This window comes from Alligator mississippiensis, chromosome 1, assembly GCF_030867095.1.
Source record: "Alligator mississippiensis isolate rAllMis1 chromosome 1, rAllMis1, whole genome shotgun sequence".
NCBI lineage: Eukaryota > Metazoa > Chordata > Crocodylia > Alligatoridae > Alligator > Alligator mississippiensis.
In genome coordinates this window covers 163,474,373-163,618,551 of record NC_081824.1, presented here as the reverse complement: position 1 = coordinate 163,618,551, position 144,179 = coordinate 163,474,373, and the positions used below count along the sequence as shown (strand labels likewise).

Genomic DNA, 144,179 nt, shown 5'->3' with positions numbered 1-144,179 from the left:
AGAGCAGATTTAGACTGGACATTAGGAAGAACTTCTTCACAGTTCGAGTGGCCAAGGTCTGGAACGGGCTCCCAAGGGAGGTGGTGCTCTCCCCTACCCTGGGGGTCTTCAAGAGGAGGTTAGACGAGTATCTAGCTGGGGTCATCTAGACCCAGCACTCTTTCCTGCTTATGCAGGGGGTCGGACTTGATGATCTATTGAGGTTCCTTCCGACCCTAACATCTATGAATCTATAAGTCAATGAGCAGTAACTCATGCTACTGTGCTACAGCACCGGCACACAAGTTTTTAGTAACACTTACCACACCTTAGCCTAATAATAATGTGCAGTAGTGTATTAGCATATTTTTTGCCCGGCACAGTACTGCGCAGTGTTATTTGGCTACTGCACCATTAGCATCTCATGTAGACATGCCCAAGTATTCTTAATAAAGTCTCATTCAAACGAGAGAAAAGCAGATGGTAGAACTCTTAGAAGCTCTGATCACAAAGCAAACTCCATTCATCTGAGTAGTTGGTCACAAGTAGAGTGGTTGAAAATGGTTCTGACAGAACCATTTTCAACATAAATGTTTCTGCAATACTGGAATACTCCAAGACAGATTTTGAATTTGTCAAAAAAAAGAAAAGATTGTTTCAATCAGAAAACGAGAAACAAAATATTTCCTTTGTGGTTGTTTCCACCTGAATTGACATATAGCTAGTATTCTTGAACTCTACTGAAAAAAATCTTACTTCAATTTATTTCAGTTTTAAATTATGCTCAAAAAATAGCTTACCTTTCTAGGAAGAGCTTTCTTCTTTTTGATCTTCCTGGTCAGCCAGTCAGTCAAAGAAAAATACTTACAAAGTTAGATGTCTTAACTTTCTTCCTATTCATAAATTGGAACCATTTAGAGATTGACAGCATAATGGGATTCATAACCTGTTTGTGCAAGTTACATCTGCATTTCAACATACTAACATTTGATTAAGTGAACCATATGGGGGAAAGTGTAATAATTTCTGTTTTCAATAACATAGTTATTGTCCTCTATCCTATCTGAAAGTCAGCCCTCCTTCTCCACTTTGCCATTCAGCTCTGCAGATCAATTTCCTTGGGAGGGGAAAAAAAACCAAAAAGTTAATGTTCTTTGCCTTAAAACATCAAATTGGCTGAGTGCTGATTTGTATGTCAATTGTTGCTGGTTGAAAGGATAAGATTGAATCAACCTCCATCCATCTTTGAAGTGAGAGTACAGTATTATTCCAATTATAAATCAAACCATATTTTCAGGTTTAATTTTAGGAAAATTATTTTTTCCCTGAATGTAAGTTAATAACTACAGATAAAGAACTTGAATTTGCTATTGCCCTTAAAAAATCCCTCAGGAGAATCAAATAACTAAGGAAGGGCCTAAAGGTTAAGTGCACTAAAGATGCTAAAATACGGCACTGAAAATAATTCTGACTCAATAGTTTTTATTACATGCAAGCAATAAAATACTGCAAGTACAGTTAAGACTAGAGGGAGCCTAATTATCAGTAGAGCCAGCCAGCAGTAGAGTAAGATTTTTTAAGGAGTCTTTTTTGGGGAGAAAAAACATACTTTATATTAACTCAAGCAACCAATACATACATCCCTGGATCACACATACGTAGGCTCTTCAGTAACAAGAAGCTGTCTGCAGGTGCTTGGCTTCAAATGGCCAGACACATTCCCCCTGGTTACCCAAACATCTAGGCTAGGGACAGACATTCAAAAAGCTGGAGCCTGAAGTGATTCAATCTTTGTAGGTTAGTCTAGCCTGCCTAGCCTGCCAAATTGAACCAGTTTGTAAGTGAAAAGGCATTCACTCTGGACTGAGGAAATGCAGGCACATGCCTGCACTTGCTCAGACCAGGAGCCGGGGGCTCTAGAGTGTGCCCTTGGCTATAGGGAAGCTGTGCTGGGGGGTGTGGCCAGGCCTCGCAGTAGCCTGGAGTGAACTGGCCAGGAAAGGGGTTGAATTCCCCCCTCCCTGTCTCAGACCCGGGTTGTGGGTCTGCCTGGCACCACCCTGCACCTTGCTGCCACACCAGTGGGAACATGGCCAGAGGCTGGCCAGCATAGGCCCCTGATGCAGAGGAGGCAAGGAGGTGGGGCTATTCCACCCTCGGTACTCCAGGTGGCCACAGCGGGGTCCAACCGCCACTGCCACCACTCACTCCCTGCATGAGGTGAGCAGACACCAGAGGAAGTGGGGGAATAACCTGCACTGCCCCCGCTCCTCACCACATACAGTCCATGGCAACTTTCCCTGCCCATGCCCCTCCCCCCTCCAGCAGGCCCCCCTCCCCTTCCGCTGGGAAGAGGCTTATGCTTGGGACACCATGACAGGGGCTGCTTCCCCCATCATGGTCACTTCCCCCTCACTACTCTGGGGGTAGGGGTGCAGCCAGATGCTGGCCAGTATGGCCCCTTGAGGGGACAAGGGGGTGATTATTCCCCACTCTTCCCCTGGGGACCACAGTGGGGTCTACCTGCCCTGACCACCACCACTGTGGCTTGCTCCATGTAAGGAGCAAGTGGTGGGATAAGCCCCATCCTGCCTCCTCCACCAGATGCTGGAGGGAGGTGGGAATAACCCCCCTCCCTGCCCCCTCAGCTAAGGGGCCCTACTTGCTTGCCTCTGGCCCCACCCCTAGCCTCTTCCCCAGGGGAAGCCATGCTGCAGGTGCTGGGGGGGGACCGTGCTGCAGGGCAGTCAGAGCTGCCATGAACGACTGTTCAGGGTGAGCGGCGGTGGCGACACTGGGGGGGTTGGCCTCCTCTGAGCCCTGGTGCTGCCACTTATGGCCCCTCCCCGCATGGGAAGAGGCTCACACTCCCCAGACACCACAAAAGGAGGTATGGTCCCCATCAAAGGCCCTGCCCAGTCACCGCTCGAGCGGCAGGGACAGGGCACAGCCAGAAGCTGGCTAGCATGGCCCCCTTAGGTGGAGGGACTTATTCCCCCCTCCCTCTGGTGTCTGGCAGAGGGGGCAGGAGGGGGCTTATCCTACCACCCAACCCCCATTCTGGCCAGTTCACTCCAGGTGACTGCCAGGGCTGGCCATGCCCCTGCTGCTGGAGCAGCCAGAGAAATGCAGGTCTGCACCCATGGGACAAGGGAGGGAGAGGGGAAAATGAACCTCTTCCCTGATCCCTTCCAGGGCTGGCATCTAGCCAGGCCCCTGCCCCTGCCTGTCCCTACTCTGGCTAGGAACCAGAGGGGCAGGACCAGTCCTGCTCTGCTGGAACAGAGAACATAGCCCAGAGAGAATACTGGGATACTGGGGGACTCTGGTTTAACTTAAATTAGGAAGGAGTCTGGGACAGAAGTTCCATAAACCGGTTTGCACTCAGTCAGTTAAGTCTGATACTACATTCAACCAGATTTATCTCAAAGTGGTTTTGGCCATTTTGAAATTGGTTTATTCACACTGAACTTGTTTGTGTTACAGGTGTAAACCAGTTTCTGATCACTTAAACCATTTTATGTGCTATGGCTATCCCAAGTCCTAAGGGGGGGGGGAGGGGCGTCAAAACAGGGCTGTTTACATGTCAAGAACCTCAGTCAATTCCATTGGCCTTTGTGCATGCAGCACAGGTACAACTGTATTGCCGCTGCCCACATTGCTGCTGCATAGAGCTCTCTGTCAGCTCTGGCTGGGTAGTTATGGGTTCCACTCCATGCCTTTAAAGAGAACTGTCTGCAGTCTGCCTCCTGCTGACAAGACAGGGTGGACAGCAGTGAAGGTGGAGGAGGTCAGCCCAGCACCAGTAAAGTCTGAGGGGTAGTGCTATGCCCCTGCATGCAGCCCCAACTTCACTTCATAGGAAATTCAGGCCATAAATGCAGCACATGGGTAAGAGGCAGGGGAGCTTAACATTGCACACCTCATTACCCAAGCTGGGGAGATGAAGTGGCAGCCTTGCAAAGGGTGGTCACTGGTATAGGGACCACATAGGGCATAGGGTGGTCACACTTCCAGAGATGTTCAAGGGCATGCATACTGGTCTGGCCCAGCAACAGACAGCATCACAATCTCTTCTGAGATGCCAACCTCATCCGGTAACATACTAAGGTTGTTATAATTTGTGGCTCCAGCCTACCTGCAGTCTGCATCCCCTCCAGGCCCCACTGTGGGCACTATGAGCTAAGGATACACAACAGAAACCTTCTGGAGATCATAAAGCAATTGTACACCACCCAGAGATGGAAGCAGTTCCACAGAAAATGTCAGCTTTTCAGGGAAAAATCAAAACAAAAATATTTTGACTGCAAATACAATATTTTGAAGCTGAAATATTTCTGCATCGCTTCATGGGAGTTGTAGGTGAAGTGCTTCGTTTTCTCATCCTTTTCTGTAGTATGGGCTTCCTGGTGGACCAACCTCTGTCAGTTACAGAACATAATGGGAGCTGCATAACAGTGGTGCATCATGGGACATGAGGTCCAGCTGGGGAGTTTGGTTAATAGAAAAGAGTAATAATATAAAGCAATTGCAGTGTAACTTCTCCCATAAGGTACCAAAGCAGATTCTCCAAAAGAAAACAATTCTTAAGCTGAAAAACTAAAACACTTCAGTTTGTGTATTAAAAAAAAAAAAAAGAGAGAGACACAGAAAAAGAAGCCTTCATAAAAAATGGATTCATGCATTAATTTTCTATATAAACAGTTTAATTGTTTTTAAAAAGCATCCCACAGATATTAGCCATGTATGATTTGTGGAACAAGTGACTAGCTAATGCTGCCTTGGACCTTTGCTTTGTTATATGGTAGGCTGGTATGGTGATATTGTGGGATAAAAGAACCACGTCACCTGTTCAGTAAGCTGATATTTATTTTATTGCAACACATTCTTCATTATCATCTGCAGACATACATTTGCTCTATTAGAACAACTCAACCTAAACCAATGGCTACTACTGCATAGTTCTTAATATCTCTAATTTGTCAGGCATTTTGTCAAGCTCATAAATCAATAGTCACCATCTCAGAACCAAAAATAAAATAAAATGCATGATTCTGTTAGGCAAAGCTGTGCATTTGGACTGGTATTTAATTTCTTTCCAGGTTGTCTTAAGTATCCAAAGTGCATCTTCTGACCATATTTACCCACACATGTATAACTGGGATTTTACAGGACTATTCATGGCAGAACACAGTTCTTGTTGCAGAAAGATCTGCATACTTTAAAGGCATTTGTACTTCTCCCAGAACAAAGGCCCTTAATGAGCAGTCTCTTTCATACAATAACCATGACCAGATGCACTTCTCTTAACTAAGTTTCTTGCTAGTAGAAAACTACAGCTAAAAGTTTACATATCCAATTAAAGTTTAAAACAGTTAATATTGTATTAACATTGCAACTTTTTATTTCTTTGGATTTCAAATTATTTTTAACATTTCTAAATCAAACACTTAGATGTGTCTCTACTGAGTTTTTTAACTTACGATGCACATAATAAATTTTCAGTACATCAATTTACAATAGATTTGCAACACAGGGCCAAGTAAAATAGAGGTAGCATAAGTGTTCAACCCTATAATATTCTCAGCACATACAAAGGTAACAGCTGAACTATAGAACTTTGACAGCACATTGTTTTCAAGTAAAAAATCTAGGCTTTCCATAAAACAGTCTCTCATAGAACACGTAAAACACTTCCCCAAGGAAAGCTGGTTATTATATTTCTTTCACCAATATGTGACTCTTTATGACCCTCTTTACATATAAAGCTCATAAATCAGGCATTCTTCAACTTGCAAAAAATTCAGCAGTGCTTTAAAAATATTTTATCAGACAATGTTAGTGATGAGGATTATGAGCAGAGTACCAAATTCCTAAAGATATATTTATATAAACTGGTTCTTGCAGATGAAAAATGTTATTATATAATTTCTCTTCATAACTCCTTCAGTACTTGACTTGTTTAAAGGAAGAACAGCAGATAAAGCTGTGGTTTTATAGAGGCACCGTAAAAAGGATAAGATTTCACAGATAGACTTTGTGATGAATTGCAGAATCTACATGCAGCTTATGAATTCTGGTTGATGTTATAGAACTGTTGTATCATGAATTCCTCTGTGTATACAGAATTAACCATTTGCTGTCAGGGCACTGTCACAGTATCCACCCCCAGACTAGGGACTATTTAGGGTCATCACACGTTGACAGCTCCCATTCAAGTGAGAGAAGTTTGGATGAAGGGATGGTTGAAGTCTAGGGAGAACAGTCCAACCATGTTTATCTGAAAGTAATGGCATTAGGAGAGTGGAAAATCCCCCAAAAGGAGAAAAAATAGGTCAAGTACCTTAAAAGCAACAGAACCTGAGGGGCTCAGAGGAAATTCAGGTGAATTCAAAGTGAAGAAAGCCTGGGCAAGGGAAAGAGTACTTAAAGGAAAGAGAGAAGAAAAAAGGAGGCATGCAAGGGGGGCTGCTTTTGACTGCAAGACCAACTTTTTAGGGGGTGGAGGGAGAAAAGGAAGGAGAGAGATTATGACTTAGAGGAAGAATCATGAACTACAGGAGAAGGATCAGGAACAGCCCAAAGAAATTCTGCCATAAATCCAGAGGACAATTCCAGACTATTAAGACCAAAGCAGAGACATCTGTGTATTTTGTGGGAAGTGTCCTTGAGCGCTCCCATATTTTTCTGAATGTATACATCTTATGTGCTACCTGAAGTGAAGGATCATTTGTTTCTGGAACTTTGAAGATTCTGTGAGTTTGTCCCCTTTCATTATTGTATTTGGAAGTCTGAAAACAGGTGGACTGGGAAACCTACCAGGGTATCTGATTAACACTAGTAACAGGGGCCTGCCACCGCTGGGCCACAGGGCTTCATTTCCACTAGGTGGCTACAAAAAGTGATCCTGTGCCCAGGAAGTATACTAGAGAGGTCAAGGTGAGAGACAGTATTACTCAAATCAAGGGAAGCTAATCTGGATGCTGCTGATGACCACACAATCGCTTTGTGATTACCCAGTCATGGCCACTCTGTCACAGCTGTGATATAGGTATTTACTCCTACATATTATAGCTATTTCACTGATGTTCCTATATCCCCTTTTTACATAGTATCGCCCATATCATAGGGAAATGCACAGAGTAAGGTACATGAAAATGTTATAATTTTATTGCCAGCACTGCCTCATTTAGGTCCCTGAAGTTCAGTACCTGAGGACTACTGAACCATTGACCATTTCAAACATTGTACAGCTTTGTTCTGGGCATCTGGAGCAAACACGGAGATCAAAGATTGCTTTGGGTATTCAGCATTTCTGAAAATGACAATATGGAGTCATATCTTTAGGTGGCCATGCTTGAAAATTTGGCCTCTGCTAGAGATGAATGAACTTCAGCCAGTCCCTCTGGTGGTCTCTGTCGCGCCAATTAATGCATTCACATCTTACATCTAGGCTTGGCAGGATTCAATTTTTATTGGTAAACGATAAACGGCGATTTCACCTCACACACACATATCAATGAAAAATTATTTCCATCATTAATAATCAAAATTTATACAAAGGAGATGTAAGAATAATGATGGCTGATGGACTGTGTGATGACAGGGGGAGCAGTCCAATACAACCGTTCGGATTGCGTTTTGGACTCCAATTCCCAGAAAGCCCAGGGGACTGGGAACAAAGAAAGAGGAAGTGACAAAGCGGACAAGGGACCTATGGACTTTGCCACTCAACTGGCATCAGTCCTACAGTAGTTATGTTTGTAACAGCAGGCAGTTAAACTGCACAATCCTGAAAAATTTAATTGATAAAAATAAAAATAAATGCTTAAAAATAAGCATCAATATTATCCATCAAAATTATTAAAAACATAGACATTGAAGTCTGCCAAGCCTACTTACATCACAGGCTCTCAGGTGACTAGGTAGAAGTGTCCCGGAATGCACTGCATCCCCCTGACTTCAAAGAAAACTCAGAGTACATGCTTTGGAGATATATAACTCAGATTATCATAGAAAGAAGTTAGGAGATTTCCCACTTATATGAAGCTAAAGAAAGGTTGCAGACTGCTGGCTCTTAGATTCCTCTCTTTGGGGGTTGACAATTTCCTATCAGTCAGTAATTTTCTATGCCATGAGCATAAACCTGACAAGAAAGAAAATCCAAATGTAGCTGTAGGCAGAAACCACTGAGCAGCCAATGGATAAACCCCTAAAAACTGGAGTAAACATGCATATACAGTAATTGAGTGCAACACTAACAGAAAAGAGATACAATGTTAAAAACACCTACCTAACAGATGTTCTTTTAACATGCCAAATAAGTTCCTAGCCCTAGATATACACTGTGTATTGGTGCTCATTCATATGCTATTAACAGCCAAATGTAATGCAAGGAAAATCCTTGCAATTTGATCCTAATCTTAGTCGGAGTGAATGGCTGATCCTGTAGATTAGTCTATATGAGTTCTGACCTTTCAGTAGCTTGGCTTCCCATCTGAGGCTGAATGTCTTATTTGCTTTTGCCACATACACACACACACATATATATACACACACACACACATACATGCACACACATGCAGACACCCACCCACCCACCCACACAGCTATATATGATCAGTTTCTTGGTTTCTTTGATTGGACAAGGTATTTGGCACGTTTTCTCCTTCCGGGCACTTCTATTAATCCACTTAATTCTAGGTCTAATTAGTCTCTTCTTACCATGAGACCTGCTTAAAGAAACTTCCCTTTTTTCAAACCTAGACCCCCTCCTTCCTTTTCCCTCCTGTGCTCAGCTTGTATAATCCAAATACTTTTCTCTTCTCTGTCTCCACTCTGCTTCTGCCTCTACAGTAAGCTGAGCAAGTAGAGTCCCTTCCTCCCCGATTTCTTCATGAAAGAGCTGATAGGAAAGAAACCCCCAGATTCACCTTTCATGTCCTAGCCCATTAATACCAAACTTCCCCCTTCTCCTCAGGGGAGAGCTGCACATCGTATCTGAGCTAATCCAGTCAAGAGTTCCCTAGTAAGTACTTATATATGTCCCGTTGCCAAGGGAACACCCTACTCTATGGGAATGTACCCTTTGCAGTGAAGGGAATATTGCTCCAAGATGGTACTAAAAGACCCTTTTTGCCAATAGCAGTGTCTGCACTATAGACTGCAAGCCCATATATCACAAAATACCCTAGAAAGCAGTGCCTGCTCTCAAGTGGAATAGCAGGGGTGACGAAGGTCAGAACTAAATTGCAGGGTGACCATTTCAGAGCTTTTGCCTATGCTGTTCTTGCTAATACCATGAGTACTTCAGCTTCAAAGACATTAACATTTTCTCCCTTACCCACCCCCCCAAAAAAAAATCAGTCAGTTTCTTGGCAACTCCACAGTTTTTAGAAGAACTTACCTTATCCTGCTTCACCCTCTTTATTTTTCGTCACAGCTGTGATAAAACCCAGAAAAGAAAAAACATGCAGACTTATGCGTAATATGTTGGAAACTCTTAATCATAAGATCTCATCCTTACATAAATATAGGGGTTAATATATCCAGTTATATGGATATATAACATCCAGTTATATAAAGATTAATCCCAACCAAAGCCAGATCAGTGGTGTTCTTAGTGCTACTTATGTTCCAGCTGTGTTATTTAAAGCCTTCATCTGTAGCTTTAATATTTGCATTAGACTTTTGAAAACGTTGAGGTTCTTCTTTCACGATTCGATGCTCACTGCTTATTCTTGTTTGAACTATCTTCCTTCCCTGAGTCACTACTTCTTATCAGCTTCCACCCTCCTATTCTTTTTTATTAGAATTTAACACCATGTCGATGCACGCAGTTTTCCTGTACATTCACCGGGGGTTGGTGCAGTCATACACGAATGAACCCTTTATCAATTGGAATATATAACAGCTAAAAACACGATCATTTATTGCAGTTGTGTAACCTCCCACCTCTGGATTAAGCAGAAAGGGGTGGAGCCACTCCAAGCCTAGGGAAATGGGTTGAGCTACCGCTCTCAATTTATTTTAGGAGGTGGCAGGAAGTTGCCTCCAGAAAATAGGAGAAGGCATGGGTGGGGCTATGAGAGGCCTATGAAAATGGAAAAGAGGGGACAATGGGTTGAACCCCAGGTGCTTTGAGAGCTAGCAGGAGGGGAAGTGGGAAAGAAGAACTTCAACTTAGGGGGCCAATTTGCCTGAAACTCGTGGTTGGAGCAAGGGACAGGTCTTATTCCCCAACATAATCCAAGCACCACTGAAATAGGCCTGGGGAGACTGTAGAGGAGCCTGCTTTGAGTGCAGCTGGAAGAATGATCAACTTCCCCATAAAGGAGAAGGAGGGTCCTTGGGAGACTGTCTGGAGGGGGGGGTTTAAATTGCAGTGTTCAAAGGTGTAATTATGTTATCAAGTTTTCATTCTGGGTTTCAGCTTGTAGTTCAGATACTTATGTGAGTAAATAAATCACACATATTTGTACCCTCCTGTTAAACTTGGGTACTGTTAGGAGAAACAAAGTCACCACTGGCACTCACCCACACCCCCTCTTGAGAGGGGTTACACAATAAAAAAAAACATAATTGAAATATTTAAGAGTTGTCCAAACCCCTAATAAGGTATGTTGATAAGTGTAATAGCACCCAAGGTTGGCAATGCTGATTGTGCAGCCTTCACTCTAGGCTATTGGTCAAAAGTTTGTATGCTTATTTAGTGAGAGTTTTGAATCACAGTTCCTTTTTTCACAGCCCTTGCAGATAGTCAGGCTTCACTGCTTGGTGCTGAGTGTGAACATGTAATAAAGATAAGGATAAACAATGAACCAACAGCAATCATAGTAAACCCAATTCAAAGCCTGTGACTGGTGACACGTACTCTCTGATTTTAAAAAGCCTTGGATCAGGCTCTAACAGAGCAATGCTTTTTGTGCAGGGAAAAGAAGCAGTGTAAATAACAGTAGAAGTACAGTCAAGTGGCATGTGGTACTACTGCATGAAGGAGGGAAGACATTCAGGGTTGAAACGAAGATGGGTGACTGAGACCTGTAAATGTAGGCTGTGATAAACTAATTCTTGGCTCCCTATTCAGAAATCATGTTACCTAGGAAACTGTACGCAGTCAACTCTCGAGAGAGAACCCTGGACCTTGAACTCCATAAACAAAGACGTCTGCAACGTAAGTTAAGGAAGGGTTTTCATTAACTATACCAATACTAGAACTTGTAGACTATGGAGGCCAACTAGTTGAGAGCACTCAAAGGAGCCAGCATTACTTTCTGCCTATTCAAGACAAATGGTGTATGCAAATATCAGCTAGCATTGTGTGTACTCCTCCTAAATAGGCAAAGTTTGTTATCAAATGTCAGAGATTCTCACAAGGTCAAGTATAAGAATGAAGCAGATGCCTTTCTGTGAATAATATGAGGATGTACATATGACAACATGAGGCAAATCAGTAAAACCGGACTAATACACAACTGCCAATGCACAATTGCGAATATCTGACAAGTTTACCTAAAAATATAGTTTCTGTCATTTTTAGGTATTTATATATAAGTTTTCCTCTGAAGACCTCAAATTGCTGTACACCCTTTAAATTACTTTACTCTGCAAGTGGCCTTATGTGCAACTTTTCTCAAATTAAAATTAAAAAAAAAAAATAGTGGAAGTAAGAGTATCAGAATCTATCCCTCTGCGAGAAACACTGGTCCTATTTTCCATATGGCGAAACGGAGGCACTAAAGTTTAAGTTATTTGCCTGATAGGCATCTGTCTGTCTCATGCGACAACAGGCTTGTGCTGGCTGAGTAACACACCTGAACAACTGTGTGTGTGGCTATAGAGGCCAATTCTTGAATAACAGTCCCTTCTGCACTTTTCACATGTGAAGTTTGTAACAGTTGAATGTGGTGTGGGCTACTTCCTAAGGTTTCTTCTTTCCTCCATATGTTAGGCTCTTCTTTCCTCAAAAGCCTTCATTCCACAGTTTCCAAGCACTTCAATCCTCAGAAATCTTTTCTCAGTCATTTGGCTCAATGTTTATTGCCTTTCTATTTCTCTTGCAAACATCTTTGAAATGGAGATAATGGTGCCCGTGTGGTCTTCTTCTTCCTGCAAAGAGCTCATCATAGAAGAGACCCTTGGGTATACATACAGCCATCATCCATTCTCCAAATATGATCAAACTGTCAAAGACTACTCTGACTGAGGAGAGAATGAATGCTCAGAATGTTGGCACATTCCAAGTTTTAAGCATGAGCAACTTTGTCCTGCCAGGACATTTCTAGATTGTAGAGAAGGCAACACAAGGGAAAGCTGTTGAGGCACTTTTCTTGAATAGAGTGTGTGGTCCAGGATTCACTGCCATACAAAAGGGTATTGATAACCCATGTATGATATACTTTGACCTTGGTCCTAACAGTTAGTGTTTGTTCCACACTAGCTCACTCAGCATGCTCATGATACCTGATGCTTTGCCAATATAAGTATTCAGTTCAAGTGATACGATGTTGGTAACAGTGGAGCCAGGGTATGTAAATTTACTTACAACTTTAATTTTGTTTGAAGACAGAGGTATTCTGAACAAAACTAAGATCCAGAGCTCTGTCCATGTCCAAGTCCTGTGCCTTAGCCACAAAATTACTCTACAGAGGTTGTAAGTGAGAGCAGTAGTAATATTTTTACTATCTGTCAGCTAACTCCCAATGGTTGATTGGCTTTCACACACATTTCAGTAGGTTTTAGCTTCTAACCAATAAAATGTAGTAGAACAGTAGATGTTACATCACAAGAACCTGACAGGTAATACTCAGAGCCTGGCAGAAAGGATGAGCCTAGCCCATAGAGATCAAGACACCATTATGAGAGACAGACATTTGAAAGCAAAGAAATAGGATTCTGAAAAAGGAAAATTCACAGTAAACATATTGCCAAAAATTTGGCCATGGGAAATCTGAGAAACAAAATAATATAGATGAATTTATTCTTAGGTTTGAGGGATGTATGTGGTAGCCTTGTTGGTCTGAGACAAAAAGAAATGTAAAAATCTACAACTCTTTGTTCAAGAGACTCTCATGAACCCAGAAGAACAGTTTTTCAGCTTCTGCTTCCTCTGTGCAAAAATGAAGTTTATTTCCTACATATGGGGACTTTTTCACATCTTGAACTTTCCCTGAACCTGATGAAGGGTGCATGAGTCTGAAAGCTTGCAGAAAAAGAATTGTTGCAATTTCTCAGTTGCTCTAATAAGAGGTATTATTTTAGAACCAAGAATTCTAGATTTTTGCATTTCTTATGTTTGACACTTATAAAATGATCAGCAGCTTTTTAAAAAGAAAAAAAATCTTGAGTTGATTTTCAGTTGATCTAAACTGGCAGAGCTCTGTTAAATTCTGCGATGGAGCTCTGCCAAGTTATACCAGCTGAGGATCTGACCTGGTGTTTATTGAGCATTATACAACTTAACATGAAAGCTTGGGCTTTCTAGAAAGGTTTGCAAAACAGCTAGGGTTCTAGATTATTTATTTTTACAGCTTTTACAGTAGGTGCTTTATATACACTAAAATAATATTGTTTCAAAAACCCCCACTGCTCTCACCACTTATGTATTTCTTATTTTTTTCCAGTCATATAATATCTACCTTTTAAATGGATGTTTTTTACAAACCTTAGAAGTTACTTCTGTTCTTTTCATTTTTTAATTTACAATTGGTTATAGCTATGGACTTTACTAATATGTTCTTTGGTATCTGTCCTCATAAGTGTTTCAAATCCAAATTACTATAACTTATCTCCTACTGTATTACCTTCTGTTAGAACAAACGGTGTCTGTTTTTACTATCGCTTCTTAAGACAGGAGGAAAAAAAATTCAATATTAATTAGAGATATCTGTGAAATCCTTGCAAAAGCATCGAAGGGTTGACAATTCACCTTAACTGTTCCAATGCTCAACAACATTTTTTAAGTGATCACAAAGAAAATTAGAGTCTTGTGAGGCAGCTGAAGTCATCGGCAGGAAAAGACCTCCTATAAATATAAGCCATATTCTGCACATAATTTGAGTAGTGCTGTACTCCTTGAGCACTTTCACTGAAACAAATGGTAGAACCGGACACATCAGTTACTAATCAAGATGAGTTAGAAATCAGAATATGGCTAAATAGAGGTGTTTTTAACAATTTAGGAAGGAACTTAAAGAACTATCTCTTGCCTTTGTCTGCAATAATGTGACCATATATGGGGTAATTACGCACTGTAAGGAACAGAAAACTTGGGCCTCTTCTTCCCTAAATGTGTCCTAAGGTGTCAAGGTAAACAGTGAAAACTCAGAATCTTTTATTTGTTTTTCAAAGTTCACAAAATGTATAAGCTTAGCGCTATAGTATTGTATGTCAGTCAAGTCTTGTTTAGCTAAAATCTTCAAAGTACAATTATATGCACAAAAATGGGTGCTGCATTTTGTGTGTTAGTTTTGTAATGTTATCTTGAATAACAGAATGCACGTACTGACTGGAGACTATGTTGATTAATGTGTACCACCTAATAGTCCAATTTTCCTCTTAAAAATGTCCTGTTAGTATGTCATTGTATTACTCAGTGGTATAAGAATGATGGTCCAGAAATTATGCGTGCAAGCAGTAGTTTATAAGATCTGGTATTCAAAAGCTTGTCTAACTTTATTTCAACTATATAGTTGGTCCAATAAAAGATACCACTCTAAGAACTCCTTGCTTCTCACATTGCCTTACTCAACAGAGTTACCAAGTTTTAGTTACATACGGGAAACACTTCATCTCTGGGATGCTAAATTAGGGTAAAATTGTTCCCTTGGTACCCAATATAATATGGCAGGGAGAAATAAAGAGGCCAAGGCTGTATAGAATCTCTTAGGACTCGAATCTGTTTAACTTCCAAGTATTGTGTCCATTAGATAACAAGGTACTAGCTCCAATTTTACTGACCAGTTTCATTGAGTGCAAACTGACTGTCAGCCAGCTCAGCACTTTTCCTTCACTCTTTCATCCAACATATTTATCCTCATCCTCCCTCCTATTGCTGTACTAACTTCCAGTGACAGCAAAGTCATGGAGGTAGAGCCAGGAGAGATGCTTCTCCTTGAGACTCCTTGGCATCCATTAAATTCCACCATATACACTAGTGCTCAGTGACAGTGCCCTATGAAGAGTGAGGCGAAAAAGGTTTTCTGTGCTTTACATTTTATTTTGTGTATCAGATACATAACAGGCCATGATTCTAACATTTATGAAAGAGCCTTAATAAAAAAAATAAGATGAGAATTATGAAAGCACCATAATATAGTAAAATATACACTAATTCAAATAGAAGTGAATTGAAAATGACACATGATCATTGAGGTAAAGGATTGAAATACATTGCTTCAAGGATAGGAAATACCATTATACTTCCTTGTAGTAGAATGAGGAATGGGAGGAGAAATCATTAGAGAAATTATTAGTGGAGAGCACAGCTAATATGACACAGATACTTTGTGTGAAATTTGATTTCTCCCTGCATGCCTCAGGGACAGTTTTCTAGCCAAGGACCCAGCATGTTTGGTACTTACTCCTGTGCTGTGGATGCATAAGCATTTATACATAGACTGAACAGTCACAGTAGGCTATGCAGTGGTTAGACATGCAAGTATAACTGAATATAAGTCCAGGAAGAAGCAGGGTGAGGGGGGCCTTTCTGTGGTCCCAGTAGCAGAACAGCTAGGTCCACAGGCAGATCCAGTGGCAGTAAGGAGGATGCAGTTGCAACCCCTTTTGGCTGGGTGATGTATGTGCAGTGAGCTCTTTGAGCTCGCCAGCTTGTTGGCACAGGCTTTTGCCAGAGCCATGGTTTTTGCAAGGCTCCATGACCCAGGGCTCAAAGCTGCTCATCCCCATTTTAGCTCTGTCATCGAATTCAGAAGGCAGTAGGGGGGAAGAGAGGAGCAGGGTGGGGGGAAAAAAGAGTGTGTATGGTGGCAGCTTTCACACCCTGGTTTCCAGAGCCACTTGAAAGCAATGGTCTAAGGACAAGCTGGTGAGCTCATGCATTTCACAGCAAAATGGGCCTGTGGCTGCTCTACCACCTCCCTCTTGGATCTGCCCATGGCTAGGGCACTTGTCCAAGAAGCTGAAGACTCAGGCTCCTGTATTACATCTGTGTTTCACACTCCCCAACAGTGTTCTAACGGCTGTGCCCAGGTTAGGCATGACATAGTCCCTTCGGCAGTGACCCTTTTGGAGCTGAACCGCTACCTCTTGAATTTTAATAGTCAATGGATAGGAGGCAGTGCAAAGGTTTCTGCCCCAATGGAGCAAGCACACAGGCCAGAATGCAGGACTGCTCTCTTGCCAGGCCAGCAGTCATCTGGATCCTTAATCCAATATTATTACTATTAGGCATGCATCCAAAGATTTTAAATAGGAACCCATTAAAACATAGGTGAATCCAAGATTACATAGAGGGGGTGCAGGAGCAGTGATGAGTGCTGCAGGGGTGCCTGCACCCTCTGTTCCCAGCCATCCTCCTCCCCTCCCCCACCCCCTCCACCCACCCACCATGGCCGGCAGGCCATTCTATGGAAGCAGCATCAAGGGAATTTTTTAAGTCCCCAAATCAGGTAAGAATCCCACCCCTTCCCCACAACATTTCCATGCTCTCAGCACTTCCCCCCCCCCCTCCCCACTCTGCTCAGTGACACACCTCCATCCCTCCCAGGCATCCCCTGTCCTGCCCATTGCTGTCACCGTCCCTTCTGTCTCTGGCTGCCCAAGGCCCAGGGGCAGGGGCAGATCCAGAAATTTTCTTGCCTTGCTCCATACAGGCTGTGCAAGGGCTGGGCTTAGCTGGGGACAGAGGCAGCAGTATCTAGGTTCTTCCTCTCTGCCTGCTCCCCCCAGGGTGTTACCCATAAGCCTGGGAGCAGGCCTAATAAGGAGCAGATTGAGAAACTGTTGCTGCCACTCTCCCCACCTGAGCCTGGCCCGCTATATAGACCATCTGGAGGGGGGCAAGAGTGGTTCTAGAGCTCCTCGGGTTTCTGGATCAGCTGAGAACAGCAGCAGCACTGGGGAAGAGGAGGGGGAATGGGAAAGGAGGGGACATGCCACTGAGTATGAAGGGGTGGGGAGCAGAGAGATTCTTACCTGTTTCAAGAGCTTTTTAAAAGGTCTCTAGCTGCTGTTTTCCTGGTGTGGTCCGAAAAGGAAGTGCAACCCCTGCATTGTACCCATTTTGGATCTGCCCTTGCATACAAATAGAACAATGCTTTGATCTGTTGTGGTCTTTCTGAGTTTTTCCTCAAGATAACTGCTCTATTATTTTTCTGTAGTCAAGATACAAGTGAAAGGTAAAATCTGTCATTTTCTAAGGGGGTACCTTGAGGCTAACAAGGACTGTTACAAGTCTAAAAAGTTTAAAAACCACTGACCTAATCTGCGGCATGGAATTCTGAGCACAGCATTCAGCACAGCACTGTGTGGAGAAATTAGTCACAGTTTCTTCTCCCCTGGGTGAGCGGGGCCTAGAACTTGGGTTTTCTGCGTTCTAGACAAGTATTCTAACAACTCAATTATTAGCCCTAAAATGTATAAGGTCCTTCTCTTTTGGAATCTATAACCCATTCATTAACCATGAGTTTCTAGACAGCTACATACTCATGAATTACACAGACCTAAGTCTCTAGAATGGACATGCAAGTGTATCGATGTATGTGCACTGACACTGCATAGCCTACTGTGCATGTGCAGCATATGCTGACATTTATCCTTTCATGCTGTTGGTAACAGAATCATAAACTTGCACAGAAGTGCCAAAGCCACCACTTAAGCAACTAAAAGTCTACCATTTAGGTGCAAAGTGAAACAGAATTCTGTTTTTCTTATTTTCTAGTTCAGACCCAGTGCAAAGTACAAGTGGTGAATGAAAGTTGCTGTCATCTATGATGTAACACCTGTGAAGTAAATTGGTGAATCTCAGTCCAGTTTCTCAGTCTGTCATAAGAGACATCAACATGTTTGATCCATTGGTAGAAGGTTAATGACCAAATAGGCACAAAGAATGAACTTGCCTGACCCAGTATGCTAGTCTCACCATAGTGAGACTGAAAAAGATAGTCAGGTTGGAGTGAAGGAGTTTGCACTGCTATAGTTGATGATATACCTGCCCTATTAATAAACATAGTACATTAGTCTCTAGGGCTGTCAGTCCAACATGTTGTACCAAAAATAAACTCAGTGAAGTATAATACTGCAGATAGCAAAGCAATCAAAAAAAGCATTATGTATCTACAGTGCATCTGTTCTATTGTTACAACTTCTGTTTAAACCTGATTTCCCAAAGAGCTCTGAAATGCACGTGGACAGTTAAATAGGCCTTAAAAAAAAAAAAATCACTGTGCTAGTAGAGGCCCAGGGTGGAGTTTGTGATTCAAATCCAGGATAATAGGATCAAGAAGTTCCCAAGGTACAGCCTATCCACAAACAATCTGCTTCTAAATATTTCATTTTCTTATAACACATGTTTGCATGTAGTAGTAGTGTTAAATTCCTGGTTTTATTTATATCAGTCACAGGAATATGAAAAATACTGCTTTTGTCCCTCCAAGGACCACTGGCATTTCTTGGAATTCTAACATATTCAGTCCTTTCTCAAACCAATAATTAACAACAGAGGAGAAGTACAGGCATTCAGGAAGCCTGCAGTGGAAATGCTCTTTCGAGCTTTACTCTAAGTGACCCTGTTTAGGCTGGGAGGAAGCGGAACATGTTAGCTCTTGTGAGGGCAGGGGTTCAGAGTCTGCCTGCACAGCCTCAGCATGGCAGGTAGGGTGCACTGTCACATGCCTCCCAGCATGCGTGCAGGCTCCCCAGGCTGCTGAAGACTCCCAGAGCTAAACGGCTGAGCCACCCCTGATTGGCTGGTGGGGGACCTCACAGCTGCCTACCTGAAGCTGATGCAGCAATGGCTTGTCATGGCCATGAGCCATGAGCTGGCCATCCCACACATGCCCCACCCAGCGCATCCTGCACCAACCAACTGTGTTTGTGTGTGTCCCTGTTGCCTGGGTTCTGTGTGTGCATATGTGTATATACACATGTGTGCGCCCCACACAGAATCCAGGCATCCTGGATACTCACGCACACACACGCACACACACACACACACACACAGAACCCAGTTGTCTGGGGCATGACTGGGCCACCAACTTTCACATGGCTGATCAGTGAGGAGGAGGATGCCCCTCACTTGCACAATTCCCAAATTCCCGGGGTGATAGACAGTGGACACTACACTGCCAGGGTTCTTGATTTCATCATCAGTGATGTCATCACCCCCAGTCCTCACTGGGGGTCTGGCTTACTCCCTCGTGCTCTGGATCATGAGGCGCTATAGGGGCAACTGGACCACAGGAAGGAGCACTTCAACAATGGACAGGGCCTGGCACTGCAGGCACATGAAGTCTAGGGATGGGGGAGAGGGTGAGCCCCTGCTGATGTGTGTGACCCCCATCCCCACACCAAGACAGGCTGTTCAGATCCCCAAAGCCCTGGCCAACTGCTTCTTTACCTGCATGGATCAGGAGCCTTTCCTGGATGAGTAGGGCTGGAGGGCTTTAAGTTTCCATTCCCTGGCACTGAACTGTGGGTCTCCTGCCATGGGCTCTTCAGACCCTGTGTCATGGACACCATTGCCTGCAACTCAGGCTGCCTAGACACTGTCACCTTTCCCCTCTCCCTCCCCAATCCTCCCCAGGGGCACATATCAGGGGATGGGGGAAATGCAGCATGAGGAAGAGACATGCCTCAGTTTAAAATGTTGCAGTTGCCAAACTTTTCCTGTGTTTAATAAAGAAAATCTATTCAACATTGCCTGTGTCCCAGCCTGGTCCCTCCTCCCAGTTAATACAAAACAGCAAACCTTTGGTGGTGGCAGGGTGGGGAGGGTTTGAGAAAAAAAATGGGTGACAGAACCTGAAAGGAGGGGTTGGAAATTGAGTTAAGGCCCTGTGGCATTTCCCCTAACACAAAACCTTGGAGGAGAGGTATGGAGTAGCGGGCTTTTGACCTGTCACCCAACTTTCAGGGGTCCCGAGTTAAGACTGGGAACTTCTCCATGTGGGAGCTGGATAGCTGCATGATCCTGGACCCAATGTCTATCTGAGAGAGCTGCAGGCTGGGAGACATCACCACAGAAGGTGCTGAAGACTGATGGCTTTCCCACATGGGACCCTGACCCCTTGGCTCCTTGGCCCCTTCACTATGGACCATGAACCTGCAGCCCTCACTGATGCCTGGGGCTCATATCAGGCAGCCACCCAGAGCTGAAGGACTGCTTATACTTGCCAAGGATGTGCTGCTGCCCTGCAGCAGGACCCAGGCCAGGAGTGGGGACACAGGGAGTGGAAGAGCTCCTCCTGGGCTTCCCAGCAGGGGGGTGAATGAGTTGAGGCTGCCAGACTGCTGCAAGAAGCTGCCCCAGTGACCACCTGGCCTGGAGGGCTTGGTGGGCTGTGCTCTCCTACCCATTCTGAATGCTCCTGCTCCCCTTTGGGACTGGCCTGGCCCCACTTGGGAGGCCTGTGCCTGAGACAACCAGCAGTAATCCAGGACTGTCAGCATTAACTCCCTATCCTGGTGCTGCAACTCCCCCTGCTCTGGTGTGCCATGGGGTGTCTTCTACAAACAGCAAGAGCACTTGGTCATGCGACTCAGCAGCCTGGATGTAAACACCCTCTGGTCTGTCCATTTCCCCCATACATAGACCAATTCATTCCTCCTGCCAATCTTACAGCCCCTAGTGACAGATGTCCATGGTGTGCAGTCTGAGCTCAAAGGCTGCAATCAGAGCTTGTAACACCTCTTCTTCATTTCACCAGTACCTTATACACACATCTTTCATTCACTCAGCAGGTTTTCAGCTGCCCAGCCTGGACCCACCGTGCCAGCTGCTAGGAGCTGGCCTTCTGTGCACAGATGTGGAGCATGCAGTAGAGGGGGAGGGTTTGCTTAGCTTGCAGGAGTGGGGGGGGGGTGAAGTTTGGGGGGGGCAGGCCAGGGACCATAATGAGCCTATGATTGTGGGAGGGGGGGTTGGGGATTGCCCTGAGAGGTTGATAAAGTAAATGCCTCTGCCAAGAGAATCAGAATCAGCTGATAGGATTAAAGGGGAGGCAGAAATATGCTGTTGGGCCACTTGCCAGCCTGTCCATGTGTGGAACCTGGGAGTCACTCTGGCAGCAAGAGTGAAGCTGCCGAGATAATGGTTCCCACATGGGATTCATTCCATCACGTTATCCCTTCCAGGACTTGGAGGGAGTGGGGGAGGTCTGAGGGGTTTTTGGAAAGGAGACTTTTTTTCTTGTTCATGCTGCACCACAACTGCAGTGGTTGTCAGACATAACTGCATTGTATCCCCTGTCCCCCACCCAGGGGTGGTCTCTGCAAAAACTGTTGTTTACTGTTTTTCCTCCCAAGCTCAATAAATGCTGTCCAGTAGAGCCATGGTCCCTTTGTGGGGAACAGTGTGTTGGAGCCTCCCTCCACCTCTGGTCAGATCCCTGAGGGTGACTCCTGTGAAAGACCCTTGGTCCCATGAGCATGGGGGGTGGGGGCATCTGCCCTGTTCTTGGTGAGGAAATGGGACAGATCTTTGTAGAACAGCATGCTTTGGCCCTGGCCCGCAGGGCCCTATTTAGCATCAAGCACGCAATAATATTGCCTGCTCATCAACATGGTCTTAGTGAAACACTGTTCCTAGTCTCTGTTGTGACCCCTCGCCTGTATCTCCTGTGTGATGCACTTGAAGACATTTCTAATTTGATGCCCTATCTGGAGCTAGATGTCCTCCTAGATGGTGATAAAAATCATAGGAAATTAGGGTTGGAAGGGACTTCAGGTCCAACCCCCTACTCAAAGCAGGACCATCCCTAACTAAATCATTACAGCCAGGACTTGGTCAAGCCAGGCCTTAAGAACCTCTAAGGATGGAGATTCCACCACCTCACTAGGTAAGATCCTTTATTCCCCCAAACTGTCACTTGAATCCCCAGGCTTGGCTGGTGCCAGTGGCAGTGGGTGGGTTGGAATCAGCCATGGTCCACAGCACTGCCTGTAGGGTCTTGGTGTCAATGGGTGGGCGATGGTCTGGCTGCAAGGGGATGGAAGGAAGAAGCAGAAGATCTGTGAGGGTGCAGTTCCTGGTTTGTGGATCTCACTCTCACTTCAGAGGCTTGGGGCCCCTGCTTCTGGCCTCCACTGCTCAGGTCACCTCCAGAGTCTTGAAGTGCCCAGGAGCTTTCAGCTGATGCCTTGTGATTCTGGCAAAGCCACATGCCCCACCCAGGCTGTAAAATTCAGGGGACTGTGGCCAATGTGGTCCCTTAAGTTCCACCGGGGGAGGGGGGTGCTCACTCCTGCCTGGAGCAACAAGGGGCAGCTGAGGGTCCCACCACTGAAGACAGTAAGTTTACCATACAGATATAGGCTTAGGCACTCATGAAAATTTTACCCTATATATTCAGATATTTTAGTGATGGTGAATTTTTGTGACTGCAAATTTATCCACATATCATTGTCAGTTTCTGTGCTGCCACAGAAGACAGCTTTTTGAAAAATAAACAGAGCAAGAAGTCCTCTACTTTAAATCTTCAGTGAGTCAATGCATACTTGGCATTTGTGGTGACATCAGTAGAAAATGAATTGTCAAAAAGCTTTAAAAGGGACAGCTGAAAAGATTAACTTTTTTTTTTTATATATGCAAAAGCATAAGTCAGGGAACTCCTTCTAAATTGTTCGATTACCTGAGTTTGATTTATTATAAGTGTTTACATTGGTTTTAATCATTTGAGAAAATATCTGATATGTAGAAATAAAATGTTATATATATATGGGTGTAACTGTCTGTATAGTATTGCCCTGATGAGATCCCTGATCTGACTCATCGCTCAGCTCCAACCTTTTTTCCATGCTTATTTTGCCTGCCATGATTTGATGTTATAGCTTTCTAGAAAGGCTGCCCCACAAGAGGCAGATGCAGGTTTGAGGGTGTGTTCTTGTCTGAACTAAGGTCCTTCCTGGCCTTGGCACACATTTAATTTGGCTGGGTCCTGCAGACCAGGATCCACTGTACCAGAACCCTAGGTTTTCAGGTCTCAGCACCAGTTCAGCCCTTTGCAGGCTCTGGACCACTTGACCCCTAGGTACATCCCCTAGCAGGCATAGGGTCCACACTTCCACAGTCTTTGCTGCCAGATACCCAGCCTTCAGACATACCACAGTCCTCTTTTTGAAATGTATTTGGCCTCCTTCCCACACACAACACTCCAGGGCTCCAAGCCCTAGGAGCACTCTAAACTGGACACCTCTGCTGCACCCCAGTAGTCTCTGATCTGCCCCTTACAAGCCTCATGGTCCTCTAGTTCAGATGTAAAGAACCCAAAACATAAGGCTTGCAAAACACATGCTCCCCTATCAAAGTTAATCTCATCCAGCAATAACACCAATGTGAAAGATTCAAGTTACTTATCTCATGCTGCTCATGGTGCAGGGTCTCTTCTACCCTTCAATAGCACAAAGTTTTTTTCCCAGTTAGTCCAGACTGACTCCTCACTGGAGCTCTACCTTCTTCAACTCCTGTGGCCAGATTGCCCCTTCTGGACCAGGCCTTGAGCCTTTGAGCCTCTCCCTGGGTGACCTGACCCTTTATTTCTACCCCAGGCCTGCCAATCACTGACTACACATGGGGTGGGTGGCCATTTTATTTAAGGCCCCTTTTTGCCATTAAGTTTGTTCATAGGGCTGGGCTAACCAATAGGTTCTGGGCCCCCCCCCCCTGGTAATAATGGGGTAGGGGCCCTGTTAGAGTAGGGACATCAGAGAAACAACACTTTTAACTTGTTAAGGGTTATGGTTTAGGAGAGTTGCACAAGGTATTTATCAGCTGTGAAAGGGTATAAGAGATAAGGAAGAAAAGTCTGTAATCCCTTTTTTATGCTTCCTTCCTCCCCCCACCCCTCCCTTCCTTATTTCTCATCTGCTCTGTCTTTCCCCAGGCTGTAGCTTTCTATTCGTTCTGTAACTCAAGTTTTATTCTAATGTTGCTGCTGTGTTTTTGTTTTTGGCCTTTTGTTTGGTTTCCCTTGGATTTTCTGACTTAAATATCTTCCTGATGGATTTAAAAGTTTAAATGCAATAATCACCTTTTAATTATTTTCTCAGAGCAATTGAGCAAGAGTGACAAGATTTTACATTTACAGATGCATGGGTCATAATTTTCTCAAGTGAGGAAAAAAGGGCTCTTATACCAGATCCTATGCATGAGGAGCTGAAAGAGTGCAACCTATATAGAGGGCGTTTCTTCAATGCATTAATTTTCTTCATCATCAGCAGTTAACTGATGTCCAGGGTGGTTCACTTTGTGAGGCTGATATTTGTGCTTGAATTTTGGGAGAGTAACATTTCATTTAGTTCACACAATGCCATCCTAAGGCCTAGGTAACTCTTAATTCCTATTTAAAACTCCTTTGTCACTATGTCTGCAAGAAATTAGTCATATGAGAATGCATATGGTACTAAGAAAAACTGACTACTGGTTAATTATATTAAATAATATGTTGACTTTCTGATGAAGTGGAGTACATGTCACCCTCTTGCAATTCTAGCAAGAGTGACAGTCACAAAACTTCATAACATTTAAGTAGAACTTAAAAGGTGTGTAGATCTTGTTGTGTGAATTGCACCACAGAGAGAAAACTGGAACTCATAGTATTACAGAAATTGATGCCTCTTAAAAATCTGCAGAAGGAAATATGTTGTGTACCTTTTTGAGTACATAAATTATGTACCGAAGAAAACAAATTACTAAAAACAACAACCATCATCATAAAACTCACTGAACTGAATAAAACTTGGATTTATCTCATTTTTTATCATACAGAACAGAGACAGGACAAATAGGTGAAGTCACATCAGCTTGTTTTAGGAGGGGGCAGGTAATAGAAGCTTTTAATTCATTTTCTCTGTAGGGGGTCAAAGTAGTAATTTTGAGCTCCTGCATTCTGAGCCTGTTGACAGTTGAGTTCTCAGTGCAGCTACTACTTCTGAAAAACTAACTGGTTTGGAAATTAAAACATGAAAACATTAAAAGAGCAGCAGATACATTAAACTTTATACCAATTCTTTAAACATCTTGTATTCCACAAGCTGAAGGTAGTCATTTTGTGCCCACAGCTTTAGTTCCTAAATCTTATCTATGACCATTTTATCTTATCTTACTCTGCCCCTGCTGTGTTACAGCAATAGGAAGCATACATGAAAATGGATGCTTGCAACAAACTGTAAACTCAGTGAATGCAAAGTTGTCATGTACAACACAGAGAGGACTTAATCCTTTCCTGCTATCTACCTTTTATTTTTTTGAGTGGTAAGGTTGGATGAAATCCACTTTTATACTGGCAACTAGGGCCGTGTGAAATTTTGCCAAGTGTTTCGTTTCAAAGCTGTTTCAATGCATTTCTAGCTCAAAACAGGGAAATCAAAATGAAACAAAAAGCAACGAAGCAGCTTCAAAATGAAATGAGAGCTCTCAAAACGTTTCAAAAGTTTTGAAACGTTTCAAAGCAGCCTGGTGGTGGGGGACAGGGGAGAGCCAGGGCTGCACTCCGAGTGGCTCCACAGCCCCATGGAGCTCAGCCTGGCGGGGAGTGCAGCCCTGGCTCTACCCACCTCCCACCGCCAGGCTGCGCTTCATGGGGTTGTGGAATCCCATGGAGCTCAGCCAGGCGGGGGGAGGTGGAGCACAGTCCTGGCTCTCCCTGCTTCCTGCTGCCAGGCTGTACTCTGAGCAGCTCTGCAGCCCCATGGAGGTCAGCCCAGAAGCAGGAGGTGGAGCAGAGCCCCGGCTCTCCCTGCCTCCCGCTCCTGGGCTGTGCTCCATGGGGCTGGCGAAGCTGATTGGAGTGCAGCCCTGGCTCTGCCTGCCTCCCACCACAGGGCTGCACTCCGAGTGGCTCTGCAGCCCCATGGAGCTCAGCCCAGTGGTGGGAGGTGAAGTGCGGCCCCAGCTTTCCCCACCTCCCACCACTGGGCTGGTGGAGCCAATCGGAGCAGAGCCCCAGCCCTGCCCACTTTCCATCTCTGGGCTGAGCTCCATGGGGCTAATGGAGCAGATCAAAGCACAGCCCAGTGGCAGGAGGTGGGCAGAGCCAGGGCTGTACTCTGCCTCCCGCCACTGGGCTGAGCTCCATGGAACCCAGCACTGGGCATGGGCTGCACCCAGCACTGGCCCCAGGAGGCAGCAGCAGCCTCCTGTCATCTGGCACTTATCCAGGGTCCTGCACCCCCAGGAGGAGTCTGGCACAGCCCCACAGCCCTCCTGGGGGGTGGTCCCCTGGATCTGTGCCCAGATGACAGGAGGCTGCCACTGCTGCCTGGGGCCAGTGGCAGCAGCATCAGTCTTCCCTGGCCCTGGCTGCATGCTATGCCCAGCGCCAGTCCCAGGCAGCAGCAGCAGCCTCCTGTAATCTGGTGCAGATCCAGAGGCCTGCACCCTTGGGAGGAGTCTGAAACAGCCCCACAGCCCTCCTGGGGGTGCGAGCCCCCAGATCTGTGTGCAGGATGACAGGAGGCTGTGGCTGCCAGCAAGTGTCACAAATTCTGCTTTCAAGACATTGAGGCACAGTTTCTGAGAAACCACTGCACCTATCACCTTGAAACTTGGCAGGCTTCATGCCCTCAGAAGGGGCTACCATCCCTGCAATTTGCATCTGAATCAGGCAACAAATGACAATGTTTTAGGCATTTCCATGATTCCCCATTATAGCCTATGGGTGAAACATCAAAATGAGTCAAAACAGCGAACCAGTTTTGACAAAACAAAATGGGACAGTGCTTCAAAACAAAATGAGAAGACAAAATGAAACACTGTCCCTTCAGGATGGTGAAATGGAGGTCAAAACAAAACAATGGTGTTTTGCACAGCCCTACTGGCAACATATACAAGGCCTACACATCATTATGGGTTTGCCTAGCATTTAATTGAGTGGAACTCCCCCCTGTGTTTCACTGAAGCACGTTGAAGTTTCATTGACTCACATTTTAGTCCTATTTTGAAGGCTTATATGGGACTTGTTGAACATGCTTAATTCAGCCTTTCTGTACAGGGATGAATTTCACAGTTATTAATGGCAAAAGTGTATCTACTTCAAGTGCTGAACAAAAATCAACCAGGAGATAAACAAGGTGATAGCTGTACTTCAGTTAATCTTGTGATTACAGTGTATTATCAACATGTCCTCACCAGCTTGAAAGTAACTAGCTTGGGTACCTGTAGCAATTTAGCCATGAGAAGATAGAGCTCAGGATGGCTACAAAACTTGCCTGAGACACAGGGTAGGTTAGCACACCGCGGGCACGTCTACACATGCTATTGATGTGACTGAATAAACTCTGACAGTTCACACCAGAGTTTATTGCTCCTGGCTGCCAGGTTTACACATTTGCCTGGGACCGCAACGCATTGACCCAGGTCAGAGAAGCCCTGGCTGGCAGGAGGTCTGGGGGTCAGCCTGCCAGCTCGGGGCTGCTCTGACCCAGCTCTGCATGCTCCAGAAGGGCTGCCTGGGGCACAAGTGTGCTTCAGTGTGTGGCTAGCTGGCTAGCAGCCACCCCACCTCACTGAAGCACTCTTGTGCCCAGTCATCCCTGTCAGCATCTACACATGTGGGGTGGCACGCTAAATAATGCCACCACAAGATAGTACTTGTGTTTACTAGTACTAACCTACGGTGGCATTTATTAGTTTCCTGTGGTCTGGCAGGGCTTCATGTGTACATGCATGCAGCCCTGCTAGACCACAGTCTTAGCCCTGCTAAGACTTTCCCATGGAGCTAATTAGGCAATTCCACAGTAAAACTCTCATGTAGACATGCATTGTGAGCTCTGTATTGCTACAACTGCCTGTGGCAATGTAGGCATGTCAGAAAAGACATCAAACAGAGCCATAGTTCAAGAAAAAATAGCAAATAGAACAAAGCAGCAAAAAGAATTCTTTGATTTTCTTCTGTCAGTACATGCACTACCAATGGACTTCCTAAGCTAGGAAATGGAAAAATGCTTATTCCAGGTAGAGCTAAGTTACATTTTTCTACCTGCATTTTTTGGCAAAAAGTTCAAATTCTGGAAAAAATAAATATATAGTAAATTTATTTCAATATGACCAAACAAAAAAGGTTGAGAAAACACAAATGATTTCTTTTAATACTTCCTCAAGGAAACATTTCTAGGTTCTGTTTGAAACATTTTGTTTTACACTTGCTAAAAATCATTGTTTCAGGGATTTTTATACAGGATTAGCTTTCACTTTGAAATATTGTTACATTTTAGTTTAGAAAAAAGGAAAGTATTAAATTGCACAACATTTGAAATGATACTTTTTATTCAGGTCAAACACAATGTGTCATTCATCTCTAATTGATTTTTTTTTAAGTTTTCCTTTCACCAAATAGCTAGTAAAAGAATTCATTTTGGTTTGATCAACAACAGGGTTTTCTTCCCCTTTCAAAATTGCTACCAATCCACAAAGCCATTATTTTCCCAGTCTAAAACCAGTGTCATCTTCGCACTTCACACAGATCATATCTTTCATTTCATCTTAGCCCATCTGTGGGGGTCACATAAGTCCCAATTAAACTTCATTTCAAGGGCCTAATGTGACTGAAGAGGTGAATAAACTCAGTGATGTCACCTTGAAAAAAAAGAAGAAGATAAATCACCTTTCAATGCAGAAGCCGAGACAAGAGTTTATACAAAACACAATCCCTTGAAAAATGACACATCTTCACACACACTAATCCCATGAAATAGGATTGGTGGAGTAAGCTCTGCCCAAAGAAGACAGAATCCTCAACTCCACAAAATGATGGAGTATCTCTGGTTCCCTAGTTGCTGGAGTTCACCCCCATAGGTGAGGAAAACAGAAAATGGCTACCCTGAATCCCTGTAGCCAGAGATTCACCCTGGTCCAAAACTACCACATTTACTCAAATTCAAGAAACGTTTTTTTCCCCAATCAACATAAAGAAAAAAAGTCTTCTTTTAGATTTGAGAACAGGCCTGGGGCAAGCCTGGGGCTAAATCCAGAATTGCTCCAATGCCTGGCCCGGGCCAGGGGGGCTCATGATGCAGGGGAGGGGGCTCACAGTGGGAAGAGTGAGGGAGGACTGTGAGTAAGGGGAAGGCATGTGGGAGAGACCTTTAGTGTGCAGCCTGGGGGCATGCAGGAGAGACTTGCCTATCTTACCTACCCCCAGCTACATGCCTTCCTCCCCGCTGCCACTTACCTTCACCTCCAGCTCTGGCTCCTCCAGCTCTGATTCAGCCAGGTCTGGAGCTGTTGCCACTGCTTCTGGCTGGCCAGACTGGGCTGGGGTCGGAGCCAGGGACAGGGCCACTGCTGCTGAGTACCCTGGAGCTGAAGCCAGAGCCACCACAGAATTTAAGTGGTGGGGGAGTGCAGGCAGCATGGGACAAGGGGCAGAAGTCTGGCCCCTCACCTCCCGCTTCTGCATTCCCCACCACAGCAGCACTGGGGGATGAATTTAAGATGACCCTCCAATACTTAGATTCTATACATGGAATATTATAACAAATTTATAATTTTCCATGTGTAGAATCTATTTATTGGAGGGTCATCTTAAATTATAAAAATACTCTACACCCCTCTGAATATTTCTCAAAACAAGAAAATATTTAAGAGATGCAATTGCCCCCCCCCACACACACACACACACACACTTTTTTAGTGACAGTTTTCCCGCTTTTAATAACATTTTGAAAATAATTACATTCTATACTTGGAAAATTATAACAAATGTATAATGTTCTATGTATGGAATCTAATTATTGGGTGGTCAAGTTAAATTCAAAGTAATCTTGGATTCAGGTGAAATGCAGTACTTGTTGAAGTGTAGTGAAGCCCCTGTTTGGCATACAGGGTATAAACTCCCTTAAAAAAATCTCAAAATCCTGTCCTCATTTGCAGTGAAATAGCACTGGTTCTCCTCTGGCTTGGTTCCTTTGAACTGATGATGAAAAGGAAAGGATTTTCCCATAGCTGCTTACATGGGGTTTAAGAAGTATATATGGCCCTTGATTAGCCCTCTATATAGTAGTAAGTGCCATTCAGTGACATAGGGCCCAATTCTATAGTCTTTCTTCACCCAAAACTTTAGGTAATTTTCATGGAAATTTCCCGAATTTGTATAATTTTTAACTGTATGGGCAAGGTTCTTTGGGTAGATGTGAGAATTAGAAGTGAGAGATTGGAGAGGGTTGAAGGGAGCTTACAAAACACCTTTCATAGGCGAGCCTATGAACTTCACTTCATAAATCTACTGGATACAAAAAAACATGAACTTACTACAGACATTGGATTTATGACACATTACAACCTGCCTGACATCTGACACACCAGATAACTTTCCTCTTGCATTCCTTCACACATTTCCCTCCCTACCCCACCTCCTCTCCTATCTCTACCCATTGTCTTCTAAACTTTCACTCATTTACATTTTCAGGCTTCCTGTTATACTTCAACTTCTTTTCTACCTTGGAGAACTCATAACAGCAGCAGTGTCTCCCAATACCTGAAAAAGGGAGTTTGTGCCCAAAAGCTAGCAAAAACTTTTTTCCAACTATTTAGTTAGTCTAATAAAAGGTATCACATCTACCCAAAGAACCTTGCCTGCCTATGTCCTTAGATCAAGACAGCTACAACCAACCATCCTTTTAACTCTACAGGCATTTAATGATAAATATAAGTATTTTAATACATTTTGCCAGCAATTGGTATCCTAGGGACTTATTTTTAAATGAAAAAATGGAGAAGATAAGAAGAAATGGAAGAATAATATTCAGCTCTATCCAGCTTTAAAAATTTAAACACAGAAAAGTTATGACACAAAGAAGTCACATTTCTTACAGCAATTTTGAAATCCCTATGCAGCCAAGGTGATGGGATTTTTCATTATTATTAAAGCCATTAAATGTTTACCTTCTTTGATGTGCACTGTGGCTGTTAACATTATTCTTAGGTCCTTAACTTTTTTATTTCCTGTTTTTGTAGGAGTTTAATTTGCAACTTTATTTCACATTCCCATAAGCATTTGCATATCGTATATTAATATCATTCCCGTGCTAGCAAGGTTTCTGTTAGTGAAAGCCTATAACCTTGAATTTGATTTGTACCTCTAAGTAGAACTAAAAAAAGTACTCTACAGCCCTCTGAAGAATACTTGTCAAAACAAGAAAATCTCTAAGAGGACCAATCTCTCCCTGCACTTTTTAGTGATAGTTTTCCCATTTTTAATAACATTTTGAAAATAACAGATTTCCATTTTCCAGGCTATTTTCACAACTTCTGCTGCACAATTGTCAATTGTTTCTAGAGAGGCATATTATAGCCTGTCAAAAACCTGAAACTGAGCCATTGATAGCCTGAAAGATATTATATGTCCTGAAAACATATTGCAATACTTATGCATTTCTTCCTGCAACTTGTCACTGTATTCAGCCATAATAAAGGTTTGACAGTGACCAGACAAATGATAAAAAGGACAGCATCCTTAAAGTATGCAATTTAGTGAAGAATTAATTACATTTCTTCAGGCCTAATTATTTGTAAAGAATGATTTGTATTGAATAACCAAATGAATATGAAAGAGCATGACAAATGTGACTAAAACTCATCCCAGTTAAAGTCATAAAGAAAGGGTTAATTAGATTTTTCTTCCCTAAAAGATAATGTTGTCAGCATCTACATCATCTATGTGAAAAGGAAGAAGTGCAGTAATTTTATTTTAAAAGGACCCTGGTTAAAAAGCAGTAGGCAAATTTATCCCTCATTGTAATTCTGTTGAAGTCAATAGAATGATTTTAAGGCAGGGGCGGGCAATTATTTTGGGCGAAGGGCCGCTTACTGAGTTTTGGGAAGCCATCGTGGGCCACATGACAAGCAGCCAGGGGCAGATAAATATTAATTTTCTAAACCTTTTAGGGGCCCAGCGGGCCGGATAGAATGGCCTGGCATGCTACATCTGGCCCCCGGGCCGCATTTTGCCCACCCCTGTTTTAAGGGCTAAATACATCCTTTTCGTTTTAAAACAACACATTTGCACAACTGTGTTTCAATAAAAATTCAAAATAATAACAAATATTAAGCTTAGCTATGTCTATATCACTTCTCTGGCTTCCCCAGAGAACCCAAGGACAACCCTCTTGAACATGCTCTACCTACCCACTCTTACTCTGCATGCACCAGGCCGAGAAATGAGACTGTGAAGCTGCACTGAGGGCACCCTTTCTCCTCATTCTCAGGACCTCTGGTCCTAAACTAGTGGTTTCCAAACCTCTAACACTACCCCAATCTGGCTGTCTCTCTCCACAAGCAGATCTTCTTGCCTATAGCAAAAATGCCTAGTCCAGAAGTGCAGCAGAAGTCCATTGGTTTTAAAATACTGTACCTTCATGATAACTTACTCTTTTATAAGCCCTTACAAACTCCCTCTTAGAACAAGGCAGCCAATATTCCAAACAAGGCTAATCCCTAAAAATCTGTGACCGCCTCACTCTCCTCTAAAGTGAGTTGGGCAGTTGCTGTTCCATGAAACTCTTAACAGTTGGCGCTGATTTCCTACATTACTAAGATTGTGAGACAAGAGGTGAACCCATTACAGTAGGTTAAGGATGTAAGGAATTTGATTTTTAGATGAATCCACTGGGGATTTTTCAAGTTAATTTAAATATCTGGCAAAAAGCCCATTGCAGTTTTAGTTATGACGAATGCTCAGCTTATTATAAGAGCAGATGGACTTTGTCCTGTAAGTAATTGTCTATTCTCTGGAGTGGACATGGGGCCCGTTGTACCATCTGTTTTGTAGTTGCTCCAGACATTGTCTTATTATTGACTGTGGCTGCTGTTTTACTAGTTGATTCCCCCAGGCCTACTTTAAATCAGCTTGAGCAGACAGAAGCTGCCTTCTTGTTTTATGCTGAGAAAGAAAATTGCATGCCACCACACCTGACATGTTTCTACCTATGCAATCTGCCACACTTCTTTGATCGTTCAGCCCCTGAAAATGCTTGTAAAAGGACAGCAGATTATGAGCTATCTTTGTGTTCTAGTGGCATTGTTTTGCACTGTCAGGAGTTCCATTTATAATAATAATGGGCACATCGACACATGACACTGCAGCGCCGTAGCAACACACTACGGTGCTGTAGTGTCTATTGGCAAAAACCGTGACACTGCCACTATGTTGCCATAGCAATGTGCTCCCTTGTTATAGTGCATTGCTATAGCAATGTAACAGCCAAAAATAACCATGTGCGGCCAGCATGGTGCAGTACAGGCTGTTACTGTACCATCTTTTAGTACTTCCAAAGGGGAGTACTAAATGACGGTGCAGTAACAAAAGGCACTGTACAGCCACACGTCCAATAATACCTAGGTCTTGTATAGTACTTTTCAGTAGTAGAACACAAAGGGAAGAATTCATAGAATCATAAAATCACAGAAGTAGGGTCGGAAGGGACCTTGTAGATCTTCAAGTCCGACCCCCTGCCTGGGCAGGAGGAAAACTGGGCTCAAATGACCCCAACCAGGTAGGCATCGAGCCACTTCTTAAAGACCCCCAGGGTAGGAGCCTTTAAGAAGAGGCTTGATGCCTATGCTTCCTGGGGTGGCTGGAAGGTAGGAGCAGTGAGAGAAGGTGCTTTTGGGGGAACTATTGTCCCTGTCCCAGGAAAGAAGTCCCAGCTCACGGGCTCCTACCTTGTTCCTTCCCCACCCCCCAAACCTCCTAGATCCCATTCCTAGATCCATCCATGCCCTGCAACCTGGCTAGCTGGCATGTGCTCTTCAAGCTGTTTGCATGGGGTTGCACCCCTGGGGGTCGGACAGTCATACCCCTGGGGACAGAAGGAGGAGTTGGCTTGGTGCCACAACTGCCTTCTGTGCAATAGAGTTCATAGGGTGGAAAGTTTGTCCACACAGAGCAGAAACATGGGGAAGGGGACACTATATCCTGACGTAATGGTGTATTACAACTTGGGGGATTCATCTGTGTGGAGTTGCGACGCATTAATGGAACAAGAGCTGGGTAATTCTTATCAGAGCTACATCTTCCTTGGAATGAAGTAACTTTAAGCCACCTAAAGTGTGCTTAAAACTAGTTTCACGTGTTACTGTGTGAACAATCCAGATGTTAAGAGCTCCCGGAGCCTCCTAAAATTAATGTGTAACAAGGCCCTAACAACATACCTACATCGGTGGGTATAATTACTTTGTTTATATATTTGATTTGAGGATAAAAATATCAAAACAATATACAACCCCTTTGTCATGGCCAAATGATCAGTCTTTGAAGGCTGAAGTTTGATCTTACACTTTGATTCATTAGGTCTACAGACCTATGCTAATGGGTCTTCCATTAGAAATTCTTAAACTCAAAGAAATTTCAGAGCCAAAAGCAGGAATATGTTTTAAAAGTTCAATATCTTTAAGTCATGAGGTCTGTCTCTCAAGTCCACTACCACCATAGCCATCAAGAATGATCCAGAGTGGTTCCTCATTGCACTGGACTTTCTGGAGCTGTCAAGAAATTCAAGACATTTAATCTCCTCATGCCCTTTAAAAGAATAAAAGTAGGACATAATTAGCATTCAACAATCCTTTTGTAGGAGGGAATTATTGTATGCTGCTTCTTCTGGGTCCTGTATCAGTCTAGGAATTTCTCAGAAAATGCAGAAATATTTAAATAACAAATCAAGTATTTTCTAACTCTAGCAAGGTATTCCTTTTGGATGAAAGCACCAGTCAATATGATCTATTGGGACCGGTGTTATCTTTAACAAATGTTGTTATCTTTGAACACATGTACAATACTTCCCTAGAGTTAATTGCTCTTCCACCTTTTGGACCTTTTCAGCTAATCAGATATTAAATGCCTTTTCATTATCAAGCCTGTGTCACCCTTCACTACTCTCATCTTGGCTGAAGATTCACTGACTCAGAATCTCCACATTATTATGAACAAGTAACATATTCCTGAAAGAATTACAAATGTGGAGTCAATTTTTCTTAATTAAAACCTGTGAAATTAACTAATTTAAATTCCATATGGTCCAGTGATTCAGATAACACAAATAGCTCTTTTTATTAATATAGCTTTGTTGAACATCAGGTCAATTAATAACAAGACCCACATTAAAGTGATTTTATGAAGGATACAAGTCTCAAATTTTCATTTCACTCCAAAACTAACTGACAGTTTTTGCTGTCTTTTATAGTCCTCAGTTTCTAATACCTATGATGGAAAAGATGGAGGAGAAGTGTTATTAATTCTGTTTCATCTCTGTCTTGTAGATTGGTGGCATGAAATCATTAGATATGTAGACATTCTCTTTCTTCAGTTATAATAATTTAACATTAATTTATTGTCCTAATAGAAGATAAACTGCACTGGATACTTAGGTGGTGTTAATCTCTACAGTGCTACCAAGATCAATGAAGATGCATTGAAAATGCCAACATCAAGGTCCATGGAGATCCATATCCCCAAATGGGTTATGATTGGACAATATCAAAGTGTTGTCCCACTGTATTCATCAAAAGACATAAGCTTAGAGTACTGACCTTTATGTTCTCTTTGATTTAATCTATAGTCATTTAGCATTTAATTTATACTCTGTTCATTGCCCCATCTCAATATATGAACCTATGTTTTTCACTAGCATATATCCCTGAAGGGCCAAATTACAAATGTAATCTTGTCATCTTTCACAGAAATGGCTTTTAATATTGCCACTGCAAACCTCAGGCAGTGATTCTGTATTTTTTGTTGTCCTCTGGGGGCTTCACACACTTACTAGTTGTAACCCACTTACTTGCTGGAATTTAGTAACTTCAGTGGTACATCATTAAATCTGCAATTGCTGTAAAGTGATCTGTCATTTTGATATCCTTATGAGTACCTACATCTCTTCTCTTTCTTACACTTTTCACTCACTGATTCTTCTGAATTATTTATTCCCAAGACAACTATGACATTCTGTTTCAGGTCTTGTACAGAAATACTGGGTCTGGTTCACTAGTATATTACTCCAGTAAAATGGTGGCATAACTCCATTGAAGCTACTACTTCCGTGTGGAGTCTCCTGTGGCTCAGTGGCAGAATCCTAGAATCTGCCACACAGGCAAGGATTTGATTCCCAGGTGTTTATGCAACCACAGCCATGGAGACACCAAATGCCCAGACTCAATCTGGCCTTTGGATTCTGTCTCAATAGTATTAAGAGGGGATGGAAGGTCTGGGCAGCCTCCAGTCCTCCAAGCTCTTGCCTAGATATATGTGTCAAAGGTCTGGGTGACCTCTCATGTATACACCATGGTCTGGAAGGCTCACTGGTTGCCAAAAAAAAACAACCCTTCAGCGTGAAGCTGAAGGTGATTTAAAAATAAATTTGAGCCTTTGTTGTTACTGCAAAGACAAAACTGGTTCCTTGGTTATACATGCATGGTAGGATAATATTCAAGGAGGCAATTAAGAACAGAAAGTGATATTACTGCATTTTGTACCATCAATATATGTGGATCTCTCAGTATAAAATTGGTGTACCAGTTACCATGGAAAAGAGTCCTTCCTTTACTTCAATACAGATTTGCAAATGTGGAATTGCCAATATGAAATATTTCCAGATTCATACTGATGAAATATTCATGTTTAAAACTAGAACCACACTTAGGATGTTTTATTATATCAAGGTATCTTCTCCATTTACCAAATAATGAATCAATATGATACTGAAAACGGAATGTTTCCGCAGAAAGAACAAGCATATATTTTCTGTATGAACTATTTTTATTTAGTATAAAAGGGGAAGAGATGACTATGTGTGTGCACATGTGTGTGTAGAAATAGGTAGACAGATAGTATATATGATAAAGCAAATAGATACCATACTGAAAGGCAGGCAGTTGTGGAGTGTGCATTGATTTATCAAAGTCCTAAGTGGTTTCCTGACTGTATTGCTGCATTAGGAGATCTGGCTATAGAACTATAAACTTCATCCTCCAAATCATAGTACCAAATAATAAACTATGCCCCTGTGGGTCCATTCATCGCAGCTTCCATTGTGCATTATTTTCGGGCCCAATCCCTGAAATCAATGGAAATCATGGCTCTACCTTAGCACACCAAACTACTGTTGTAAGTTGTACTTAACTTGTACTTATGATTGCTCCTTTCCAAGATTTGATACAGGGTGCTTGAAATACAAAAGCTTATGTTCTGTCTCTCCCAACTATACAAGCTGGTCCAATGAAAGATATTAACACACTTCTACAAATCTCACTCTTCTCATGCCCCTAGACAAGCACAAATACAACACCAAAATTACATTGAACTCTTGATCAACTCACAAAAATCATTTAACAAAGTACTTACCACATAAACACATGCATACAAAAAGATTTTTTTAATTGGTAATGATTGTAGGATACCGTGGACATACTCCCTACATGTATCAACTTGTCAGGTGAACAGCAATTTTAAATCACAGTCTAGGATGCAAAAGGATGTAAAGAGATGCAGCAGATTTCTGAAAATCAATTTTAAAAAGACTAAAAACACTTTTCTAATGGGGATTTTAAAATTAATCTGAATGGTACAAGAGCTATATGATCCAATATAGACATATGGAAAATACAGACGGATAGGAACACAGTGATTCAGAAGAAGGTTCTGAGTTTATTTCAAATCTTCTGTTTCATATAATAGCATAATATCTTGACTTGAAGAACCAGAAACAAAACACATTTCTTGGCAAATTTTAATTTTCTGCTCTTGGAAAAAAATATCATGATCTCCTCTGAATATAGGAGTTAGTTTCATGGGACACCACGACATTAAATTCTGGCTGTGCCCTCATGTATATGATAACTATGATTTTTTTTGTTCTATACTAAATTGTTTCTGGTTTTTAAAGGGTTTTTTTTTCTTCTGCCTTTCTTCTTTAAAACCCCAAACAACAAAGGAAATTGATTATACAGAAAAAAATTGAAGATCCACAAAATTATGGCAGAGATGAAAAGTAAACATTTTTAAATGAGAGAGTTATAGCATGTCCCCTCCCCCAATCACTTTCAGTCTTAGCATTACCCCTGGTAAATGTGGACGTTCTGATTTTATTTCTGGTAAAAATCAGTTTTATCCCTGGATGTTCCACATGTGCACAAGAGTTTAGGGAAAGGAGACCTACCTTCATGTGGAAAAATACTGGATACTAAAGACCTGTTAAATTTATCAGAGAAAGACATAACAAAACCAAATGAACAGCTGACAGCTCAAGGTAGGTAAATTCAAATTGGAAATGAAGTACACATTTATGACAGTGAGGGTGATTAACCATTGGAGCTAACTACCAAGAGGAATGGTAAACTTTCCATCTCATTATATTTTCAGGTCAAAGCTGAAAGATAGCATGTAGGCAGAAATAAGTTACTGTGCTCAGTGTAGAATGACTACCTGAAATTCCATGGGCCCTAGTATGCAGGAGGTTAGAACAGAAGGTCTAATAGTCCCTTCTGGCATTAAACTCTGTTGGTAAGATCCTATTTCCCTTTGTGAGCCTGAACGGCAGTTTTCCAATTGTCTAAGCTGCTCTTACCTTTGCAGCGCTGATGCATCAGTGTGTGTGCATAGTCTAAAGGCTCCAGCACTACACTAAACTCTGACTAAATGCTCATTTGAACTTGGGGGACCAAAACCATTACTTCTCTTTTGGCACACGTTACAGACTGTATCTCTCATAGCGTTGGCCTGAATTTTATGTGGGCAGGTGCAACTACATAAGGACTAATTATGACATGTCCCTTTGATAGCAGGAGGCTTTTATAGGTACACAATGGGCACATCCAGACAAGCATGCACATGCCTGTTGCAGTATCTCAAAGCAGTTTGAGATGCCACAAGAAGCATGCTGGGAACTAAAAAAGGTGGACTCTAAAACTGATACCAGGAAATCCCGGTATTAAAATAAACCCACTGAAAAAGCAGTGCAAGGCACAGTTCTGGAGCATGCCCTAAAGCAACCTGAGGCTGAGTTCTCCAGGAGATGCCCTGGCACCCAGGCAGAGCCTCTCTATATCTACCCCCTTCCCCTGCTGCCCCAACATGCTGGGCCAAATAGGAGCGGGGCATGGCTGACCCAGACCCAGACCCAGACCCAGGCACCATCCCTGCTAAGTAAGGACAGAGGGGTGGGCAAACTGGGGGGGGGGAATTGTGAGGGATGGGGAGACTGTCTGGAGGTGGGGGGGCTGTGGGTGAGGAGTGAGGAGCAATGACATGGGCAAGGCACTGGCGACCTAGTGATTGATGGGAAGCTGGGTGACAGCGACCACGAGCTGATCACCTTCACCATCCGCTGAAAAGCTGGCAAGTCAGTCAGCAACACGGAAGTCCTTGACTTCAGGAAAGCCGACTTTGACAAGCTCAGGAGGCTTGTCAGTGAGGCCCTAAGGGACCATGACCACGGAGAAAGGGGAGTTCAAGAAGAGTGGTTGCTCCTCAAGGAAGCGATCCTCAATGCACAAACTAAGTCTATTCCATCTCGGAGGAAAGGCAGCAAGAGGGCACAGCAGCCCCCCTGGCTCTCCAGGGACCTAGCAGACCTCCTGAGGCTAAAAAGAAAGGCCTACAAAGGATGGAGGATGGGAGTCACCTCCAAGGAGGATTATTCTGCACTGGTCCAGTCCTGTAGGGAGCAGACCAGGAAAGCCAAGGCTGCAACTGAACTCCAACTAGCTTTGAGCATCAAGGACAATAAAAAGTCCATTTTCAGATATGTGGGGAGCCAGAGGAAAAGCAGGGGCAACACTGGACCCCTGCTGAACCAGATGGGGCAACTTACAACTGACGCCCAGGAAAAAGCCAACCTATTAAATAGGTACTTTGCGTCAGTCTTTCATCAGTCCCATGGGACGCCCATGCCCGCTACGGGACAGGGAAGTCCGGGTGAGGGTGATCCCCTGCCCTCCATTGATGCTGACTTAGTGAAGGAACATCTTGAGAAGCTGGATACCCTCAAGTCAGCCGGCCCTGACAAACTTCACCCCAGGGTACTCAAGGAGCTGGCGAGCATCATAGCCCAGCCTCTAGCACGGATCTTTGAAAACTCTTGGCGCTCTGGTGTAGTGCCCGAAGACTGGAAGAAGGCCAATGTGGTGCCTATCTTCAAGAAAGGGAGGAAAGTGGATCCGGCTAACTATAGGCCCATTAGCCTGACTTCTATCCCGGGGAAGATCTTAGAAAAGTTTATTAAAGAGGCCATCCTTAATGGACTGGTCGACGCCAACATCTTCAGGGATAGCCAGCACAGGTTTGTTGAGGGTAGGTCTTGCTTGACCAATCTCATTTCCTTCTACGACCAGGTGACCTATCACCTGGACAAGGGAGAAGAGATTGATGTCATATATCTTGACTTCAAAAAAGCCTTTGACCTGGTTTCCCATAATCACCTCTTAGAGAAACTGGCCAATTGTAGCCTTGGGTCCTCCACGATCCACTGGCTGGAAAACTGGCTCCGGGGTCGGACCCAGAGGGTAGTAATTGATGGAAGTCGCTCATCATGGTGTCCTGTGACCAGTGGGGTCCCCCAAGGCTCTGTCCTTGGACCCATACTGTTCAACATCTTCATTAATGGTGTGGACACTGGAGTCAGAAGCGGACTGGCCAAGTTCTCTGATGACACCAAACTTTGGGGCAAAGCATCCACACCAGAAGACAGGCAGGTGATCCAGGCTGACCTGGACAGGCTCAGCAAGTGGGCGGACAAGAATCTGATGGTGTTCAATGCCGATAAATGCAAGGTTCTCCACCTTGGGAAGGAAAACCCGCAGCATCCTTATAGGCTCGGCAGTGCTATGTTGGCTAGCACTATGCAAGAAAGAGACTTGGGGGTCATCATTGACCACAAGATGAACATGAGCCTGCAGTGCGATGCTGTGGCTAGTAAAGCGACCAAAACACTGGCTTGCATCCATAGATGCTTCTCAAGCAAATCCCGGGATGTCATTCTCCCCTTGTACTCGGCCTTAGTGAGGCCGCAGCTGGAGTACTGCGTCCAGTTTTGGGCTCCACAATTCAAAAAGGATGTGGAGAAGCTTGAGAGAGTCCAGAGAAGAGCCACGTGCATGATCAGAGGTTAGGGAAGCAGACCCTACAATGACAGGCTGAGAGCCCTGGGGCTCTTCAGCCTGGAAAAGCGCAGGCTCAGGGATGATCTGATGGCCACCTATAAGTTTATCAGGGGTGACCACCAGTATCTGGGGGAACGTCTGTTCACCATAGCGCCCCAAGGGATGACGACTAGGTCGAATGGTCACAAACTACTACAAGACCATTTCAGGCTGGACATAAGGAAGAATTTCTTTACTGTCTGAGCCCCCCAGGTCTGGAACAGCCTGCCACAGGAGGTGGTTCAAGCGCCTACATTGAACACCTTCAAGAGCAAACTGGATGCTCATCTTGCTGGGATCCTATGAACCCAGCTGACGTCCTGCCCTTTGGGTGGGGGGCTGGACTCGATGATCTTCCGAGGTCCCTTCCAGCCCTAATGTCTATGAAATCTATGAATTATCAAGGTTGCTCAGTGCCACAAAGCAGTGATGCAGGGACAGCCACAGCTGGCCCTGTGTCCTGGTGAGTGAAGGTGGCCGAGAGAGCTCTGATTTTCCATGATAAAAAACCCAAAATCAAGCACCAAGATTTATATGTATTTAGAATTTATTTTATTACAGTGATTGGGGCACTGATAGGCTTCCAAATTGCGTTCAAATTGTAAATATATCAATAAAACACTATGTTTAACTGATACCTATATATATAGTGGCATTTCATTTTAATCATGGAAAAACGTGGAATTTGGGGGGTTTAATCAGAGAATTTGCTCTTTTTAAACAGAGAAAACCAGGATGCTTGCTGATCAGTACTGAATAAGCATTTAATAAACTAATGGCACCTTTTATTCAGTTAGTCCACAAGGTGTAACCCTACCAGATTTTATGTCTGACTTCAGACTAACACAACTGACTGCTGACTGTCTCTTTCTGCCATATTTAATAACACGAGAAGCATAGAAATAGAATTTTGAAAGGCTTCAGGTCTAGTTCCCTATATTTAAAGAAACCATTTGTTCAAGGATCTGCAATACTGTGCAGTACGAACCCTTTGAAAATGCTCACAACTTTAAAAAACGCTATGAAAACAATATATTACATATAAAATATTTTTTCTGCTATTCTTTGCCACAGTGTCTGAGCATTTCACAGACTATTCATCCTCAGCATCATTAACTGTCACTTTGAACCCCCCCTTTTTTTTTTACAATATACATGTATGCTTATCATTTCTCCAACTTAAATACCACATTTCAAGCCCCGAAGGTGCACCATTTAGAGGTGGCAAAATTTTTTGCTAACGTCAGTGGAAACATGTTAGCTATTGACTTGTGACAAATATTAAACTGAAACAAGTAAGTAAATTTAAGCATCATCTTCAACCATCTTCCAGTTTGAAAATATCCCTAGCAAGGTCCTTATCTTTCTGACTATAGTGTCATCTTCAGACCAGAAAAGGAATGGTGAGTAGCAGTAATGAGGCTCAGAAAAGAAAGGACCTTGAAAAAGTGCACAATTTTTTTTAAAAATCTAGCTATACTACAGCATTCCTTTAGCATGGACCCCAAGATACCTTTAAAAAATGGTTCTTGACCTTAAGTGTTTCACCTCTAGGAACATAATGGCCCCATACAGATTTTCCAGTTATATTTTTCATTTTTCATTCCTGAAGCATGATGTCATCAACATCTTCAACAGCTTTTGCCAATGCATATACAGAACATGGCACATAAAGAACATGGCAAGCTATGAAGGGTCTGTGACTATCCAAGGCAGAGACAGAACAAGTGACCTTCACCTTCCTCAGGAGTGAATTTTTTAGAAAGAGTAGGTTGATTCATTTTATTTCCAAAATTCTTGAGGCCTTCATGGCTGACTATGGTATCACTCCACTCACAGTCAGCACTATTGGCAGTGGTTAGGGACAGAAATTACACATAAACTGGTTTAAGTGATCAGTTTCCATTGCCATTGAGGTTGGCGCACAGTTTACCCAGACATAGGTATAATGTAGACCATATTACATACCCAAAATAAGCCCTTGTATCTAGTGCTGATCAGGAAATCTTAGATGAAACTTTTTTTTTTCTTCAAAAAAATGCTGATTTACTGAAATCCAAAACGCAAAAAAAAAGTTCATTTTCTGATTGCAAAAAATATTGGAAAAAAAATTTAAACCAGATTGTGATATTTTTAAACACAGTTTTAGCTTTTACTCCTTTTAAAATGGTTTGGTTTTGTTTTGAAATGTAACTAAACTAATACTATAAAAAGGTGGAAAAGGGGAAAGAAGTCAAAATAAAAATAAACTTTTAAAAGTATAAAATGTTTTTATTGATCCTATGTTTTCTGTTTGTTGGTTTACATAATTTGTGGAATTTGTCACTTTTTGTTCTGATTCAGAACAAGGAAAAATGCTGAAATCTCAAAAAAATGTTTACAGAATAGATAGCCTCCTTCCAGCATCCTCCTACTTGCAACACATACATACACATGCTTATTTTCACATACATACCCCTCACGCTTCTTCCTATTGAAATTTCAGCTGCTCTTGCTTTTAATATTTCAAGTGGAACTGCAACACTTGACAGACTCCACTTGAGAAGTGTAATGGACCTATCATACCCAACCATGGGACCCTAACTGAGGAAATATCAAGTTTTGTTGAATCCATCCTAAAACTGCTTGTCACCCACAGAGCGAGGTTTGTCCAAGACACCACAGACTTGCTACAGAAACTTAAAAACATAGACCACCTTCCCAGCAACACACTCCTAGCCACCATGGACGTAACCAGCCTATAACCAACATCCCACACCAGGATGGCATTCATGCCTGATTACAACCCAGAATACAGACCCAAAGATATTACTGAGCTTATACACTTCATCCTCACACACAACAATTTCACTTTTAATAATCAACACTTCCTCCAGATGATGGGAACAGCTATGGGCACTAAAATGGCCCCACAGTATGCCAACCTTTTTATGAGCCACTTGGAAGAAGACTTCCTCAAGAACTGCACCATCAAACCCTTGCTGTACTTACGATATATCGATGACATCTTCATCATTTGGAGTGAGAACCGGGAATCTCTAATTGAGTTCCACCAGAAATTCAACAGTCACCATCCCTCCATCCGACTTTCATTAGAATACTCCAGCACCAACATCTCCTTTTTAGACACAATGATCAGTATCCAGAAGGGTAAAATACAGACCACAGTATACAAGAAACCCACAGACCAACATACATATCTGCACAGAACCAGCAATCACCCGAAACACACCAAAAAAGCTGTGATATACAGCCAAGCCCTCAGATACCACCGCATCTGTACTGAAGAGAACACCCGGGATCGCCACCTCACCGATCTTAAAAAGGCTTTCACCCAGCAAGGACACTCCTCCAGAGGGGTAGATCGCATGTTTGAAAGAGCCACCTGGATACCACGTGAAGAACTGCTGCAGTACAGAAGAAAACCCCCCACAAATCGCACACCGCTGGTTATGACCTATCACCCATCCCTTGAACCTGTACAGAAAATCCTCAAAAAATTGCAACCCATACTAGAAAGAGACCCTATTCTTAAAAAGATCTTCCCAGAGCCACCCTTCCTAGCCTTCAGACAAGCACTGAACCTCGCCAACCTCATCACCAGAAGCAAACTTCCTCAAGCCCAGAACACACCAAAAGGATCCAGACCGTGCCAGGACAAGAAATGCAAAACCTGCCAACACATCTCCACCCCCCCCACTATTACTACACCCCACAACAGAGCCGTCAGCATCCCAGGATCTTACAGCTGCACCTCCAGAAATGTAATATACCTCATCCAATGCACCAAATGCCCTGATGGAAGATATGTAGGAGAGACCAGACAACAACTGCGCACCAGAATGAAAGCACACCGGAAATCCATCAAAGACAGAAACACCCAATTACCGGTGGGGGCACATTTCTCACAGGAGGGCCACTCTCTCTGCAATCTCTCAGTCCTGATCCTCAAGGGAAACTTACAAAACACTTCCCAGAGACGAGCCTATGAGCTCCATTTCATCAACCTCCTGGATACTAGAGATCATGGGCTAAACATAGACATTGGATTTTTGATGCATTATAATCTGCCTGGCAACTGACTCCCCAGCCCAGCCCAGCCCCTGGCTTCTTTACTTTTCATTCCATCCAGGAAGAGCACACACCAACTGCTGCAGCTTCCTTAGCCTGACGAAGGGTTTTTGAACCCGAAAGCTTGCTTAATAACTATTCTCCAACCATTTGGGTTGGTCTAATAAAAGATATCAAATTCACCCAAGGAACCTTGTCTGCCATGGATATAGTAACAGACTTAAGGAAATAGGGGACCTTGCAGATGAAACTCAGGATCAAAGGATTTGCCCATGTGATAACCACTGCAAACTCCAACACTACAGATTTGGAACAATTAAGATCTAGTGCTCAATCTCTGCCCATGGGCCAAATGCAGCCTGCAGAGCCATCACATCTGATCTGCAGGGCTCCTCACAGATCAGGACATGTGGCACCAGAGAAACAGCAGCCATTAATATATAACACCAGGACAGCTCTCCCTGCCCCATGGCCCCCTGCTGTCTAGGCTGACCAGGAGCAATTTGCTCCCTGTCAGCATCTACAGGTGCACTTCGGCACATTAGTTTAATGTGTTGATTGGTAGTATCTGCATCTACAGGTACTAGAAAACAGTGCATTAGAATAATCTACTGTGCAGTAATTGCTGAACATGTGTAGATGGTGATGATTTACTGTGCATTTGATTAGTCCAATGTGCAGTGAAGTATTTCATATAGACTCACCTTTTGTGTACCTAAATGACAGCTTCCCAACTTGAAAGCAGGACACACGTGAGGCAAGACACATATGCAAGACGCAAACAAATTAGAATTCCAAACAGAATTGGAAGTTCAATGTAGGTAGTAGTAGAAGATAGACAAAATCTTTCAATTTAGGTTTCATATTCCAAAAAGTAAAGTGTTGAATAGGGGTAATTAGTAGTGGCTTTTCCAGATTTCAGTCAAAAAGAACAAGTAATTCAGCACAGATATAGGGAAGAATAAAGTAATTTGATCTGATGACAGCTCACAAAATTCTGTTCTTCCAGCTCTTTACCATGCATACTACCCAATCTCTAAAGCCCATGCTTGGCTATTTAATAGAAAAAGGATATTAGTCGTTAATATACTGGCACAGTGGAATTGTCATCATCATTCATCATGATTCCTTACTGTAACACTTTATTATGGATAAGTACATTATTTCTATTACAGTGTCATCTTTGGGATAATTTTTAACACTCTTTGAAATGGGGCTCTCAATATGATATGCTGGGGAATGCATTTTCTAATTCAGTTAAAATTAATGATAGTTTTGACAGATTCTTATTCAAAACATTAACCAAATCCCTCAGACAATTAATTACTGTAATATTACTTTGAAATGTTTTAAAATCTGCTTTCAACTTGTTAATTTCATTACATAAATCAGAGCAGACAGCTGGTATTTCTTTGTCACTTAACGTATTACTGATACCTGTTCCCTTGTTTCTTCTCCCTTGTCTTACATTTCCAGAAATAGATATCATGGCACATTTTCCAATTACTTGATTTATTCCATTCCATTCCATTTATTTCCCCATCGTTAAAAAATTGTTAAATCATATCAATATTATATCAGTCTTTGGGTTTCAACCCCTTTCCCCTCCCTCCTGGCCTGTACTCTTCAGGGGGAAAAAAAATCATTTTGTTATTTTGAGTTTTAGCTCTGACTTTATTTTATAATTCTGCATAGTGCTAAAATCTGGTTTGGGAACTAGTGTTATACTTTATAATATTCTGCGATGCACAGTTTGCATTATTTTAATTCTGTTAATATTATTTTATCTTCCCAATTAGATATTATCAGAATGCTGTATGATCCCATATGTTATATGTATCTTAGGCTCCCTCTGCATATTACATGCATTACACAATTAACTGGTTAACTGAGCAATTAATTTAGACTGGCTATATGTACAAAGTAACTATTATGCCATAAAAAGGTCCATCCAGCTATAGAGCTGGAAAATGAGCAATAACTTTATAGCTGGTTTCTACTCAGCTTTAATTTGCACATGTAACAGTCTCTCCGAGGAGGTGCACCACGTGCAGTGTAGAGTGGGAGTCCTGCAGCTGAGGGGACTCTCCATCCCAGCAACTGTGGGGTGTATCCATCCTGGCAAAAGTGAGGGGTTGCCACAACTGCGTGTCTGGTCAGCTATGAGACTTGCAGCTGCAGGAGCTTGCTACTTGCTGGTGCAGGGCTTGCTGGTGCAGGGGCCCTTATATGTTACTACTTTTACAAAAATATTATACGTTCAGCTGAGATAGGATTCAAGAGTTACAAATGTTACCACTAAAGGCCTATCTTTGTGAGAGTGAAGAGATCCACAATAATGCCATTTTACTATTCATCTAAATCAATAACCGGGGTACAAAAGGTAGCTCTGAAATTACCACATACTGCTCTGCAGAAAACAATGTTTCCTCATCCTCTGTGGTGTGGCTCTTATCATTTCAATTAAAAGATATTCATTGGAGGTAAGCAAAATAGCACAGGAGAAAAGAAAAACCAACCCTATCAGAAAACTGCTGCAATGCATCTGAAGGGTGAGAAGGCAGGAATGTCATGATCCTTTAATGGGCAGTCTCAGGAGATGGTCAGCATATTCTGTGATTAGAACCTCAAGGTATAGCAACTCCTGGCTGGAAGCAACCCCCACTTCTGCAGCTATAGGCACTTCACTGTGAAAGTTGTTTTGTCAGTGTATATCTGCCCTATCATAATTCCCAGTTTTAGCAGTGAAATTAGAAGGGTTGCTACATGCAGCTTACCTTTCACAGTTGGTACATTCATCTAAAAATGACAAGCCTGTCATTATGTGTAATTATATTGTGGTCTAGATCCCCAGGGCCTGATTAAGGTAGTTCTGAATCTTTCTGTCAGGTCAAAGCTGGTGTCAGACAAAGTTATCTGGTTACTAGAGTATCTCACCATTGCAAGAATATTCAGGAGTAGAGCAGAAACTCTGGAGAAGATGCTGCTGTAGACCAACCCCCCTGGATGGCCAGTGGGAGTGGGGTGGTGGCATGGCCTTCAAGGAAAGAGGTGTGTCTGGCATCATTTTGCATAGCAATTTCTGGCTGTTAGTTGGACCCCTTTCAGATAAACGTCACAGCAACTCTTACCCTGTATAACCGATGCAAGCGGACTGGAATGGTGCCAAATGGCTAGAGTGCACAGCTATCTTTGACCTACCTATTCACTTCCTCCACTCTGTTGAGTACTCTGTGGCTACAGCAGATGGCCTGGCTCTACAGAGGCCCTCAATGCTATGGCTTCTACTAAGATGACCCGAGTAGAGTTCTGTGAGCATGGAGCACAGCTGGGACACAGAGCCTGACAGTTCTCTATGACCACTGATCACATAGAAAAGAGAATGTCCCATTTTCTTTTCGAGATGCACTAAGATACAACTCTCATTATCCAGAAGAAAAATGAGCCATCATAAATGCATGGATATGTGCAGGTTGGCACATGAGTCTCAAGGTACAACTTCCTGTTTGTGTTAAATATTGGATTGACTGCTCTCTAGCAAGGGAGGTATTGACCTCTGGGGTCCCTTCCATGACTGCATTTTCTATAATTTTCTTACTCAAAAGGGACAAACAAAATGAAGAAGCAGTAGTTGTAACAGATAATGAATGGTCAAAAACAAGAAGTGAGTTTACAAGGTAGAAGTGTTTTGGGAAATGTTTAGTATACAGTACTGCTCATTTCCTTCTGTTACTTTGGTACACATAGGGAAAAGAAGGCAACACAAAAGATAGTTGTGTATGCTGTGATTGAAATCTAATTCCTAGTTAGAGCACTGACCCAAATATTGTGATGTTGCAAACGTCCCTCAGCTTGCTTTATGTTACACATTTTTAATAGAGAAAAGCTTGCAAGAAGGAACTTAGCAACAAGGTCAGCTGGAAACCATTTAAAAGGCAACGTAGCACCATTCTCTTCATGAACTCTGCAATCTTCTTATTCCTGTCTAGTGCACATGGATGGTTTGGGATGTTCATGCTTTTTCAGAGTCACTGTTCCAAGAAGTGCCATTTATCTTGCCATTTATTTGTACTGCATGCAATTTTTAAAAATAATTTCAGTTGGAATTTTCATCTAATAAAAAGTTTAAGAGCTTAAGTTTAAGGTAAATCAAAAAGAGGCTCAAGCAGATCCTACAAATAATTTAAAAAGTAAACTGTATTTCCAAATGCCATCCTGTGAATCAATAGGACAAGCCTTTCACGAACATAAGTGTTATATAATATATACAAGAAAAAAGCAGACCATTTGTTGGTTTAAGAAACACAATTTCTATTTTACTGGATTCCTATTTTGGTAGCTTAATTGACAATTGGGTCTAAGTTTCCTTAAGAAAATCAAGAAATCATATTCTGTGGAAGTCACCTGTGTAATTATTTCTGGCATCTGTTACATTTTCCATTATATTCTTTCATAGTCTCTCAAACCATTTTTCTATGCTAGGGGCATCTTTCCTTTTTCTAAATGGCTGCAATTTCACAGCAGGATGCATTTAGCAGATGAGAGATTAATTTCACATTTTCTAAATCGTGTCTTTTTAGAGAGTTCAGCAAAATGACCAATGAGCTACATGGAAGCTCATTCTCAGTTACAAAGTGTACTATATAGAAATAAGAATAGATGCCAAAATAGTTGGCATCTGAGCAAGAATTCTAATTATCATGTTCCAAAAGATGTAGGATATGTATGAACAGAAGCCCAGATTTGAGATGGGCCTGGAAAAAACTTTAATTGTTTCATAATAAGTAGAACTTACTCTGACAAAATACAAAAACAAATTTTGGTTTTAAGTGAAAAAGCATGAGACTAAACCATAAGCTCCCCAACTCTTTCAGTAAAACCCAAGAATATTTTAATAAAAACTTAGAATACTGAAGTAATTGTCATACGGACAACATAATGACTGGTCCATTAGGTATGTTTATACAAACATGATTTTTGCTAATTGTGGAGCTTGTATACAATAACTCAGGCAGAAGATGAAAATCAGTTTTCTCAGGAAAGGATTCCCACATATCCTACTTTTGTTTTGTCTTGATTTTTTTAAAGATGGTCAGCTGAATCTGACTTAGGGACCAGAGAGGGCATGTGGTGGTAGAACCTCCCATGGTGACTTAACACCTAAAGATTTTTTCAAGACAATGGGACCTTGCTCGCTATCATGAACATTTGTGCCTAATTTTTCCAGAGGCTGAAAAGACAGTCTGAAGTAGAACAAATTTGAAATAATCTTTATAAAAGCAAAGGACCATCTAGAAGGAAATTGATTCCCTTGTTCTCTTGTACCATTGACAACATCTGACGTTGCATGCCCTTCCCTCCCTTTCCCTTGACAGGCCAACCCAGGGAAGAAGTGAAAGCAAAACAAGCAAGGCCAATATAATGAGTTTACAACCAGACAAGAGACCTGTGTTACAAGTTCGGTCCAATCCTCCACTGATTGGTTCCAAATAACAAATGCCAATAACTAGATTAAAAAAGATTCCAAGAAACAAATCAAAAGAATTTTAACTCATCGTTTTTACCTTTCTTCCCATGATATAATACTATGTATTAAGAATACAATTTCAGAAAGAAATGGCAAGGTAGAACCAAGGCAAGCACCTTATGCTATGCAACCTTAAACTACAAGAGGGGACTTCATCATCTGCATTGGAATTCTTCCTTTGACAGGAGCCTCAGACCAAAAGAAACACTTTGGGCACATCCAGACAAGCACACACACGCCTATTCCAGCATCCAAAACCAGTTTGAGATGCCGCAAGAGATATGCTGTAAACAAAAAAATGTTCCCCATGCTGCTTATTTGCAGCATGGGCTCCAGATTTGATACCTGGAAATCCAGGTATCAAAAAAAAAAAAAAAAAAAACCATGGGAAAAAAGGGGCAGGTAAACCAGAAGCCAAACCTCCAGAGAGACACTCTGGTTTCTGGCCAGAAGAATGGCAGGGGGATTTAAGGGGGTGGGGAGTAGCAGCTGCTGTGGGAGGATGTGCAGTCTGTGGGTGGGTTTGTGGAGGGGCTCGAGCAGGGGCCAGCACATGCCTACCCCACCACCTGCCCCTTGTAGCCCGCAGCAGCGTGGCACTACCTGACACAGGCTCTGTACATGCTGAATGGACCTGACCCTGCTCTGCTTGGCCTGCTAGTGCAGGACTTTGGACAGGACCAGGAAAACTGTGCACTAGCAGGCCAGGCTGGGTCCCTTCAACACAGATCACATGTCACGCAGTGCTGTGCCACTGCAGGGCTCTGCCTACAGCCAGGTCATGGCCCAGCTGGTTCCTGCCACTAGTGCCATGGAGGAAGGGTAGGAGGGGGCAGGTGTATGGTGGCCCCTGCTCAAGCCCTTCCACAAACCCACCCACAAACCCCACATCCCCCCCACACCACACACACCCAGCACTAGCAACCAGCTGGGCAGAAAACGCACCCATTGGGACCTGAACTGGCCCGGCACAGCCTGCTAGCACACCTTTGCACAGGACTGGGATGCACAGCTCCAGGATGTGCAGCTCCTGTGCAAAGGCTCGCACTAGCTGCGCAGGCCAGGCCAGGCCAGGTCACGTCAGGCCAGCCGAGCAAATTCTCCATTAGGCTTAGGTGGTGATGCATGGCCACAGCGCTTTGCCTATGATAGGCCATGGCTCATTGCCACCTGAGCCTCATGCAGAATGCGCCCAGCCAGCCCAATGCAACCCATCTCAGACCCCACAGCTAGCGTGCCCCTTTCCTCAGGAGCTGCGCATCCCAGAGCCACACCTCCCAGTCCTGTGCAAAGGCACACTAGCAGGCCATGCCAGGCCAGGTCAGGTCCAGCCAGGCACATTCTCCCCGCACAGACCATGGGTGCAACAGCAGTGCTGCCGGCACAGCCCAGCTGACACCACAGAGGGTTGGGGGAGCAGGCATGTGGCAGCCTCCCCACAAACCCAATATTCCCCCATACCCCACACAACCCCACATTCCCCACCCCACCTCCTGCAAACCCCACATCAGCCCCACACCCCCACACACACTCCACACCTTCCACCCCTTCCTGAAAACCCCACACCACCCCGTACCCATCCCCCCACACCCACCCATACCTCTTCCCACCCCCTCCTGCAAATCTCACATCCCTCCATCAAACAACCAATGTGCCCAGCTGCCAGACAGGATGAGATCTGCTTGCAGGGCTGCAGGGGCAGCTGCCCCCATATCCTGGTTAGTCAAGGGGTATGAGAGAGCTCTAATTTTTCTATGATAAGAAAGCCAAAAGCAAAAATCAAAGTGTATAGACATTTAGAATTTATTTATTATGATGATAGACACACTGGTAGGCTTCCAAATTGCTTTAAAATTGTAAATATATCAATAAAACATTGCCCAACTGCTCGCTCGCTCGCTCTCTCTCTCTCTCTCTATATATATATATATAGATATGTATGTAGTGGTCTTTTGTTTTAATTGTGCAAGAACATGGATTTTGGAGTGTTTTAAAGAGTGAATTTTGGATTTTTTTAAGCAGAGAATTTGCAGCTTTTAAATAGGGAGCACCAGGCTTCCTGCTAGTGAGGCAAGTGGCAGGACCCAGGCAGAGGAGCCTGCTCAGGTCTGGCACCCAGGGCCCAGCTAGAGGGCAAATGCCAGGAGGATGTGCTTTGATAGTTCAAAGCAGGCCACCACACTGAGAACATCTTTCAGGTAATAGCTGCCCAGATGGCAAGACAGGGGCATACATGGCAGTAGTGCCACACAAAGGCCAACTGTGCAGCCACGGCCCACTGGCAGCTGGCCCAGAGGTGCAGATACCTCTGCTGGGGCCTTCCAGTCTCCATCTGGATCTGGCAGGCACACAGCCTTGGGGCTACGTGCTGTCACAGGTGGCAGCAGGTCATGCCCAGGCTGTAGCCCCCACTGCCAGACTGCTGCAGTGGGTAGAGGGTGCAGGGAACTCTAGGTTAGGGCTGCTCCAGCAGTCCAGCTGGCACAAGGGGCTAGTATCCCCAGATACCAATTGGCTGGGCTCCAGAAGCTCCCAAGATCAAGTAGCTCTGAGCTGCTTGCCAGGGCAGGTTTTTATACTGCCGGGGCCAGTGCAGGTGCTGGTCCCAGGCTCAAGATCCCCCTGGCTTCAGATCTGGGTGGAGCTGGGCAGGGTCATTTTGCCCCAAGTGGCACAACTTGTCCCACACCAAAGCGCATGTCCAGGCATGTCAGCTGAGGCAAAAATCCCCAGCCCCAATTTGTGCCTCTCCTATTTGAGCTACTGAAAGTGCACTTGCCTGCATGTGTAGACATGTCCTTTGGGTCTTAGGAATACTTATGCCTATGTCCAGCCCTGTCCTCTACCAGATAGGTAATTCAGAGTGGGCACATCTACACATGCAATTAATGCAAAGCAATAAACTCTGGAGCTTATTGCCCCAGAGTTTATTGCTCAAGGGAACACCATTTGAACATGTACCCAGTACCGCAGCATGTTGAGCTTAAAGTAGTACTTATAGTACTTGTATTTACTCCAGTAGTATTGTATTTACTCCAGTAGTACTTGTATTTACTCCAATCTAATTAGTTTACTCCAGTCTAATAGGAGCACACATGTAGATGCATGACTTTTACTGAACAATTAATTAGTCTATTGCCCTATAAATGGCTCATGTAGACACACCCAACATTATCTAGAGCCTTACATTGAAGGGAAGCTGATTCCTCTTTAAATTTTCTCAAGACAAAATCATAACAAAGTGATTCTTTTTAATGTCAAACAGCATTTGATTTGATTACACACTGTATTAATTTGGAGATTTGATCATTTGAATCTATTGATTTAATTTCTTTTATGATCTTAGTTTGATCATTCCATTTTCCACTCTTGAATTAGTACAGGAAAACTGTACTAAATTAGTGTAATAACATATTTTTCAGTGTATATTTGATGATTGCTTGTTCTTTTTTAATAAATCCATTGAACACAGGCAACCTTCAAGCTGGGTCACAAACTCTGAGAAAATAGGTAAAAAATTTGCAAGCCATATGGCTCGACTTCCAAATTAACACTTAGTTCCCTCAGATATCTAAATGGGCAATTTCAGAAATACAATATAATATGGCATTAAAGACTTTATGATAATGAACAGGCAGAGGAAGTTATGGCTATATGCTAAACATTAATTTCATCACTTCCTGATTTTCCAGCCCTTGCCTATGCCCCTTAAAATCTTTAATATAGCTTTCATAATAAGTGTAATGAAGCCTTATTTACCACTGCTACACTCAATCTGTTGGCTTTGATTCACAATGGAATGTCAAATATATATGGCCAGTTCCTGGCAACAGTATTGGTATGAAACAGACACAAAGCACGAGGCTGGGTGTGCAAGGAAAAGGTTTTGCAAAGGGACTGTCCAGACAGATAACAGGAGGAATATTTCCCCTTCCTGTTTCCCCCTGCATCCAGTCTGCAAAGCATACACCTTCCTTTCTGAATGCAACAGTGATGCCAGGTCCTGATTCAGAATCTATTGAAAGCAATAGAAAAACTCCCAATGACTTCAATGGGCTTTGCATAAGACCAACACTGAGGTGTGGCTGCTCATTCCAATCAATACTGAGTTATGGTGTAATGGCACAGTTTAGTCCTTAGGAAATTATAGGATTCCTGGACTACAAGATTTCAGTGTCCACAGCTCTAGCACACACAGCCAAAGAGATTCTAGGCTCTCTGTCATGCACCAAGAAGCCTGACAGACCTAACAGTCCTGGTTCTAGCCAAGGCTTGGTTTCCCACTCTACCAGGGAGCCTGGAAGCCGTTGAAAACCTTATCAGGAGCCAGAGGTGTCTGAGCTTCAAGGGTCACTGGTGCCTGGAAGTTGTGGCAAGGGCTACCAGGGCCTGTGCTTCATGGACAGTCCATATGACAGAGCTTCCTGGAGGTCATAAAGTGTTTATCATGTCAGTTTCATGATCAGTTGCACACTTTTGGAAAACTTTTTATAGCAAAAGAACCATAGGATCATAGGAAAGTAAGGATGGAAGGGAGCTCAAAAGGTCATCTTGTCCAGCCCCCTGCTCAAGGCAGAGTCACCCCTGACTAAGCCATCCCAGGTGAGTATCTGTCTAATATGCTCTTGAAAATTTCCATGGATGTACATTCCACACCTCCCCTAGGTAGCCAGTTCCAATGCTTAACCACCATCATAGTCAGAAAGTTCCTCATAATCTCCAACCTAAATTTCCCATGCTGAATCTTGAAGCCATTGCTCCTAGTCCCTGTCCCCTATAGTCACACACAAAAGCCCCTCTCCATCCTCCCTGTAATCACCCTTCAGGTATTTGAAGACTGTTCTCAAATCCCTCCTCAAGTTCTCTCTGCTCCAGACTAAATAACCCAAATTATTTCAGACCTCCCTCATAAGTTTTGCTTCTCAGGCTCCTAATCATTTTGTTGCTCTGCACTGGACTCTTTCCAATCTGTCCACATCCTTCTTGAAGTTGGACACAGTACTGGACACCAGATTTCAGGTAAAGCCTCACTAGTACTGAATAGAGCAGAAGTTGTTAAATAATACTGGACCTAGGACAGACCCCTGGGAAGCATGACAACTGCTCCCAACTAGATATTTGATTCTGTAATGCCTTGGATCCAAAACTACCAAAAAGTGCTGCAATTTTAAATTTATCTTGGTCTTATCTGTAATATTAATTGGACAAGCAAATGTTTCATATAAGGTTAACCTCAAAAGTTGTGCATGCTTCCAGATTTACTAGACATACTGCCCTGAAAACTGGGTGCCCATCTAATAGTGTAAGGGCACCTCAATATGTGCATATTAATGCAATGCAGTAAACTCCAGTGCTTATTGTGCAGAGTTTATTGATCATGGGCATCCCATTTACATGTGCATACAGGACTGCGGCCTATTGAGCCACATCAGAGTAGCTCTGGCTGGCAGGGGGCTAGAAAGTTAGCCTGCCAGCCCAGAGCGACTCTGCCCCGGTTCAGCACGCTGCAGAGGGACCGGTTGGGGCATGAGGGTGCTCCATTGCAGGGCTAATCAGCAGGAAGCCCCCACATTGAAGTACCCTCATGCCTCAGCGAGCCCCATCAGCATCTACACGTGCACTGCTGTGGAGAAAAAAACTCAAAGCAGGGTAGTACTTGAATTTACAAGTACTACCCTGCTGCAGAGTTAATTAGTTTATTCCAGCCTAATGTGTAGCCTTGCATGTGTAGATGCCAAAACATTTACTGCAGAGCTAATTAGTCTATTCCACAGTAAACATCTCATGTTGACATGCCCTAAAAGTCCAAATTTGGTACCCGTGTTTGATCTCAAGGCTAAATCCTTTATGTCAGGTCACTTCTATGATGAGCTTCTAGGGTATGAGACATTTATAGTGGTGTCTATAAAGCATTGCTGGTGTCTAAAACTGGGAGGAGCTGCTACATATGGTGAGCTGAGATTATTACTATGATGACCACTACTGTTCTATCACACCTACAGCTATGAAGTACAGATCATCTATGCCAAAACACCTCTTGTTAGTCCATTCTACCTTTCACTCACCTTTTCTACCTTTCCCCTTCACTAATACAGTTTGCATTTACAAGAAATTCTCTCATGTACAGAATGCGAGTCGTATGATAATGTGACAGAAAAACAGAAATGATCACGTGGTATTTTTTTTCTTTTTACTGAACCATGTTTTTATTGGGGCTTCACAGAAATCCATTTTAAAAGGGCCTGTTTGACAACTCCATAAATGCAAAAATGAACTATCCAAGGCAATAGTTACCTTCATTTATCATCAGCACTTTAATTAATGTACTGCCTGCCAATCAAAGGCAAATGTTACTTGAATGTAGAAAGAATAAATTTCCCATACCATATGGAGAGCATTCTCTGTAATTATTAGAGTAAAATCCTATAAAATTTAATGTCTGGAATGGATGATGTGTGATGTTCCAGTATTTCAGGGGCAGGGGGCGGGGAATGTTTGCAAAAATTGCAAAAATATCAGAATCACTCACAAAAAGGGAAACCCTTCATTATGGCCACCTTTAGCTCACAGATGAATGACTTGTATGAAATTAAGTGCTACCAGTTCTTTAAAGGAAAGAACATATAAGATAGTTTAAGTGTTAGTCTCCAGTTACTAAGCATTTATCATGCTAGCCTACAAAGCATGGACAAAGACAAACTTTAAACAGCACAATCAATCACCTTTTGCAGTCCTGAAGCAATGGACCTTTACAAATCATCAGTAAAAATGTTGGGCTGCATCTGCCAAAGAATATGTAGAAAAATTCTAGGATTCATAACAGACCTGTGGGACACTTGAGTCACTAGCAAAGGCAGCAGAGCTTCATGGGTTTATAGGTATACATCCTATTAAATAGGGGCACAGCTACACACTAAAATTGAAACTCATAAATCTTTACAACAAAGTTTAATTGTCACCAATGTCTAATATAGCTTTTCTTCCTTTAGGAGTTTAAATCCCCAACAGGCACACTTTCTGTTCCATACTGCTTAATGAGTCCCTTTCTTGCTTTTAAACAGATTTGGAAAGCACACAATTTGGACTTGAGTTTGCTTCCTCCATGTAGTTTCGAAATGCTAAATGGATAGGCTCTGACTGCACTCACAACAGACTGTACTTGCTCACATGCTAGTATCATTTAACTCGGTGAAGCTCCTGTTGTAAAGGCAACTGTGTAAATCTGGGTTACTCCCTCTGAACTTGTGCTGTTTTCTGAGGGAAAGGCTGAGCAGCCCTTTTAGCCACCTCCCAACCAAACACCGCAAAGAGTCAGCTAACCTGCTTGTGCCTTCTTCCTTTTCCACATAAGGATCAAGTCTTCTGGGAGCACGGAGCCCTGAACACCCTTAAAACATTTAACATCAAGAAGGATTTGGACAACAAAGTATAAGATGTTGTTACGTGTTAAAATTTGCAAGTGGTAACTCTAAGGAATGTTAGGAGTATTCGAGTTAGCATGGGCTGTGAGCAGTTGCAGGTTAAGAGTTAATATCCTCTCTAACATGCACAGCTCTGACTTGTGACTAGAGGTTGGCAAGCAGGGGCATGGCTAGAAGCTGCCAAGTCTGCCCTGTGACCGCCTGGCTCTCCAGCTCTGCAGTGGATCCCCACCTCACCTGCCCCTGCCCTTGCCCTTGCCCTTGCCCTTGCCCCTGCCCCTGTCCCTGTCCCTACCCCCTTACAGCCCCCTGCTTACCTACCCCCCCGAACTGGCTTCCCCACAAACCCCCAGCAGCTCCCTGATCACCCATCTCATCCTGTCCTGTTCCCCATGCCCTCTTGGCTTCCTATTCACCCACAGCTTCCCAGCTCTCCCAAATTCTCTGTCAGGCTGGGACAGTAGAGTTCTGGATGATAGATTGTCTATCTGGGTGGTAGGAGGGCTTGGAGCAGTGCATTCTGGGATACTATAGAACTACATGAGCTCCCTAACACCAGCTAGAGATAGTCCTCCCCTGAGGAAGCATAATGGCATGTTCAGAGGGCACTTAGCTTGTCTTTCCTGCCTTAACCTGCAGACACTCCCATCTTAATAGCATCTGTTGGTAGTAAACACTTGGAAAGCAAAGTTTAGTTGAGAAAATACTTGATTCAGTCCCACTTACAGTCATATAAGGCTTTTAACATTTTTGTGCTCATGACAAAAACTTATGAGAGTATTTTTCTGATTCCTTGTTTTATATGATAGTTTAAAAGCCTTTTATTTTATTTGGTCTTGGTTAGACAGAATAAAGTACTTTAACCATGACTTGAAGCAAGTCAGCAATGAAATTTACAGTGTTTTTGTTTTGATTTGAAGTGAGATAATAGACTACTAATATAATTCCATGGAAAGATCTCTGTTTAAAGTGAAAACAAATTGTAGTTAGAAAAAAATGAGAGTTTTGTGTCTCTACATTGGAAGTTATACATCTTCACTACAGCTGTAAGATGTGCTATCATGTGCAAGCATTTGTCTTGCAGGCAAATAACAGAACATAGCAAAGCCTTGATTTCAGGTACTTTCAAATATCAAGGGAAGGAAGGGTCATTCCAATTCATATCTCCTCAATGCAAAAAAAAAAAAAAAATCACCTATATTTGGGGGTCAGAGCAAATCCAAATCTAAAAGGATGCCATGAGGATCCTGATCACATGGGTTGAAGTATAGGACTTGTATCTTCAAGTGTCTAAGTCTGGTTAATGCATCCTCTCCCCTGTGCCCTAACCAAACAGGTAGTTAAAAATGAAGATGCAATCAAAATCTCAAGTGATTACTTGACTTCATTCCATCCAGGAAGAGCACACACCAACTGCTGAAACTTCCTTAGCCTGACGAAGAGTTTTTGAACCCAAAAGCTTGCTTAATAACTATTCTCCAACTATTTGGATTGTTCTAATAAAAGATATCAGATTCATTCAAGGAACCTTGTCTGCCTACTTGACTTCATGACATTCCATTCCCATTCCAAACAGCTCACAAGTTTTCAATGTGTTGAAGCCAACTTTTAAAGCTTTCTCTAGGATGGCCTCCAAAACGAGCCCCAAACACTAGACCAAATTTAAGGTAAATGTCAAAGAGATTCAGAAGTGTAAACCACATTTTCTAAATACACATTTTCTTAAAAGTCTAAAAGCATAGACAGAATATGACACCAATATAAGCTGCTACCATGTAGCTGCTACCTCTGCATGCTCCTGTAGAGGTGCAAGTGTTACAAAATTTGCAACTAACATTCTGTTTTATTCAGAGTCATAAATAGAGCCAGGGGTGTAGGTTGTAGCACTGTTGGTCTAAGGACATAGGCAGACAAGGTTCCTTGGGTGAATTTGATATCTTTTATTAGCCCAAACCAAATAGTTGGAGAATAGTTATTAAGCAAGCTTTCGAGTTCAAAAACCCTTCGTCAGGCTAAGGAAGTTTCAGCAGTTGGTGTGTTCTTCCTGGATGGAATGAAAAGTAAAGAAGCCAGGGGCTGGGCTGGGGAGTCAGTTGCCAGGCAGATTATAATGTATCAAAAATCCAAAGTCTATGTTTAGTCCATGTTCTCTAGTATCCAGGAGGTTGATGAAATGGAGTTCATAGGCTCATCTCTGGGAAGTGTTGTGTAAGTGTCCCTTGAGGATCAGGACTGAGAGACTGGAGAGAGAGTGGCCCTCCTGTGAGAAATGTGCCCCCACCAGTAATTGTGTATTTCTGTCTTTGATAGATTTCCGGTGTGCATTCATTCTGGTGCGCAGTTGTTGTTTGGTCTCTCCTACGTATTTTCCATCAGGGCATTTGGTGCATTGGATGAGGTATATTACATTTCTGGAGGTGCAGCTGTAAGATCCTGGGATGCTGATGGCTCTGTTGTGGGGTATAGTAATAGTGGGGGTGGTGGAGATGTGTTGGCAGGTTTTGCATTTCTTGTCCTGGCACGGTCTGGATCCTTTTGGTGGGTTCTGGGCTTGAGGAAGTTTGCTTCTGGTGATGAGGTTGGCGAGGTTCGGTGCTTGTTTGAGGACTAGGATGGGTGGCTCTGGGAAGATCTTTTTAAGAATAGGGTCTCTTTCTAGTATGGGTTGCAATTTTTTGAGGATTTTCTGTACAGGTTCAAGGGAGGGGTCATAACTAGCGGTGTGCGATTTGTGGGTGGTTTTCTTCTGTACTGCAGCAGTTCTTCACGTGGTATCCGGGTGACTCTTTCAAAAGTGCACTCTATCTCTCTGGAGGAGTGTCCTTGCTGGGTGAAAGCCTTTTTAAGATCGGTGAGGTGGCGATCCCGGGTGTTCTCTTCAGTACAGATGCGGTGGTATCTGAGGGCTTGGCTGTATATCACAGCTTTTTTGGTGTGTTTCGGGTGATTGCTGGTTCTGTGCAGATATGTATGTTGGTCTGTGGGTTTCTTGTATACTGTGGTCTGTATTTTACCCTTCTGGATACTGATCATTGTGTCTAAAAAGGAGATGTTGGTGCTGGAGTATTCTAAAGAAAGTTGGATGGAGGGATGGTGATTGTTGAATTTGTGATGGAACTCAATCAGAGATTGTAGGTTTTCAGTCCAAACGATGAAGATGTCATCGATGTATCTTAAGTATAGCAAGGGTTTGATGGTGCAGTTCTTGAGGAAGTCTTCTTCCAGGTGGCTCATAAAAAGGTTGGCATACTGTGGGGCCATTTTAGTGCCCATAGCTGTTCCCATCATCTGGAGGAAGTGTTGATTATTAAAAGTTAAATTGTTGTGTGTGAGGATGAAGTGTATAAGGTCAGTAATATCTTTGGCTCTGTATTCTGAGTTGTAATCTTGTTCCTGTAGATATGTAAGGCAGGCTTGGATGCCATCCTGGTGTGGGATGTTGGTTATAGGCTGGTTACGTCCATGGTGGCTAGGAGTGTGTTGCTGGGAAGGTGGTCTATGTTTTTAAGTTTCCGTAGAAAATCTGTAGTGTCTTGTACAAAACTTGCTCTGTGGGTGACAAGTGGTTTTAGGATTGATTCAAGGAAACCTGATATTTCCTCATTTAGGGTCCCATGGTTGGATATGATAGGTCTGCCAGGGTTCCCTTGTTTGTGGATTTTAGGGAGCATGTAGGAAGTCCCCGGGTTAGGTAGTAGGGGGAATCAAGGTCTATAGTTTTTCTTGTAGTCTTGATGGAAATGATTTGATGGTATTGTTGAGTTTTTTGGTGAAAAGGGGAGTAGGATCTTCTTGTAGTTCTTTGTAGTAGGTGGTGTCAGAGAGCTGTCTCTTGGCTTCCTTTATGTAATCCTCATGGTTTAGGATGACTACGGCTCCTCCTTTATCTGCTGGTTTTATTACTATTTGGTGGTTAGATCTTAGAGATTCTATGGCCTTTTTCTCTGGTAGAGAGAGGTTGTTATGGTGACATGTGTTGCTGATTATTTCATTGTTCATTCTTTCCCTGAAGCAGTCAATGTAGCGGTCAAAGTTAGGGTTTCATCCACTGTGAAGTGTCCAGTCTGATTTTTTGGGGGGCTTTTTGGCATTGATCCTTTCCTGAATGTTGTCAGAGGATGAGTTGTTGTTGGGAGTGGGTTCAGTTTGGTCGTGGAAATATTCCTTGAGGCGGAGGCGGCGGAAGAATTCTTCTAGTGCTCCACATTGAAGTATTTTATTAGGGTGTTTTTCTGGACAGAAATTTAGGCCTTTAGAAAGGACAGATTTTTCATTTTTGGTAAGCATGTGTGTGGAGAGATTGATAATATTTGCGGGTTGGTTGCTGCTTTCAGTTTTATCACGTCTGAGGTTGGAATGTTGTAAGGTGTTGGTGTTGTTCCTCTGATGGTTGTTTTGTGGCTGGGGAGCTTGTTCTTGGAGTAATTTGTTCCATTTCTTCTTTTTATGTAGGATGAATGCTATAGAAAGTTTTTCGTAGTCTCTTTGTATCCACTGTATATTGTCAGGGAACATGCATGGATTTCTGTCTTTTAAGTTGTTGTAGTATATGGTGATGTCCTTCCTGAGTTGGTCTCTTCCAGAGTAGAGTTGGTGAAGTAGATGATTTCTAATTTTCTCTGAAGTTCTTCTGCATAGCTGTGAAGCATATTTGGAGTTGTGTGATATATTTTTTTAATTTTTCACCCTAAATCTCATCCAAATTTGAGCCATAATTCTGTGTGAATAAATTATTTTTCAGTTTGATATAACACTGGAGCATCATAAAAGCATCATAAAGTTGACAACTGGACAAAAATGTTTTAAGTTTGTTTCACTGAAGTGGGAAAACTATGAAATGTTTCATTATTTGACATACAAGGTTCCATTGTAAGAGAAGTAAAGGAAAGGAAAAACTAAATTCCCAGAGCTGAACGAAGAGTTGGCTTACCCTTTATTTAACAGCAGGACTATAGATCTAAGGGTTCAGTTCTTGTACACTTTTGATGATCAGGATTTTAGGAAATGTAAGATATTCTGACACATAGCTCCCCCAAACTCTCTGGTTGGATTTATTCTCCATGGCATAAATTGTTCAAATATTTGTTGAGAAAACAAACAACAACAAAAAAACCAAGGAAGTCAAACTGACTCTCTAGTCTGGTTTGAATATTCATCTAGATTCTAGTCCCAACTCTTGGTAATATTTCATTAGTTATTGTAAAGAGGTGTTTGGCTCTCAGGAGCTTGGAACACAACTGCAGCTGGTCAGTGGATAATAGCCTACCTGGCTGGAGGCTAGAGGCCAGCTGGAACAGATAACCTTCTAATGAGGGTAGATCTACCAGAAGGCTTAAAAGCTCCAGGAGGAGGATGAAAGCATACGTTGCTGAGCCAAGGAGAAAGCTAAAATTACCTCCCTTCGGATGTCTGAAGAAAGACAAAGGGGTTGGGTTGGTTGGTTCATTCATTCTATTTATTGTGGAGACTAGGCTCTTCTATGTAGAATAAACTGGTCTGAGAACCTGAAAACCAGAGCTGACTTACTTGCCTAGGAAGCAGGTCAGTGACTCACTTACAAAGTAGAACGGTTGCCACAGATGATCTTGAAATCATCCAGCCCAATACACTGTAGGTCATTGGTTACATACTCTTGTGGGAAATATAGTTTCAACTCTCCTTCTCCCAGAGAAATGAAGAATGAATTCAGATTTCCCACACTGTGAATGAGTACTCTAAGCCCTACCATACTGGAAAAAAGCAGGACAGCCAGTAGGCTTGAGAATACATCCTTGAACAACTCTTCCCACCAACATTTTTGGTGAAGTCAACATGAATGCATAAAATATTAGAGCAACTGTACCTGCATTTTCATTCTCTTCCATTTACCAAAAGAAAAATCCTACCTCTACTTATAAAAACCTTTAAATAACCCATGATTTACTTAAGATTAGGCCTCTTCTTGTCTACTGTATGGTATTGAGCACACTAGCAGTACTCACCAAATATAAAATATCCCAAATGGGTAAAGTGCGTATGCACAGCAAGTAAAACAATGAGAAACTAATAAAATAATGAATATATCTAACTCAGAAGTTAACACATGAACTACAAATTATTCAGGAGGTATTACTAAGACAAACATCGGGAACAGAACATTCTGTTTAGGTAGATATTTAACTGATCTTACTAGGCACTATCTAATTCCTAATGTTTTATCTCCCATTTTGTTTAAATGGGATTTGCTGAGATGGGCACCAAGTTCAATCAATTGAGAAAACTCAAAGAAGCTTTAGTGCTTCTGATGAAAGCTCCAGATCTATCAGTGCCAATGGAGATATTGAGCCATTGATATTTCATGGTAGTTGGAGCTGTGAGGCCAAAAAATATTGTCACCATCAGTAAAGCCAATGAAGGAAGAAATCACATTCTGTACTTTATGTGGCTGCACAGGCTCAGACATGAGGGGTTATTTACAAACACAGCACATCCAGGACATTAATCATGCTTCAAATCTAGGAATCGATCATATAATCAAAACTAATGAGATCCATGACCTCAATGAATTTGTAGTTCATTTTCCAGCAATGTCCAAGGATAACAACAGATAAAAGTGAGTGGTTTTTTTTCCATGTTTATGCGAGCAGTATTGTGAGCCCAGCGCATATGCATGTGACTCTTCCCATTGTGTTGTCATGAAAGATTTCCTGGCTCAAGGCAAGAAAACTCATCAGCATTCATCAGGACAATGTGACAGACTGTCTCATTATGAAAGATACAGCCACCTCACAGACCAGAAGGAAACAGCGTATCTGGAGGTAAATAATGATGGAAAATAATGAGATAGATATTACAACTTCTTTCTTTTTTGGTTGCCAATTTTTTGTGGGGGAGGGGATGGAAATCAACCAGATGCAAATGCAGATGATTACGAAGTCATCATCAAGTTTCTGTTAATTTTAATAATGAATGATACAAGAATACTAAAATCTAGAGTCATGTTTCCAAAAGGTAGTTCCTGACACTTGCAATCCAACTGTTCATATCAGTGTTCCAGAGTAAAATGAAGACAGTAATATCCTGCAATGATCCCAACAGACTGTAGAGGCCATATTCTTTCTGTGCCAAATGAAAAATATTTAATCCATTCTTCAATGGACTATCAGACTATAACATTGACTATCAGAGTAGTTTGCAGGTATATAGGGAGCAAAAGGAATGTGCAGGGTAAGATAGGACCCCTACAGGACAAACTAGGGCAATTGGTGACAGAGAGAGGGGACAAACCTGAGCTCTTCAATTAGTTCTTTGCATCTGTATTCCTAGATACAGACCAAGACAAATCTCCCAAATGGATCATAGGTAGACACAGGATGGACACCAGCCCAACTGTTAGCACAGACTTAGTGAAAAGGCATTTGGGGGGGCTGGATGTGTTCAAATCAGCAGGCCCAGATGAACTTCATCCAAGGGTGCTGAATGAATTGGCCAGTGTCACAGCAGAGCCACTAGCACAGCTGTTTGAGCACTCATGGTGCTTTCGTCAGGTCCCAGAGGACTGGAAAAGGGCCAATGTGGTCCCTATTTTCAAGAAGGGGAACCAGGAAACTATAGGTCTGTCTTGCCTCTGTCCTTAGGAAAACTCTGGAAAAAAATAATTAAGGATCACATTTGTGGGAGCCTAGCAGGGAGAATAATGATGAAAGGAAATCAGCATGGATTCATTGCAGATAGATCCTGCCTGACTAACCATGTTTCTTTTTATGACCAGGTCACAAAATGCTTAGATGCAGTTGTCGAGGTAGATGTCATCTACCTAGACTTTAAGAAGGCCTTCAATACAGTATCTCATTCTCTTCTCATAAATAAACTGACAGGCTGTGATGTAGATGATTACACGGTCAGGTGGGTGACAAATTGGCTTAGAAGTCACACCCAGAGAGTGGTGGTGGATGGGTCAATATTGACCTGGAAAGATGTGGGCAGGGGAATCCCACAAGGCTCAGACCTTGGACGAGTGCTATTCAATGTCAAGGTCGAACGGTTATAAACTACTACAAGACCATTTCAGGCTGGACAAAAGGAAGAATTTCTTTACTGTCTGAGCCCCCAAGGTCTGGAATAGCCTGCCACCGGAGGTGGTTAAAGCACCTACATTGAACACCTTCAAGAAAAAATTGGATGCTTATCTTGCTGGGATCCTATGACACCAGCTGACTTCCTGCCCTTCAGGCGGGGGGCTGGACTAGATGATCTTCCAAGGTCCATTCCAGCCCTAATGTCTATGAAATCTATTAAATCTATGAAATGTCTTCATCAATGATTTGGACAAGGGCATGGAGACCACCCTGTCCAAGTTTGCAGATGATACCAAATTATGGGGCAAACTTAACACACCAGAGGGTAGGGAATGGATCCAGGTAGATCTGGACAGTTTGGGAGAATGAGCAGAATGAAATAGGATGCAGTTCAACAAAGGCAAAGTACTGCACCTAGGCAAAAAGAACCACCAACACACTTAGAGGCTGGGGGACGACCTTCTCAGAAGCACAGCAGCAGAAAGAGATCTTGGAGTCATAGCTGACTCCAAGATGAACATGAGTCATCAATGTGATGAAGTGACGAACAAAGCTAACCACACTTTATCATGGATTAGCAGATGCATGATGAACAATTCCAAGGAGGTGATGCTTCCCCTCTATGCAGCACTGGTCAGGTCACAATTGGAGTAATGCATCCAGTTTTGGGTGCCACACTTCAAGAGAGATGCGGAGAATCTTGAGAGGGTCCAGAGGAGGCCACTCATATGGTCAGAGGCCTGCAGGCAAGGCCCTAGAAGGAGAGACAGAGAGACCTAGATCTCTTCAGCATTCGCAAGAGAAGGCTAAGAGGCGATCTTATGGCTTCCTATAAATTCATCAGGGGAGGGCAGCAGGGAGTAGAAGATGCTCTATTTACTAGGGCACCTCCTGGAATAACTAGGAACAACGGCCACAAGTTGACAGAGCAGATTTAGGTTGGACATTAGAAAGAACTTCTTTACAGTAAGGGTTGCCAGAATCTGGAACGGGCTTCCAACGGAGCTGATGCTCTCCCCTACGTTGGGGGTCTTCAAGAGGAAACTGGACAAGCACCTACCTGGGGTCATCTGACCCCAGCGCTCTTTCCTGCCTAAGGCAGGGGGTCGGACTTGATGACCTACTGAGGTCCATTCTGACCCTAACATCTATGAATCTATGAATCCTTGGGCGCCAATCTCAGCTTGTAGATATGTGTAGCTCTCCTTCACATAGAGAGCTAGACCCCCGCCCCTTTTTTCAGCATGATCTCTTCTGTACAGGGTATAGCCATTTATACCAGTAGGGTAGTCATAGGAGGAGTCCCACCAGGTCTCTGTGATCCCTATGAGATCATAGTCATTTTTGTTTAGCAGAAGGACCAGTTCCTCCTGTTTATTTCCCAAACTCTGAGCATCAGTGTACAGGCAAGTAAGTGTGCTGTTGGAGGCCCTAGGCTTCCTTATATTCATGGAGAAGCTCTGTTCCTGGGCTGGGGTAGGAGTGGGTTCCCTTGAGCATCCTAACCTGCTGGTTTTGTGGTTGATACTTGGTGAGCTTGCTCTGGTGGTTGTCCGCCCATCCCCCAGCAAGCTTAGTTTAAATCCCGGTTGAGCAAGTCAGACATTCTGGCTGAGAAGAGCTTCTTCCCTGGTGGAGTGAGGTGGAAGCTGTCTCTTCCCAACAGACCACTGCCTCTCTCTCTGAAAAGTCAACTGTGGCCATAGAAGCCAAAGCCTTCACAGTGGCACCAGCAATGCAATCTTCAGTTTACTCCCTTGATTTGTTTCTCCCTGCCTGTGACCCATAACTGGAAGGATTGAAGAAAAAACAACCTGTTCCCCCAACCCTCTGAGCCCTGTAGCCACTCATGACTCTGCTGGGATTGCTCCAAGCTGTCATTTGTTCCCACATGGAAGATGAGCATAGGGTAGTGGTCAGAGGGCCGGAAAAGTTTTGGGATCCTCTCAGCCACATCCCAGATACAGACTCCTGGGAGGCACCAGACCTCCTGGGCTAAGGGGTCAGGGTGACAGATCGCTCCCTCTGTCCCCCTCAGGAGGGAGTCACCCACAACAACCACTCTGCGTTTCATCTTAGGGATGATAGCCGGTCGTGTTTCTCCCTCACTTTCAGTAGCTGGCAGCTCTGCAGGCTCTACTGGCACTGCAAGAGGTTTGTACTTGCTGCAGAGATCCAAGGGGGTGATGACCCTGGTACAGTGAGCCTTGGGGCCAGAGAAAAGCTTTGTCCAGCCCCCTGGCTGAACAGTATGGAAGTGCCTCTTGACCTCCCTGGTCCTGGCAGGTGACCTAAGTCATTCTTCTGTCCTGGTGTGAAGGGCCTGGCAGTAGGAGTCAATCTCCTGTTCGCCATCCTTGATGGAACGCAGTTTCTGCACTGGTCTGGAGCTCCACTATCTGGGATTCCAGAGACTCCAATACGGAGCAAACCTCACAAGGGGAGGTTGCAATGCTCCTGATCCCATGTGCCTGGAGTCATGTCAGGCAGCCCAAACAGCTGAGAGCCAGGGCCTCCATCTGAATGGAGGCTGGAACCATGGGTTCCATCTGGGTGGAGGCCTCAGAAGTACCAGAGGGGAGGGATCCAGCCACAGGGGGAACTTCAGGGTGCAACGTGTCCCACCCACCATTGCACCAGTAGCAATTTGGCTACTACTGTGCCAACTGCTCCCTTGAGACTCTGCCTAGGGCCTTGTGCCCCTCCTGTGTGCCCTTCTATGCAAACTCCCATGCTAACTCACATGCCAGGCCTAAAAGCATACCTCTTTGCACATTCTGTTCATGAGGCTCTGGTCACGTGGTTCCCTGGGAGGGCTGGGCGACATATGAGTCCGGGGGGGAGGGGTGCTACCCTCCTTGGCTACTCTCAGCTGCCTCCCTGCAGCTGGGCTAAGTCCCTCCCACCACAGGCCTCCACTTACCTCCAGGTAGGCTGGAAGTCGTTGGGCCTGGGGGGCCTGTTGGGGGGCCTGGGGCTACCAAGGCTTATGAGGGATTTTTAGTGAGATTTGTGTTCTTAAATCATTTGAACCTTTCTAAAAACCCATTTTTAGTACATCCACTGTGCCAGTTATTTCAGTGCTTCTGGTAAGGGAATTCAGTCACTTTGGAAAAGTTCACAAAATGTTGCAAGCTGCCAAATCAAGCTTGGGCAGCACTTTTGCCTTGCAGAGCAGTAAAGACATACCACAAGAGCATGTATAGGCCAAATTCCTGCTGCTCTGACTCATGTAAAAGTCCTATTGACTTCATTGACATTAGAGCCATTAAAAATGTATACAAACATTTTTTCAATTAAATGGAAACACTATTAATACTTTTGGGCTTTCATGAATATTGGGCGGGGAGTGTTAAATTTAAAAAAAAAGAGAAGAAAAAACTTTTGACAAAAAAATGCTTCTAAATTTTACGTGGTATATCAATTCCCAGCCAGCAACACAGTCCCACATACAGGATGGGAGATACATAATATGAAAGCGCATCTACACATGCAATTAGTGCTATATAGGTTTACTCTGCAGTGATTTACTGAGAAGTAAACCTTGGGCAGGTGGTTACACATGTAGCCATTTGGGAGTAGATTTGCTGCTCATGGCAGTAGCCTGTTCCTGGCTTCCTGTGGCCCTGCACCACCCCCTGCAGATGCCAGGGAGAGCTGGAGGCTCTGACCACAGCTGCCTACAGCCAGATGCCATCTTTAAAAGCCAGTCCCAAATGCTGCTCCCTGGCCACCTGCATTTCTGGCCTGGAGCAGGCTGCAGCGTGCTGTCACAGCCCTCTGTGACTGTCACAAGAGACTGTGCCCACCATGCAGTGGCTGCTACACCCCCAGACCCCAGAAGCAACAACCTATGCCCCAGACTCTGGTTTGCCATCCTTCTTGCTGCACTTCACCACCATGGGGACCACCACCTGGCCCAGGTTAGTCTCAGCCCTGGCTGCTCCCCAACCCCCCATGGTGTGCAGCTGCATGGCCAGCCTCACCATGGCATCTGAGGTCCCCTGCCACTGCACTGCTGCTGCCCAGACCCCAGCAGGGACACCAACAATGGTCACCTGGATGACACCTGCTACTGTCCATGTGCTTCTGGGGTGCCAGGCCCCCTGCATGTGGGCCCACCAGGCCAGCTAGAACTGGGGGTACACACCTGGAATGACGATCAGTGGCTGGAGTCATTTCACATGACCCAGGCCATGACCCAGGCCACCTTCCAAGAGCTTCTCAACCAGCTCCACCCACACCTGGAGGAACAGGCCACCACCATATGGCTGCTCTTCCCTGCAGATACCTGACCATAGCCCTACTCAAGCTGGCCACATCCACCAGTCTGCACTACATCAGCCACCTCTTCAGCATGAGCAAGGTGACTACTGGGGAGACCACCCTGGAGGTATGCGGCATCCTCCATTGTGCTGCAGGCCAAGATTGACCACTGCAATGCCTTCACCAATGTGAATACTATCTGGAAAGGCAGTACCCGCAATGCCCGCATCTTCCACAACTCCACCCTGACAGCCCTGGTGGAGAGCAGGTGCTTCTCACCAAGGTAGCTAGAACTCCAGCTGGGTGGAGTGGCAGTCCCACCCCCCCTCATCAGAGACCCCATTTACCTGCTCCTCCCCTGGCTCATGTGGCCCTACACTGGCCAGCTGGACCCCAACTAGGCACACTTCAGCAGGTGCCTGAGCTACACTTGCACACTGGTGGAGTGTTCCTTTAGATGCCTGAAGGGACATTAGCACACCCTCACTGCCCACCTCAAGGTTGCAGAGGCCAGCATCCCCCAGATCATCATCACTGCCTGTGAGGCCTGGGGGGAACTCTTCTATGAGGCCTGGGTGGAGTAGGCACAGCAGGCAGATGACACCTGACACCAGGAGTGCCAGCTGCAGCAGTAGTGATAGCATTGCCTCCCCCCAACCCCAACCAAGGCCCCAGGTAAACCGCACACCTGGCAGCAGGGACCAGGGCACCAAGTGTGAGAATCACTTGAAGATTACCTCCTCCTGAAATCCCTACTGTAGACCACCTGGATGGGTGGCTCTGGCCCCTGGTCCCACTGTGCACCCCCAGCACCACTCTCACTGTGGACAGTTTTCTGAAAAGCATTTTATTCCCATCCACAAACATAGACCCCATCCCCACTCCCCCCCAACAACAGAGCCCTTCCTCCATCCCTCTCCCACAGGAAACCCCATCCTCTGCTCCCTCCTGAACCACAGAGTCTCTCCCCACTCCCTCCAACCCACAAAGCCCTTCCACCAACCACCAATAAAGCACCCTCTTCCCCATGCAAGCTATGTACAGTCTGCTCTGTATGCCTTCCCAGGGTGGGGGCACCTGGGCGTTGAAGCCCAGGGACAGGCACGCAGCACCCCAGCTTCTAACCGCACCACCAGGGGTTCACACACTATGGCAAGACCAGCGGGCAGAGGGTTAGCCCAGGGGTGAAAGAAGCCACTGTTTTGCTGGTGCAGCCAACTCCATTTCCAGCAGCCAGTGGGCTGGGCCCACATGCAGTGCTGGCCCTGCTGCAGGCAGCTCCTGCTCCAGGACTGCATGGACCTGGGGTGAGCAGTGGGACAGGGCTTTAGTGAGGTGAGGACAGCTGAGGCAGAGGAACCTGGCTGTTAGAGGTGCTACTGCACCTCAGCCCAAGCCCACTGGGGGCTTGCAGCTGGACAGGAGGCAGGCAGGGCTGTGGCTAGAGGCTGGGCAGCAGGCAGCATGAGGGTGACCGGCAGGGCCAGAATGGTGTTCAGCACCCAGCAGTCCTGCTCTTGTGGCCTCCACTTCCCTGGCTGCCATGGTAGCCTGCCACTCCTGGACCTTCATGTGCCTCTCCTCAAGGCTCCAGGAGCCTATCCCGGAACTCCTTGTCCACCGGTCCCTTTCCCACTCATGTGTGATGTCCTTCATGCTGTAGCACCACAAATCCATCAGCCTTATACAGAGGGCCCCAGCTGAGGCTGGTGGTGACCCTGAAGGCACATCCCCACACACAGCTGGTGCTTCTTCCCTGCATGCAGCTGCTGGACCTGCAGAGCAAGGAGAAAGAGGCTGTTTATGAGAGTTTGCAACATTTCTGGAATAACATGCACTAGACCAGGGACTTGTGTGCTGCCCAGCCTCAGACTGGGGGTCTTGCATGCAGAAGTACCCAGGGACAATGGTAAGTTGACCAGGCAGGCCCTGGCACAGGTAGCCAGCAGCCAAGCCCCCCATTCCCATTCACTTTTCAAAAGCAAATGGACTGCTAGGTGCTTGCCGCAGGCAGTCTACCTTCCCCACCCCCTTCCCAGGCCAGGACAGGCCTAGCTCCTGGCAGCACCTGCTGCCACAGCTCCAAACCCACTCCACCCTGCCCCCTTTTCTATCTCCATTATCACCAGACCCCATGGCACCCAGGCTTTTGGTATAGACACTTAAGTCCCCCATTAGTAACATCCACTTCCCCACCACCCAACATCATTCCAGCCTCTTGACACCTCCTTGACTGCCCTCTCTATGTCCTTCCTGCTTGGCTGTCCCCTGACTTGCATTCCCATCTGAACACCCATCCTCCAGTGCACCTAATTTAAAGTCCTCCAGCAAGTCAGCCATCTTCAAGAAAACAGTTTCTTCCCTCTTGGTATGAGATGAATGCCATCTCTTCCCAACAAGCCTCTATCCTGGAACAGCATACATGATCATAAAATCTGAAACCTTTGCTGTGGCACCATCTCCTGAGTCTCCATTTGACCTCCTCAATACAATTGTCCCTCCAGGGGCCCTAACCCCTGACTGGGAAAATGGAAGAGAAAACCACCTGCACCCCTAACCCCTTGAGCCCAGAGCCCTGTAGTTGCTCATAACCTGCCCAGGGTTGTTCCTGGCAATGTCATTCATGTCCACATGGATGAGCAGTATAGGATAATGGTCAGAGGTCCAGATGAGTTTTGTAATCCTCTCCATCATATCCCAGATATGAGCCCCTGGAAGGCAGTATACCCCCCATGCAAAGGGATCCAGCCTATAGATGGCACCCTCCATCCCCCTCAGGAGCAAGTCACCCACTACCACCACCCTATGTCTCCTCTTCTGGACAGAAGCTTGCCTTCTTTCCTCCTCTGGAGCAAGTGCCTCTGGTCCTTCCTCCACCAGTCCTTCCTCCACCAGTGGTGCAAGGGTCATACCTGTTACACAGCTGAAATACATGGTGTGGCTCTGGCTAGGGTCCCAGAGTGCAAGGATCTGGTCCAGCTGCTGCATAAATGGCATAGACTTGTGGGCATCCCCCAACAGGTGGTTGTGGTCAGTGCCACTGACCCACTATGCTCATAGGGCCTTGACCTTTATGCAGCACTGGTGCCCCAAATAGTCATGCCTGCACTCCCTCATACAGCCTGAGGAATGGGCATTGGAGCCCCTGCTTGGAGTAAACTGTCCCAGGACCTCAACCTCACCCCACAGCACCATGAGATCCACTGTCTCCTCTACCCAGAAGGTAGTGTGTACCATCATGGATGATGCCAGTCTGAATCCCTTGACAGCCCTCAGAGACTGTCCACAACAGTCCAGGTGCTGCCAGGTCTGGGCATGTGCCTGCAACACCCAGCACAGAGGCACAGCACAGAACAGACAGACAGACAGTGGAGATGTGTGAGGGGCCAACACTGGGGTCCAGGCAGGTGGTCCAGGACCACTGGTGTGGGACCTGGTGGCTAGAGGCTGGCTGCAGGTGGCCCAGGGCCCTGGGGTCACTGCAGCATTTTTAGGGGCAGGCTGAGGCAAGCAAAGATCCACCCCAGCCCTGAGGCTGGTGAAGCTCAAAGCCCTGTGGCCCTAGGGCTAGCCCAAGGGTGGCCCCCTGGTGGTGGGGCTGACAGGGAACAAATTTGCTTCCAATTGGCATGTACACATGCACCACTGCACAGTAACTAGTGCACGTGTACATGTATGTGACAGCATGGTTAATTTGCAAGTAGCAAATTAACTGAGGAGTAGACTAATTGCACAGTAATCATTTGCATGTGTAGACAGTGATGCTTTACTGCACAGTCAATTAGTCTACTGCACAGTAAAGCATCTCATGTAGACATGCCCTATGACTCAGAAAAGGAATGAGAACTCCTACTGGATAACCAATTTAACATGTGCTCACAGAGCAGTGTGATGTCTAAAAGGCAAATCAAACTTTGGATATATAAGCAGAAGAATATTAAAAATAGGTGTTAGTCCCATAATATATGGTCATAACGAAAAATGTAATGAAAGTGTGTGTCAACTTTTGGTCATCACTCTTCAAAACAGGTTGGAAAGGGTTCAGAAAGGAGCAGCTAAAATGATCTGAGGTCTGGAAAATCTACTTTACAATGAGAGACTAAAACAGCTTATTTAATTTAGCAAAGAAGACTAAGACCCTAGCTTTGATCATAACAAAATTATTTATGGAGTCAAATATTCTTAACAGGGTCACCTGGATTTTTCTGGTTGTAGATTGGACAGGAATACTACATTTGAAAAACTTAAGTGCCCATATTCAATAGGTTCAAAGACCTTTTCAACATGCTAGGAAACTCGCACAAAAAGTTCAGTCCTCTCCCCTATCTCGTCTCCCACAACTGAGCTGGAAACCTGCGTAGAGGACTCTAGCGAAGGTGGCTCTCTGTAGCTATTTGTGACACTCTTCCATTCCATATAAATATTAAATATTCTTTGAGAGACAGGAGCCCAAGTGTCCCAGCTGCAAATTATGAATAATATTTCAAAATGAGATATTCAGACATTCACAGCTTGAAGGGAAAATCTCTGCCTTCAGAAAGAGTTACGGAGGTACAGGCTTCTTTTCTTCTCAATGTCTAGTGGTGACAATTTCCTTTTGAGACAGCATTATAGTCATTTAAATTTTGTAATGGATCTTTTGTCATTATCCTAAGTTTTTCTAATGCTTCAACTTAGCTAATGTGAAAAGACGAGAATTGTCCTTCTGGCTTTAAAGAATACAAATGGCAAAGTACTCAGGGCAAAGGAAGATGATCCTCATAAATAAAAAACTGAGAAATTAATTGGTTGAAAAGAACCATCCTGCCTTGAGAAAATATGAAGGTCCAGGGTTTCCTGTGTAACTAACAATTCTGTTTATTTACTTTTTAAACACTGTCAGCCTCATATGCCTAAAAGACTATATAAAAGAGTACACAAGGGAATAAAAGGTATTTTGGAAATGATGAATGTCATAATAAAATGAAAACTTCCACATTTTTCTTCATAGTTTACTGTTCTTCTCCAATCAAATGTTATTACTTCTCTTTTCCTAATGCAGATACAAAGACATATTCACGTCTGTAGCTCTAGCCTTTGATACCTAATAACAATACAAGTTGCAAATTAATGTCAAATTATTATTATGCAATGTTTTCTTACTACCAATCTCTAGGTTTAAAAATCTAATCTCATTTATACTGAATGTTATAAATATTAGGGCTGTGCAAAGCTTCAGTCCCTGATTCGACTCGGAGGAGATTTGGCCCAATTCGGTGGCCGAATCTCCGAATCCAAATCAAATCAGAAAACTCTTTAATTTCTCCAAATCAAATTGGAACCCCCTGAATCAATTTGGAGAGATTCAGAAGGATTTAGAGATTTGGACATAGACGCAGTTTTAAATGTTTTTTTCTACATACCTCCAGGTACCAGGTGGCTTGTGAATGCTGCGATGCTGAGGCAGATGGAGCATCCCACAGGAGCACAGGGGGCTCCCCAGCATGCTCAGCAGCAGGCCCAGAAGTGGACCAGAAGCACTTCCAGTCCACTTCTGGGTCCAGCGGGGAACATGCAGGGTGCCCCCCCCCCTCCCCGGATTCCCCCTGGCTAAGCAACTGGTGCCTCCTGGGTCTGGGGGGCACCCAGGGTCCCCCTGTGGCTGACTGCTGAGCCAGGGAGGCACAGGGGGGACCCCCAGCATGCTCCCCAGCAGACCCAAAAGTGGACCCAAAGTACTTCCAGTCCACCTCCGGGTTCACTGCTGAGCATGCGGGTGCCCCCCTGCACTCCTGTGGGATGCTCCATCTGCCCCAGCATTGCAGGGTTTATGAGCTACACGTGGCACCTTGAGGTATATAGAAAAAACATTTAAAGCTGTGTCTATGGCCAAATCACTGATTCTCTGAATCAGCATCGAATTTTCAAATTCAGATTTGGCTGAATTAAATAGGGAACAGTGACCTGAATCAACTAATCGAATGCTGTCCCCAATTCAGGCCAAATCCAAATCTGAATCAAATAGAGGAAATAGGGGTTTATTTTTAACTGTTCTGAAGTAAACCAACCTCTATTGTTTGTGAAACTCTTTTCTACTCGCTTTTCTTAACTCATGCATTTGAGTATGAGGCTACAGAATCTGCTTGTACAGTCTCCTAACCTTACCATTAAAATTTTAAATGAACCTTAAAGCATCCCATCACTGCCCCTCAAAAAGAATTCAGGCTTAGGAGTTAATTTATACCAAAAATGGCAGTCTGAGAGCTCAGGAGGACTTGTCTTTGCTCTCTGAAGGAGATAAGATTATGTCTAGGTTACCTAAATCAGAGACAGAAGGAACATTCTTGCTAACAAAGAAATGCTAACAGAGATCAAGACATTCTAACTGATATTCACATCAAGCTGCTAGCTGTAAAAAAAAAAAAGTATGTGACCCAGATGGGAGGGCCAGCATAACTGAAACTAAAGTAAGGGAGAATGTAGATGCAGGCCAGAACCAAGCCACTGGAATGACAGGAGTGAGAAGGCATTTCTAAATTGATGACATGGAGAATCATGAAAAAAGGAATAACAAGAGAGTAAAAGGAGTCCCACAGAATTTGAGGAGAATTAATTTTACTCTATCAAGGCCTTGTTCAAAGCCTATTTTAAATCAATCAGAATTTTTCCATTGACTGGAAAAGGCTTTGGCTCACTCCCTACATCACAAAACGCTGTTACACAGATTTGCATTCAGTGCACAGCAATGCTGCAGTTTAATAGACAGGGACTGCAGATCCCTCTTTTTCCCTACATGGAGTTGTGGTGGAATACCTCAAGGTATTCCTCCACATATAGTAATAAACACACATATAGTATACATATAAACATATAGTAATAAACTTACATTACTCTCATTACGAAGATCTCCCAGTTTTAAAACTTAGGAAAGTTACCTATGGTTATGGCCATACAAACTAGCTATGCCAGCATTTACCAACTACCAATCTAAGGAAAAAAATCACAGAAGTAACTGAAGAAATAAGAGAAAAAAAGATATAAGAAAACTTGCCATTTCTCACAAGAATAAAACCTTTGTTACTTAAGAACTAAAAGAAAATCTTTTGATATATAGGGGATCTTTAGGAAAGAAAAAACACAAAGAAAGATATTGAAGAGGAATGTGTAGAAAACCTGTGGCTGGCAGTCAAGTCAGATAGAAAAGGAGTCTCTCAAAGAAAAGGAAAGCAGGGAGCCAAGAAAGGAATGAGGAAGAGAAGACAACACGGGGGCAGCGGATTTAATAAACTGGCTCTCATCAATGTCACATTTCATGAGCCAGAATTTAAAACAAATATGATGCTTGAACTAAATGTCAAAACTGCCAATAAAAAAGGTGTCAGGAAGTCCTTTGGAAACTAACTTTTCAAGAAAAGAAATAAGAAGGTAAGATTTCTTATACTAGCAAACTTGAACCAACAGGGTCTCTACCCTCTATTACATAGCACATTTTCCTGAATTATGAATAAAATACCAGGGCATCTGATATATTAATATGATATAGTAAATGCTTCATTATTTATTTTATCCAGGTTTTATATGTCTGTTCATCACCATAATTCCCAGGCATCTGATACATAAGGAAGGCTCAGATGGGCATTATGGAGTCCTTTAGTTCTACTGTCTTGGTTAGCTTAGTTTTGTTCTTAATTTTATGTTTTTACTTCATGTTTGGTTTGTTGGTTTGGGTTGTCATGTTTCAGAGGTTTGGGGGAGCTGGTTTGGGTTGAGGTTACTTAAGCTTCTGAGGGTAGAATAATTGTCCCTGTTACAATTTCATTTTAATGGCAGAGGGACTTTTCAATAATGAGAATGCATGTGGATCCATTATTAGACTTAGAATCTGATAATTTCAGTAAGATCATAATTATCCCAAGAAATATAATATATTGCCAACAGGAATAGCTAATTTAATTAAGGTTATTACAATCAAGAGACCTAGGGGCTTAACAACGTTGGGAAATGATGACACTTTTTGACTGAAAATAAGAAAATGCAACTCAAGTAAGAAATACAAACTGGAGACCAATGTGGAACAATAGGAAATTTTATTCAGATTTTGTAGGATTGCCCAAAGGCATAAAAATACAGCAGAGGATTATAGATAAAGTTAGATCAAGATCACGATGTAGCTGTGGAAAACAATTCATGATACAGCTTTTTCAGAATGCCTGTGTCTGTCAATGTCATATTTTCAGTAACAGAGCAGCTGTTATTACGTGGAAACTACAAAACAAGCAGACTTCCCTCTGTTCGTTCCTGATAGAGTTGATTTTGAGATGCAGAAGTACTACAGAAATTAACTATCAAATTAAAATGCAGAAAGGGAAAAAAGACATTTATAAATAGCCAGAGACCTCGCATCCCCTTTCTGAAATTCAGATACAGTATATGCATAAGACATTTCCAAATACATACTAGAGGTGCACCGATACATCGGTCTAATATCGGATCAGCACCAATATAAAGAAAATTGATGCATCAGAAATTGGCCTGATGTGGCTGATAATGTGGCTGATAAATGACTGTGCATGCACGCAGCTGTAGCACAGCATATAGGCAGTGAGGCGCACAGCCCAGCAGATTGGAAATCTGCACCCAGCTGGTAAGTCTGTTGTGGTGGAAGGGGAGGGGGGAGGGAAGGGGCGTGGGGGGGGCAGATCAAGGCCCCCACAGTGAGGGAGGAGTGTGGCTGGGGCTAGGGTAGGGGCAGGGCAGGTGCAGGACAGAGCCATGGATTGTCAGAGGGGTGCAGGGTGAAGAGCAGCTCCTACCACTGTGAGCACCCCAGAAGAGCATGGCGGGGCGTGTGTCCCCAGTTCTGGGCAGGGAGGCGGGGGGGGGGGGCGCTGCAGCTGCAGGCTAAGGCCAGGGTTGTGCTGGGTTCTTCCCAATGCGTGATAGGGTTGGGCCGGGGCTGTGCTTCAGGCAGGCAGCAGTGCTGGGAGGGGGGGCTATGGTGAAATTTGTGGTGGCTGCAGCCCCCCCTGTAGTCACCCTCCCAGCACCACCGCCTGCCCTGAGCACAGCCTGGCCCAGCCCCCACCAGGAAGAGCCCGGCACAGCCCTGGCCCCAATCCATCCCACCCCACGTGCAGATCCAGGGTCTCATGCCCCCCCCATCCCTTTCTGGGGTATGTGCAATGGCGGGAGCCACCCCCCACCCTATGCCCCCTGGATGAGCTGTGGCTCCATCCTGTACCCTGCCCCACCCTGGCTGGGCAGTGCCTGCCCCAGCCCCAGCTCCAGCCCCAGCCCCACTCTTCCTTCACCACGGGGACCTTAATCTGCCTCCCCTTCCCTTCCACCAAAACAGACTTAACAGCTGCATACAGCTGTATTGGAAATCAGATCCGTATCAGCTGATATGCCTCCTTAAAAATGGGCTAACAATATCGGCCCCCCAAAATCCCTATTGGTGCACCCCTAGTCTTTACTGGACATTTTAACAGTCCATAGCTTGTTTGTGCCTAAAGAATTGTTTAAAAAATATTTTAAACTATATTTTAAGAATTCTTTAGGCACAAACAAGCTATGGACTGTGGAAATGTCCAGTAAAGAAGCTTTTACTTTTTGTACCTCGACAGTAATAAGAGATACAGAAATCATTATAAATGGCAAACTGTCCTTGGAAAGAGAAGAAAGAAAACGAATTCTAAGGTATTATCCAAGCTCTATAACCAGGGTAATTCAGTACCTAGTAAACCACAAGGAAGTGAAAATACCTTTATAGCCTTTTTAGAAAAAAACAGACAAGCAAACAAACAAACAAACTGCATTGCACTGTAGGAATAATGGGAGACTAAGATCCTTGGTTTTATTTATTTATTATTTATTCTAAAATAATTACAAAACAAAATATATGTAGTTTTAACAATAGGCATAACTATTTGACATTTTTAATTAAATACAAAAGATTTCAAAGTTAAAAAGCGAAACAGCTAAGTAGTTTTAATTGAACATGGCAATGCAGCAGAATGTGAGGGACCATCTCTCAAAGATGATCTACAGTTACTAAAGATAAATTGATTTGGAAGTGTACATCCCCAAATCTTCATTCTATTCCCCCTCCTGTCCCCCCCCAATCACATGTCTGTGACACTTGGTACAAAAATGTCAGCAGCAGCAAGAGATCCTTTTTAAAGCTGTTTGCTAACAGACCCTGCCAAATGAGAATCAGTCAAGGAAAAAATAATGTTCTGCTGAGTAGGTGGTGTTCAGCCAGGACTAAATTCTCTATACATCAGCTTTAAGAACGATTGTGTTGTTGCCTCTCCACTTCCACCTCTCCCAAGCAACTCCATCATAAGAATATGTATTTTAATCGGTGTTAAAATACTTCGAACAAAGAAGGAGGGAGCAAAAGGAAAAGAGGATACACTTTGGAAACATGGTTATAAAGGAAGTAATGGACATGAACAGGAGGGAAGGCTGTAGTGCAGAGGATCTCAAACTGTGGTCTGCAGACCACCACTGATCTGTGAGCTCCATTCAGGTAGCCCACAGAAAGGCTGCAGAACAATTGAGAATATCTGTACTTGGCCCTGCGCTTGATTTATTTTTTCTGACGGTGGAGATTAAGTGGTCCACCGAGACCCTCAGCAATTTTCAAGTGGTCCACGAAAAAAAAAGAACCACCACTGTAAAGAAAGGAATTTGCTTCCTCTGAGTGCTTTGTATTGGCAAAAAAAAAATACAGACAAACCACAATTAAATTTTGAAGTGTGGCTGTATCACTTCCAACTGGGATCCCTGAAGCTCCCATTTACTAAGCAGGGTTAATTCCTGATAGTAATTAAACAGGAGTCTCTCAAGAAAAAAAAATCTGCCCACAGCAAAACTTTGTGTTGTGGGCCTATTGTGAACCTAGGGCTCGGCAAGGAGCTAAAAGGATGTTGTGTTGCTGAAAGTGTTCTTTCAGCAGTGAAATCCTTAGCATCAATCTTTTCAAAAGGGAAAGATGACCCATGTAATTACAGATAGATGTATTTAGCACCAATTTCCAAAAAGGTTCTGGAGCAGATCTTCAAAAATTCTATTTCTAAACACCATTCTAAAAGATAAAGTGATAAGAAACAGCCAACATGATTTTGTCAAGAGCTAGTCATGTCCAATCAACCTGATTTCCATCTAAAACAAAACGAAGTGCTTTGTGGATGGGAGGAAAGTAGTGAATGTGAAGCACTAGTTTTATCAAAGGGTCTGTCCTGGGTCCAGTTCTATTTTATACACTCATTTATATCTTAGCGGATGGAATTTAGTGCACAATTAGTAAATCTGCAGATAACACCATGCTGGGAGGAGTAACAGACACTTGGAGGATATGCTTAGAATTGAAAATTACCTCTATAAAAGTGGTGCAAAATTAATTAGGTGAAATTCCACAAGGACAAGTGCAAAATATTGCACTTAGGAAGGAAAAATCAAACAACTAAATAGAAATGGGGAATGGATGGCTAAGCCACTTACTGTAGAAAAGGTGCTGAGTTTTATTGTGAACCACAAATTGCATATATGCATCCTGTTGCAGCAAAAAGCCAATAGTATTGTGGGATAGATGAATATGAATATTGCATATTTTCAAGTCCGACCCCCCCATGGCAGGGTGTCGGACTTGATGATCTGCTCAGGTCCCTTCCAACCCTACCAACTATGAAACTATGCATGCACTTGAAGGCAAGTGATTCTTCTGCTCTATTCAGCACTGGTGAAGCCTCACCAGGAGTACTGTGCCCATCTTTGGGCACTGTACTTAACACTGAGATACTCCAGAAAGCAGCATGAAAAATTATTAGATATCTGGGAAGCATGATTTACAAGGAAAGCTTTAAAAAATTGGGATTATTTAGTATGGAGAAGATATTGAGGAGGTGATTTAATAACAGAGTTCTTACAAAGACAATGATGATAGACTAGTCTCTGTGTCCATGATGGACAGGACAAGTAATGGCCTTAAATTGCAATAAGGGAAATGTAGGTATTGGGAAGAACTTTCCATGATGGGGATTAAGCACTGAAACAGACTACCTAAAAAGGGCATAAAATCTTTATCACCAGAAGTTTTTATGGGAAGATTAATTAGACAAACCCTCGGATGAGATGGTTTAGAACAGGGATGATCCTTTTCAAGCAAGAGTTGGTCTAAATGACTTTCTAAAGTCCCACCCATTCCTATTTTCCTATGTTTCTGCTGTATGTAGAGCCACAAAGTTGATAGGCAAGTTAGAGAAAAAGCCTATGTTATGAGGTCTACAGCTCTAAAATCTCTAGAATATCCCCACAAAGAAGAAACCAGATTGGAACCCACCTTAGCATGATATCAAGCCACACTCATTACAGTAAAAACAAATAGCTCTCTGGTGGATCACCACTCAGACCAGTCCATAGTTATCCACCGGTGTGAATGTTATTACCTGGAGTTGGTTTTTTTATGAACTGATTAAACAAGACATATGCAGTCTTCTGGATTAGATGTAAAATCCAGACCCAGATTACTTGTGCTCAATGAAGATCCAGTAGCATTCTCCTTTTTTAATTTGTCTATGTAGTTTTACTTTGACAGGAGTCTTCTCTTCTTGCTTTTCAGAAGAAAAGAGAGCCCTAGCCATCTTTGTAGATTCAAAAAAAACAGAAGTGTTTGAGTAAGAGATGGCAACCCACAACTTTGGAGAATTAATGAAGAAAGCTCCTTACCTACTTCTTTTCATGGTAAGGTGAGGAAAAAGGAGTTTGGCGAAGACTGGACTATATTTTGGCTCTACTTTACCCTTTGATGATGTGCCTGGCTGAACCAGAGCAAAGGCAGTTTTGGTATAGACCAGAATTACACTGCTACCCACAGCTCCGAGAAGGGGAACAAAGAGGTCGCTGTGACTTCCAAATTGCCATTCTTTCTCTGTACTGATTCTGGTTGGCAAACCAACACAACATCCATTGCTAAGATATATACCAGTATGTTGGATGATATCTAGAACAGTGTCTATAGTTTCAAAATATTAATTATTTGCACCAGATTTGATATGACTCAGGAACCTGGCAGATGTTACATTTCTGGTGTGATTAATGTGTTAATTGTGTCATAAATAGTAGCACTGAAATTCATGGTACAATTAAATGAGAAACCAGCCACAAATATGTTCCATTATATGTGGAATATATTTGTGACTGGTTTATTACATCTTAAATTGAACCTGTGGCAGGGTAAAACCACACCATGCAGTCTGATATCAGCTGCATGCTGGGACTTTAAGCTTATTGGCCCTGATCTCCAGCTGTCTGATCCCCAGCTGTCTACACCACTACCATCTAGGGATATCTCCCACCTCCCCTCTGCCAGCACCCCAACACATGTGTACCCAGTGGTGTGAGCAGTTGGAGATGGGGAGCTACCCTCATCAGGATTAGATGCCAGCATGCAGGAAGCCCATCAGTTGATAAGACCCAACTGATGGGTTTCTCTCATGTCAGCAAGTTGAAAGGGAGTCATGGAAAGCAGTACTGGGCTCTCCACTTGCCTATCACACAATTTAAATCTGAAAAATTTTATCCCAGATTCTGAAAACTGTATATCTTGCCATGCATGTCTGGCATGGTAGGACATGTTATTTTGAGGATTTAGGATAAAATTTGTCATATCCCAGTCAGGCACTTTAAATAAATGTCTGCCAGGAAACTAGTGCAGTATCTTTTATGATAATGACATTTCTAAGGATTCATTAAAAGACTTTTTAAATATATCAAAATGTAAAAGCCCCAATGGGCAAAGAGGCATTTTCATAAGTTGCAGAGGTAACAAGCAAGAAGAAAATAATACTTCCATGAGCTTTCTTTTGTTTCTCTCCAGTTTAAATTGTTTCCCCCTTCTATAATAACTGAATGGGTTTAAATTTTAGCTAAGCAGTAGGTAAATATCACCTGTTTACATAAAATAAAGAGATTATTAGTGTCTCTATTATATATAAGCATATAACAGCAAAGCTTTGATAAAGCTGTATAAAAGTTTACCTTTACTGTTTTGAAAAACTTCCTCTGGCACCTCCAGGGTTCCTAAGCCTTAAGCTTACCTAAATGACCTTGAAGACTTACAAAGCTGCAAATTTTTGCCATATTTGCAAACTTTCTATAGAAAAAGCCTTACAACGTGTTCTCAGGGTTTCACTTTTTATGGGCTAGGCATATTTAATGTACATTCATTAGGATCGGGGCACATGCATAACTCATAGCTTTTTGCTCAGAGAAATCACATACACCTGCATTTAAAAAATTTTAAAATTTAAATTTAGTTTAGAAATTCTTACTGGTTAGAGTGAAACTGAGGCAAGACTTCAAGCACCTTATGCCATAATGCAGCAACTGCAACTCTTTATTACTCTGCATTGATCTTATACACTAAAGAATGTTCTGCTTAATATGTTTGCTAGGAGACTAGATTCACTCTTTTTATAAACTCTCTGGCCAGATCCAGATGTGCAGTCACTTGCAGTTTGTGGCACCACTAACCTCCTTGCAGCACCACAAACTGCACATGTTGTACATTAAATCATGTGTGATGCTGCTAATTTGCAACACCAAGGGAGCAGGCAGCTCTGGGCTGGCTGCTCCCCTGTCTCAGTGTACCACAAAGCAACTCAGTGGGGTGTAGTGTGCCTTGGGATGGGAGAACAACCAGCCCTGGGCTGCATGCTCCCCTGTCTCCATGTGATGCTTCCTGGCTGGCTGGAGCACAAGGTGCTTCAACACAGGGGCTGTCTGCTGGCTAGCCCTGACCTAAGGCACCCTATGCCCAAGCCACCTCCCCCCCACCTGTAGTACACATGGAGCATTGGAACAATGTGTCTAGCTGCAAAGCACACGGAGACAGGGGCATGCACTGTGGCACAAAGTAGAGGCACAAATTTTGCTGCTACTATTTGTGCTGCTGCAAATGCATGCCCCTGCTCATGGGGACATAGCCTCTGTGGGCGCATCCACATGAGCGTGCACGTGCCTCTTGCCCCACCTCAAACCCCTTTGAGACAGGGCAACAGGCACGTGTGGGAACAAAAAACCGCTCTGGCTCTGGAACTTCTTCCAGGGGATAGCTGCCCAGATGGCCGGGCAGGGGTTCACAAATGGCAGTAGTGCCACACAGAGGCCAACCCTGCAACCACAGTCCACTGGCAGCTGGCCCAGAGGGGCAGATGCCTCTACTGGCTGTGCAGTCCCCATCCGGGTCTGGCAGGTGCACAGCAGGTCACAGCCAGGCAGCAGCCCCCTCTGCCAGACTGCTGCTGCAGTAGGTAAAGGGTGCAGGGAACTCTCAGGGCTGCTTCAGCGTCCACCTGGCACAAGGGGTAGTGTCCCCAGGTACCAACTGGCTGGGCCCCAGAAGCACCTGAGAGCTAGAAGCCCTGAACTACTTGCCAGAGCAGCTTTTTATACTGCTGGGGCCAGGAGAGGGCAGCTTTTTATACTGCTGGGGACAGCACAGGTGCTGGCCCCAGGCTCTAGCTCCCCCTGGCTGAAGATCCGGGAGTAGCCAGGCAGGGTTATTTGGCCCCAAGTGGCATAATCTGCTCCACAACAAAGTGCATATCTGAGCACGTGTGCCGAGGCAAAAAGCCCCTGCTCAAATTGCACCGCTTCTATCTGAGCTGCTGCAAGCGCGCGTGCTTGAATGTGTGGACGCGCCCTGTGAGTTTTCTTTATGTTACTCTACTATGTTGTTTGATCTGATTTGTATATGATCTATTACCTAACTCAAATGCTGATGATTCATTTTTTTCCTCTTCTGTCAAATGACCTAAAGCACTTTTTTGTTTTCTGTATCCTAAATGACTAGTGATTAAGAAATCTGCCCTTTTCAAGTGAAGGAGCTGTACTAGCTATTCTTGCTAGAGCCAAATCAGCGACAAGAATAAGACTCTGAGCTTCTGCAGTCATCTAAAAAACAAGAATGTGATTTTAAAGGAAAGATGATTTTTTCTTATCTGAAGATGCAATGAAATACTGAATTGTGTTCCTTTTATTCTCATTACTCATTTTGTAAATGAAAATTTCTAGCTCAGTAAACTCTATAGATCATTTGAATAGGTTTTTTGTCTATCCTTGAGACAGGCAGAAAATAAGTTTGCATTATGGCAAAACTGGCATGGATATAAAGGGACTATCAGTATTTCATAGTAGCATTTATTTCATAGAATCACTAACATTTATATAGCACTTTGTATACTGTGCCCTCTGACAGGGATACTCAAATCTGGGAAAAGGTTGGTTCAGAGTAAATTCTGTTTAAAAACATAGGATGCTATATAAGCCCCAATCATAAAAAGCATGCACACAGATTGAACTTCATGCAGTGAGTGGGGTTACTCACAGGTCTGAAGTTAAGCTTCTGTCAGAAATTAAACAGAATGATACTCTTGATGTGTGTGAAAGGCTTTCTATACTATAGAGAGACATTTTATGCCCTAGAGAAGGGGACTGCAGCCGTATGCAAGTTCTCATGCGTACAAAAATTTTGAGTCAGGCCACAAAGAAAATCATGAGATTTGCTTTCAAAATCATAGGCTTTTTAACTGCTGATTTCTTTTCTACTCCTTTTTTCTTCCTAGTTTAGTCTCCTGCGTTCACATTTTTCAGACATTCTTCAACAACTGAAAGGGCCAAAACCTTGCTTTAAAAAAAAAAAAGAAAAAAGGAGAAAAGAAAAGCTGAGAACCTCACTTCAACCCAGGATGAGAGCAAATCACTAAATATCATCACAGGACTCATAAGAAAAAGAAATAAAATAAAGGATTTGACTATGCAGCCACACCTGCTTTTATTTGATATTTTAAGATGCTCATCAAAACTACATAGGGGAATGATATTTCAAGTGAATAAATTTGGGGGCAAGTAACATAAAATATTCTCATATGAAGGAAGAAACATTAAAACCCACAATTGTTAATGCAGTCTGGAGAATCCTAGAGGACACTAATTAATACATAACAGGCTACAGTTTCACTGACACAGAAAAAAGCAATCAATTAGAAATGAAATGCATGGTTCCATGAGGGACTATTCAAAGATCTAATGGGAATGGAGATGAGGGGAGGGAACCACACCAAGACTGCACAGAGAGTCAGTTAAGGCTTGAAGGCAAAAGATGCAGGCAGCAAACTAGAATGAGTAATTGCTAGTACAGAGGCCAAGGAGAGTGAAAGAAACTTGATCAATTATATAAGAAGAAATGGGGCAAGATAAAAGCTGAGGGACAAATCTTGTTCTCAGTTATATGGGTTCCACTCACTCACAAAATAGTGGGAGTTATGTAGGTATAACTGAGAGAAAAAGTATGCCACAAATATCTAAAAATTCCCTGATGAAATCTGTTACCCTCTCAGATCTCCCAAGCAAAATGGTGGGCCTTCCTTTGCTTGAGTTAATTAAAAAATAGATAGGGAAAATCTCTGGAAAATAAACAATAAAAAAAATCTTGAATCAAGAGAGGGACAGGTAAATTAATCTAATAGATTTTTTTCTATCTCTGGTTTTTATTAATCTGTGTTCTAAAATACTAACAGACTTTTGTTTTCTGAAAATGTGTATATTTTTACAGTATTCATGATCCGATAAGGAAAGAAAGTCACTAAGCATTATGTGTCATATAAAAGTATACTGACTTATGCCAGCTAAGGATGTGTCCCTGTCTCATTTAAATAATTTTACATCAACCATAAATATGTATAGCCATGTGTTTGTCATCCCTTGGTTGTGAAGTGTAAAGATAACTTTTGTAATGTTGAAGGCATTTGATAATTCCATCCCTCAGGGTTTAGTCACCAGTTAGAGCAAGGAGGATTTTTTTTTCTCCCCTAACAGTATAGAACCCATTTCCCCCTTTCCCTCCTGTCCCCCACCGCCTCCTCCCAAGGCACTGGGACATTAGTCATAGACAAGGCTGGGGTTTGGCTTTTTTCAGGTTTGGGAGAATTTTTCCCTAGGTCATATTGCATGGACTGTGGGTATTTTTGTAGCATGGGCCTTTTTTCCTAGGACCTTCTAAGCACAGGAGCAAATCCAGGTGGGAGATTGAGGGTGAATTCACCCCCCGCCCCTTTGATTCCTGCTCCACTGAAAATACCAAACAAACTGCCTGGCAAGGGCCGTCACATTTCTATTCAGGTGGAGCTGGGGGCATCAATTGGCTTCATGGATCATTATTGTCTACTTGATTTCTGCTAATCTCTTCACTCCATAGGTGTTAACAACCCTTGTTTTCCTCTAATCAAGTTAGCCTTTCTACCACAATTATCCTACCTCTTATTTACTCTTAGTAATATTACTTAGATCATCCCCTAGCATGCCCAATACAGGTGTGATGCTACCTAGGAAACTGTACTAAGTGGCTTTGTTCTGGGAAATTCAAACCCATCAGAAATCAAAGACAGAGGACAGGGGCAGGGCTAAAAGCAGGCTGAACCATGCAGTGTCCCAGCAGTCAGAGGCAAGACAAGATAGAGTTGCAAAGATGAGGCACAGAGGTAAGTTGTGGCAGTCAACCTTTTCTTGGTTAGTTGCTGCAGCAGATGACAAAAACTGTGAAAAGCACCAGCACAACCAGTTGGGCGTGAGCAGATGGGAGAAGTTGGTCTCCCCAAACAGGGGCACTCCCAGTGGCTGAACTGAGTCCTCCCCTAACCCTGACTGTTGTTTCTTTATGTTGGGAGTGAAGGCCAGCTATGGGAATGCTTGGGAGAGTAGTGGGGCAGGCAGTTACAGCCCTATCTCATGCTTAGGGGCTGAGAGGAGTGGGAGGAATTGTTTGGGAGGGGTCATAAGAGGATGGATGGGAGAGTGGGGAGGCTGGGGTGTAAGGAGAGGCAAAGGCATTATGAGAGCAGAGAGATGGGAGGGGAGGAGAGCGGTGGGGAGGCATGAGGTTTGGAGCTAAGGGGAATTGTGTCTGTAGTAGTGAAATTGGGTTGGGATCAAAGGGGATTGTGATGGAGGGGGTGCTGGGGAGTGCGAGGGGCTGCAGTGAAGTTTCAAAGCAGAGGGGTGGGGGGGCTCAGGGGGTGTGAGGTGGGTGGCAAGAGATGGGGCATGATGCAGATGTCTTCAGCATGCAGTGGATTCATGGGGGCAGCAAGGGGGCAGGATAGGATGCAGTGGGAAGTGAGATGGGCTCTGATGAGGTTTGGGGCACAAAAGGGCAGGACTGAGCCTGGGGTTGTGTGGGATAGTGGAGAAGAAAGGGGAGCCAGGGGACATTTGAGGTGGCAAGTCCAGTACATAAAGGGCAATGAGAAGCACTTTGGGGCCATGGTGGAGTGCCTGGGAGACTCGGGTGAAGGTGCAGGGAGCAGGTCTGTCCATGGGCAAGCATGCGGAGGGGGTGGGGGGGTTGTAACCCCTAACAGCTCTAACCCCTTGGCACCAGGTGCCCGCCTCGCCCTGGAGCTCAAAGTCAGCCCCTCACAGACTCTGTCACACTTGTTTTTGCCTGAATCATTACCTGAATAATATAGCCCTGGTCCCCTAGCACAGTAAAGCTTCTAGTTGCTTTTTAATGAGAGAAAAATATGTTGTGTTAAAGGATGATGCCCCATACCACCTGTACCCCTTCCCTTTAAAAATCCTAGATCTCCTCATGTCTGAGCACATGTTAACCAACTATTTCCCTGTCATTGCAATCAGGGTATTGGTAGTGCTCTCCTCACCCCTGTTTTTACATGTGGTGATTTATAGGGTGCCTTTGGTGGTCTGGATTTTGTTCCTTGTAGCTGTAGATGATAGTTTTTAAGTGAGATCTTGGGGTTTCTTTCAGTTAATGGGTACCTATGAACCTAGGGGACTGGACTTGATGGCCTGGGTCTCTTTCTAAGTTCCTATATAACTCCAAGCTAACTACCTCATCCATCAATGCCCAGCAAAGATGTGTTTAAGTCCCTTTGTTCTTCATGCAGCTCACACAAGGGCTAAACACACTTGCAGTTCCTGCATATAAGGAGAAGCCCAGAAATGTTTTGTTCCTTCAGGGTTCATCTACAACACTGTCACTGAGCTCTCAAGACCTCAAGTCAGTCCCACCCCCTCTCTCCTGCTCTGTCTGTGCAGCTTGTCAAAAAGCATAACGTAGTCACTTCCTGGCTGCCCAGGCTTCTGATCTCGAGTGTTGTCCATATACCCATGCTGGATATGCCCAGTACCACTTCACACACAACTACAGGACACTTCTTCAGTATATAGCAAATGTGGAATACAAGTGAATGGGGGGTACTTGATCCTCAGGGGTGGTCTGGATGGCAGAGGCAGTCCAGACCTCTATTTAGCATACCTCCTAGTGAAGAGATGGTTTAGAGGCAGGGCTAGCAATCAGCCACTGAGCCCCTCTCCCCTCCAATCCGCAATTGGCCACTACCCCCTCCCCCCCAGCAATCTGGTGCCCCCACAGACACAGGAGGCACCAGTTGCCCGTGGTGTCTTGTACTGTATTTTATACCAGAGCCCATAAATAGACAGAGATCTTCATCTGTAAGCCAGACACAATAGCACTATCAAGTTCAGCCTCAGATAACTGCAATGACTATGATCCAACAACCTCCCTTGTCAAGTTATTCTTCTTCTTTTAGGAGTTGACAGATCTCTTGTCCTGTTGTTTAATTAAATCTTCCATGCTATAGTTTAAGCCTGTTCATTCTTCTTCAGTTCTCACGAACTAATAAGAATACTTGGCTCCCGTTCTGTACCTTTTATGGATTTGAAGACATTCATCACAGCTCTACCTCTGGTATGAAGATGTTCACTTCTCTTAACTCATTGCTACCTCTGTAAGCCATTCTTTCTAAATTTTCCACCAGCCTTAATACTCAGATTTCCCACCATTTTAGATAGGCTTTTGAGGAATGTGTTGCCAAAAATCAGTACTTTTGTTAATTGAACATGGCACAAACCAGCAAAGCAGTGTCTCAACATGAACTGAAGTCATTAAATTCAGGAAGAATCCAGCCCATTAGGCTGAATAAAGAGAAAATATTTTTTTCTTGTCATGTTGCATTCTACAGGCAGGTCTGCACATGCAGGGGTGTGTGCCCACCAAAGTGGTGCCACAAACCACATTCAGGGAATGTGAAAATGTGTGCTGCGCTGCAAATTTCCAGAGCAGTGGCAAAACTTGCTACTGGGAAATCCCAGTAGCAAAAACAAACCTCTAGGGGAAAAGGTAGTGAACAGTACGTGTCAGTAGCATTCGCTACAACAAACAGGGCTGGCTATCCAGAGCAATGCTCTAGCTGCTGGTCAGGCTCTATGCTGCCATATCTGCACCCTTGCTGCACCAGAATACCAGATAATGCTTCTGGGGCCAGTATCTGTGCCCCCAATCTACCCCTACCTGGGACAATTTGCTGCACACACGCAGAGGCTTATAACAAGACACAAAGCAGTGGCACAAGTTCGTGCCACTGCTATTTGCGCCTATACGAGCACACAACCCTGCATGTAGGGACCTGCCCTATTTGTGCTAGTGCAACTGAAATTCAATTTATTACCTGCTGTGAATCTCACACTTATTTCAATGCCAGTATTCCTTAGCTAGTGTTCCCCTTTAATCAAAGTTCCCCTGTAGATACCAATAATATTTTCCTCAGGACTAATCTGTTTGTGAACCCTATGGTATATGTCAGGCTAAGTGTACCATGAGATCCAGATTCTCTCTTCCTGTACCAATCACTTTTTCTGATCACACAGCAGCGAAGCTGAGCCTTACCTGACCATATGAGAAATCACCCAACATAAGAGAGATTCTCAGCATAGAGCAAATGTAGTCAGATCCCAAATCAACTGCCCCCATGTATACATATACACACCTCATATGAGGAAAGTACATGTGAAGCACTTAATTTATGCCCTTTCACAAATGAAAATACCTTCGCAGTATTTCAGCCAGACAGCAGACATTAGAGCAGTCCCAGAGCTGTTCTAGCTTATTCTGAAAGGGTGATGCCAGGGTGACTACAATGTGAAAGGAGGCATAACCTGTTCCTGACAGTCCACTCTGTACCTGTCCTCTCCCTGCATGTGAGAGAATCTGGGTTTTTTTCTTTCTCTAAATTCTGTAGCTATAACACCCACTGGTGATGTTTTATCCTGGACAGTACAATATTCTTTGCTATAGTACATCACAAGTAGCAACCCAGCAATTCCAAACAGCTGTTCCAAAAAGAAACATTTTGTAGAGTATCCAGGGGGCAGAAAAATCTATTGAACAAGTGGTATAACTTGGTACTCCCTGACATAATAGCATCCTTATATGTATTGTGTTCACTAGATCACTGACCAAAACAATACACAGCAAACTTTAGCTGCAAAAGACTGCTGAAAATATAACTACTTACTACGGCTTTGTTGTATACTGAGTTTACAGTATCAAATGCATTGTGTCAAGAATAACTTTGACACACTTAACTTACTATAAATATAATAGAATAGAAGTTCTAACTAGTATGTTCAGGGTCTCTTCTATTAATGAAGGATGGCAGAGAATGTTACTCTTATTTTATTTGTTCATAACATAGTGATTCTCTGCATCCGCACCTCTATTATTCTGGCCACCGTAGAGCACTGTATGCTGATAGATCATTAGAAAGCAGAAGGCAACTGAGTTTGCAATTTTGAAGAAGAATAATTCACAATCCTTGTCAGTTTAAAAATTGCAATTAAAAACAAGACTTTTTTTTCTGTTTTCATAGAAGAAACATTAAGCTGCACGGTTTCTATATCACCAATATTAACCTCAGCCCAGATTCAGAAAGGGATTTAGATGATCTGATCACTAAGATTATGAAAAAACCTACAGTTGGAGCCATTTTAAAAAGGTAATGTTTCAAAAAGCAGCTGCTGTTACATTCAAGTTTGTACCTATAAACAAGCCAGGAACAGTACACATGACAAAAGTACTCCAGCTTTAATACTCCTTCATCCAGTGTTGAAGCTGGAGGGGGTTTGCTACATTTGTATCATTCCCAGATTGTCTACATGCAATAATTAGGATGTAACAGCTGCTTTTCTTTTGAAACATTCCCTTTTTGAAAGGCCTTTAAATGTATGTGTGCTCATGCCCCAATGTGCCTTTTGGCTAATCTGTGAGTCCCACCTAAACTTTTAGGTGCATGTGATGTCCTAGATCTTCTGGCACCAGTCTATGCCTTCAGATAGAACAGATCTAGGTAATGGAGAACATAGCTAGTGTGCAGACACAGTGGCCTTGTCTACACAAGATGCTGACTGTGCAGTTGTTACTGTACTGTTGTCATTTAGTATTTGCATACTTAAGTACTAAATGACTGTAACTAGCATTACTGCACAATAGCATCCCCGAATGGCTTTTTGGTGATGTCAACTGTGCAGTAACTCATTCCTACTGTGCACTAGTGTCATGTCACACTTTGTGCCACGTGCCACTTGCACAGCAGTAATGAGCTATTGCACAGTCGTAACAAGCTACTGTGCAGTCAGCATCTCATGTAGATATTGCTAGTATGTTCATAATTTTACTCCGTATCCTAGTAGTATCACTTGTCAGGGATATGGGAGACTTGGGTCTTAGGCCCTCTTCATATCTCCCATAAAAGGCTCCTAAATACCAGGCTATGGTAGGGCCAGGCTGAGTAAACTCTGGTGCTCCTGTTGAAGCTGATCCACTGGACAGGAAAGAGTAAAAAATCATGGGATTAGGAGAGCAAACAAGAGGGACCATGACAATGTAGGCCAGTGAGATAGACACTGCCCTAGCAAGGAAGGAGCCCTGACTCTTGATCCCAAGTCCCAATGCCATTTATGTATTTTATCCAACAACTATGTAGTGCAAAATACATATGAAGTCTCTGGGACCAAGATCCTCTCCCCACCTCCACCCAGGGGAACGTCCTTCTTATTGAACTAGTCAGGCTTCTTTTGTGTGTTTTCTTTGTCTGGTAAAGTGAGAGTAACTTCAGTGAATTCTGTAGAGCTACATGTGAGAGACAATATTTTCTCAAAGACTGGACATTTCCAAAGCAATACAATATACTGCATTCAGTAAGGGCTGTTCAAAGTCATATCTTACTTCCAGAAAATTCAGGCTCTGATTATTGGGTTTAAAGGTCAAGGAGCTATTCTAAACTGATAATGTTCATATTTGTGTAGCTGAAGAAACATTTTTGCTGACTCAGATCTTAGGAAATTCAGAAGGTCAAAGGTCAGAGAAAATCTTCTTGGGCTGCATCCAAAGAACAAAAAATAGACATTCAGGGTATTCAGTAATATTATGTTCATGGAGGAAATAAAAATATCTCTGCTCCTTTTCCTAGCTGTAGATTTCAAGTTATTTTTCTGACATAGCAGTAAATCTGAAGATAGAAAAAGCATTAAAAATATATCACTCCATGAAATGGAATTATTTTATTTCCAGTCACATGCAGTACTTTGAAGGTGAACTCTATTTCATTTTCTGATGATTTTTTTTCTTTCTATTTTTGAAAGCTTTGTGCATGGGGAAACAAAAGAAAAGGATTTATTTTCTTCAGATGTGGCTAAAGGAAGTAAAATATAATACTGACAATGTAAAATGGATCTGACTAAATGGTTATTGTTCTATAAGAAAAAAAAGAATTTCAAATCTCCTGAAAAGTAAGATGATGTTAATAAGCATCTGAATGAAATCTAGTTAGTTGAACACAGTCTAAATGCTCCAATAAGCATGTATACTATTGCAGTGGAGCTCATCTATTAGTGTAATGGATTTAAGGTTTTTGTGAGAAGAAAAAAAATGTGCATAACTCAGGACTGGAAGGAGCCACCTGTCTTATAGAGACTAGTCTTTTGCTATCACCAGCAGCCACATAAATTTATAAATTGGACTATATTATCAAGCTCCATCTTAAAACAAGTTAGGCTTTTTCTCCCTCACTATACCTAGCAGAAAGCTAATTTCAGAACCTTGAGAAACCTTCTCCTAAATTCCAAATGACATGTATTTGTGGCCATTTAATGTACATTGCATTTTGCTACATTTCTTTTCTTTCTCTTTCTTGTATCAGATAATTACTTACTTTGTACTTTAAGCAGTTAATTATATGTTGAACTTTTGAGAAGTACAATAGCTACACTTTAAAGCTAGTAAGGTGTTTTTTTATCTTTACACAGGAGATATGTACAGCTTTTTCATTGACAGGTAACATGGAAATATTTAAACATAATAATGGATTTACTAACTTGAAATCTGAAAGTAAGAATGCATTTCACACATTGTGATGTCAGTGGTTTGGAACTGATTTAACTGATATACATTAGCTCTATTCTGAGGCCCAGGCATCTTAGAGCTGTCACTGCAGATCTCAAAATAGGGCTTGTAGTATCTCTAGGAACAGGGTAAATAGTTACCACTGGACTGAGCACTAAAATCAAACAGTATGGCATCTGGGGCATTTTTGGCACATACAGTTTTTAATCCTATTCCATGCTCCACATGGAAACATAAGCATTCACAGTGGGCTGCATCCTACTGGCAAAGTACATGGCTCTGTACGTATGTAGGCTGGTGGGCACAGAAGTCATAAACATATGCAACAAAAACCGACGACTAACTGGTGTTCGATGCCAGAAGAAGACAGCCCTCCCATCTTTTAGCATAAGAGGTGCTGTTTAAGACAGTCTCTCAGGGAGCTGGAAAGTCAGGTTCTAGGTCACCCCCTTGCACAGAGGGGGTTTGAGCCTACATTTCTCTCGGACTTTCCAACACAGTTCTCCAACTGTCAGACCACAGGTGAAACATGAGCAAAGCCCCTTTCTAGTCCCCTTCTAAATGGATGCTCAGATAAACATATGCAGAGCCTGTGCCTGCCCAGCCAGAGTGAAGCCTATTGCTCATGCTTACACATCCACGCTGCATGTTGAATAGGATCATACTGTGCCTGCCATAAATACCAAAGTGGCAGTTACTTGGTTGGGAAAATGCCATTTGAACACATCAACTGATTCTGCCCTTTATGTCAGTTTTCTGTTCCTACATTATAGATTATTTAGCAACCAAGTGTCTCTTTGCTGTACCTGGGGTATATTTTTAACAATTTTACTGGAGAACAAATTTGACTTTGAAATTTTGGCTCCAATATTTATCCCACTGGCATATTTCCATACCAGATATCAGAGACCATGTCAACAATTCTAGGACCAATCTTGGGCATTGTTAATCAAATGTCAACAGATAGCATTTTAAACTTTTGCACATGTCAGTACACAAATTATGATTTGAATATTATTATTACCTCTCATCATGAAAGCACAGCACCTTGTATACCATCCTGCTAATGTTCTGTCCAGCTATTGTTTGATCCCATAATTGTGGCCAGTATTGTCTTCTACTTCTAATAAAAATTAAAAAAAAAAAAAAATCAATATTAGTAAGTTTAGTGTTTTCTTTGCCTGTTCAGCACACATTTAATAGCTTTTCAAAACATAATCTCAATAGTTAATTTAGTGATTTAACTGCAAAATAACTTTTATAGCATAAACTTTTTTGCCAATGGGACTTTGATGCAGATGTTTCTAGGTCTGAACTCTGCATCTTTGATAAAGACAATATTTAAAATTCTACTCCTGATTTTGCAGATATTGATTAATATACCAAGTAGTGCCTATAAGAATTAGTGTTTTATGAAGTGTGTTATCCATCTGTCTGTCTAATGGAGAAATAAGAGTTTCCAATTACTACAAAACTGGCAGCATTTAAGTTGCTACAAATTATTTTTTTCACAATATGAGCAAGTATTTTTTTTAACCTTATTTAGTAAATGGTGTTATTTTATGGCTTTGCATACAGGATTGTTTTCCCCCCAATGTTAGTATTTACTGCTTATACTTAATGTTCACAGTCTGGGATTTTAGTAATATCATTTATGTGAATTTCTCCTTTCTGTACTTGCAGAAACTCTGGATGAATCAAAAGTAAAATAAACACTCCAGCAATTTTTTTGAACTTCTTTGAAATCCTCTTGAACTGAATGCTGGTTTTGCTGTATACAAAACAACATGCCAAAACAGGTAAATTTTGAATTAGTTGTTTTATGTGGAATTCCCTGTTCAGGTTCAATACACACCTTTGTATTTAAAAAAGAAGAGACAGAGGTTTGATTTACTGTTTGTTCTTGCTCCAAACGCTGGGAGACTTGAATCAAAATCAATCATTCTGAAAATACAATTGAACACTCCATGGTCTGTAAGTCCTTTTGTAAAGGTACAAAGTGTTAAGCATTTATCATAGGTAAGACAGAGCATGTCTACACATTCCCCTATGGTGATGTTGTTACTGCACCATGCTTTAGTACTTCCTTTTGGCACAGTAACCACCCATATTGTGCATATGCACAGTGCATGATTATTTTTAACAGCTACTTTGCCTTAGTGGAATGCTATAATGGGGGGAGTGTGCTGCTATGGCAAAGTAGCTGCTGGTCATGTATGTACCTGTGGATGCTATGTTGCCATAGCACATTGTTACAGGTAAGTTCAAAAGGTTGATATAGTTCAAAACCCATTAAAAGTAACATTTCCTTCTTGATGCAAGATTTTCTGAATCTTCAATTTAGAGTTCTATCTTTTCCCCCATACTGTAAGCTCTTTGAGGAAAGCACCATCTTTTCATCATATATTTGTATATGGCCTAGCACAAAGTAGCTGCATCCCTACTTGACTCATACGTGCTATCACAGAATAAAATTAACAACAAAAACAATCATTGCAAGTGATTGTCTGATCCCTGCAAGAAATGTTTTCCTCAAATGAGGAACACAAGGTTCAGGGTAGAAGAGACCATAGGACCATATCATAATTCTGGTTTACGTGTTTATAGCTTGCTGGAGCATTGCCATTTTACAGCCTGCTACAAATAAGGCCAGGCCATTATGGGTCTGTGATGATGGACTGTAAGTGTTTTTCCCTTCTGCCTATACTCCAGATTATGGAGTGTTGATCTAATAGATATAATTGCCTGCTTACAAAACCAAAATGTATAATAATAATAATAATAATAATAATAATAGGCATGTATGCATCCAATAAAAACAGTTAACCATTTACCTATACCTTGTACATTATCAAGCTGCATTTCATGAGTGGTAAACTGAAACCTCAAAGGAAAAAAAGCCTAGCTATGAACTCGATAATCTCTAGAATGGAGGGCTGCACAATCAAAGTTACTCACATTTCCTAAGGAAGAGTATTAGTACTGCGTTTACAAAACTAAATGTTATGAATGTCATAGGCATTGTCTAGACTATTCCAGCTGGTTACATCTGTAATTTATAGCAATGGTCCCAAACCACAATTCTAATCCCAATTCTTCAAAAATATGGTGCTGTTTTGTCCTGGAGTTTTTGCTGCTATGCTTTCCAATATGTTTTGCTTGTTGCTCTTTGCTATATATCATATAATATCATTTCCATTAAATGTACTAATTTTAAAAAAAGCACACACTCAAATGTGAAAAGAAAAACCCAGTTGTTTCTTCTGCCTTCCTTGAATATAACATTTGGCTGCTTCGTTTTGTTTTGTTTTTAATAATTTCTTGAATGTTCAGGCATTTCAGAATCAAAGTATAAATTGGGATGATTTGAGATATACTTTAAACTCAGCGGGCCTCTTATAAAATCTGCTATAAACATGGTAATGAGGGATACCCTTTGTCTAACTGGATGCCTGGATGGTTTTTTGTTCTTTGTGCAATTTTGTGGATAGAGTAATTGATTCCACTATACAAAGCAATAGGTTCATTTCCTGTTAGGCTTAAGGAAATGATATTATTAGCTTCTATGGATGAATAAACCCTCTTTACTTAAACAAAAGGTAGAAAAATCTGAAATCTGTAATGTTCCTAGCAAACATAGCTGCTACTGCCTCTGGTTAAAATAGTTTTCCCCAAGACAGAGAAACCACTTAACTCGTCAGAGCTGAGGAAGTAAAATAGCCTTGACCATTTAGGATTCTGTAAATAGTGCCACAATACTTTGAACTGAATCCAGAAGCAGAGCGACTGTCAGTTCAAAGTGTAGAAGAGTGCCATGATAGGACTTCCTTTTGAGTCCTGTTTTGACTTAGGCCCCAAGCAGATGTTACACTTACGTTGTGATTAACCAGTTAATTGAATTAACATGTGGCTGGGTTATTACTTAATGTGATAAAACAGGAAATAAACCACCAATTTATTACACAAAACTGTGTAGTAACTTTGTGGCTGGTTCCCATCATGCCAGAAATGGAACAGGAGGCCAGCACTGGAACCTTGAAGGGCAACCAGCTGTGGGCCCTTGACGCTCAGAAAATCACTTGCCAGGGCAGCAAGAGCCCGGGATCATGATTCCATTCTCTCCCTACACCAGCAATATAATACAAGTGGGATTTGATCCCTTATCCCACAATTGTGCCTCCTGCCATGAATGTGTGGCCTGGCAAGTGGAATTGTTGGAATCGGGAATCAGATCCCATTGCACCTTTAAGTGAACATTTGTTAGAAGCCTAAAACATATTTAACAAGACCTAAGAACAGAGCCCAACACTGAAGACAGCAAATGGTACAGAACACAGCAGCCTGCCTTCTGATAAGGGTGTGTAACCCGGAGCTAGAGTCTGCACTGGCTCCCAATAGCTTTCCAGACACAATTCAAGGTGCTGGTTTTGACCAACAAGACCCTAAATTATCTGAACCCTACATATCTAAGGGACTACCTTCTCCCTTATGCCCCACCACTATCCCTAATATCATATCCTGTTTTGTACACTTGGCAAAAATACATATGAGGTCATTCTCAACAGTCTCTACTTAGCTCCTCCCTTCCTCCACCAGAGTTGAGCATGGACAAGTTTCAGAACCTTCCAATTTGGGTAGATGTTTAGCAAGCAAAGCTAGGCTGAGATATTGGTTAAGGGGTTTCTGTTTCATGTTGATACAGTAGTTTCCCTTTTAAGTTGCTTTGTTCTCTTGTTTATTCTGTTTTGATAAGTTATCCTGTCCTTTTGCTGCAAGCTGCCCTGAGCCTTTGTTGGGAAGGGAAACATATAAATCAAGTCAAATTAATAAATAATAAATTAAATTTAAAAAATAGAAGTCATCTTGACTGTAATCCAAAACAATTATTTCAATCCTTGAAATGCAAATGTACTGGATAGAGCTTGGGGTGACTGTGGCAAAGTGGGGAACCTAGCACTGTGGCTAGGTAGGGAGCCCCACTTTGCCACAGTGGTACATTGGCCAGGAACAGTAGCCTGACCAGCTGGGTGAACCACACCTTCCCCCTTTAAAAGGGTACATGGGGGATGTTTCCCCTGCTGCTCCTCCAAGCAGGCTCCCCTCAGAGCCTGTGAGAGCCCTAAAGTGGCGAGCACCCCAAAAGCTGCTCTGCCACAGTGACCAAGCAGAGGGAAAGGTGAGGGAGAAATATTCATTCTGTGTAAGTAGCTAAATATATTCTATTACATGTGGCCTCCTTCTTTATACCAGTGGGAAAAGCAAGCACAAGAGTATACTTCAGAATTGCATTGAACGTTTTGAGAGTCAGTCAGACAAGGTAACATGGAGTGTCCCTTTCTGAACAATGGAAAAACTGTAAGACAAAAGATAAACTTTTGATTCAAGGAAGTTTAGGGCTGGAAGGGACCTCATGAGATCTTCGGGTCCAACCCCCCTGCTCTGGGTGGGAAAGACAGCTGGAGTCAAATAACTCCAGCAACATGTCCCCTGTCCAGTCTCCTTTTAACAATCTCCAGGGTAGGTGCCTGCACCACACCACTGGGAGTCTATTCCAGAATCTGGTCACATGAACCATAAAGATGTTTTTCCTTATATCCGGTCTGAAACCTTCTTGTAGGAGTTTGACTGTTGCTCCTGGTTTTTCCATGCGGTGCTTTGGTGAATAGCTGTTCTCCTATCCCCTGATATATTTGTAAGATGCCACCAAATCCTCCCCAAATCTTAAATTTTCTAGGCTGAACAATCCAAAATCTGTCAGCCTTCCCTCATATGGCTTGCTCTTCAGGCCTTTAATCACATGAGTGGCTCTTCTCTGGACTCGCTCAAACTTCTTCACATCCTTCTTGAAGTGTGGCACCCAGAACTGGATGCAGTACTCCAGCTGAGCTGCAGCCTCACCAATGCTGAGTAGAGCAGGAGAATAACTTCCTTAGTTTTGCTTGAGATGCATCGGTTGATGCATGCCAGCATATTGTTTGCTCTGCTAACTGTAGCATCACACTGGTGGCTCATATTCATTTTATGGTCAATTATGACCCCTCAGGTCCCTTTTGGACATGGTACTAGCTGGCATAGCACCACTGAGCCTGTAAGTTTGTTGTGGATTTTTCCTCCCCAGATGGAGCCCTTTACACTTCTCAGTGTTGAACAGCATCTGGTTCTGGTCCAACCAACTAACTAACCCATCTAGGTCTGCCTGGATTATCAGCCTAGCCTGATGCATGGCTGCACTTCCCCAAAGCTTAGTGTCATCAGCAAACTTTGCCAGTGCACTTTTCACCCCCACATCCAGATCACTGATGTAGATGTTGAAAAGCACTTGTTCAGGCACTGAACCCTGGGGGACCCCCCTGGCTATCTTCTGCCAGGTTGACACAGACCCGTCTATTAGTACTCTCTGAGTCCAACCTCACAGCCAGTTTCCCATTCACCTGACCATTGAATTGTTCAGCCCATAGTCCCCTAGGTGTCCCATGAGGCTTTCAAGGTAAAACAAGTCAAAGGCCTTCCTCAAGTTCAATGAGACACTTCCCTGGAATGTTCATAAAGAGACACATCTGAAATGCACTCAGTGGTCACAGCCATACCCAAATGAGTGCAGCCATGCAGTATGTGATACCACAAACACATCTGTGGTGCCACATACTGAACATTCAGGTATTCTCCGCACTGCAAGGTGGAAGAGTAGGGGTGGGGGTTGATCCCATGAGATCCCAGGGTCAAAATAACTTGCACAAAAAAAATAAATAAATAAAAGTGGGCTAGTGCACACAGGGACAGCACATGCCATGCAAAATCAGAGCCTGACCAGCCAGAGCCACACTCCAGCTGCCAGCCAGGTTCCAAGCACCAGGATCTCTGCTGCAACCCCAGGAGGCCCCTAGGATCCCAGGTAAGTCTGCTGGGGCTAGCCCACTGCTGGCCCCAGCCTCCCCTACCTCACCTGGGGTAACCTGCTACATGCCAGGGGTTGTGTGGCACAGGCGTTCCCCAGAGACAAGGTGTGCAACTGCTTCTTGTCTCCAGGGAAGCAAACTTCCATGCTTGTGTGGACATGGCCAAATAAGTCACAGTATAAAAATCTGAGCACAAAATTATTATTATTATGCTTCTGATGTCATGAGAGGTACAATTTTGCTTTTTTGCCGCACATGCACTATGTTACCTACTTTTTCTTAAGTATAAAGAGAATGTATTCGTATCCTGCAGGGATGAGGGCATGTTGAGCCCCAAATAGAATGGAACTGACAAACCTGTACTTGATAGGCAGACTAGTGTTTTTCTGTTAACAGTGGGTGTGTGTCTAGATGTAGGTATCTACATGTGCAGAGAAGTGGGAGCAGATTTGTTGCTAATGGCAGCAAACTGCTCCTGCTTCCTGGGGCCCTGCAATGGACCCCTGCCACCACCAGGGGAAGCTCTAGGCTTCTCCCTGAGAACTAGCCTAGGGACTGACAGGGAACACCAGGCCAGGAGACAGCTGCCTCCTGGTTGGGCTGGGACATTGCTCCCTGCCCCTGGGGCTTGCCTGCTGCCCGGGCAGGGATGATGTCCCCCTGCCTGGGCAGCAGGGAGCTCCTGGCCCCAGCTACCTGACTGGGGGCAGGGTATTTGGAAAAAGCTACAGGGGAGGGGCAGGTCCCAGCCCCCTGCCCCATCCACCAGTGGGGCATCTGGTAGCTAGCTCACTGCTAGCTGTCCCACCAGCAGATTGGCACAGGGAGCTAGTACCTACCCCACCCCTACAGCTCTTTCCAAGCCCCATGCATCAATCACCTGATCGGAGCATGGAGCTGGGACCTGGCTGTGGAATCAGAAAAAAATATATGCCTTAAACTTTGATTATTTTAGTTATAAGATGACATAACCGCTTTGTGGAGAATTGCTGGCTCTGTACAGTAGAACAGATAAGGGCAAGTGTTTGTTTTTTGTAACTCCTCTGCAACTGCTTCGCTCACCACGGCCTTGAAGGTAGCAAAAAGTATGTACAAAGTAGATTTCCAGGTGCAAGAAGGAGGTTTGTGAACTAACCTCGCCTCCCCCATTAGTTTCCATCCTGATTACAGCAAAGAAATAATGAAGTAATATTATAGCTGCTTTTCATGCTAATTTTACTATATGATCATGTGAGTTGTAAGCGACTGTTAAAAAGTATATAAGCCTCCTGATTTTGCTCTTGAGGGGGGACCCCTTCCAAGTGCTTGGGAAATCCATGTCACTTTGGAACTCCCCCTACAGCTGTAGTTTCTTTTGAATAAAAGCTTCTGCTGACCTGACCCAAAAGTACTCTGTGTGTGTTTCCACGACAATTCCTGGTGCCGTGACTTGGATCCAGAACACAGGCTGAGGAAGGAGGACCGCAGGCTGCCCCCCCCCCGAACCCCGAGGCACCAAACTTGAGAGGTAAGAGACCCAATTCAAAATCTCTATTGGGGTTTCGGAGGAGGACTGCCTGTAGGCTCCCAACTTGGCCGTGGTAACTGGATCTGAACCTTGTTAAAACAGGTCAGACTGAACCTTACTGCCGGATAAAATTTTCTGTCTGATAAAGGATCCCATTTTGTGTCTGGTAACGTACGTTTTATTTAGGGAAAAAATGTTTGAGGCATCTTCATCCAACAGCAAATCGGGCTTGTAGTTAATTAACTAAGGGGTAGGAGGTCTGGCTGACTGAATAAATGTGCATGTGTGTGTATTTAAAAATATGACCCACTGACCAGGACTGAGACTACGGTTGGGTTCAGCCGCCCCAAATCTGCCTGACAGGGCAGTTTTGAAAGCAAGGGGGCCCAACTGGAACCTCGTGACCCAGTGGACAGGGTGTCTGAGTGATTTTGTCTTTTCCAAACCCCTTGTCCCAGTAGCTTCTGCCGAGAGCAGAAGTGAAAGGATCCCTCTAGTGTTTCCCTCCCCATTTCCATTTTATGAGCCGGTGTCGGGTCAGAAGCCTTTTGTCTGGGCAGTGAAAAACCGCGGGGCAAGGCACTGAGCGGCCCGGACATCCTAAATAAGCCTCTCCTACGTCTCCCTGTGTGACTGAAAATGGGAACAAGTCAGTCTAAACAAGTTCCTGTCCCCTCTAAGGGGACTCCGGCGTACTTTATGTACACACACTATTCTCCCAAGACTTGCAAGTACCTGGATAAGTGGAACTGGTATACTATGGATGATCCTGTAAAGCATTTTCCACAGGAAGGAACATTTGATCAGGATAAAATAGTGCACTTGAGAGGGGCTTTAGAGTCCCGTGGATCCAAAACACCACAAAACCAGTGGGACGCGTTCTTTTATTGGTATGATGAAATGACCAAAAGGCGGACAGAATCTCAAACTAGGAGCCTAAAAGACTCTCAAGAAAAATTAAAACAGCAGTTAAAAGCTGTTCGGGAGAAATTGGCTGCTCCCCGAAATTACACGCTGGCCACCACTCCGATGTATCCAGCATTGCCCGGGGCGCCCCCACCACCGGAGCCAGCAGAGGATATCCTTGACCTTTGTTCGAACCCTGCTCTCCTGGGACTCCCACATCAGCAACAACCGGTTCAACATCAGGCTGCAGCCCAGGCTAGTGACCCATTAGCTGAAGCTCCTTCAGTAAATCCATCCACGGAGCTTAATGGTCCGGACTCATCCACCATATCTGCCACTCAATCATCACCAGTGTGGCAATTTACTCCTGGGTCACAACCCACCACAGGTGTATTTAGAAGAATGGGAATAGGCATGGAAAGATCTCCCATCAATCTGAGATCCCGAACTGCACAAGTTTACCCCCTAAGACAAATGCTAGGCATTGGCACCGATGGACAAAATATAGTAACTGTGCATGCACCCTGGACTCCAGGTGATCTCTACAATTTAACTCAAAAGTTCCCAAAAATCAGGGAAGACCCAAAAAAATTTCAGGAAGAATTGCAGACTGTTATAAATTGTTATAATCCAACATGGGCTGACATTAATCAGCTCATGCGATCCATTTTGCCCAAGGAGACTATGCTACGTCTGTACGCTGCCTGTACTTGGCAAGATCAAAACCCAGGGATTGGCCAAGACTTTATTAACAAGAGAAATGCTTTGGTTCAGGCAGTTCTCACAATTTGCCCAAAAAAGGCAGACTGGACCAAAATAAATACCTGTAAACAAAACAAAAATGAACACCCCAGTGACTATTTAGAACGCCTCAAACAGGCATTTGAACGATACTCAGGAATGGATAACCCAGTCGGAAATGCTAAACAAGCAATAGTGGCAGCATTCGTCCAGGGACTTAACCCTAAAATTGCTAAAAAAATTCAAACAGTAATTATTGGCTGGGAAACTAAAGATTTGACCGAAGTCCTTGCTGCGGCTAACCATTTTCATAACAAATTGGAACGGTCTAAAGACAGTGCCGAGTTTAAGTTAATGGCCTTACAGATTTCTCAGTTGCAGGGTCCAGGTAGAGGAAGGGGACGAGGACGGGGAAGGGGAGGCCCGGATAGATTCAGGGGAAGAGATAGATCCTTGAGCCCACAAAACCCAGGCTATGGGAACCAATGTCATTATTGCAAGCAAGAAGGACATTGGAAATCAGAATGCCCCAACCGCCCCCGCCAAGGACCCAGACCCCAGCCCCCACCTCCACTTCCTGTCAATTTTCCCAGTGTTGAATAGGACAGCCTGAGGGACAGTGATATCATTGCTCCTTTGCTTGCTACTGACCAATCTGGTCCGTTTGTTGAATGCCTTATTTCTGGTAAACCTGTCTCCTGTCTTGTCGACACTGGAGCGTCCCGCTCCACACTAAAGGCTTCTGAGTTTCCTTTTCTACCTTATTCTCCTGAAACTGTAAATGCTGTCGGTATAGGCGGACAACCTATCCCACATCCCGTCTCTGAACCTGTCTCCATCTCTATTGGCCCTTTGTCTAAAAATCATGCCTTTCTTCTTAGCCCCTGTGCACCTGTCAACCTTCTTGGTAAGGATTTGCTGTGTGTAAACTGGGATGCATGATTTATTGTAGCCCAGATGGTGTTTACCTTGAGGTACCGGAACATAGGGAAACCGAGCTTGTGGCTTTGCTAACCCAGGAGTACTCTGATTCTGACACTTCCTTCTTGCAAGAGGAACTGTTGGCACGAGTACCTCCACAGCTGTGGTCCACCCATGCGAATGAAGTGGGGCACATGCTGAGTGCTGAACCAGTGCGTATCATCCTGAACCCTGCCAAGCCACTTCCTCGTGTCCCACAGTACCCCATCTCAAAGGAAGCTGAGGAAGGGATCAAGCCTGTCGTTTCCTCACTCCTTGAGCAAGGGATTATTGTTCCAATACGCTCCCCTTGCAACACACCTATCCTACCTGTCAAAAAACCTGGTAAAGATACGTATCGCTTTGTGCAAGATCTTCGAGCTGTAAATGCCGCTGTGTTACCCGCTTTCCCCGTGGTCCCTAACCCTGCCACTATTCTTTCCTGTATCCCTTCAGATGCTACATATTTCACAGTAGTGGATCTTTGTTCTGCTTTTTTCTCTATCCCCGTTCATAAGGATAGCCAGTGTCTGTTTGCATTTACTTATCAGGGATTTCAATATACCTGGACAAGACTCCCTCAGGGATATACAGAGTCCCCAACCCTGTTTTCCCAGATCCTAAAAAAGGATTTAGGTCCTATCATGTTCAAAGGGGGGTCCACCCTTGTTCAGTACGTTGATGATCTATTGTTAGCCTCACCCACTTTGGAAGCCTATAAACAAGATACTTTGACAATCCTCACAGCTTTAGCTCAGAAAGGCCACAAGGCCTCAAAATCTAAATTGCAGCTCTACAAGTCTAAGATACATTATTTAGGACATGATATCTCAGCAGGAAAACGACACCTTTCCCCTAATAGAGTTGAAGCTATCCTCAACATTCCCAAACCTATGACTAGAAAACAGATGAGGGGATTCTTAGGTGCAACGGGTTATTATAGACAGTGGATCCTGGGTTATGCTGCTTTTGCAAAACACTTGCAAGCATTCACTCATGATACCACCCTGGAACCCCTCCCTTGGACTCCTGAAGCCGAACAAGCATTTGTGGCCCTTAAGCAAGCCCTCACTCTTGCTCCCGCTCTTGGACTTCCTAATTATAAAAAACCCTTTACCTTGTTTTGTCATAAACGGAAAGGAATCGCTTGAGGAGTACTCACTCAGCTGCATGATAAAAAACATTGCCCAATTACATATTACAGCTCTGCCCTTGATCCCGTAGCTGCGGGACTTCCTCCTTGTCTCCGTTCAGTTGCAGCTGCTGCCTTGTTGGTTGAAAAGGCAGATTCTCTAGTTTTGGGACACACTTTAACTGTTGCAGTTCCACATGCTGTGATGGCCCTTCTGCTCAAGGACAAAACTCAGCACATTTCCAATTCCCGTCTTACTAAATATGAGAAACTTCTACTGTCAGCTACAAATGTAACCTTAAATCGCTGTTCAATTCTAAATCCTGCGTCACTTCTGCCTATTGCCTCTGATGGTGAGCCTCATGATTGCCTGTCTATCACAACTCAATTGTTAACCCCTCGAACTGACCTCAAGGACATTCCTATCCCGAACTCTGACCTTGTTTTGTTTGTTGATGGTTCCTGTCTTAGAAATGATGCAGGCAAATTAGTTGCGGGATATGCAGTATGCACTCAATATGCTGTTTTGGAAGCCTATTCTTTACCCCAAGCTCGTTCTGCTCAAGTTGCTGAACTCATTGCTTTAACACGTGCTTGCATTCTTGCAAAAAATCAAACCACAACCATTTATACTGACTCTAAGTATGCTTTTGGTGTTGTTCATGATTTTGGACAATTCTGGAAACAAAGAGGGTTCCTCACTTCATCAGGGACCCAAATCAGTCATGGTTGTTATGTAAAAGCGCTCTTAGAAGCTGTTCAATTGCCTCTTGCTATTGCTATTGTTAAATGTAAAGCTCATGAGAAACCCTTTGATGATGTCACACGAGGAAATGATCTGGCAGACCGTTCTGCCAGAAATGCGGCCCTTTCTGGCCCACAGGCTCCTAACTCTGTTTTTATTTGTTTTTCAGCAGACCAGTCTCCTTTGGCTAGCCTTTCAAGTCTGGCCCTTCTTCAAAATCAGGCCCCAAAAAAGGAAATAAATGACTGGCTGCGTGCAGGATGTTCACTGCACCCCGACTCTCTCTGGCGCTCCCCGGACGGCTGCCTGGTGGCACCTAGAGAGCTTTTGCCACATCTTGCTCGTTTAACCCACTCTGTGGCCCATACGAGCAAAGGGGGGATGATTGCTACAGTACAAAGAAACTGGTTTGCCCCAAATTTTCCTTCCATGGCACAACAGTACTGTAGCTCCTGTCCCATCTGCTTAGCTCACAACATTGGGCAACGGGTAAAAACGACACCCGCAGCCCATCCCCCTCCATGGGGACCGTTTGTAAATCTGCAAATTGATTTCGTGCAGCTAACTAAGTGCTGTTCTTATGAGTACATTCTTGTTATTATTGATGTGTTCTCTGGATGGGTGGAAGCCTACCCATGCGTACATGCTGATTCCATCACTGTAGCAAAGAAATTGCTCAAAGAATTCATCCCTAGATTTGGATTGCCCCTCACAATAGATAGTGACCGCGGCACCCATTTCACAGGACAGATAGTAAAAAACATCTGCCAAGCACTCAACATACAGCAACACCTACACTGTAGTTATCATCCACAATCAAGTGGTGCTGTAGAACGTAAAAACTCTGATTTAAAAACGCTCATTTCAAAGATTTGTGCTGAAACAGGCCTCAAATGGCCTGATGCACTGCCCATTGCTCTTATGCACATTAGAAACACTGTTAACAGAAAACATGGCCTAACCCCTTATGAAATACTCATGGCACGACCCATGAGGATGCCAGCTACACCACCTGTTGCCCCTCACCAAACAGACCTACAATTAACTGATGAAACTGTACTAAATTATTGCAAGGCATTAATGAAGTATGCCAGGTCTGTTCATTCACAGGTCCAAGAAGCCTTACCTCAACCACCGGATGTTCCCTGTCACAACCTCGAACCAGGGGATTGGATCTACGTAAAGGTCTATCAATGGAAAAACGCACTTCAACCCAGATGGAAAGGACCTTTCCAGGTACTTCTGACCACTAATTCTGCTGTTCGTTGCCAAGGTCACCAAACGTGAACTCACGCCTCGCACTACAAAAAGGCATCACCTCCATTGGACCCCGAAGCAGCTGTATTCCAACCAAGGTTGGGATCTTTCCCTGAGGCCAAGGACAAAGACCCTCAGGACCTCACTCAGGCAAGTGAGGAGCATCAGGGTGCAAGTGCTAGTAACCTCTCCCCTGAACCCAACACCTCAGCCCAGCCGGATTCATCAGTTGAAGAACGAAGATATCATCTTTGGCCTCGAAGAAAGTGAATGCTCCCATTCGGAAGATCACCACCTCGATCAAGACCAAGAGCCGACATTATCAGTCCATTAGGTAACTTGAGCCCAGAGGACGAAGAAAGACTTTGGCTGCCATCCTGGGTTTGGCTGGTAGCGTTCTTTTTCTTACTGGTGCTGGTTATGTTTGTTGTTAGGATTCTTTGTCCCTCCTGTATCTAAAAATGGCATTGCTATCCTTATATATCACACTTGGGCATCTCATTATCACCCAAGGGGGGTGGGAAAAAAATTTGTATTTGCAGATCTCCCGTACGGTGGCTCAAGCTGAAAATAGAAGTGACTGCTGGATATGCTCTCACAGCCCAGCACACCTACACCAAGGAATCCCAATGATCGGAGTACCAATATCCCTCCAGCAATGGGGAACAATAAACGGCGGCTTCGTTAGACACTACTCGTTAGCTGCCCATCAGTCCGCTCCTAAAAAATGGAGGGCCGCCCCTGCTAACTGGATAATCTCCCCAAGAGTAGAGGCGCCTTTCTGTTACAGATCCAACAACACCGGAGCTTATAATAAAGCCACACCTGTAGGACACTACCCTCATTGCCTAACTACTCTAGATTATAGCCCTAGTAGCACCAGTGAAATCCTGTTGGGTAACGTACCCTCTCTCAATTGTACAGGATTCATGGTCTACAACTTTTCTAAGGAACCTCATGTTGCTCTCATTGCAAACAGATCGGAATTTTACATTGACTCCAATTTTACTTCTTGTAATATATCTCGGTCCAGCAGGATAGCAGCTGAACGTGGTCCGTCCTATACAATGCATATCAATCGAAAGTGCCGGATATGGCACAACACCTGTCGAGATTTGAGTACCCTTTCTGCCCCAGGCCTTTACTGGCTCTGCGGAAACAGGGCTCATAAAATCTTGCCCTGGAATTGGGTGGGGGCATGCGCTCTTGGACGTGTTATCCCTAGTTTCGAAATGCATACTGCAATATATCTGGAACAAGTAAAAAATTTCAACCATCACATGAAAAAGGCGGTTAACCCCTTAGCTACCAGAAACACAGGGTTCCATCAATTTGTGAAAACCTTCATACCGTGGCTTGGAGTAAGAGAATTGGAACTAGCCATAATTAACATTTCAACCACAATGGCAGCTATGGGAAATGCCACTGCGGATGCAATTCAGGCTCTGCAAAAAGAGATCTCCCAGATCTCACAAGTAACTATACAACACCGCATAGCCCTAGATTACCTATTGGTATCCCAGGGAGGAGTATGTGCCTTAGTAAACTCCACCTGTTGTGTCTATGTCAATCAGGACATGCGAATTGAAACTGACATTCGCAAAATCCGAAATCAGTTAACGGTCTTACATCAAGTGGCCTCAGAAAATACTGACTGGGGTCTAAAAGAAATGTGGTCTTGGCTAACCTCCTGGCTCCCAGATTTCGGGGCCCTTGGCAAGAAAATCCTGTATAGAATATTGTTTGTCTTGATAGTTCTAATAATGTTTTATGTCTTAGTGCAACTGATCCTCTGCTGCGTGAAAGCCAGCAGGAGAAGCTTTAGCAAGGCAAGAAAACCCACAGCAGAGTCTAGAATAATGGTGTTACAAAAGTGTGAGCAGATTAAAAGAAAACATATGATAAAATAGAGGGGCTCATGAGAATGGAAATTTAAGGCTAAAGTGAGACTAAATAGTCTCAAAGAGCGGGGGCTGTGGAATCAGAAAAAATATATGCCTTAAACTTTGATTATTTTAGTTATAAGATGACATAACCGCTTTGTGGAGAATTGCTGGCTCTGTACAGTAGAACAGATAAGGGCAAGTGTTTGTTCTTTGTAACTCCTCTGCAACTGCTTTGCTCACCGCGGCCTTGAAGGTAGCAAAAAGTATGTACAAAGTAGATTTCCAGGTGCAAGAAGGAGGTTTGTGAACTAACCTCGCCTCCCCCATTAGTTCCCATCCTGATTACAGCAAAGAAATAATGAAGTAATATTATAGCCGCTTTTCATGCTAATTTCACTATATGATCACGTGAGTTGTAAGCGACTGTTAAAAAGTATATAAGCCTCCTGATTTTGCTCTTGGGGGGGGACCCCTTCCAAGTGCTTGGGAAATCCATGTCACTTTGGAACTCCCCCTACAGCTGTAGTTTCTTTTGAATAAAAGCTTCTGCTGACCTGATCCAAAAGTATGCTGCGTGTGTTTCCACGACATGTCCCTCACTGGGGCAGTTCCCAGCCCCTGCTCCATGATTGCAGGGCAGGGGCTGGAGAGTCTGTTCCCCACTCAGCTCCACAATCATGGACCTGGGTAGGGAACAGGCTCTGCAGCCTCCCACCAACAGGGAGCTCCCAGCACAGGCCAGCACTGATAGATCCTTACTGCCCAGAACCAGTTCCATGACCATGGGGCCAACACTGGGAGGTAAGGATCTCCCAGCACCAGCCCTGTGGCCACAGAGCTGGCACTTGGAGAGGTAAAGATCTTCCAACCTGAGCCCCATGATGGTGGAGCTGGCACTGGGAGATAGGATCTTCCAGACCCTATTCCATGATTGCAATCTCAGAGTAGGGAGCTTCAAGCTCCCTGCTGCTGAGGCAAAGGGACATAGCCCCCACCCAGGCTCCAGTGGTCGAGCCCACTCAGCAGCAGGGAGCAATCTCCTGCCCCCTGACCAGGAGCAGTTTTGCTTCTGGTCAGGCATCTACGCAAGCGTGACTACACAGTAAATAATCACAAATAAATTTGCTACTTGCATTTGCAGGTAGCAAATTTATTCAAAATTAGTGAGGTTTACTGTGCAGTAAGCAAGTGCACATGTAGACAGACATGCTTACTGTGTATTGAACTACTCTACGGTGCAGGAAAACATCTCATGTAGATGCACCCACTGTGTTTCTGGAGATCCTTTATAACTATAAAAGTGAATGGTATAATCACAAAACAAGAACATTTTTATTCTCTGTAATCCATGGCATGGATATCCCAAAATTCATGGTGTTCTACCCCACTGTGTCAGCAGTCATCAGCAGTGTAAACACTAGTAAAGTGAAATTATGAATATACTTGGATTTTGAAGCACTATCATTAATTACTAGTGCCACAAAGGGACTGAACAAGCAGATGCAGCAAACACAACCCAGAATAACAGAGGATGATAATAAAGATGAAATAAAAGAAAATTAGAAGAGAAACAGTATACAAAAGGAATAAGAATGCCATTGTGGCATTAACTGGGCACAAACATGAGATGCTACATCACCATAGCAATGAGCTACAGTGATGTTCATTGCTATGGCAATGTAACATCAGTGGGCATACACCATGATGCCAACACTACTGCACAGTAGCATCAAGCTACTGTGCAGTAGGGTCAGAAGTGACTCATGCTGCTGGGACTGTGCAATAATGGAAGTTACTGCACAGTCATTTAGTACTTGCTTTAACATTTAGTGCTGAAACTTTAGCAAGTACCAAATGACTGCACAGTAACAACTGCACAGTTGGGCGCATGTGTAGATGCACCCACTGAGAATCAGGTTTCCAACCTGGGACGATTCGGTTTTTTGTTTTTAACTGACTATTGGCAAACTTTACTGACAACCAAACTTTTTTACTGATATGTGTTTTACCTACATATGTTTTACATAATAAAAATTTAACCCTCTGCCAGACCCTGGATAAAGGCTGTGTTCAAATTTAGGGGTTTAACACCAACCATAGAAAAAATGTTTGGCTGTCAGTAAAAAGTTTTCAGATTGTCAATTAAAAAATTCTTGGATTGCCAACCCAGCTCACCTACAGAAATTATTTTATGCCTACTCACCCTCATACCCTGATGCCCCTTACTATACCCTGCACTATGCTGCCCTTCCCAGCCTACCCCCCAGCCTTATCCCTGCTGGCCTCACAGCCTACCCCATCCTATCCCAGCAGAGACCGCCAAAGAAGAACTGTCTGCTTCCCTGCAACCCAGCAGTGTTATAGGCAGATGGAGCACAGCAGCAGCACCAGCAGTACATGGCTGTAGGGGCGGAGCTACAGAGACTCCAGTCAGCTATAAATCCCTGACAAGAGCTCCCTTCAGGGTGCTGTGCTCCCCCTCAGACACCAGGTAGCATTCTTCTGCTCTCTGTTTCTTTCTAGTAGGACACTTCAATCAAGCTCTAGTTCCTTATTTTTTTTATGGATAGCTCTGGGGTTTGTTTGGTTTTTTGGTTGGTTTTTTTTTTGGGGGGGTGTGGGGGAGTTAGAGGTTTTATGGACAGGCATTTTTAACTTTGTCTTTTACAGCTGGTCTGTAAGTTTACACACAGCTGGCAACCTAATAAGAATACAAAGAGAGGTATTCACTATGGCTGAAATTATGAAATTTGAGTGCCTACGGTTAAGCACCAAAATCTTTATTTGTTATTGTAACATGTCAGGGTCCCAACCCAGGGGTGGCCATGATACCCCCTGGTGGCTCTGTGACTGTGCCCTGCTCTGCCCCTAGGGTGCCTTCCTGTCTCTCCTGCCATGCCTTGATGGAAATATAAATAAATAGGGAGGCTGCCCATGGACCTTTTCATAGTTCCAGTCTCACCCCCCACTAAGATCCTCAGCACCCCAGTAGTCCTCACTTGTCCCAGGTCGGGCCTCTCTACTCTCAAGCCCCTGGCTGGGCCTGGCAAGGCACCCAAATCCTTAAGAGCTAATTCCATGGCTTGAAATCCTCTCCTTTACCACTCCCTATGCTTCATGGGTGTTATAGGTATGTTGTCCCTCTGTTGGGGCTTTGGCCTCTGCCCCTTTAAACTAGCTAGGCCTTCTAGCCTAGGCCCACTGAATTGAACCTAGCTTTGAGGCACTACTTTTGTTTGTTCCTTCTGTCACTGGGCCCCTGGCCCCTCTGTAGCTTGAGCCTGCTGCCAGCAGGGCTCAAGGCAGTCAAGTGCCCCCTGGGCACTAATGAGACCTCCTTACCTCCCCTTCCAACCTCATCCCAAACCACCAGTTATAAACACAACATAAATCATAAGCCCCTGGGCTGTAACAAAAACTACAACAGAGAAAGCAGTCCTCTGTCCCTTTAAGATGGCAAACCTTCTTTCTCCCCTTGTGCCAGTGTACCTCCCAGCATAGCCTCTTTGTGAGCTCCCCAAGCCTCAGTGTTCCTACAGGCAGCAAACAGTCAGCCCAGCAATCCCTGGGTGGCTCCCCTGGGCAGGAGCTCCTTCCCCTATAGGAGCCAGGGAGATACTCCCTGCCAGCCCCAGCCTTGGGCTTATATGCTCCCAGGGCCCTGCCTACATCCAGTCAGCTGACTGTCTGCAGGTGCCTGCTGACTGCCTCATTAGCCCTGTTGCTGTAGCAGCCAGCACCTGCTGCCCCCTGCCTAGCCTGCAGAGCTCCCTGACTGGGCTGCTGTTCCTCTTAAAGGAACATACCAGACAAGAAGTGACCTGGTTGTGAGTTTCTGAGCAGCTGACATTTCCAATAAAGCCAAGAAAAACTGTTGACTCAGAACCACTGCAACTGGACTGCTTTCATATCTGGATTTGGCTGTTTAATTTATGGCACTTGACTGAAAATTTCACCTCTTATACCTGAGAAAAGTGCATGTTGCCATAATGCACACATGTTCCTCAGTGGGCCCATTCATGTCAGTGTTGGTTCAAGTATCAGGTTTCATATTTGAGTGAAATAACCAGGAACAGGAAGAAAACAAAAAGCCTGCTCTGAGCCTGCTCCCATATAAGTCAAGATCTAATTTGCCCTTGATTTCAGGGGGCCAAAGACCAGGTCCACCATATCTAGTTAAATTTCTAAAGTGCTAGAACAAGCAGATAGATACACCATTGGAAATAAGAGAGAACATTTTAGTAGACAAACAATTTTCTCCTTTAACCTTTCAGGCTGTTTAAGAAAATAAATTGTGTTAAAACTCACTATAAAATATTTGAAAAATGACTTGCCACTATTAGATTAATAAAAATGAAACTTAAAATGCTAAAGCAGAAATAAAAAGCTAACACAAATAGGGGAGTTTGAGTGATACTCCTGCTTAGGAGAACAGGAAGCTGTGATAGCCTGAGGAGAGGGTTTGTGAGTGCTGGGAAGTGAGAAGGCCCACCTGATTTTTGGTTTGTGGTGTAGCTACAGTTTGGGAGCTATTTTGCATGGTTGCTTAGGGGAGTGAACACAGTGGAGCTCTCAGCTACGCATCCCAGTGTAAGCAAGGAGGCAACGCATGCTTAAGCAGAAAGCCTAGCCTAGTCATAACCCAGTAACACCAAGACCAGCAAACAGAGGTGTCTGAGTGGGAGTTCACTGTGGAGATTGCCTTCACATTTTCCTCCTTATACTTCCTTCACTGAACACTTTCTGATGGAATCACGTAAAGGAAAAAGAAGGGATTTTTCAAAAAGTACCAACTGTCATAACCCAATGATTTTTAGTGCCTCAGCACTTTGGAATTTTCCCGCCACACGGAGCTTTCTTTGCACGGTGGATTTCTCAGCTGCAGAGAGAAAACCCTGCTGCAAAAGAGTTCCTGCCACACGTATGCAAATTAGTGTCCCACTATTGGTCAATTCTAAATTATTCCTACGTGGCAGCTAGCAATTGGCTCGCTAGCCGTATAAGAGGTTAGAGCAGTTTCCGCCCAAGTTGGAGGACTCCACAACCATCTCGTGGGGAACTCTAAGCACGCTGTGGAGCCTAGCAAACTCCACATGTGTCTTGGAGGAGAACATAGGGGCCTGATCAGCTTCTAACCACTCCCCGTCATAGTGGGAAGATTGACGTATCCCCCGTGTTGAGCGTGTGGAGTCGTACATCGACGACTCATCTCGGTTCGGTTCGAAAGAGATCTCACTTCTGTTTGTTTGTGTGCAACTGTAACTCAAGCAAGTTTCTTTCCTGCACTGTGACCATCGGCAGTGTAAGTAAAGCTTTCTTTATACAACCAATACGCTTCCGTGCCTAACTCTACTCCATCGTGGAAAAACCCCACCTGACGGTCCGGGCTACTGGCCATAGCCTTAGACCGCCCTCGGTCCTGACACCAACAAAAGAAGAATAAGTAAGGAGCTAGCAGAAGAATCAACAGGATGTCTGGAAGATATCACAATGCTGAGCCTCTGCCACTGCCATCTCTTCCTTGGGCTACACCTGTGTGGGCTGTGTCCCGGCACAGCTGCTGACCACCAAGGCTTCCAGCCGGGTTATGGTCTGGTTTTGCAGGGATTTCAGCCTGCATGTCCCTGACAAAGATAGCATGCTTGGGGAGTGCTTATAGCTTGCGAGGTACCTCCTGGTGGATTCTCTCAGGGTGAGGTTACACATTACAATTAGACCATATTAAGGGCACTTAAAATGTGAGCACCAACACATTAAAGATTTTTAACAAATGCTAAGTGGCCAATAAGCATCTTAAAGTTATGCCACTTTGGGCAAGGATTATCTTTGAACCGTGCTACCTAGCTCAAGTTACCTTAACTTCTGGCTGAAATAAAATTACACCGAGATAAAATGAGCAATTCACAGTCCTCCACCATCCTGTATAAGCATTCATGATCATCTGGCCAGGTGCTGGGGGATTGGAAACTTATTAGTGTGGTCCCAATTTTCAAGAAGGGGAGTACGGAGGACCCAAGTAACTATAGGCTTGTAAGCCTCACCTCGGTGCTCGGGAAGATCTTGGAGAGATCATCAAGGAGCACATCTGTGGGAGGCCTGCAGGGGAGATCATGCTCGGGGGCAATCAGCATGGGTTCATCAAAGGCAGGTCCTGCCTGACCAACCTGATTGCCTTTTATGACCAAGTAACTAATTCCTTGGATGATGGTGTCACTGTGGACATAGTCTTTCTAGACTTTAAGAAGGCCTTTGTCACTGTCTCTCACCCCATCCTTATCAATAAATTAAGTGACTGTGGCATTGATGCCTACACAGTTGGATGGGTAAAAAATTGGCTGATGGGGTGCACCCAGACAGTAGTGGTGGATGGGTAGTACTCAACCTGGCAAGATGTGAGCAGTGGGGTACCCCAGGGCTCGGTCCTTGGGTCCGCGCTTTTTAACATCTTCATCAGCGACTTGGACGAGGGGGTGGAAAGCACGCTGTCCAAGTTTGCTGATGACACTAAGATGGGGGGCAAGGTAGACACACTTGAAGGGAGAGAGAGGCTGCAAATAGATTTAGACAGACTACAAACGTGGGCAGACGAGAATAGGATGGGGTTCAATGTAGACAAATGCAGGGTGCTATACCTTGGGAGAAGGAATCCACAGCATACATACAGGCTGGGGAGTTCCCTTCTTGAAAGCACAGAGGCAGAAAGGGATCTTGGAGTCATTATCGACTCCAAGATGAACATGAGCTGCCAATGCCAGACCACAGCCAGCAAGGCCAGCCATACCTTGTCATGCATCCAAAGGTGCATCTCAAGCTGGTCCAGAAAGGTGATACTCCCCCTCTATGTGGCTTTGGTCAGTCTGCAGTTGGAGTACTATGTCCAGTACTGGGTGCCGCACTTCAAAGAGGATGTGGCCAGCCTGGAGAGGGTTCAGAGGAGGGCCACCCGCTTGGTGAGAGGGCAGCAGGACAGCCCCTATGAGGAGAGACTGAGGGACCTGAACTTGTTCAGCCTCAGCAAGAGGAGGCAGAGGGGGGACCTGGCGGCTGCCTACAAACTCATCAAGGGAGATCAACAGCATATAGGTAGAGCCCTTTTCTCCCCAGCACCACCTGGGGTGATGAGGAACAGTGGTAATAAGCTGATGGAGAATAGGTTTAGGTTAGAGATCAGAAGGCAATATTTTACAGTTAGGGTGGCCAAAATCTGTAACCAACTTCCCAGGGAAGTGGTCCTCACCCCTACCTTGGGCAAATTCAAGAGGAGGTTGGACAATCACCTGTCTGGGGTCTTGTGAACCCAGCATTCATTCCTGCCTGTGGCAGGGGGTCAGGCTAGATGATCTGTTCAGGTCTCTCCTGACCCTAGCTACTATGAAATTATCCCAGATGGCACTGCTCCCAGAATGAACCAGCTAAAATCCAGAACTTTATATCCCTGGACTGACAGCTGAAGAGTAGGTGAGTAGGTAGGGGATCTGTGACAGGAGAGGGAAAGTAGGGAAGGGGAACAGCAAGGGAGGGAAATGGGGGTAGGGAGCATAGGGTAGTGGGGAGTAGAAGCACTGGAGGCCTGAACCAGGTGGGCTGGTGGAGGTGAGATGGGTCTGACTGGAGCCAGCAGTGGTCATCGGGGGCCAATCCTGGCTCTTACACTGCCCCTAGAGAGCCAGCAAGCAGGGTGGGCACAAAGCAGACTTGGCAGCTCCTAGCCATGACCCTCTCACCAGCCTTCTAGTGTCAGGTCTGAGCTTTGTACATTTGAAAGTGTATTAGCCCTTAATATGATACTGCTTACTGTGGGCGCATCTACACTTTGCCCTACTGCAATGTAGCAATGTGCTACATCACTGTACGGTGTGCTATGATGATATAGTAATCATGCAGTTCCACACATGGTCACCAGCTATGTCACCATAACAGCGTGCTTCCCTGCTATAGCACACATCTACAACAACATAGCAGTAAATTCTAACCATGTACCATGCACACAGTGCAATAACTGCTCGTACTGTGCCATAGCAACGTCACCATGCAGTGACATGTAGATGTGCCCACTGTGCTAACTTTAATACTGCCTAATATCCCTTAGAATTAGCACATGTGAATTTTAATGTGTAACTGTATCCTCAGGAATCAGGTAAGGGAGCTGCAGGAAGACGTGGATAGAATCAGAAGCATCCAGAAGCATGAGACTTTCATCAACTTGATGCACAGAGAGACCTCCTACATCATGGAATGAGGACAGTCAGAGAGGGCACTGGAAGGCAGAGAAGACCCAGATACTCAGGAAGGTGGAAGCTGGCAGTTTGTCAGCTATGGTAGCAAACAAAATTCCTCTTCTGAATTTGTGGGTGTCCAGCTGGAGAACAGGCACGAAGCCCTGGCATTAGACAATGCCCAGTGGCAGGAGAGGCCATGCCATGCACCTCTGGGGGCTGGAAGACTGAGAACACTTCAGCCAAGGGAAACCAATAAGTGGTGGTGGCTGGTGACTCTCTCCTGCAAGAAAAGGAGGCTTCCACCTTCTGGCTTGACCTGTTGTCTCAGGAAGCCTGCTTCTTGCCATGAGCCCAAATCTGAGACATTGCAGAAATGCTCCCAAGTCCTGTCTGGCCCTCTGACTAGTATCCCATATTGCTCATCCAAGTCAACACTAATGAAACTGCCCAGGGGGGGACTTTAAGCAGATCAAAAGTAAATACATGATTCTTTGTGCAGGGGTGAAAAGGACAGGGGCTCAGGTGGTGTTCTCATCAAACTTTCCAGTCAAGAGTAAAGGCCTGGCAAGAAGTAAATATATCCTGAAGATCAAACCATGGCTATGGAAATGGTGGTGCCAGCAGGACTTCAACTATGGGGCACATTCCAAGAAAGACTACTGGGAAGAGACAAAAACAGGGAACAGTGTCTTTGTATACAGGCTTGCTAACCTGATGGGAAGGCATTTAAACTAGGTTTTCTGGGTGATGGAGATAAATGCTCAAAGTAAGAAAATACCTTGGGTACCTGGATAAAAACTTACTAAGGGAAAACAATAGCAGAAGTCAGCAATGTTCTCAGGGAGAAGACAAGACGGTCAGTCAGATACCTGAAATATTTTCATATTAATGTGACAAGCATGGGGAATAAATAGGAAGGATTGGAAGTCTTAATACAATTCAAGAACTATGATGTAATTGATATTACAGAGACATAATGGGATAGTTCACATGGCTGGAGTACTGTTGTGGATAGGTAGCACTTGTTCAGGAGGGATTGGCAGGGGAAAAAAGGAGAAGGTGTTGCCCTACAGATGAAGGAGATGCACATGTGATCTGAAATGCAGTAAGAAGTGGAAGGTAGTCCTGCTGAAAGCCTCTGGGTAAATGTTAGAGGAGAGAGCAGAAGGGGAGATATCATGGTAGGCATCTGAGATTGTCCACGTCTTCCTCCTGATTTGGTGACCTATGCCTTTTCTGAGGGAAGCTTCCAAATCACAGGACCTGGTTTTCATGGGGTATTTTAATTACTAAGGAGGGAGCACAGTAGAGCACAAGCTGGCAGCAATTTCTTGGATATGTTGGGGATACATTTTTGATACAGGCAGTAGATAGGCCAACTAGGTGGGGAGCTCTTTTCAACTTGCTACTCACAAGCAGGGAGGAATTGGTTGAGAATGTGAAGGTATATGGTAATGTGAATGACAGTCAAAACAATATGATAGCTTAAGATTGTACAGGGAGGAAGAAAGGACAGTAGCAGAATAAAAACACTGGACTTTGACAGACTTACAAACTCTTGGAATGGTGGTCAGGATCCCCTGAGAAACAAGTCAGAGGGTAAAAAGAGTCCAAAGTTGTACTTTAAGCCCTTTTAAGGGCACAGGAGCAAATATCCTGATGCAACAGAAGAAAGAAAAGTACAACAGAAGACCAGCCTAGTTTCATAGTGCTTAGGGTCGGAAGGGACCTAAACAGATCATCAGGTCTGACCCAGTGCCCCAGGCAGGAATGGGTGCCACGGTCATATCACCCCAGCCAAATATTTGTCCATCCTCCTCTTGAAGATCCCCAAGGTAGGAGAGAGCACCACCTCACTTGGGAGTCCATTCCAGAGCCTGGCAGCCCTACCCATGAAGTAATGTCTCCTGATGTCCAGCCTGAACCTTCTCTCTAACAATTTGTGGCTGTTATTCCTAGTAACCCCAGGTGGTGCCCGGGGGAACAGAGTCTCCCTCCATTCCCGCTAGTCCCCCCTGGTGAGTTTGTAAACCGCCACTAGATCCCCTCTCAGCCTTCTCCTGTGGAGGCTCAATAGGTTCAGGCCCTTTAGTCTCTCCTCATAGCGCCTGACCTGCTGCCCCTTGACACCAAGTTGGGTGGAATTGCAGATGCTCCAGAAAGGCAGGGCTAGGATCCAGAATGACCTGGATAGACTGGAAAAATTGTCCATAGTCAATAAAATTCAGAGATTCAACAAGGACAAGTGCTAAGTCCTGCACTTGGGACAGAATAAGTGTATGCACAAAAACAGACGGGAATGACTGGCTAGGCTGCAGTACTGTAGAGAAGGACCTGTGGGTTACAGTATTCCATAAAATGACTATGAATAAATAATATGGTGTTATTGCAAAAAATGCCAACAGCACATGAAGCTTCATTAAAAGAAGTGTCACTTGTAAATCAACAGAAGTGATTCTTTCACTCTATTCAGTACCAATAAGGCCTCACCTGCAATACTGTGTCTAGTTTTGGGCCCCTAACTTCAGGAAGGATGAGGACAGATTGGAAATAATCTATTGGAGAGCAACAAATTGATTAGGGGCCTGAGAAGCAAGATTTATGAGGAAAGGCTAAAAAAATGTTAGTAGTCAAGCACTGGAACAGGTTACCAAGAGAAACTAGAATCTCTATCCATGAAAATTTACTTGACTAAAATGGTTTAGTCAGGGATTATTCTGTTTTGAGCAGGGGGCTAGACTAGATGACCTTGTGAGGCCCCTTCCGATTTCTACTTTCATATGGTCCTATGATCACAGAGGATTGAACTCACACCATGCCCTGGGCTGGATCTGGACCACAGGACCCATTCGTCAGATGGGCCCAGTTCAGCCCATGAAGGAGTGGCAGGAGGGCAACAGTGGCTGCAATGAATACAGCAGTGGGACAAGAGGCAGAGCTGGCAGGGATGGTGGCAGTAAGGCAAGCAGTGGCAGAATCAGTGGCTGCAGCATAAGCCAGGCACAGGCCTCGCTCAACCTTCTGCAGCCAAGAACTATGCCCACTGGTAGCCCAGCAGGCCAAAGGAAGCAGCTGTATGGGTTGGATCAGACCCACAGGCTATATGTTTGACACCCCTGCTCTACACCAAAGGAAATGGAGTTCTATTTACCTTGATCTATTTAGCTGATGAAAAAGAAGAGTGAGCAGTGACTTGGAGTGTGTGTAAAATACCTTCACCAAGAGAAAATACTGGGTACCAAGGGGCTCTTTAATTTGGGTACCAAAGGCAGGAGCAAAACTGACATTTGAAAACTGAAGTTAAACAGTCTCACATTACTAATAAAAGCACTAATTTTAAGCAGTGAGGGGAATTAGCTCTTGGACCTAACCCCTAACACTTAGCTAGAGATCTTCAAACCAAGGATGAATGCCTTTCTGCTTTACTGGACACAAATTACACATTGGTCAAACACAAAATGTTAAGCTCAGCAGAGGCATGACCAGGTGAAATTCAATAGTCTGTGACATTCAATAGTTCAGATAGGATGATTTGGTGGCCTTTTCACTGAAGATGGTGTTACTTTCTGTAATTACTCAGTACTGCTAATGGTGCTAGATTGTGACCCCCTTAAATCACACACAGGAGCAGGTACATATCTACAGGCTGTTTCATTGACTTATGGTTTGTTGATTCTAGCACATGGGGGTTTGGGGTGAGACAGGTGCCTCTGGAATTATGCTATTTAAATTACTTTATTTTCTCATAAACAACACACCCATTTTCCCTCAAAATGAGGCCTCCAAAAAGGGGGTATGTTTTAAGCTGGGAAGCTGTTTTCTTTACTGGAAAAGAAGCATTTCTGGAAAGGCACTGCATGCCATGCAGCTACTAACATGGGTGCTGCTTGTGTCTGGTTCAGTGAGCTGAAGGGGTAGTGCTAAACTTCTCACAGGTGTAGCTGTTAGCTGAGCACTGTAGCTTATGCTTAAAGCAGCACGTTTTATTTGGGAGCATGTTGTATGTGAGCAAATATGGTGCATTTTAAACTCAAGAACATTTTAACTATTTGAGTCAACTTTCCCAAATGTTAACAATAAACCTGTCCATATGTTCTTCTAATCTGACTCTCGATAAAAGGCTCAGGAAAAGTAGGAATTGTTACTACATTTTTCTCTCCCCTCAGCTGTGCATTTCATGCCTATTCTTTGGTACTTATCATGAAAGAAAATGAATGGGCTACTTATACAGTATTGCAGTGTTTCAGGTAACAAATGCATGACAGCTATTTAACCAGTGCCTAGGTAGCTGACTGGTAAGGGTGGCATTAATGATTTTGCAGAAATTTCCCTAAGTACATCTATCACTTTGTCATGTAAGGTAAAAGAAAGCATCAATCAAAGGATAAGAAGGGAGTACTGTTAGCATCCTTTTGCAGGTAGTGGTGAAACCTGTTACAAAAATCAATAGAATTGGAGTAGTGAGCTGCATTCGTGTTGATTAAATATAAGGGAGAGGGACTGGGGAAGAGAAGGGCTAGCAAAGTACCACTTTAAATGATGGAGAGAGTGTAGGAGTGAGCAGGGATTGAAGCACCTTACCACAAAGCTGCACATTGCTTATGTCCCCAAGTCAACCACAGTCATGAAACCACCTATGTTTACTCATCAACAGGGGGAAAGATTTGAAATTCCTTGCAACTTTTCCTGCCAAATACCTTCTCAGGCATTTCAAGATCCAATCTGAAACTGCTTTTCTTTTGGACAGATTCTCACTTAAGTAAACCAACCTCATGTCCTTGAATTCAATAGAATAAGACTAGGTGAGGATCTGGCCCTCTGATTTCATAACTCACAGCTGATATTCACTGAACTGTAGGTCACAGAACTTGCTTTTCCTTCTCTGTTTAGTATTGCCTTCTGGTATGTCCGCCCCCTAATTTTTCCACAGCCTTGTTCAGTGCAGCTCCTGCTATTGCAAAAACTCTTCCAGTCTCTCTTCCTTGCTTCATCAGTTCTTCATTACTTTAAAGTCTCATCTTTTTACCCTTGCCTTTATATCACCTTGGCATTTATTTCACTTTGTATGTAGAGCTGCTTGAAATCCTTTCCAATCTATAGACAACACACATTTCTCAGATATCTCAAAATTTAGGCTTTCAGTTTTCACTGTTCTCATGTTCTGTATTCTTTTTCTCTCTCTCACTGAAAAGAAGAAAAATTAAAAGGCACAAAAGATGGGAAAGAAAGAGGGGGCAATAAGAAAAAGACAGGAAAAACTAAAAATAATGAATGTAAAAATTAATCTGAAAATTAAAACACCATTTTGTGCCCAACTTTTGCAGTAAAACTGCACATTTTTCAAGCAGTGATGAGAACTCTACACAATATTCTAAACAAGAGCTTCTACAGTAATATTAATATTTCTCTAACTCTTCTAAATATACCCCATCTTGTACACCCTAGAATTGTATTCACTTTTGCACAGCTGCATCACAGATAGCTTTTGGTCACACTAGTACATTTATACACCCTGATCCTTCTCTTCCTGTGTTGCCTACACTCTATAAGCCCTCATCTTGTAGCAAAAGTTATTTGTATTAGTTCTAAGGTCATGACTTTATGCATCAGGCCATTAAACTTCATACCACTTACCTTGCTGGACACCACAAGGTTATGTAATTCTTGTTGTAAAATTATATGATCCTTCTCCATATTAGCAATACTCTCTAGTTTTGTGTCACTGGAAAATTTCATAAGCACACTTCTATTTCTTAAACTAGTGTTGCTAATAAAATTGTTAAACAAGATGAGTCTCAGAACTGATCCTCAGCTAATGCCCCTCATAACCTTTCTCCAATCAGACAAGTCTCCTTCTAAAATAACCCTTTTTAGCCAGCTCTTTATTCACTTTACAAGTACAGTAATCCCCATCTCCTCCAGCTGAGTTAATCATTCCCCATGAAGCACACTAACAAATGCTTTGATTAAATCTAGATAAATTAAATCCATTGCATTGCCCTTGTCTAACAAGTTAGTAATCCTATCATAGAGGGATATCACTTTGGTATGACACAATCTTCCTTGGATAAAACCATCTCCCATTTTCTGTTTACCTCCAAATTTGTTCTAAGACCTTACACAGTATTGAAGTTTGGTGAATCTAGGTCACTTTTTTTCTCTTTTTTAATATAGGCATTGCATTCACTATTCTCCAGTTAGAAGGCACTCTTCCTCAGTTGACAGATTCATTGGAAACCAATGCTATATCAAGAGTCTAGGTTAATTTTGTTTCTGTTGTCTGTTTCAAGATCATGCATAGAAAAGCAAACCTTTAAAAAAAATGCCACATGTCTCCCAAGACAAACAAGTCATTACTTAATAAAGAATTAATTGGGCTGGAAACAGCTGGCATAGCTTTGAGGGCCAGACAGGAACAGGTTGCTTTCCCTTGCAGAGGTCACAAGAAGCACTTCATCCCAGCCTGCACATATTGATGTGCTGCCAACATCTGCCCCTAAAAGTTGCAGCATCAACATCACCCATTGCTGATACCATATCCTGTATTTGCCACGCTGACTGTCAAGGAATTAAGGGTCATAGGCTGGATCTTCACATTTCACCATCATGAAAATCAATTTCAAAGGGGCATATGGGAACTCCTACCTCACTGAAGAGAGTTCATTTTGCAATGACTGCTGCAACAAATTGTTTTGCTTCAGCAAATAATTGGCTAGGAAAAAAAACTCATTTTATGCAACAAGCTTCAGGAAACCATTCTGACAGACATCCATTGGCTTCTGTGAGCTTTGGAGTAGGTCCTAACAACTCTCCAGTAGTTGAGTTAAATTGTTTAAAAATAAATTGCCATGACAAAAAGTTACTTTACTATAAGTACCAATGTAAGACTTGCTTCTTTTTGCCCACATTAACAGTGCCACCCATTAATCCTGCACAGAGAGCATGACACTTTTCAAGATACAGCCTCAAGCCAAATGAGCACTCCAGCTCTCAGTCCACCAAAGTATTTAAACACATTATATTTGAGCAATTCCAATGAATCACTCATCATCTTAAAGTTAAGCAGGTGCTCACATGCTTTTACTAAATGATTGCATAACATGGCAGGCACTAGGGAATGCAACCTACTCTGTTTGCCACTCTAGGAAGGAAAGAAAAAAAATGATACATCATACTTGTCAGTTCAGCAGGCTTTTAAAGCCTTTCATGTTCCCTCTGGGTCAGAGAGTGACAGGTGGTTACTGACTGCTGGCCTGGGTTGTGCTAAGGGCTCACACTCCCCAGAAGGAGCATGCAGAAAGCACTGCATTCTCTACTGTTGAGATGGTACCTATCTGCTATCCACTTGTCACAACCCAAAGTTGTGATTTTTGTTTTGTGTGTGCTTCGGCACTGCTAAATTATTTTCCCGCTAAATTGCAGCTTCTTTGCATGGTAGAGTTTTCTGCTGCAGAAGAGAACCCCGGTGCAACGGAGAATTTCCCGCCAATTTGTAGCTTTCTTTGCATGGTGCATTTCTTTTTGCATCTAAGAAATGCTCGGTGCAAAGAGTTCCCGCCATTTGTATTCAAATTCAAACCACATTATTGGTTCACGTGAAATTATGCACACGTGGCGGCTAGCGATTGGCTTGCTAACCGTATAAAGAGCTCGGGTAGTTTCCGCCCAAGCTGGAGAGAAATCGGAGTGAGAGAAATTGGAGTTAGAGAAAGAAAAACCTTCGCCTTGTGTGAAGATCTCTAAGCGCTGCGGATCCTTACGGACCCAACGTATTTCTTAAAAGGCAACAGAGGCCTGAACAGCCTCTGGCCTTTCCCCGTCGCCGATAAATTCCTAGACATATCCCTTCCTGGAACAAAAGAAACAAACTCACGGAGCTTCAACAACTCCGTTGGAGACAGCGAATTTGTCGTAATCCTCAAATGAGGATTTAAGCGGAGCTGTGCCTGGAAAACTGTCCAGCCTACACCACAACCATCTTTGGTGTAAGTAAACAATCTTTAAATCAACCACTACGCGTCCGTAACTAATTCTAGCTCACCTTCGGTCTTCTCCGACCCCGCGTGCCCGGGCTGCTGGCCACAGTCCGCGTGCGCAAAGACAGGCCGCACCTCGCGCCCAGCCCGCACACCACTGACTACAGGGAATGCACCCTACTCTTTTTTAAAACAGCATTAAGCTAGGCATAAGGAAATCTTCCAGCATGGCTGCCCTGTAACTTTTGATATTTTTTCTTCTATTTTCCTCATGCATATTTAAGTAACTTTACAACAGTTTTGTTTGCTTGGTTGTTAGGTAATGACTGTCTTCTGAAAAACCTCCAGACTCCAAAATTCATTGTATAATGTTGTGGCACTATAAGTAAATCCCATGACATGTTCAAGTTGCATTTGCAGTGAGTACAAGTACCTACAATGAGCATCCCTGCCACAGTGACTTTACTGCTTCCTCTCATGGTATGACTCCCATACATATTCTCTAGTTTGTAAAAGATAACCAAAGTAAATAGCGAGTAATTTTCTGCTTTAATAGATCAATAATACATTTGAAATCTGATTTTGAAAGACGCAGAATTGTGTTTGCAGGTAAAAGTTCAGGTCCTCAGCTCCACTGAAGCAAATAGGAACTTAGGGGGAAACTTACTCTCCACGCACAATGTGATTCAAATGGCCCATACCACCCTCCTTACTAGGCTGCTAGGAGGAGAAGTTGCTGCTTATAAAGGGACTTCAACTCCCACCTCCTGCTATAAATAAGGGGATAAAAGGTTTTGTGGTTAATTCTGTGAACAGGATTCTTGAGATCTGAGATCAATTCTCACTCTACTATAAGCATCTTATGTATCTGTTCGCAAGGCACTTTATTTTTTCCCCAACCTCTAAAACAGGGGGCATAGCAATTTGCTATCTCCCCAAGGTGTAAGAACAAATATAATTAATTACTGGGAGGTTCTGAAATAGTACAGTGAATAGTGTACGTGTCTTAGGCAAAGAGAAGTAAAGGATAGAATTTTTTTTTTCCAAAAACAGCCAGAATGGACACTAAACCAGAAGCATTAAATTCACATTAGTTTTTTCAGTGACCTTCACGCTGAATTATGGAGTTCTTCTTGCCTCTTACTTCTAAAGCATTTCTTCAGGTACAGAAGAGGGGGAAAAATATTGGTGGCTGTGAAATTGAAAAAAATCCCAGGATTGGTTAAAAACAGGCATGTGAAGAGGCTTTCTGAGAGATGCCAGGTACTTTCAGCTCCCACTGTTTTCAGTGGCAATAGCAGGTGCTTAGGAGTTGTCCCAAGAACAGGATGATGGAATCATACCTAGGCCTGAATTCTCATTTATGCTAAAGACATGACTCACAGTTCTGGAAGTATACAGGGACCATAAAGCGTTACGGTCCCATTTTAATGTCAGACTGCTTTGATTGTAAATGAGAATAAGGTCCACTGATTTACTTTATTTTATTTTGTACCAAAGTCAAATAATAGCAAGGGAAACAGTGTCAAGAAGAGAAGATAATAGTCATTCAAAACAGAAAAAGAAGCATTGCACAGACCAGCCGAAAACCTGTACACATTAGCAAGGCCTTTAAACTGTTGTTCTCTCTGCACTATATCTCTTAGCTGCAAGCTACTTTTAATAGACCTTCCTACATTTCTGCAGATATTTCAACAGGAACAAAGAGCTTTCATCAGAGCAGCATTTCTTCCCCTTTTTCTGGTACAAATGATGTAGTCCTTGTTCATTTTATGCAAACGCTGAAGATTTGGAGGCCTAATACATGCATCTGTAAGATTTCTGAGATTTCTGGTGTAATCCCAAAGGGAAAATATACCAATCCAATCACTTTGGTACTGCATCATAGGGCACAGAACAGAAAAGTCAATAAAAAGCATCAGAGCATAGAAAGGTAAGCTGTAATCAATATCTGATTTTGATGTGGCCTGTCTGATAAAAAATCATTTAAGACTTAAATTTACTTCCTTGTGCATTCTGCTTAGACAGTGAGCAAATTGAAAGAATATTTCCCAGTTTATTTCTGCCTCTTGATTCTTCCTGTTTCCCATTCTTCCTGAGCCTTTCCTTGCTCCAAGGAACTGGATGAATATTTCCAGCCAGAGCCAATTAACCAGGCAGAGTTCAGTGAGGGCACAGTCACCAGAACTCAGTTTTCTTCTTCCATGCATGAGATGCAGTTGCGCCCAGACCATCAACTTGTGAAATATTCAAGGTCAATCTAAGTCACCATCAAGAAACATTCCTTTTCCTGATATCAAAGGCAGTACATTACCTCAAGGTAAAAAACATAGTGCTAATGCCCTGTCTACCTACAGATAGGATTACAAAAATCACTGTATGAAAAGTTCTGTATATCAAATGGTGATCTTTGTGTTTTCCTTTTACTCTGTCTGTCCTTTTAATGAAGCAAACAGTGTTACTCTTTGCTAGGAGCAGACCTGTCTGGTAAATTTTGAGGGACAGACCAGTAAGATCATCTTAAGGTATGACAGTTCATATCCTCAGCACCCTGAGGATGTTGTACTCTGGTCTGCATGGGCAAGCAGTTATGTTCATCCATGCCAAATCCCACAAGTCCTGCTCACTTAAATCAAACTGCGGGAACTCTGAAATGCAAATGCAATGAGAGGTATCCCATGCACACAGTCCAAGGGCAAACTTCTATTTTCTTTGGTACACCTAACTGGTAGTTTCCTAGCTGCATACCTGAATGTTTTTGGCTCTGCCTCTGCTCTGTGGAGGCATAAGTGTGTGCACATAGACCAAGCCTACACAGTAGTGCCATGCACTGCCCAGGTATGTTTACAGCCATGTATGAACATACCTCAGCATGAGTCCCAGAAAAGGGGGTCAGCCCCAAACTGTTTTATCCCAGGTAGCTGGATGCTTACAGCATGGAGCCAAGAAGCTAGAACCCAAATTATAGGTCCCCTTTGCTGAGCCAGGGTTTAAACCCATGTCGTTCCCATTTCCTAGCACAGTTTTCTAACCACCATGCCACAAGTAAGACATAATTCAGAGGCTTTTCCAGCACTCCTTTTGAGGAAGAACCACGTCCCTTTGCATTTCATTTTCACTAGATACATGGCAGTGCATGGCAGTAGTTGCTGCCCCAGTAGCTTCAGGCTAGAATCCAAGGATGCTCCCTTCCAGAACAGCAGCTATCTCACTGGGCCACACACATACTACTCTGCATTTTTCCTCCTGGCCTTAGGTATTTTCCTCTTTTGGTTGCCCGGGGGACCAGCTTCACCAGGAATACTAAGAAGGGAGTGGGTAATGCCCTAACCACTCAGCTATTCCTCCTCCTCCTAACAGCTTTTAATCATGAATTTCTAGGCAGCTATATTTTCATGATTTAGAAGCAGGTACACATTATCAGAGACTGATCAAGCAGGGCTGGCTGGGCCACACAAGTGCATAACCACACCTGACCCTGAACCCTGGCTTGTGTGGCTGGTCCAGTTCTCTGCAACCAGAGTGCCTGCTGCACCACTCACCCCTTTTAAAAACACCTGCAGGCTCAGGCTGCAGTGCAGGCACGCCTTCACACAGCCTCCGTCTGTCCGGGAACTGTGGTTCTGACAGCTCTCCCTGGTTCTCCTGACTTCTGACCCACTTTTGGCTTTCCCTTACCCTGATCTTGGATCTCCATTGAAACTCAGCACTGGTTCTTCTCTTTCTGGTTTTCCTGGCGTCCTTACTCACCGTGGCTGCCTTGCCCTGTATCTTGGTCTTTCCCTGGAACTCAGCAACGGTTCTCTGACTCCAAGCTCTTCACCTCAGCTTACGTCTTAGACCGCATTTTTTGGATGTCCCATCTTGGCTCCAATAACCCATGCCTCCACTTTGCTAACTTCCTAGTTGCACCCCCAGGGCCTATACACAGGCCTGACTGCCTACAGACCTAGTGAAACATGTCTTGAATGGGCACATGTATGTAGTCATACCCCTGCCCAGCCACCATGTAGCCTACTGCACATGCCCATAACTGCTGGATACATCACTTACATGGCTAGAAAACTACCATTTAGGCATATAAGGGAAATAGAATTGTGCCCAAAGTGATCAGGTTAAGGGAAGGTACATGCTTCATTAGCTCCCAACTTTGTTTATTTAAGAGTTTATTATCAATGTTAAGCCCTTGCCAAGCTCTTTAATTTAAGCCGTTGCCTCTCCATTGATAGGTGCCTTGTATTTCACCATCACCTTTCTCTCTTTTGGATTATAAATATCACTGGCAATTTGAGGTTTTTAAACCCCATAAATTTTTCTGTGTGTATTAAAGAGCAGCCCCAACAGTTTTTTGTATATCTAACCTGTTTTCAAATCACTGCCAATTGATCTAAGTTTTCAGGGGCGTTTTTAACATTTGCAATTTATTTTTTCGTCTAGACAAAAATTAGATGAGGAGTAGGTAAAACCAAGGTCATGTCTACACTCTCCAACCTGACCCCTCTTCCCTTGGGCAAGCAAACAGGGAATGCTGAGTGATCTCAGAAACAGGAGAGCATGCTTCACCTCTATTATTAGCATTTATATTTCAGTAACACCTAATGGTCATAACTAAGCTAGGTCGCCTTGCCCACAGTGCAGTAAAAACAAGCAGATAAGCCCTGTCCCAAGGACCTCATATGTACTAATACAAATTATTCACACACACATACACACCCAGCACAGTGAGTCAGATAAAGCAAGGTGCTTGTGTGTTGCACAATGCCAACTCCTCTTTTAGTGGCAGAGCCTCAGATTTCCCCCAAAAGATGAGCTCCACCTCAGTGCCACCACCCAGGTCCAAGTGGTTCGTAAACACACTTTTCAGAATATGTATAATTGATTTATTAGTTGCTATGACCATTCATTGTTGCTCATTTAAACCACAGAACTTAGTTTTGGCTCTCGCACTGGAAGAGTGGCAATGCTGTAGTAGAAGGGCAACTAAGAGCAAACCAAGAATGAGGAATACTGAAGAATGAACAGAGGCAGTTTATCTAATGGCCTGGGAGGGGCAGAAGCTTTTTTATTCAGGCAGCCATGAGGAAGTCAATTGACTTCATGGCTCATTGTCATCTCCCAGATTCCTATTAATCTCTCTCCACACCACATGCGTTAATGACCCTCTCTCCTTTTTAAGGGTTTTGATGTTCCATTGGTCAAACTATCCTTTCCCCTGCAATTTTTCTATCTGTTAGCCATGTCTAGTAATGTCTCTCTCCTATTTCACAGCCCTGCAAACTGTTCTTAGCTCTAGCTAAAAACTTTAATTCAGACATGGTAATATTAACTCAGGTGTAGAAACAAATGATTTATTGGAGGCAGTGTCAAGATATTCAATCTACATAAGAGATATGCATTTAACTATACGACTACAGAACAAATGACCCAAAATCCTTTGACTATTTTGGCCAGGTTTGTTATTTTTTTAAAACGTAATATATAATCTAGCAAAGCAGCACATGTGCTAATAGTTATACTTGTTTTCACTTTGAACTTAAACTGAATAATATGGCACTAGGTCCCTAGTATGTTAGTACAGGTCCTGATTTCACTTTAACAGAAGGATAATATGTGCTGTTTGGTATGTGGTGATGCACCACATATCTGAACCCCCTCTTCAAAATCCGAGATCCTCCAATAAGAATAAATAATATTTTCCTGATGCAACAGTCCATATGGATTTTTGCTCATGAAGCATTTAGAGTATATGAACACTCATAAACAGATAAGGGACCAAATACTTTCAAATGACAAATAGCATCACCCCTATAAATGGCAGTAAAACAATGTAAATTGTAGATAAAATACTTTTTAACTATTTTTTACGGTTGGAGCAGATCTAGTAAATGAACTGAAAATGCAGCATGTTTTTATTTGTTATAAAACTATAAAAATAAGGATTTTCCCTGGCACAGAGAATGTCTTCATAAATTCTATAAATAAGAAGCGGCAAAGCCTGAGGTCAGTTACATTGGTAGAAAACTGGAGTAAATTACTGGAAGTGTAACACTGCTTCAATGACAGGCAGACATCACCAGTCATGTAAGAACATTTTAACACAGCATTTTAGCTCTACATGCACACCCTTTCAAATTAATTTTAATCCTGACTCCCTTTTGTTTCACTCTATTCTTCAGTCCCTTCACTCTTCTGAAACAAATCTAAATGGGTTCCAAATCCTGCTCGTCTCATTCACCTAAGCAGTTGTATTGAAGGCTAAACAAACAGGAACTACATACTGTGAAATGAATATACACTGCCAGAAAATACAACAGAGAAAATTCTTATGTGGAGCTCTCTCATGAAGAGCCTACCTCAAGCAAAACTTCCTGCTCCACTTCTTCCACTAAATGTGCTATTTCACCTTTAATTCTCTCCAGCAGCGGAAGAGACAAAGGTTTAGTCTGAGTAAATCACTCAACGATTTTCTGGAAGTGAGAGAGGCATAGAAATCAGGAATTAGAGATGGAAAAGACCTATTAGGTCATCTAGTCTATCACCCTGACAATGCCAGATTGCTCGCTGCAATTTTTATTGTCCAGTCTAGTTTCAACGATTCAAAGTGCTGAAACTTCCACTGCTTCTTTTGAGAAAAAAAAAAAAAAAAAAAACTCTACAGCCTACTAAGTGCAAGGGACATACACAACAGGACTATGAGAGAGAAAGACAAAGACCAAGGGACAGATTCTGTTCTACCTAGCATGCATACAAGTAGACTTAGGCACCTAAGGGCAGTTTTGTTCCATGCTTCTTAAGTTCCTGTGAATAGTTCATGGAAAAAGGGAGTTGGTACTCCCCCTCGTTGCTTTTTTGTGGCTCAATCTAAAGGATAACATAATAATGCAATATAGAAATAGACGTGTCAATGTACTTCAATAGACTTAAATAGAATGGACTAGAATCACACTTCAGTGCTAGGGGTGTGCAAAGCTTCAGTCGCCAATTCGATTCAGAGAAAATTCGGCCCGATTTGGATCCAAATCACAAAATCCAAATCGAATCAGGAGACCAAAATGAATCTCCAAATCCATTTGGAGGCTCCAAATCAATTCGGAAAAGATTTGGAGGGCAGTCTTTCAGGGCAACAGGAACTGAGAAGAGGGATGAGGAACAGGAGGGGAAAGACTGACATCTGGGCGAATAGGGAACTATTTGACTCGGATTTGGCTGATTCAGATGCCAGCGATTCAATTTAGAGATTCAAATTGCTTTTCTGATTCAATTCAGCCAAATCGGCTTAGGAAGATTTAGAGCCAATTCAGAGAGATTTGGAGATTCATCCATAGAGTATAATGGGGAAATCAATGAACTATCTATAACTTTGTTGTTTCCTGGCTGATTTGGATGAAGCCTACAGGGGTGATAGCCTCTGCTGAGGGCATGAATCCTACCAAGTTTCAAGGTGATAGGTTTAGGGGTTTCTGGGAAATTGCACCTCAGGCTGCTGACAAGCAAAACTCTTGTCACGTATGTGTTAAGCCACAGCAGAGTGAAAACTGCAGGGGTGGTAGCCCCTCCTGGGGCCACAAAGCCTGCCAAGTTTCAAGGAAATAGGTGCAGGGGGTTCTGGAGCCCTGCAACTCTGGCTGCTAACAGGCAAAACTCGTGACATGGGTGCTTGTACAACTATGTCCGTCTTGGGGCACAGGTGGGCGGAAAACTACTGCAGGCCTGGCTGGTAGGCCCTGCTGCAGCCACAAAGCCTGCCAGCTGTCAAGAAGACATGTGCAGGGGGAGTCTGGGTTCTAGGGCCCTGCACCTCTGGCCACAGGCAGGCAAAACTCGTGAGATGGGTGAGTGACACCGTGTGTTCAGGTGTGCCCTTCCTGGTGCTGGGGCCTCTGCACAACATGGCAGCATGCCCCAGTGAAACCTCCTCCCAATCCACCACTGTAAACGGTGGCAGGTAAAAATAACTTAGGTGACTCAGCACCAGTAGCATCTGCAACAGCATTTCAGGTAGCCAAACTGAACTGTCAGGCCCTTCTTTCCTCTCAAGTAGGAGCACCTAGTGCATGTCTGCTAGGTACGCCCTCACTTTGTGACTCTGTGTGAGAGAGAGAGAGATCAGGTGTGCCCTTCCTGGCACTGGGGCCTCTGCACAACATGGCACTGTGCCCCAGTGGGGTCTCCTCCTCCCCTACAGTCTCAGTCTAGTCTACCACTGTAAATGGTAGCAGGTAAAAATAACTTAGTGAGTGAACAGCACTAGCAGGGTCGCACCAACAGCATCTATGGTAGCCTAGCCAAACTATCACAGAGCCCTTCTTTTTATAAAAAAACTGAAAGCAAGAAGTAAAGATGTTGTGTTGGATATATGTTACTTGTCATACCTGATAGCTTATTTTGTGTTTTTATGTTTATATGTTTATTATGAAAAAAACTGGAATAGTTACAGAAATGTATCTTAGGAAGCTTTTGGGTTGAAAACCCCTTTGTCAGGCTAAGGAAGTATCTGCAGTTGGTTTGTCTCCTGGTCCTGGATGGAAGGAATAGTAAAGAAGCCAGCAGCTGGTCTGGCACGCAGTGCAGGCAAGAAAGCCAGTCAGTGAAAATGGAAATAGAGATGTCAGGGGGATGTAACAGCACAGGTAGAAGAAGTGCAGAGGTACCTGGGAAGTCAGATGTCTAGCAGGTTGTAGTGTCAGAATTCCACTATGTATATTGAGTCCATGAGTTTCTGTACCTAGGAGGCTCAAGAAGTGAAGATCATAGGCCTGGCTCTGAAAAGTGGCTTGTAAATTCAAACAAGCATCTAACCTCATCACCAGAACTCAAGCCAACTTCCTACAGCTCAAAACACAAAACCTGCCAACTATCTCCAGTACTCTCACACACTGCACACCAGAATCTATCAACAACAACAATACCCCACTACCTGTGGGGGCACATTCCTCATCAAAATACACTCTGCCTCCAGTCTATCAGGCCTGATCCTGAGAGAGAATAATTTACAAACCACTTTTCACAGTAAAGTCCCTTTGAGAATCAGGACTGAGAGACTGGAGGCAGAGTGATTTTCTTGTGATAAATGTGCCCCCACAGGTATTTAGGTATTCTTGTCTTTGATAGATTCTGGCGTGCAGTTTGTAGGGGTACTGGAGATATGTTGGCAGCTTTTGCATTTCTTGATACTGCTATGCTCCATTTATGGCAGATATCTTTTACATTAGATTATTGTTAGTATTCTCTCCCTGTCACGGGTATCACAAGGTAAAGCGCTCAGGATGCTTCATTCTTATCAAGTTTAAAAAAAACAAAACAAAAAAACCAATTAATATTCAACATTATAAATTTTGTGTCTGGTTACAAATATCAATGCAATAACAATGTTGTTAGACACTAAGGAAGCCCAGCATTATCAAAAACCCAGCAGTATCATATTTTTTTTTGAAATTAATGAAGCTACTCCAGCTTTCATTTGGAAAACAGGACTTGACCTAACGTACTCTACAGGATTTTTCACCAGCATTTGCAACCATTTTTAGAATGAGAGCTTACCTTTGTGAATGCTGCTTTGGATAAAAGAAGCAAAGTCAAATTTTCAAAAGTAATGGCAAGATTTTAGACCCTAAGTCCCCTTTTGAAAAAAAATGAGGATTAGGGGCCTAACGTCCATTTGCCCTTCAGTGAAATTTAGGTTCTCAAGCCCTAAATCAAAGGTTTCCTAAACATAAAAGACATTTTTTATACGTGGTCCCAATGTGGCACTGGGCACTTAATTAGTGAGTCGTGCTAATTAAAACATCCATGGCATCACCTGTATCAGCAGCACAGCACATCCCCACACTGAGAAAATGGTGGTGGGTACTTTGAACTAAAGCGCATCAAACATGTTTTATTTCAAAATGCACTACTGCCATTTACTCAGCGCGGGGATGCGCTGTGCCGCTAATACATGTGATGTGCAAGGCTGCCAGAGCATGCTTCAGCAGTCTCAATTAATTGAGTCTGCTTCAATGTGCTGGATTTCGATTGCATTGGAACAGTCCTCCCGCGTGTGTGTAATTGCCCAGTTGCCCTAAATCTGGGTATCTGGGCCCAAGCTCCTTTGAAAATGGGACCAAATCCAGATTGGACCCCATGATCCCTCCATTTTATGCTTCACCATGGCTTTTAGTCCGGGAAAAGTGAAACAGAGCGAGGAGCAAAGGCTCCTTATATAATTAATAGGGAGAGTTAGGCACCGCTAGAGAGCAGTTCAAGGAGCTCAAACTTTGAGTGGAGAGCAACCCTAGGAAGAGCCAATAGGCAATTCTTAGCACAGAGAAGCATCTGAACCAGTGATTCTCATGAAAATCCTTTTAAGGATGCCCTGGGATACTGCGCAATATTAGCACTGGTAGGTATACAAACACCTACATATGATTCACAAGATAAACCCAGATATTTCAAATAGGAATCTATAGTGTCAAACCCAGCACTAAAGTTAGTGCCAGGCCACATCTACACATGCATTACTGCACATTAATGAATCACTGCTAAATTTGATACCTGGATTTGCAGGTATCTAATTTAGTTACGATTAGCCATTTTTACTGTGCAGTAAGGGCACGCACATGTAGACGCATGACCATACTGTGCAGTAAATTAGGCTAATGCAAATTAAAACATTTTGTGTAGATGCGCCCGTACAGACCTAATTCTGCTAATCTCATTTCTTCTTGCAAACAGTGGCACTGAAGGCAATGAAGTCATCAAAGCCAATGTGTCACCCATTTAAGTAAGGTTGGCAAGTCTGATCTGATGTTACACTAAGAAACTGTATAAATGTAGACATCTAGTGCATGCTCTTGTACAGTCCTATAGAGATGTAGGCAAGTAGCCTGGTTGTAAAAATATCTATCCTTACTGAAAGGAAAACATAAACAAAAGAAAAAAAAAAAAGGAGAGATTTCCTCCCTCTGAATTTCCTCTGTAGGAAATTTTAACTTCTTGCCAATATAAGAAGATAATATTGTTACAACTCAAAACTGATTTCTTTGGGACCAAAACCCAAACTGATATACCCCTTCAGTTCATACCACTCCCCATTGACTTTCACTGTTGAAAAAGAAATAAAAGTAGAAGTTATAAAGCATACCAGAGCAAATAATCTCAAAAATCTGAGAACCATCTCATTGGAACAGATTGAAAGAGAATGTTCAATCTGCTGTGTGGAGCTGAGGTGCATTTTTAAAAGCAGCAGAGATAAAAGAAGAGAAAAATGTTGAGGAAATGAAAAAAAATTAGATAAAACACATCCCACAGAATTGAGCTATAAATAATAATAATAATAAAAATCACGTAACAAAGAGTCACAAGTAAATAATGATTATGGGAGAAAGAAAATCTCAGATGTGACAGGAGATAGAAAAAACAGCCGTATAACTTCAGTTTGTTATTTCAGTGGTTGTTGTCAGTTGGCAGGACTGGAAAGTTTATTAACCCTTTGGATGCAGTCACTCATACTGGAAAAATGTGAGTACATGATAAAAAATAGAAGGTGCCTTAAATCCAAGGGTAAGTAGAGATTAGCACATGTGTGCAGGGAAAACATATGTCTGATTTTATCCCTGATTTCAGACAAGGCACTTGGAAGAGGTGTCAACAGTTCTAGACAGTTACTGCCAGCCAAGTAAAAGATGAGATGTTCCAGCTTGTAGCTATACCGTAGCAGCCAATAGCTCCATTTTTCTAATATGTTTTCTGGATGCCTTGAAAATAAACTAGTATTATATTGCATAGGAACAAATCGACAATGCATAGCAATCAACAGGCTCAAACTATATGAAAGGGATATTTACAAACGACTTATAAAGGTTTAAAATAATTAATAAAGGCTTAAAATAATTAATGGATTCTTAAACAGATACTTGTTAAAGATTGAATCCAGCCAGTCCAAAAGTGATTTAGAACCCATAGTTATCCATAGCAACTTCTACTGATGTCTCTATAACCTGTAATACAGAGTACATGTACGTGTAACATGTTTATGGCAGCTAGTCATCATTTATTAACATTTGAGAAACTTTACACACCCTGCATATGTAATTAGTGATATTGCAGGTATGTGACATTACTAGAGAATACATTTGTAATTTTTTGAATATGGATACATCCACATGGGAAAGACCTGAGAGAGACAAATAATGTGTCACAGACCCAGAAAGGCAGATTAATACTTGTCACAGATTAATACCTGAGAAGGGAATCTTGCCTTCTTGCTTTCAAGTCTATTTCTTCTGCAAGGGTTAACTGAAAAGTGTTCTACAGCCCTTCCCCTGCCAATTCCCTGAGGGAAGAAGGGAAAAAGAGGCCAATCCTAGGTCTGTTCTGAAATATCTTTGGGCAGGAGGAAGTTAGAGACACTTCACCCACACTTGCATTGTGTGAGGTAGAAAGAAAAAAGTATGGTGCCCCAAGAGGAAACAGAAAGATAACATGAAAAACAATTCCAAGGCAACAGCAACTACATCTTCCAGATACCTGGATTTAAAACATTTAGGCTAAGTACAGACAGTCAAAAAACCCATGGCTGAATCGATTCAATCTTTTCAGGTTAGTCTAAGCTGTGTAGATTGAACTGAATGCACTAGGACAGGACATTCATATCTTAAGATCTAATTTCCAATCTTGGGGTGTTTGTACATGCGACGGAGGCTTAGTCCTCTTAACTGAAATGGTGGGTTTTTAACTGCGATGATTAAAACCCCACCATTTCAATTTAGGGACTTCCATCACTGTTATGGCAAGGGGCCCAATCCTTTTTTTTTTTTTTTTTTTTTTTGACAGAGCCTGCCCACATCTCCTGTAGCCAGGCTGCCAACCCCAGTACCAGCCCACCTACCTGTCAAGGGCAGTCTGCCTACCTACCATGCCTGCTACGCCTTTGATAGAATTAATGAGCTAGTTCCAAGGTGGAAGGCTTCCCATTTATGCCCTAATACCCAAGGTGTACTACACAACTCCAAACTTCGCTTATCACGTCCCAATCCTTGCAGGTGTCATACTACTCTCTATCCCTTCTGAGTTCCTCTGGCATTAGGGCTTTCTGAGCCCCTGCAGCCATGCCCCTCTCTGGTGCTAGGGCTCTCTGTGCCCCTTCAGCTGCACCCCTCTCTCTCTGCCTTACACTGAGCTCTACCCAGATTGGGTGCCCCTTTCTCCAGGCACTAATGAGGCTTCCAAACCTCCCCTTATAACCTCATCCCGGTCCTCCAATATAAACATAAACACAAGCATAAGCCCCTAGGTTATAACTTAAACATTACCACTGACAACAGCACTATGCCCCTTTAAGGGGGCAAACTTCCAGCCTTAGGACAGCATGCTCCCTCATCTAAGTACCTGGGAGGTTCCTAAAGTCTTGCAGCACTTGGGTAGCAAAGCAGGCAGCACCAGGTCTCAGGCAGCTTCCTCATGCAGGAGCTCCTTCCCTGACAGTTGCCCAAGGAAACATATGCACCTCCTAGCGACAGCCCTGGGCTTATATGTCCCGAGACCCTGCCTCCTTCCTGTCATGTGATGCCTGCAGATGCTGCCCAATTATCCCCTTAGGCTGTTACCCTGGCAACCCACAGCTAGGGAGCTCTACTTAGCCTGCAGAGCTCCCTGGCCAGACTGCTTCAGCCTTGAAGGAGCAGGCACATCTTAGTGTCCTGCTACAGCCTTTAGCAGGGGCGGGCAATTATTTTGGGCAGAGGGCCGCCTACTGAGTTTTGGCAAGCCATCAAGCATGACAGGCAGCCCAGGGCAGATAAATATTAATTTTCTAAAATGTTTAGGGGCCCTGCGGGCCAGATATAATGGCCTGGCAGGCCACATTCAGGCCCCAGGCCACATTTTGCCCACCCCTGCCTTAAAGCCAAATGCCAGTTCTAAATTATATCTGTGCTTAAGTGTGTATAATGCATATTCTTTCCTAGCTATACTTTGCAGCAGGAAGCTAGCTGTCCCAGAAGCACAGATTGCTGACCACACTGGGTTTGCCTGCATTAGGAAAAGACCTTGAAATCAGATCGGAGTTAGTCCATATGAGTTCGCTCACCCCCGCCTTTCTCTTTGACTTTAACATGTTTCATCCCAGTTCAAGGTTGATCAAGGCCAACCTTTGACTCCTCTCTAACCTGAGCTTCTTTCCACAGATCCTTTAGTGTTCCAATATGCCCATCACCAGAATTCTTTGCCGCATTTGCACGGGCATCTCTACAAAAAAAGCTCCTGCATTGCTGCATCTAGTACAAGAACCACTCTATGACATTAATTTACCAACAATCACAGTGCCTACTCAGAAAAAAAGAGGCAACATTAAGTACAGACTATTGGTGGGAGTCCAATATTGCATTACATGGACTATGAACCTGTTCTTGTGCATCTGGCATTCCCATATTTACATGAACCACAGGCCTGTAAAGCTGATGCTCACATACAGCATAACATGTGCATGTACTTCTAGACAGATCATGTGCCTGGGGATCCTTTTATGTCAGCGGATGCTGAATCTATTGTGACTTGCTCTGACAACTTCTGGTAAAATAGATTCTGGGTGGAACCATGTGACATATTCATTATCCATTATGAAGTTTTGTACTGAGCTCTGTCCACAAAGTTGAAGAGAATCAACCTTGTAATGATCTGGTTCTTAGATTTTCACATGTGCACACACACATTATATCTATATCTATAGATAGATATCTATATTTATATATCTATATCTATATAGATAGATATATACCACTCAGGTAAACAAAGGCAAATTTCCACTTCTGAGAGAATCAAATGAGAGGGAGTGAAGGAAAGGACTGCTGAGCAAGTACCTGTCACCTAGTTGTGGATCACTGACGGTGACAGCAGTTCCCTGTGACAGATTCAATATCTGAATCAGTCCTGACTGAACCAGGAGTGTGGGTAGGTATTTTGATGGCTTCCTGTCTTCTTTCTGTCACTACCTCAATCCCCATTTACTAGAAGGATAAACTCAAAGGGTGACAGGGCCATAATTCTTTGTACATCTGTGTCACCTTTGTATTGTTGTTGGGGTAAGGTACAGAATCTTACAGTGGGCAAACCCTAAAGAAAAAGACAAGAAAACCCAGGTAGATGACTTTTATAGGGAGCTCTCCTCTCCTCAGATAAGCGGCGGTCCTGCAGCAAGGACAGGAGTCTGATGGTGACCCTACCTCTCTGCTTCTTTTTCTAACTACACCACCTTGTCCCTTCATCTAGCTTCAAGAAATCAGTCAGGTATAAAGGATCAAAGGATCAGGGCTCAGGCTCCCTTTGATCTTTTCACCATAGGTGTTGCCCACTGTCTGGCAGAGTTTAAGACCACCTAGCAGATAAAAACAGAACAAAGGAAGCATTGCCAGATAAACCCAAATGAGACACAACAGTAGAAGAGCAATAAGTTCTCCTGACCTTTTTCAGGAGATCCTCTTTGTGCCTAAACCACTGGGAAACAGTGATTTGCTCATGAATGCAGGAAGCTGCTAAGAGTCTCATCTATTTTAATACCTTCCCTTTATAATATTCTAATGCCAAACCTGTCAGTAATTTGATAGGGCAAACCCCTGACAATAGAACAGACAGAAGCATATAATTTTCAAACCTCAACTGCCAATAAAAGGTTTTGCTCCAGAGTTATTTCTATATTGCAACATGCCACCTGTTCATTTTCTGATACCTTAAAGTTGAGTTTTCTTTCTGATCACCAAATGAGCAGAGGGTACTCACTACTGTGCATTTATACTTGTAAAAGAGTATTTGTTCAACAGTTTCCAAGTATCTGCAGAGCTCTGTTTTGCAGATACTTAAGCATAATGCTAGCTTGACAAGCCCCCTCTGCTCTTGTGCCAATCACAGCTTGACCACACTAACCACTCTGACCCTCACAAAGTGTTTTATTTCCAATAGCCATTATTTTCACAGAAAGAGATGACTGTAAGAGAATTTGTACAGTACCTTCTGGATAATCTGTATTAAATCCTTTGTACAGACTCTCCATTCAGACCTTTCTATTGTTGTCCTAAGGCCCATGCCTGTTCTAA

The 144,179-nt window shown here is 43.5% G+C and overlaps 1 long non-coding RNA gene across 1 annotated transcript; it reads right to left on the bottom strand.

Moving 5' to 3' along the window:
- Window positions 1–71,624: 71,624 nt before the first annotated feature.
- On the bottom strand, window positions 71,625–141,575 carry LOC132250029 (uncharacterized). The gene is made up of 3 exons (XR_009461620.1): window positions 141,481–141,575; window positions 96,912–97,010; window positions 71,625–72,398 (listed from the first exon to the last, which is right to left on the bottom strand). It is a non-coding gene; the product is annotated as an uncharacterized LOC132250029 (long non-coding RNA).
- Between the last annotated feature and the right edge of the window lie 2,604 nt (window positions 141,576–144,179).